Raw genomic sequence first — 142,807 nt, forward strand, 5'->3', positions numbered from 1 at the left:
AGATGTAGGCAAGCCAGCTCTGGGTCCCAGGCCAAGGATAATCTTTTTTTTTAATTTTTAAAATGTTTTTTATTTATTTCTGAGAGAGAGAGGGGAATCATGAGCGGAGGGAGGTGGGGGGGTGTCAGAGAGAGAGGGAGACAAAGAACCCGAAGCAGGCTCCAGGCTCTGAGCTAGCTGTCAGCACAGAACCCGACGCGGGGCTTGAACCCACAAACCATGAGATCATGACATGAGCCAAAGTCGGACGCTTACCTGACTGAGCCACCCAGGCGCCCCAGTCTTAACATGACTTGTACATAGTAATAGGAGAATACCTCGCATGCTAGAAGGTGTAAATTTTTAGAAGGGGGGAGGTTGAGTGGCTTGGCCTCTCTGCATGACCCCCAAATTCACCAAGCCTTACCTTCCCAGTTTTCAGCAATTGCTTAAGAAGATGACTTAAGAAGGAACAGTCATCAGAGTGGAGCCAATACTGTGTTTGCCACAGAAGAAGCAGCATCACAGAGGTTGAAGAGGTAAGCAGGTGATGCTGAATGGAGGACATGAGGGATGTGAAAAGTAATGAGGGTAGACTTTAGTGTGAGACTGACCAGGGCCCACCACTTGATCCAGGCAGACGATATGGTTGTGCCTGCTCTGGTACCTGATACCCCCTCCTTCCCACTCCAGCCCCATCATCACCATCTTTCTTAATTTCTTGGAGCCTGAGTCTCATCTTGGCTTAAACCTCCATTTCTAGAAGTTTCCCATCATATGAGGAATGATCTTATTGCAAAAATGTCCCTTTCTTCAAAGTTCTGGCTCAATGCTTACCCTATAAACAAGAGTGAATCTGACTATGGCTCACACAATGACAGCCTAGTGAGCAGGAAGCCACCATTTGTCTTGTCTCTCTGGGAACAGAGTGGGAGCACCCTGGCAGTCACCTGGGGTTGGCAGGGGCCAGGTCCCGGTTTCACTGCTCTGGCATTCAACGTCTCCAGACAGGCATATTCTCTGGGACCTGTTGCTCTCACTTTCTCTTCTTGGCCCAGAGGAGGTTCTCCCCTGGGCCAATTCTGTCCTGAGAAGAATCACCACCTACTCCATTAGGGCAAGAAAAAGCAGAGATGGGAAGGCAGTACGGCTGAAGGTAGAGGAAGTAGACCAGACTAGAAAAGACTTCTGCAGAACTTCCTAGAGCACTTCTTTCCTTGGTTTGGTGATTCTGGCTTCCCAAAGAAGTCTGTTGTAGGGGTTATAGGACAAAAGATTCCTGGTTTAAAGGTGGAAAAAAATCTAACAAACTAAGATTAGTGGTTCACCTGAAGGCAGGTATCACATGGCCCTTATGTAAGTCCCCTGGGCACAGAATCCCAGGCATCAGGTCACTGTGGATTGTCCCTCCTTGCCAAAATGCAAGGATCCAGGTCACCATGCAGGCTCCTGGACTGTGTGTCTCTTCTCTCTGGAAAGCCAACTTTGGCCAGCTCTGTTTTTTCTCTCTCTGAACTAAAGACTGGGTCAGGCAATGCACTCCCTATTTTCTGTGTGTGTCCTTACAAGGCTGTCACTGCATTCTGGACAAAAAACTTTTCTTATCCATCCCCTGGCTTCTGGATAGAACAACTCTGACTCCCAGCTGAGGAGGAAGGAGGCCTCCTTACAGGTTAGTCAAAAAGAGGGTGGGCTAGACACCTCTCCTGGGAAGAAGCTGAGACACTGTGGCTTTGGAAAGCATTTCAGGTAAAGTGTCACGCTCTCTGCTAAAGCACAGCTCCAGGTATCTTCCACCCACTGTACCCTTTGGTGACCCACAGTTCCAACCACACAGTTCAGAATTCACTGCAACCCAAAACAACAGCTCTATTTGTGGCAAATAAAAAACACATTCTCAGCTTTATGTTATTTAATTAATAAACTTGCTATTAATCCCTAAACACCTATAAACATAACCAGTTCTTAGTTATGACCATATTGCTGTCTTGGTGGAGCTGTCTTGCTCCACCATATTGCTGTCTTGCCCAAGCTCTAGCTCAGCTGATGGGAGGAGAAAGGCAATTTGATTAAGAACCTGCTTTCTTTCCCTTGACCCCACCTACCCAATTCTTATTCTTTAGGATACTGTAATGCATTTGCTATTTTTATATCTCTTGCAGATGGTGCTTCTCCTGGATCCCTTTATTGGGATGGAATACCCACCCTAGTTGCTCCGTTAGTGTTGGCCACTATTGGTTTATAACTGCACACTTCCCTGCAAGAAAATGCTTGGGAGGTTATGGGTCAATCTAGTGTGACCATTGAGATTACAAAGGGCAATCTGTCTTTCCTCAAGGAGGGACAGTTCTGCAGTGCCCATGGAGTTCATCCTTCAGAACTCCAGAATTTCAGCTGAAACTCCACCGTTCCTTGGCTTCTACTCCTATACATACTGCTTGACTTGCTTCTCTTAGGTATATTCTGAGAGGCCCCAGTCACTAAATCCCTTGCACAAGAGTCAATATCTCAGGTTCTACACCTAGGAAACCTAACCTTAGATATAGTTTACTCCAGTGAGGTGTGTGTGTGTGTGTGTGTGTGTGTGTGTGTGTGTGAGAGAGAGAGAGAGAGAGAGAGCGAGAGAGAGAGAGAATGGAGAGAATGAATTAGATTAATTCAATCTACTGTACACTTTCCATGAACCACATGGAAAAGGTCAGGAGAGAGGTTAGCGTAGAATAGAGGCATTGAGGGAGGAGATCCAGGAAGACCCTTGGGAGAGGACATCTGTCCTGTATCTTGAAGGATGAATGATAATAAGTACAAAGGACAGAAGGAATAGCAAGAGTAAAGCACAGAAACTGAGCCTTAGATAAAGAGTAGGCAACTTGCCCAAGTTCATTCAGTGGTAAGCTCCAGAGCCATGATCCAACTCTGTCTGTCTGCCTCCAGAGGCTGCCTTTCTTTCCCATGCTTCTTTCCCTTTAGCTTGGCTGCCTGGGTGGATACTAAAACTTCTGCTCTCCTATGCCTTTCCTATCCTGCCATTTCAGGATCTTGCTTACCTGTGCCTTATGTGTCTTGATGGGTAGAGTGCCAAGATAAATGGTTTGTACTTATTAAATATCTGTTGAACTGAGCTCTACAACAAAACTACTCTTAAATCAGCTTCACCTTGTCTATCAAGATTGAATGAAAAGTCTCCACTCTAGAAATTTCAAGCATAAAGGGGTTTAATACAGAAATGTACGGTCTTACATAATTGTTAGAAGGGCAGAAGAAACAGATGCAGTATTGAGATTATTAGAATGACTCCCACAGCAATGTAAAATTAGGAATCCAGCACCTCTGAGGTGCCACTGGGGCTAAGCACATCATAGTTGGAACTACCATTGGAACTACCAGGCTCCAGAAGCCTCTGGAGATCTGGAGATGGGAGACTAGATAGAACTCAGGGATTAAGCAGTCAGATAAAGAGGCTACTGCTACTGTTTTTGAAACTTGAAAAATGAACACTGAAAACTCCTGCAAGAATACTATGGCCTTGATAACCATCAGAAGCCCTGCAAAGATTACTTCCATGTCCTGTTTGTCTTCCAAATCTTGTGCAAGTACATGTAATGGGTGGGATCTAATTCACATGGTGGGTGACAGAGCCATCCACAGGCTTCTTTTCTGTATCAAATGACCCCCTACTGGCCTAAAGTGACAGGTAAATGGCAAGAAATTCTCCTCATTCCAAGCAGTTATAGGTAGTGGGGTGTGGAGGCACAGGGGACATAACTGATGGTCCTCAGGCCCTTAAGGGAGGGGTTGGAAAAGCTCTCTGTGAGTGAGGGATGGCAATAGATTACACAGAGAAGTGTCAAACCATGCACCTGGAGAACACAAATTCAGAAACTTTCTCATTATGTGGGAAGTTTCTGATTCTAGTGCTGGAGCCAAGGCTTGGGTGTCAGTGTACAGGCATGCAAAGCACTGAAAATATTCTCCTCGGACCTTAGACACATCATCATCTGTTGTAATCACATTAACTCATTTTACTTTGGGGAAGGCTGAGCCCAGAGGGTCCCAAGAAAGAATTTCCCTATTGTCACATAGGAAAATTAGTGGATAAAATTGGAGACAAAAGCCCAATTGGGTTTCCTTGATAGGTTGAGAACAATCTTAGAATTTTCAAGGTCTTCTTCTTACATATAGGAGGTTAAGGTCACCTGTACATCCTTCCAAGGGTCAGATAACATCCAAGGTCTGGGTTTTCAACCTCTGTATATAGCCTCATATTGAGGAATGTCAGTAGAAGTATAAAACAGTGTTCCTTCCTGAAAGCAGCTTCAGTAAGACAACCAAACATTTAACAATTAAAATTTCCTTCTTCTTCATGCCAATTGGTGGACATTATGGCAAGGAAGACTGTGACTGTATGTTGAGAGAATTTTATAGCTGTTCAGTTAGAAAACTAGCAGCTTGATGAGAGTCCTTCATTCCCCAAGGTGTCCCAGTGAACATGTTCAGTATGATGGACAGTCACTTGTTGAGAAAATCATGAAGGAAATATAGGCATTGAGAGAATGAAGAGGTGACGGTCTAAAAATCTCTAAGGTCCTTTCTACTTCTGATGTTCTGTATTTCTGTGATTTGACCTAAAGGTGGATATGCCAGTGGCCTGGGTATATGTGTAAGGGAGAATAGACAAGTTTGACCTCAAGAGCAGAGGGTAGTATAGTCTGAAGCTTTGGGCATGTGCTTGGGCTATTTTGAATTGGTGGTCCCATTCGGCCTTCTCTCTAATCTGTATTTGACACTCTCTTCGTGTCCTCATATCTATGTCTGATGAGATTGGGCTGGTGGTTGTCATTCTGCATTGGCTTCTGTAAGCCTTGGCACCTCATTTCCTATTGTTTGGGGCCTCAGGTGCAGATGTACTCCAAACTCCTCTGAGGATGGAGGTGTAGAGAAAGCCCAGCTGAGTTATAATGGGCTCTGTCTGATATAGAAATGGCTGGGCATTTCTCCAACCCCCTTGAAGAGATTAGCAGGCAGGGCACGTCCCAGAGGAGTGGGAGCCAGAGTCCTACACAACTGGCAGAAGAGTTTCTACTGGAGGTGTGTGTCATAAGCGTGTTGGGCTCATCATACCATGACTCACAGGCAGTGCGTGCTCCTGAGTGTGCAGCTCAGAGGGCATGTGGAAAGGGGGCTGGTGAGGAGCTGGAATTTTGTTCAACATTTGGCCAAAGCATGCTATCTGTGGTTCCCAAACAGCCTTCTCCTAGTCAGTATCATGTGTAGCCCCCAAGTATGAATGTATGTGTGTGTTTGTGTACACATATGTAGACATATATGAGAGTTTCTAGGTATATATGTGTCTACCTGTGAATATCTATTTGTGGCCCCATGCATTTTATGCACATATTCAAGTGCCTTCTGTGCATGCATGTGTGTGAGCGTGTGTGTGCATGCACATTTGTGCCAAAGTTTTGGTAGGTAGATCTGTCTCTCTGCTGAGCTTTGCCTTGGGCCATTGGTTTCCTAGAGGGTGAGTTTGGATTCATCCTCCTTGTTCTGGATCGATGGCATTGATCCAGGAGGAGTGAAGAATCAATTGTTATTTGGTTAGAAGGCCTGGAGCCAGAGTGTGTGAAGAGTAATTAGAGGAAGAGGAGCTGATGCCAAGGGCAGGGCCAATGCCCTTGATGGGGCTTCTGGCCTAGGGGCAGACTGTTGGAGTAGAGTGGAGAGGAGACTCATTTAAGTGGATCCAGAACATTCTCCCTTGTACCTATGATGCCAACTCTACTTTTCTTTTTCTACCAGCTTCAGAGCAGGCTCTGAAAGGATCACCTATGGAGTGATGGGGACTGGGGGAAATGTCTCGCTTTTCTGCCCTTGCTTATCTGCAGCGTGGGAACAGTATCTCTTGATGAATACTATATCTTTCACTCCCATGCATCTCTTGCATAATAATAAAAACATATGTCATTTATTTAAGGCTTCTAGCTTTTCAACAAGCTTTCACTTTTCTTTTCTCATTTGAATCTTACAACATAATTATGAGGTGAAAACAAAAGTATCATGCCCCATTTTTGACAAGGAAACAGAGGCACATGTGCAGAGTGACTTGCCTAATCTCCCATAAGGAATTAGGTGTAGAGGTGGGATTATAGCCCAGACCCAACTCTGGGCTGTAATAGTGGCTCTCCTATTCCTGTGATTCTCAAATAAGGCACAGACATGCATGTGTATAACTTTTACTCATCTGGGAGTGAAGGTTAATGAGAAAAAAAGTAACCCTGAAACTTTGGAGGATGGTTCCTGCTCTATTAGGGCAGTAGTTCCTCAACTGCAGCATTCCTGAGCCACAGGAAGCACTGTAGGCTGCAGGTTTTCAGGTCCTACTCCCAGAGGTTCTGATTCAGTGGGTCTAAGGTGGAGCTGAGATGGGGTCCAGAGTTTGAGATTTTAAATCATATGCTCTAAGTGACCTTGTGCAGGTGGTCCAGAAGCCATGTTTGGAAAAACATGGCTTTAAGGATTGGGATGAGGAGGGAGGATGTTAGGAAAGAGCTAGTTCCAGCTCAGGTCAAGGCACAGCTAAGAGGAAACATAAATGGTGGGGCATCTTGTCTGCTTGTGGCAGGTGGAAGAGGAAGGGAAGATGTTGGAGAGAGTAAACCATGAATAAAGAGGGAAGGGAAGAATGACAATTCTTTATTTTTTTTTTATTTTTTTTTTTTTAAGAATGACAATTCTTTAAAACCCAGTCTCTTCTGAGGTTTTCTGGGATTCCCTCACAGTGTTTTGGCTGGATTTAGAAGGAGCTAGTGTACGCTTGTTAGGCAGTGGTAGGGGGTGGTCCAACTTTAGCTATATGGAAATACATAAGGAGATGGAAAAGAAACAAGAACCATACAAAGATCCAGTAGTGCTTGTGTGCCCTCACTGCATTGCTGATAGTGCCAGACTCACAGTCTTTCCTATTTAATGCCTGGGTTCACTTTGCCAGCTTGAGGGTCAAAAGAAAAGAACTCTGCTCTAATGGATTCATCAGCCAGGAGAAGGGAGGAACAACTAGGCTGGGAGATGTTCTGGAAAGAATAGGAGAATGTTCTTGTTTGAAGAGTTTGAAGGACTCTCCCTCTCTGGCCAGTGACTAGTTTGTCTTATATGGTAGCCAGCCAATGATGAGAGATGTGGAACTTCCAAAAAGATGCAATTTTCCTCATGTACATGGAAGAATTCTTTTCTGAGAAATAGAGGGTCTTCTCCAGAAAGCAGTAGGTCATATCAGGATGAGTCAGGGAGGGGACAAAGGAGAGCGTCCAGAGGTCTCTCTTTCCTAGAATAAATTACAAAGTCCCTGGTCTCCATATCCTACTCTTTCAGATAGCAGAGAGATATGCTCTGATCCATAGTAGCCATTTGGCTTGACTGCACTTCCCTAGGAGCTCTCACTGTAACAGCAGTTTCCCATAGCTACGATCTTCAAATATATCACAGAGTAGGTGACATGTTTTACACTAGGGACTGTGGTTGAGGAGTGGTAATGGAAGGTGCAGGGGGGAAAGGAGCTGGTGAGACCATGGTTAGAATTAGGAGGAACATTTCAGGGTGACTTGAAAATGATCTTCTTAATGTTCTATAATGGGGTTTGACCTCCAAGCTAGTATTGGGTTAAGAGTGAAAGCCATGCAAGAATACACATGGCTGCTTGTCCCTTTGATCTATCCTCTACCCATTTCTCTCTTCTTGATGTGATGTGCCAGTCCCAGATGGCACCCATCCCCATCCTGTTTCCTGTATTCATCTTGCTTCTCACTCCTTGTGCAATTACTCATAGACTGAGCCGGGCTGAGATATATAACAGTATACCTTCAGGTTTGTATAATGCTTTGCCATCTTCAAACTACTTTTATACCCATGATGTCATTTGATGCACACAACTCACCATGAAGGAGGCAATGCAGTGTCATGGTTAAGAACACGGATTCTGGAGGCAGACTATCTCGGTTACAATCCTGCCTCTGCCCCTACTATTGGTGTGACCTGAGGCAAGTGCTTTCATTTCTTCTCTATAAAATGGGCACAATGGCCAATTTTTAATATCATGAAACTTTAATGATTTAATCTTTTTTAAAGTTTATTTATTTTGAGAGAGAGTGCAGGAGGGGCGGGGCAGAGGGAGAGACAGAATCCCAAGCAGGCTCCGCACCATCAGTGTGGAGCCTGATGCAGTGCTCAATCTCATGAACTGAGAGATCATGACCTGAGCCAAATTCAAGAGCTCAACCGATTGAGCCACACAGGTGCCCCATTGATTTAATCTTTGTAAGGTACTTACAACAGGGCCTGGGGTGTGGGAATCACAATTAGCATTACTATCATTATTTTTGTTATCCCAGGTCAACAAAAGAAGAAACCATGGGTTAGATGGGGTAAGTGATCTGCCTAGGTTTCAGAGCTAAAGTTTGACAAGGTTGGGGTTGAACCCAGATCAGCTGGCTTATAGACCCACAGCACAGCAATGCTATATTACTGAGCCAATCAATGTTCTTTGCACAGAACCTTCACCTTCTGGTCTGGAATTCATGGGTATGAACCCCAGAGCAGGTATGCTTTCTATAGTTCCTTCTGATGTGTGCCAGGCACAGTGCTGGGGAATTCCAACTCTAGTCAGAGGAATTGGAACTGGGATGTATCTGACTTCAGTTGCTCTTCTGGATGTAGATAAGGGAGCTCCAGTGTCCTGAGCTTCTAAGAATTGCTCTGGGTTGGCAGGTCTCTGCTGGCTGAGGCGCTGTCCACAGTGCTGAGGGATCTCAGCAGGGCCTGTGGGCCAGAGCGTTACCATTGCTGCTCATGACTCTGGCAGAGGGGTGTGTAGAGTGGTTGTTCCATGTGTTCCCACAATCCTCAGACAAAGGCATGGTTAGATTTCATATTTTTCTCTTTAATCCCCAGAAGCACAGAAATTAGGAGGCTGTACAGACTAGAAGAATTATCTACTATCTATTAACCTCTCTGCTTTTCCTGTGAGTGGCATGGAGCACCGAGAGTTTGGGCATACAGCACAGAATGTGCAAGTGTGCACACGTGTGCAGGTGCATGCAGGGTCAATGTGCGCCTGGGCGTCTGTATGCATCTTGGCCGCATCTATATGTATCCCTGTGGTTCTGTACAGGGCCTGTATATATGTGTGAAAGTGTGTGGGTGGGCAGGTCTGTACGTGGCGGCATAGCACCTGTCTGTGTGGGTGGTGTAAGAGTGTGTGTGTGTCCCTGGAGTGTGTGTGTGTGGAAAGTGTGTGGGAGGGGGCTAACAACTGTGGTGTGTGTGGTGCTGGTGGCACTGTAGTTGTGAGGAGTCTAGTCTGCTCAGCTTCATCTTTATGTCTTCCTGAGCCATACTACACACAGCAGCACCCACAGATGCATACACACACTTGCACTCTCAAGCCTATTCACACCTACTTCTGTATCCACTGACACACGGGTAACCTATCAGCAATATAATACAGCACTCAAATGTGCATGAAAACACTAACTCATGTGCACACAAAACAGGAGCACGCTCATGTCCATACGTCTGACAGATTGCACAGAACTGCTCTCTGCTCCCCCTTTCCTCCATTCTATCCCTAATCTTTAGCTTCCCATCTTCCCTGGAACTTGGGATCTTTTGTTCTCTCCCTCCTCTTCCTTGGGAATGGCTTTCCTTGGCCAGGTGCTCTTAGTATATCCATTTACTGGGCTCAGCCTTGGAAACAAAGGAGGGTGTCACTGGCATGACCACTTTTCCTCCCAGAAATGTGGATTTGTTCTCATTAATACAAATCCTGGTTCCATGAGGCTCCTGATGGCGCCACCTGCTGGTAGCTGCTACCCAGTGTCTATAACAAGTTGGGGGTGGGGAGCTGGGCACCCTGGAGACAAAAATTAGGGTGAAGCCTAGGGCAACGTGGACACTGGGCTCAGGATGAGTTTGAGGAAGGTGGATTTCATGTGGACAATTCTTGGGACCTGATTTGGCCAGAAGGAAGAGAAGAACATTCTAGGGATCTCCATGCTGGGAGTTTTGATATGGGAAAGCAAGAGACCTCACATACATATAAACTATGGGTCAATGTGTGTCAGCCTTGAGATGCATGAGAATATGGCACTTATGAGCAGCTTAAGAGGATGTGGACTCTGTAAATATGTACATGTGTAGATAAGACATATGTGTGGTTATATGAAGAGATTCTGCCTTGAATGTGTGCATAAAAGCATCCTGCATTTATTTGTGTGTGATTTTGCACATATGTGTGAGTCCTGACAGTGGGTGTGTGTGCAATGTGTTGCAGCGTGCGTGCGTGTGTGTGTGTAGATGGGTGTTTTAGTTTTATTAACTTTCCATCTGGTAAAAGCCTGGGCATTCTTATGCTAAATCCTTCAACCTAAACACAGGGACCTGAGCTTGGGGAGGGTCAATATCTTTTCCTACACTGAAAATTCCTGATCCCCTCTTCCTTCTAAAAGTACTGCCTGGTTTTCAGTTAATAATCAATTTTCTCCCCTTCTCTAAATACCCATAGTTCATGGGGATATAGTTAGGCTCTGGAATTCCATGCATAGAAACCATCATCTCAGCTGAACTAGCCTCTGACTCCTTCTTGTCTTCCAGGGGTACTCCATTTGCCTGGATGATGAATGGCAAACCATCTACTCTGCCCCCTGCCCCCCACCCCATGTGTTTTCTCAGGGCTCATGCCTCAAAGAACCTCCACAAGGGAACAGCAGCCTAGGGCAGAGAAAGGCCCCTTCTCTCCACAGCAAATGGTCTTTTCAAACCAGCCTTCCTCTGTTGGAATGTTGCAGAGGCTTTTTGGTGCCCCTCCATTAACCTTGGGAAGTTGCCAGGAGAGCAGCCGACATGGCAGCCTGCCCCTTTCTCCCCCTTCTCTCCACATTCCTCCTTCTATCAGCTCATTGTCCAGGATTCCCTATGAGACTCTCTTTTCAGTGCCTCAACTGGCCTTCTTCCACAAGACCCTCCTGCCATGGGCTCTTCTGGCAGCTGTGACTACCCCCAATTCCACAAGATTTTCCAAGTTAGTTTCCTAGAAAGGGATTGGGGAGGGAGCTTAGCTTCTAAACCATCAGAAGTCAGGGTTTGGGATGAATTCTTCTTTCCCAAATAATTCCTATCACTGTTTATAAATTTCTCCCATCCCACCCCCAGGAATACACCCTTCACAACCATATCCACCAGAATCTCCCACATATCTGGACCTTCCTACGTTGGGCAATCCTGTCTCCTATGCAGATAAATCTTTACTATCTCACATTGTTCCCTAGTTTCTAACCACCTAAAAACAGATACTGGGCTGCAAGCAAGGTTAGAAGTTCAGCAGCATCTTCTAATTTTAAACCAGTGTTGTAGCAGCTGCTACATGTATGTAGTGGCTCATATCATGAGAGATATGAAACCAGACTGCTCTCCTTACTGGGCTTCTGAAATACCTTCTGTGCACAGTGCCTCTTGAATACCTACTATGAACTGACCATTGTATTAACTCTTTAAGCTCACTCTAGTCTTCGGAACAACCCTATTGGCTATTGACTGTAAATTTTATGAAGGCAAGAACCATGTCTGCATTGCTCATCCTGCACCTAGCAGAGTGCTTGGCTCACTAACAGGTACTCAATACATACTTGTGAATGCCAGCTGTTGATTAAATGGTTGGACATTTGTGGAATTCCCAATGAGGCTTAGGGAAGTTACACCAGTTGCTCAAGGATATGTTGTTGGTGAAGTATGTCAGGGATGGAACTTGGGTCTTCTAACTCTGAGTCCAGTAATTGCTCCTTTATAGCATATTTACCTTGTGTCCAAGCACCATGGAAACTTGTTGCTGTGGTACCCTCTGCCATGGATGTTTTTTCCAAGAATAAATCCAGTTCTGTCTCTAGGCTCTCCACACCACTCTAAAGCCCAAGAAAGGGAGAAACAGAGAGGAAGAGAGGGAGAGAATTGAGCAATGATGTCTTTGATTGAGGGAGCAGTGAAAGAAGGATGGGGACAGGGGCAAAAGGGGCAGGGGTGAGGATAGGGCATGGCTGATTGGGAGTCAGAGAGGAGGCAGCAGAGTGTAAAGGGGACTGGAGGCAGGGAGGGTGGGGCTGACATTTCCAGATGACCTCTGGCTCACGTCTGGTCCCCAGCCCCTCTCTTCCTGTTTCCTGCACCTGGCAGAGCAATACTGGAGCCAAGGCTCTGGGGAAGGGGTGGAGGGGGAGGCAATGGAATAAAGATGCATTTGGCATCTCTTAGCACTCCCATACAAGGCCCTTTTGTGTGGGGGTTGAGAACCAAGTGTGGAAGGGTCCAAGAATGAGAGGTCTGGGGGGTCGAATGCACGCCAGAAATAGACCCCGTAAAGACCTCCAGCTGTGGCTCCAGAGTTTGTTCTCCTCCCCCATTCCCAGCTCATCCATCTGTGGATCCAAAGCAGAAGCAGAGGCCCATCCCACACCATTGCTTGGGCTACTTGTCACTCCCCCCTCCCCGCAACTCCTTGCCCCTTGGTTTTACTTGAGCCAAGAGAGATGCTTTCTCCTCAGCTTTTTCTTGGGCCCAGACTTGTTTCTCACCACCTCCCTCCTTACCTCTCTAATTAACCCCACACTACTTGTGTTACTCCTATTTGCCTACTCCTCCTTCTCACCTTTCTTAGCTGACCTATTTCTTCACTTCCCCCTAACATAGTCTCTGCTCTAAACATGGAAGCTTCTGCTGTATACCACAGACATGTCAGCCATGCCATTTTATTACCACTTCTGTACACTCATTTCCCATGAATCTCTATTGAGATTCTACATGTTGGTACTAGGGATACTAGAGAGCAGTAAACTAGTAAAGTCTTTGCCCTCAGGGAGTTACAGATCAGCAGTTTCCCTTGACTGCAGTGCCTCGTTTCATCCATCCTGTCTCTTGTTCTCCTTTATCTGAGATTTGGCTCACATCTCACTTTCTCTACTCAGTGCTCACCTATTTCTACCATCTCCAGCTCCTTGAGGTTCTACAGCAATTCAAGCCTGGGCCACCATCTCTCTCCAGATTCCATGTTGACAGAGTTTATTAAGTGTTGCTCAGGTGGTCATGTTTATCTTTCCAACTAGATACTAAGCTCCTGAGTGATAGGGATCTTGGTCTGTCACTGTTGTGTCCTCCTCAATAGTTAGCACAGTGCTGACTATGAATTGCTCTTCAGTGGCTACTTGTTAATTGGAGAATTCCTTCTTCTGGTATTTCTTGACCTAGGTCCTTCATCTCTCCATTCTTGCATTCTAGCATGACCTGTTTCTTGGTTAGTTCCCCACATCTTTCTGATCTGCTCAGGTCAATATTTTGCCAATTTCAATAATGCCAGCTGCTCTAGTCCATGACTCCGTATACCTCTGTGGAAGCTTCTGTACTGTACTAAAATCCCTGACAATTCAAAAGTCTTGGGGTAAAGCCAGGTCCAATTTTCCTCCTATATAGTATAATAAGAGCATGGAGGGGCGCCTGGGTGGCTTAGCTGGTTAAGCGTCCCACTTTCGCTTAGGTCATGATCTCGCGGTTCGTGGGTTTGGGCCCCGCGTTGGGCTCTGTGCTGACTGCCAGCTCAGAGCCTGGAGCCTGTTTCAGATTCTGTGTCTCCCTCTCTCTCTGTCCCTCCCCTGCTCACACTGTCTCTCTCTCTCTCTCCTAGAAATAAATAAAAAAAAATAATAAAAACAACTTAAAAAAAAAAAAGAGCATGGAGTTGGACTATGGCTTTAGACTATTGGGTCCAGAGACAGAGCAACAGTACATAAGAACCTTTAAATTCCTTTCCTGCAGACCTTCATTGCTATCTTTGGTCAACTGTCCCTTCTGCAAATTGAGAAACTATAACTCAGGCAAAACAATGACCCAGGCCACCAGCTTCCTAGGGCCAGAGCTGGGATGGTTTGGTGGAGTCCTGATTCCTAGCTGTCTTGTAGACTTCTGAATGCCAGAGTGTGTAAGTGCAGCCCATTTGTTTCAGCACCTTGCTGCTGGGCCTTTAGTTATGTGTAGGTAAGAGTATACTCAGGTGGGCCAGAGTTGTCTGGGAGTCCTGGAAATCACATTTTCTATGACGCAGCCCTTGACAAGGTGAGAGGTGGCTGAAGATTGATGGTAGCATATTCTTGTGGGGCACCTCATAAGGAGGGCTGTCATGAGTGCACCTGAGTTCTGTGGACAAATTTGATGCAAAGCAGAGAAACTCCTTTCTTCATTCTTAGATTAAGCAACAGAAACATGAAATATGCCTTCTTTGAGATTGTTCAGAGTTGGCCTGGAAAGCCAAGAAGAAAGAGGAGAGGAATTTGGTATGGCTGAGGGTGCTATTTATCTGGTTTTCAGATAAACTTATCTTACATTGTGGATCTACTTTCTTCCTTGGGCAAGAACCTGCTCCCTTGCCAGGTAGACAAGAATGGAACTGGCACCTGTACACACATATATGATCTGGGCAGGTTGTGGGAGAGTGTCATCTCGTATCTGTTCACTGGTGTGCTGTATCTACCATATGCATATGATTGATGACTAGTGCATAGTTAGGCAAAGTTGTACTGCCCTTCTGTAATGGGTGCGATTCTGACAGCCCCTCTTCCCATGCATGGGAACTCATCTGGGTGAAATATCATAAAAATGATCCTATGGTGATCAGAACAAGTGTCTTTTAAAAATTTTTTTTTTTTATTTTTTTTAAATTATTTTTAATGTTTTATTTATTTTTGAGAGAGAGAGAGAGGCAGTGTGAGCAGGGGAGGGTCAGAGAGAGAGGGAGACACAGAATCTGAAGCAGGCTCCAGGCTCTGAGCTAGCTGTCAGCACAGAGCCCAATGCGGGGCTTGAACCCACGAACTGTGAGATCATGACCTGAGCCGAAGTCAGACGCTTAACCGACTGAGCCATCCAGGCCCCCCTAGAACAAGTGTCTTAAGCCATGAAGAACTGGATGTGTCTCTGGGCCAGTCATTATGACCTAACCAAGATGTAGTCTTTAGGGAAAATGGGAACAGAGTAGGGAACGTTTTGAACCTCTGAAAAATTTGAATCATAATTTAATTTGAATTTTATTAAGACAAAATCTTCGGGAATTTATTTTTGGAGAGGGCAAAGTGGATTGTTCGAATAGCTACTTGTGTCCAGAAAAACAATTTATGACCAGAGGTCACCTGCCCAAGAGGGATCTGGGAGAGAAATAAGCCAAGAAGGGGGCCTGTAAAATTCTGTGAGCATTTTGAGCTGAGATGGAAAATTCTTATCATAAGAAGTTTTGAGAATCCTGTGAAGTTTTCTCCACTTCTCCTATGACAGATCTTAAGATTAGATATTTTATGTTGGAAATCCAATTTCCTTTGTTTTCTTCTCTCTTTCCAAGTTCTTTTAAAACATGCTGACTGGTCCCTGCCGAATTAAGAGAAAACAAGGTGAAAGGATTTGCTTCACACGTGGGCTAGACTTTTTTTTTTTTTTTTCCTGAGAGAGAGAGAGACAGAGAGACAGAGAGAAAATGTGTGAGCAGGGGAGGGCCAGAGAGAGAAGGAAGCACAGAATCCGAAACAGGCTCCAGGGTCTGAGCTAGCTGTCAGCACAGAGCCCGACGCGGGGCTTGAACCCACGAACCATGAGATCATGACCTGAGCCAAAGTTGGATGCTTAACCTACTGAGCCACCCAGACACCCCTGGGCTAGACTTTTATAAGGGTGGAGTTTACATCCCTGTGTGCCCGGGACTAGTGGCAGCAGCCTGAATTGAAGTGAGAAAATTCTAAGATCTAGATAGTGTTTGCAAACCTTTTCTTTGTAGGAATTTTCTCTAAAGCTCATTTTTGTTTTGCAATCCCTACCAAAATAACATTAGCATTCTTTACAGAACTAAAACAAACAATCCTAAAATTTGTATGGAACCAAAAAAGACCCCAAATAGCCAAAGCAAACTTGAAAAAGAAAACCAAAGCTAGAGGCATCACACTCCGGACTTTAAGATGTATTACAAAGCTGTAATCATCCAGACAGTATGGTGCTGGCACAAAAACAGACACTCAGATCAATGGAACAGAATAGAGAGCCCAGAAATGGATGGCCAACTAATCTTTGACAAAGCAGGAAAGAATATCCAGTGGAATAAAGACAGTCTCTTCAGCAAATGGTGCTGGGAAAATTGGACAGCGACATGCAGAAAAATGAATCTGGACCACTTTCTTACACGATACACAAAAATAAACTTAAAATGGATGAAAATGGGTCTCCTGGGTGGCTCAGTTGGTTAAACATCTGACTTCAGCTCAGGTCAGGATCTCACAGTTTGCGGGTTCAGGCCCCACGTTGGGCTCTGTACTGACAGCTCAGAGCCTGGAGCCTGTTTTGGATCTGTGTATCCCTCTCTCCCTGCCCCTCTACCCCTCGTGCTCTGTCTCTCTCTCTCTCTCAAAAATAAATAAACATAAAAAATTTAAAAATGGATGAAAGACCTAAATGTAAGAAAGGAAGCCATCGAAATCCTAGATAAAGCAGACAAAAACCTCTTTGACATCAGCTGCCACAACTTACTCAACACATCTCAGGAGGCAAGGGAAACAAAAGCAAAAATGAACTATTGGGACCTCATCAAAATAAAAAGCTTCTGCACAGTGAAGGAAACAATCAGAGAAACTAAAAGGCAACCAAGAGAAAGGGAGAAGATATTTGCAAATGACATATCAGATAAGGGGTTAGTATCCAAAATCTATAAGGAGCTTATCAAATTCAACACCCCAAAACCAAATAATCCAGTGAAGAAATGGGCAAAAGACATGAATAGACACTTCTCCAAAGACAACATCCAGATGGTGAACAGACACATGAAAAAATGTTCAACATCACTCATCATCAGGGAAATATAAGTCAAAACCACAATGAGAAACCACCTTGCACCTGTCAGAATGGCTAACATTAACAACTCAGGCAACAACAGATGTTGGTGAGAATGCAGAGAAAGAGGATCTCTTTTGCATTGCTGGTGGGAATGCAAACCGGTGCAGCCACTCTGGAAAACAGTATGGAAAACATCTTCCATTTGGCTTTATTGGGATGTCAGCTCTTGGAACCCAGCCTCCATGCTGTGAGGAAGTCCAAGCAGCCTATAGAGAAGCTCACGTGGAGAAGAACTACAGCATTGACTAGAGCTTTGGCTAATAGCCAGCATCAACTTGCTAGCTATGTGAGTAAGCCATCTTGAAACATGGCCTCCATCCTCTGGTTGGTCAGATACCATATGAAGTAGACAAGAGCTGCTCCCACCCAGCTCTGTCCAAATTGCAGATTTTTAAGGAAATAAATGACTCTTGTTGTTTTAAGTCACTACATTTTGGTATGGTTTTCTATATGGTAAGATAACTGGTACAGTTCCCTAATTATATAAACACTAAACATGCTTTTTGGTGCTTATTTTGGGTAAATTGCTTTGACTTAGAGCTGCCTCTCTTCCTCACAAGCAGCTGTCCCAACAACTGTTCTAACCTAGATTCTACAGAGATGTCTGGAACTGCTGAGGAAGCTAAGTGATGATAGGTGAGTGGACTATTGCTTTTGAGTCCTACTTGCTCAGAGGATATGAGGAGGGAGTAAGGATGGTGTCTTCCTCTCTTAGATTTGAAGCTTCTGTCAGCTCCAAGGGCCTATGGAGATGTGTTTTTTTCATAGAGTAACTGATAAGACTAGCATTTTGTATTCCCAAAAAAGAAAGGATGCTGTATACTCCTATACCTGATATGTATACACTGTGTTTATTACTGTCATTGATGATTAATCAGGTACATCTAGGAGCTGCCCATGGGAGAGGCCCCATTCTTCCCTAATATCCCTCTTGGACAGCTGGGGTCCATGCTTATCTCAAATACTCCACTGGATGTGTCCATGCCAGAAAGGGTCTGCCATCCTTCCTAGGTCCAGAAATTAGCCGTATGCCAGGAGGGGAATGTTTGCTTGGACTTATTCCTCACTATGACTTGGAACAGTATAACTCTTTTGAGTTGAGGTGAAACCAAACTGAGACATATCTGATGATGATGGTGCTGGTGATGCTATTAAATGTTCGCTTTGTATCTCAGTTTTCTTTCCTTTGCTTTCTATCTTCACTCTCTTGTTCCACTCTATCTCCAATAGTCTTATTCAGAAGAAATTTAGTCTCTTTTTTAGATAGTTCCTTTGTACACATTCCCAACCCAACTCATGCTTTCAAGCTATGTTTTTTTTTTTCCTCCTGCCAATCTGACAGACAGTTTTAATTCCTTAGCAGAAACCACCATAGTGAGTAGGACAAAGTAGATGGCCAAGCAGATGCAATCAAGATGGGTGGTGAGAGTGGCTCCATCTTTTTCCTTACCCTGCAGGCCACTGGAAGAATATTTTCCTGAGCACAGATGCTTTCCACTCCTCTGCCTTCCTTATGGAACTGGGGCTTGCTCTTGGGAATCCATCATGTCTCTCTACCCCAGTTAGCTGCTTAGAAGTTTTGGAAAGCGAAGAATTCTGTTATCAGTACTTCTGCAAATGGATCTCAGTAAGGCTTTATAGCCGTAGAATCCTGGGAAAGTATATGTGTTTGTGTGTATGTATACGTTGAGGGTGAAGTTGTCATTCTTTGGCATACTAGCTGGGAATTAGCCCATCAATGGGGGCTCAGAGCTTCCAATTCACTTCATATTCCCTAGAAAGGCATCTAGGCAGAGAAAGAGAAACTAAAGCAAAGGCCCAAGGAGAGATAGCCTCAGTGTTATGCATCTTGAGTGTGTTTGCAGGACTGGAGTAGGTGGGGTAGGGTAGGATGTTCTGGTTCTCCAGATTATATCCAATGCTAAACCTTTGCCGATGGGTTTGGTACTCTGTGTGTGGGGCTGGGGGTGGTGGTGGTGGTGGTGGTGGTGGTGGTGGTAGTGGGGAATCCGAATTTTCCACCTCCTTCCTGGCTATGAGCTAAAAGGGCTCAGGTTTCCAGGAAGGCTGTTCATCTAACATTCAAGGCCGCTTTTGATGCATGTTGTGTGTGGATGTGTTTTCCCAGAAGTAAGTGTCATTCTTGTTCTTTTGGCTTCATGTCCTAGAGCCAGTGCTTTGTGTCCAGTGAATACTTTGAGAGGTTGAAATTCCTTAACTCCTCTTTGCTGTCCCTGTGTTTTCCTTCCTTGGTCCACAGCCCATCCTAGGGAACTGTGCCACTCTCACATTGCTTTCACTCCTTGAAAGAACAAACATCTTCACTGCAGCCTCAGAACACTGGTGTGAGGTGATTGTTTATAGTAGATGTTTCCATGACACTCATTTATTTCTTCTGCAGATACAACTGTGTTGGGGGAGGGGATAAGAGGTTAGAGTAGAGAGACTGAGAAATATGGAGACCTCACAGTTGCCTCGTCTATCTTTCTCTGTAGGAGTAAGAATTCCATCTGCCCCTTTCCCTGGGTCCCTCCATCGCAAACCCCTAAACTGCTCTACAAATCCATCTTGGCTTCATGATGCTGTGATGGAGCTAAATCCTCAGATAGGTGGGGAGGGGAGGAATTTTATGCGTGAAGAAGCAGCCTTTTTTAATAGAAGGGGAAAAAAACTTTTATTGCTCAAAGTAGAGATTTAGTAATGATGAGCAACAATGACCTGCACTGGGGGTGGCAGTATGTGTGTGTACGTGTGTTCCGGGGTGGGGGGTGGGGTCTCTGACACTCCCTCAGCTGAGCCAGTGACTCATTCTAAATTGGAGCGACTTTTGGAGGTCATTTTAGTCATCCCCCTGCCTTCAGGCCGGATGGAGCTTAACTTAACAATACCACGTTTGGGTGGAAGCAGGTGCGTTGCTGAGGGAAGAACGTCCAGATGTGGAAAGGAGTGTGTGTGGGGGGTGGGGGTAGGGGGTGGTATTGTGTGACCTCTTTGGAAAGATCTCCAGCGAAGGACGTTCCCTAGCTTTCCCAGGCTGCCTGTTCATGGGTTTCCCCATCATTGAATCAGCACGGTCCTCCAGGGAACTGCTTTTTTGTAGGTTGGAAACCGGATGTTGGGTTCCCTGGGTGGGCGGGGGCGACGTCCCCTTGGACCTTTCTAGGATAATTGAGATTCCTGGGGTCCCGTTAGCCAGCCCGAGAAGCTACCATTTCCTTCACCAGAAACTTGCCATGCAGTGTGAGCAGAGAACAGAACAGAGCAGAGACGCTACAACGCCTTCTCCCTGGCAATGCGCATGATTCTGCGGCTCTGTGCTCACCACACTTCAACGCACCTTGAAATGGGCTCGCCTCCTTCGCGCCACGAAGGACAGACTTTGGAACCAATCGGCTCCCAGGCTTGCGAGCAGTGTCCAATGGGCGGGCTGTGGGGGCGGTCCCAGAGGCCCGGCCCTGTTAGGTTTCACCCTGGAGCTGGCTGCGCTCTGCCTGGGCTAGTAGTGCAGGTGCCGCTGCGCCGGGGGCCGGGGAGGCTGCGCGCCGAGCCGAGCGGAGCCGGGGAGGGATGGAGAGCGGGCCGGCGGGGCTGCAGGAGCACCGGCGCGGGGCGTAGGCGGGCGCGAGCGGGCGTGAGCAGGCGCTCGGGCGCGAGAAGTGTGCGGGAGCCGGAGCACTTTGCGATAGGATGAGGCTCTTGGCTGGCGCGCGGTAGTACTATGATTTGGTATGTGGCCACTTTGATAGCAAGTGTGATCAGCACCCGAGGTCTTGCGGCTCAAGGTGAGTTGAAGTGCAGCGCCGCTCCTCTGGCCCTCCCCGGCGTCAGCCCCTTCGTCTTCGCTTCGGGCTCTCCGGCCCCGCTGCGCGTTGCGCCTTTCCGCTGGCGAGGCTCTGGCTCGGGTGAGGCGCGCTCCGGGGCACTGCCGGGAAGTGCTGGGGGCCGCGGGCCGGAGGGGCCGGGCGGGAAGGGGCCCGAGTCCAAAGGCTGCCTGGCACTCGGGAAAAGATCTTGGGATCCAGGTTGACTTTGCCCACCTTCGGCCCCAGGGCTTCATACCGGCGTGCGGAGCCAGATGCTCTTTGCCAGAGCAGCCGCCTCTTCTAGCTTTGGGGAGTCGGCGGTTTTTCCAACTCTGGCTGCCGGGTAGTTTGCGGGTCTTTGGGCAGGCTGCAGCACGCTGGAGCCCCGCGCTGCGCCACCGCTCCGCAGATCAGCCTTGGGACTGTCGGCACCCGCCGCTAGCTAGCTAAAGGGACTGGTTTTTCGGCCCTGCGGGCGCCCCAACTCAACTCGCACCCCTTCTGGTCACACATCCTGGCAGCTAGGGGTCCGATTCCCCTCGCGGGGTTAGGGGCGCACGGAGCCCCGAGAGAGAGGAGCAGGTTAAGCGCGGGAGTCTCTTGGCCGGCTCTGAGGAGTGTCCGCTTTTGCCCGCGCCGGTCTTAGCCGCACCTGGGCCCCGGCCAGGCGAAAGTTCCCTAGGAGCGGGCCCCCGCCGCTCGGACTCCACGCCTCCCTTCCAGGCTGTGAGACAGAGCTGGCTGGGGGTCCCCACTGCCGCAGCTCGGAGCGGAGGGAGGTTTCTCTTTTTCTGATTTTCCCTGTCTGAGCTGGGGAAGAGACCAGAAGGAAGCCAGAGAGTTGGTTGATGCGTGCGTGAGCGCGCGCGCTTTTGCTTTGGAGACGGGCAAAGCGACCTACAAGCCTCTGGGTGGCACCCCAGGCTCTCGGCCCTTGTATGGAAGTAGGAGCGGAGCCCGGAGGGTGCGAGGACTCTGAGCTCACCGTTTTCAGCACGCAGACACGACCCAGCTGCGGGCAAGTTCACAAAGCTGGGAGGAGAGGAGAGCGGGGAGAAAACCCGTTGATGGGTAGGCGTCAGCAGGGAGGACCCGGCAGAGAGAACCCGCTCCCAGCCGCTCTAGCGCACGGGGGGGGGGGGGGGGGGGGGGGGGGGGGGGGGGNGGGGGGGGGGGGGGGGGGGGGGGGGGGGGGGGGGGGGGGTCGCTGGAGGCGGCTTTTACAGACTGGATCCTCTACTTGTCTGGGCGAGTGTAGAGGGAGAGGGTAATGATTTGAGAAAGTTTCTAGAATGGATTGTCTTCCATGCTATTGGAGGAGGGGAGTGAGTCTGAAACCCGAGCCAGAGGAAGGCGAAGGGAGGGTGATTTTGTTAAATGGTATGTTGACTTGGATGGTTTTAAAACTCCATTTGTCAGATGGGAAAACTGAGGCCAGGGAGACTCAAAAGCTTATGAAACGGAGGTGGGTGTGAGGTCGGTCAAGTTGTGTGTGAGGATCTGTCCTTAGCTTCAGCTTCCTCCTTTCCCCTATTTCCCTGTAGTCTTCCAATGCCCTGATCCTCCTCCCCTCCAGTTTTTGGTACGTTCCTGCTATGGGACTGTCGCTGAAAGCACAAAGGAGCTGCTGGGATCTTTGAATAAAAAAGAGACACTGAAAGGAGGCTCTGAAATAGCTTTCTAATTGGAGAAATCAGGGTGAGGGGAATGGACTTTGTGCAAGTTTAAGCACAGGATAAAGGCAAATGGGTTTATATTGCAGCAACACACAGAATGGCTAGATAGAAGGCAGGACTTCCCAACATTGAAGGTTGTTGGGCATGAAGGTTATACCTTCATTCTGGGTCTGGAGAGGTCCTTCTGTCTGGGATGCCTTGACATGCACCCTTGAGCCTGCCACCTCTATTGGTCTTGGGGTCCTATTAGCTAAAAAGCCAATCTATATGGTAGTTGAGGACTTTAGGTATAGAGTCAAATGATCTGGTTTCATATCTTGGCTCTGCCACTTGCTGGCCCTGTGACCTTGGACAAGTTGCTCAACCTTTTAAATGTCACTTTCCTCAATGGAAAAATTGGCTTAGCAGTATGAGCTTGCAAGGGTTTTTGATGAGCATTAATGATGTAAAGAAATGAATGACTACCTGTTATGTAGTAAGTGCTCAATAAATGTGAACATTATTATTATTATTACATTCAGCATCTGTGGGGTTCCAGGCCCCTTCTCAGTTTCTTATCCTTGGACCATTCAGGGGATTGGGAGCTGGAAGTGTGTTGAGGGAAGTTCAGAAGGCTGCCTCTGTAGGAATCAAGTACCCTTTCACAGGCTGACCTTGCCTGGGCAGAACCGCTTGCTCCTCTGAATCCCAGGGAGGTGTGCAGAGGGTGTGCAGATCTCAGGACTGCCTGAAAGTCCTTTGAGAGATCTGCAAAACCGAGAGTTTTGTCAGTGGCCAGAGGTTTGTGGGAAGGACACTGGGAGCCCAGGAGCCAAGCAGGTCTTCGCATCACAGCCTCTGGGGGGAGGGAGGGGAGACCTGTGTGGCAGGGTTTTGGCTCACATGGGCAATACCAGCTACTGTTCAAATGCTGGCTCTGTGTGAGAGCTCAGCTCTTCTCTGACTGGCAGAGGTGACTTATGGGGAGATTCCTGACAGGGAGGGACTTTCAGATGCCACCTTTAGGGTTTGGCTGAAGCAAGGGCTGCTCTAGCAGAGGGATAAAAGGGAATGGGTCCCTAAGGCAGTGTTGGGTTGGGACAGTTAGGGATGAGCTCCGCATTTGACTTTGATCATGTGTGTCTGGGAGGTGATTGAGGTCAGTGGAGAGGTTGGGGAGGGTAGGGAGAAGATAGGCATCTGGAATCTGGCAAATGGTGATTGGAAACTCAATATCCCAGACTGAGGAAGCTTGGGGGAGGACCCTGGGACATGCCTAGATGACTCTGGACCTAGCACAGGGAAGAAGAAGTCTAGGCCTTTATTCCCAAGGCTGCCTCCTCTTGTCTACCAGAGGTTCTGTGGTTGGATTATCTCTGACTGCGGTGTCCCCAAATAAAGTGGGGTTCTGATCGGATCCTGCTGTAGACCGCCTGGCCTTAACTCTCCTTTCTTCCCTTTGCCAATGAAGATGGGAGGGAGGAGATTTAGCCCAGGAGGCTGCTAGCAAGACCCCATGGGCAGTCTGTCAGCAAAGGACTCTGCTCAGCAAGTAGCCAAGTGGTATGTGTCTGCGTGTGCGCCTGTGTGTACACCCCCCGCACACACGCCAGAGGCAGGGGTGTGTCTGGCAGCATGTGCCCTGCGAGAAGCTGAGGAAGGGATGTGTTGGAAAGGGCATGGCAGAGGGGCAGTGGGAAGAATCAGCTTTCGGCTCCTGGCCTGAGGCCCAACATGTGCCGGACTTGGAGTAGGCAGGTCCCAGGGCTCGGTGGTTTCATGTTTGTGGCTCTGAGACAGAAAGCTGGGATCTGGTTACCCAAGGAGCAGAGGCTGCCTCACTGGGGAGATGCTGAAACTCAGCATGTCTCTGCTCCTCCCTCTTTCCAGGCTCCTGGCACTGCTCTCCTGATGCCTGTGTTTTCTGCCCCCCTGCCTACCCCAGCCAGGGTGCGGCTCTCAGAGCCTGGCCTACTGCTCTCTCTTCTCCCTTGGCTCTGTCTTTCTCAGGCCTGCTGGCTGCTGCTTCTCTCTCCCAGCCTTCCTGTGTGCTGGTGGGGGAGGGGAGTGAAGGCAGGGAGAAAAGTCCTAAAGGAGGATAGGCCCGAGATTTAACGCACTTCTCTTCCCCTTGAAAGTCTCTCTTCCTGTGACCTTCTCATGTTGGGGCCCAGGGTCTCGGGGGGCAGTTTTCTTCTGTCTGTCCCTAGCATGGGTTAAGCAGCTTGTTTGAAGAGCAGATCTGAATTATGAAAAGAGCTGTAATTGGTGTGAGCTGTCTGGAGATGTATGCACATGCCAGTTTGTGTGTGCACGTTTGCATGTGTGTGTGTACCAATGTCTGTGCTTTTATGTGTGTGCATACATCTGTTTGTGTGTATGCACATGTGTGTTTGCATGCATATGTATAGGAATGCAGGATGACAGGGGGACAGTTAGGCTCCAGGCACGAGGTGGGGAGTCATTCCCCTCCAAGTACTATGGTTGGCAGCCAGACTATACTCAGCAGACACCTTACTTTCCTCATACCCCTGCTCTGTACCTGAGTTTAGGCAGTTCAGAAGTTTCCAAAGTTGGAGACTCAGCCCAGGAGCTGGACTGAAGGATGCCTGAGGTCCCTGAGAGAAAGCCCAAATAGGGGGATAAACCCAGGCAGAGCTCCAGGGAACACAAAATGGGCCTGTCTTGCTACAGTGGGCTCTGGCATCAGTTGCCTGTTACCCTGGTGCACTCTAGAGTAGAGAAGGGGCTGGGTCCCTGGGGAGATGGGAGAGGGTACTGGGGCTGCAGAGACAGCTTGTAGCCTGGCCCCCTCAGGGGCACTGCCCACGGGTGCCAGCACGATCTGCCCAAGGCAGCTGACCTATTTTTCTTAGGAATCTTCCTGCTTTTCTGTTCTCTTTTGCGTGAATAAGCAGGAGACTGGTGAGCAGAGACAGGGCCTCTGTAAGGGTTTTGGAGAAAAATTCCATGTGAGCCAAAGCTTTGAGGGAAATGCCAGCCAGACTAACTGTCCTTCTGAGAAGAGAGAGGACTGGGATAGTCCCCTCTGCCTGTCATTGTATTCTCCAGCACCCCCTCCCCCCTATTTCCCCTTATTTCCCTCCTGGTCACAGGCACTCACCAGGAAGGTCTGTGGCAGACAGCTTGCACACAGGCCTGTCTTCACAAATTCTGAGGTGAGCCACTGTCCTCATTTTCTGGCTTCAGAGTAGGGAATGCTGATGCCTCACTGTGAGTAAATATGAGGCTTCAATTTCCCGCTTTCTTATCTTGTCTTCCCTGGGGAAAGGAGGGTGGCCTGATGGCAGGCAGAGCCCACAGTGCCCTCACCTGGCTGGGTCTGACTGTCTGTTGGCTCTGGAGCACACACTTGCACTTGGCCAGGCGTGAGTGTGCAGGGTGCAGGCCTCCGCCCAGGTGGTGGTGGTGGGGGGGGGGGGGGGGGTGGGTCTGACTGTCTGTTGGCTCTGGAGCACACACTTGCACTTGGCCAGGCGTGAGTGTGCAGGGTGCAGGCCTCCGCCCAGGTGGGGGGGGGGGGGGGGGGGGGGGGTGTGGCTTTGCCTTTCTGCTGAAGAACCATTAAAGGAGCAGAGCGGAGGTTGAATTACTGACTGCTTCCTGTCAGTGGCTCATGGGGAAAAGGCTCTTGGAAATACAATCTAGCTGAGAGCAAATTAAGGTTGCTAATAGCATCACAGCCTCATGGGCTGCTAGGGGAGCCCAGCCAAGAGGGTTAGGAAGGAGGCACCCACAGGAGGAAGGAGGCCTGCAGTTCCTGCCCCTCCCTCCTCAATGCCTTGCTGTTTGGAAGATGGGAGGGTTTGCTGGCTAGGGCTGGTCTGGGCTCACCTGACCTCTGACTTCCCACCCTGGGAGGTTTGATGAGGCGTGGGGGCCAGAAGGGCTGTGAGGACACCGATAGGGGAGACCATGGAAGGTGGGGACTTTCCTGAGAACTTGCCTAGGCTGGGTGTGGTGGCCCTTGCTGGAGGCAAGGATGATGGCCAGATAACCTCTAGCCCAGCTTCCTTCTGGAAAGAACAAGGACATGACCAGATGTTTTGGGCACAGGCCTCTTGTGCATCTCCTACTTGTAGAGTGTTCTTTGCTCTAGGCAACAGGGAGTATGTCCTCTCCTTTCCTCTTGCCATCCCTCTGGGCGTGTACCTCTGTGGGAGGCTTCCTGGAATCTCCTGGAGCCTCCTGGCTTGTTGGGGAGGAGCGATTGGGGGACTATTGGGGGCTGTGCCTTTTTTGGACTCAGCAGGGATTATTTTTAGGCTGGCAGATGGAGGTGGCGGTGGCTGTCGCTGGTATTATTAGACAACAGGCCTGTGGTTTGGGAGTCTGGTGCCCAGAGGATGAGGGGGCTGGGGATAAAGAGGAGGGAGGGAGAGGAGAGGAGGAGGAGGAGGAGGAGGAGGAGGCCGCAGAGGAGGAGGAGGTGGCTGTGGCAGCGGGGCTCCAGTAAGGACTTGTGCTCATGAGTGACGGAGGCTGGTTCTCACCCGGTGGTCTTCCCTTATGGCAGCCACTGCCAGACGTAGCGAGAGGCTGCCGAGCGATGCTGAGCCCAGAGCCAGCCAGAGACCATCAGTGCATTCTGAAACAGACCCACCTTGTCATCCTTCTCTGGTTCTGGGCTGCATGGGTCTGGCTGTTGGAACCTAAGCAGAGTGTGTAGTGGAGAAGGTCTGCCCCCTGACTCAGGGAGGAAAGGGGAGCAGGGCTGTGTCTGGGGTGCAGTGTGGGAGAGGCTGTGGTGCCTGGGCTTGTGGTTGGTCAGGATAGTGTCAATGAGTGTGGGCAAAGGGGAGGAGGAAACAGAGCAGCTGGAGCCTGACTCCCCTACCTGTACCTGAGTGACTTGGCTGAGCCAGGTCGCCTCCCAGTTTGCTCATTTGTGAAAAAGAGCTGGTAGTATTTCTGTCAGGTGGGCATTGTGAGCGTTAAGTGAAATTTGTGTTACATGCCAGGCACAGAGCCTGGTATGTGGTAGGTATTTAGAGGAAGTTTGGTTGCTTGACAGCTGAAGCTCTCCCTGCCCTGGCTCCTAGACCTTCTCAGACATTTGGTGTTTCTCATTTTTAGGTTCCCTTCCTCCCCCAGCTCTGCCCTGGTGGAAGAGCCTGAGGCTGTAAGTATGGGGCACAAGGGCTGTGCCAGGGCCTGGCTCCTCATGGTTCTGTGTTCACAGGGGATCCAATGGCAGCCTGGACTTGGCTGCCCACTGGGTACCACCTGGCCTAGAGAGCAGGAGATCCGTATCCTATGGGCTTCCTGAAAGGTCAGCCAGACCGCAGGGGCTACCTCGTCTTCCTTTGCTCTCCTGATTTCTCTACCATATCCTGGGAAAACAGCTCCAAAGTGGGCTGGGCAGGGCCCCAAGATGCAGATTTGCTCGGCTCAGAGTACACTGCTGTTTCCTGAGTTCTCTAAGACCGGTATGTAGAGTCCAGGACACCTCATGGCCTCCTACTGCCCTCACCCCTGCAGATGCCAGTTTCCCCTTTGAGGTTGTTGCCACATCTCTTTGGGCTGTTGTGGGCTTCTTTGGTGGGGAAGGGGCCTGGGGGTGTCTCCCCCTGTTGCATCCCCTCCTCACCTCAGGTCACTCTCCATCCTTTCCTTCCCCTCCCCTTGCCCGCTGCCCACTGGCAGTTGCTCCTGTCAGCTCTGCTGGGGAGAAGCCCACTTGCTCCCTGAAAGAATAGCCTCCGCTTTGTCCTCCTCCTGATTCCGGGCTCCTGTGAAGGCCTATGTCTCTGGGTCACCTGTGCCCCAGAGTTCTCTCTCTTGCCATGGACTGGGCTCTGCCTGTGTTGGGTTTGCACTGTGTCTGTCCCTATGTCTCTCTCTTTCCTGGTTTCTTGAGTCTCTTTCAAAGTCTTCAATTTGGGTTTGGTGTCCTAGGTGAGAGTTTCTCTGTCTCTCCTCCATCAAGCCCCTCTTCCCTGCTTACTGCTGCCCTCTTTACTTTTGTTTCTTGCTTTGAGCTTTTCTAGAGAAACTGTCTCATTAGGCATGCTTTGGCTCAGAAAGGATCAGGCTTAGGAAGAAGTGCTTGTAGGTGATGGAGTAAGAGTGTCGTGTGTGTACATGCATGTGCGTGAGCGCGCGCGCGCACACACACACGCACTGAGGAGTTGAGGAAGGTGATAAATATTTCAGGGTTCAGAAAACCAAAAGGGTTGGACCAAGTGCAGAGGTTGGGCCAGGAGCTCCCACCCCTGTGCTTTCTTCTTGGGAAACTACCTCTTTCTGCCTTGCTTATCATCCTTGGGATGCTTATCTCACTGAGTCTTCTCTCCAGCTGCTTGTCCCTGGTTGAAAGGGTCTTTATGCAGAGATGAGGGGTAGGGCTGACTGGCTTGGGGGTGGGCCTTCCATTGGTGCTCAGTCCTGAGCCCAGGGGCTGGCTGGGGGTAGGTGTGGAAACTTGGAGCCAGCCCCAGTGCTGGGGAGGTGTGAAAGAGGCTGCCTCACTGCCAGGAGGTGAGAATGAGGCAGCACTGAGCAGCAGGCACTGGGAACCCATTTTGGAGCCAACCTACCTCCTGGCATTGCCCTCCAGAGCCCTCAACCCCAGTAGCCAAGGTGTTACAAAGCCAAGTTTCACTGCTAAAAGTGGGGAACCACCTGCTCAGCAGACCTGGTCATTTCCTTTGCTCCTCCTCTTGCCTTAGGCTCTAAGGGCCAAAGCCCTAGGAAGGGGCCCCCTTCTGTGGCCAGCCTCTGTCCTGCACACCAGGTAACTAGGCCCTGGAATACTTCCTTCCTCTTCCCCCAGGCTCCTGTATTTCCTCTTTTTACCTCCTGGAAAGTCTGCGCTATACACATTCACTTACACACGTATACACACTCATATATGTACACACACATCCCCCCCTCCCACTCATCCATGTTCTTTTGCCAAGAGCTACTCGTATGCACACATGTATGTATCCTCATATACATCCTTTTGCCAAGAGCAGCCTCATGCACACACACTCACACATGCACACACACATTGGTCCCCCTGCTCACACATGGTGCCCACTGTTTGCCCATTCCTACTGGGTCCATGATCAGCCTTTGTGCTCCTGGAGTCTGGGAGGCAGGCTCTGTCCCTATCTCGGTTCCTCTGGGGTTGTGGGGGAGGTGCCTACTGCAGCTGGGCCTTCTCCGAGCTTTCCCGGAGGGGTTGGAATTCAAACCCAACCTGAAGCAAGGTTGGGGGTGGGGGGAATTGGGAAACCTGCTGGGGCCTCAGGCAGGTGAGTGCAACACTCTGCTCTGCTCCAAAAATACTCTGTGATCTTAGCTCTTTCTCTAGAAAACAGTGATGTCACCAGTAGCCAATCAGCTTCTAGAAGGGCCTGCCTCCTCCTCCTTCCGCAACTTAGGGAGGAGAGGGAGAGGGGGATGGGGAGGGAGAGAAGGAGAGACATAGAGATGAACAGACAACATGTAGACAGACACAGAGAGATGCAAATACAGAAAGATAAGCACACAGAGGTACTTCCTCACAGAGAAGCAGGCAGAAGCCCTTCTCAGTGCATAGATGAAAAGAAATTCACATATTTCCCCCAAAACACAAACCAAGAAAGACAAGTAGAAGCATCCACATAGAGGGAGAGCTAAAGAGGAAGAGACAGAGACACAGAGACTTGAAGAGTGGAATGGCACAAAGAGACATGGAGAAGGAGTAGAAGAGAGAGAGAGAGAGACTATTGTCTCAGAGCCAGAGAGACAGAGTCAGAGAGACACATAGAAGGAGCCAGAGAGACAGAGACATGAAGCAAGGAGAGATGAGAAAAGGAGAGAGGCAGGAGCACATAGGGGTCAGAGCTGCAGTAAGAGTCAGATGCAGAAGCATCATGACAGATAGACAGACAGACAGACAGACAGACAGACATGCTGTTCTTCTGGACATCCTCTCTGGGTTGGGAGGGCCCGTCAGCTCTTGGCTTTGTGCCTCTAGTAGAGCAGCTTCTGTCCTTGGTGCTGCCTGGAGGGGCCCAGCAAGGGCTGGGAGGGGAGGCGAGTTTGGATGGGGAGAGCTGTGGTCTTTTATGGAGTTGTGTTGGATAGTGTGAAGGAAACCAGGAGGGAGAGGCTTCGCTATGCTGTCCCTTTCACTGGGAAGCAAGCTGGACAAGGTGACTTTGTGGGCATGGAGGCCTCGTGTGGGAGGGAGCAGTTTCAGGCTGGAGGTGGGGTGGCACACCTTGTAGGGGCTCGGGAGCAGGCTGATTGGTGAGAGAAGCAGTGCCTGAATTAGCCTGTCCTGTGTGTCCACCAGCTTGGGGATGGGGGTGGGTCTCTCTCCACTTTGCTCTCCTGTTGCCAAGAGGATAGGCTCACCCTAACCAGCCGAATGTTTTATCTACCAAAAGGTGGGGTGGTTTCCCCTTAACTGGCTGAGCTTAGCAGCCCCAGTGTCTTGTTCTATCGCCAGCATCCTGCTATCCTAATGGTGATGTCTTGGGCTTGGAAATTAGAGGGCTGGAGGCCTCTCCTATTCCCCTCTTTGCGGCAGGTGCAGTGGGGCATGGGAGGGAGGGGCCTGGAGAGGCTAGTCAGGCCTATGGGGTTTTCCCTCTGGTGTTGCCATGAGCAGCCTCTGCTCAGCTTGTTAGGGATTCCCCTGCTCCTGTATGGAGTACTCTTGTTTTGTGCTGCGAACATCAGGCTGAGCTGGGGGTGGGGCGTAGGAGGAGGCTGGCTCTGCAGTTCCTACCAGGCTCTGGTGGGAAGCATCCTGCACAGGAAGAGATTCCATGTTTACCCTCCACTACAGCAGGCTTCTGTAACCCAGGCTGCGGGTCTCCTCTGAGAGGCTGAGTCCCCTCCACTTTCTCAGTAGCCAGAATCCTTAGGACTGTTAGGAGATTCAAAGGGGAAGGACGTGGTCATGGCTCTGCTCTTTGGGGCTGGGGAGGGAAGGTTTGGCTTGTAGGACTGGAAAGAACTGCTTCTCTCTCCTCTTCTGTCCCCCTTCCTCCCCCTCTCAGGCTCAGGGATAGCTGGGGCCCCCAGGGCTGTTAGAGGTATGAGCAGAGAGGGGAATGAGCAGGTCAGGGTGCATTGGGGACCTTCTGGAGAGTGACTGGACTCCTTTTCAAGAGGAGAATTGGGGTAGCTGCTGGCCTTGGGGAGAGGGTGGGGATGCGGAGGTCCTTAGACATGGGCAGGGGGCTGCCCCTTGGGCTGCTGGGGCAGGATCTCCTTGTCACTTCCCTTTGTGCATCCCAACTTTGCTGACCCATTAGCTGCCCACGGCCTTCGAGAGGAGCCGGAATTTGTGACTGCTAGAGCCGGTGAGGGCGTGGTCCTGCGATGCGACGTGATTCACCCGGTGACTGGACAGCCCCCACCCTATGTCGTGGAGTGGTTCAAGTTCGGGGTGCCCATCCCTATCTTCATCAAGTTTGGCTACTATCCCCCTCATGTGGACCCTGAGTATGCAGGTAAGGTCTGGGCTGCAGGGGGCTGCCCCCACCCTTGTTTCCTCTCCTGGTCTTTGCTCTCAGTGGTTATGGTCTTGGTCACTGTTCCTCTTGCCTTTCTGTTGCCTCTTATCTTTCTGAGTGGTCTGTTATCTTTTCTCCATAGTCTCTGCCTCTTTCCTCCCATCGTTTGCACTTTGGTAGGTTTTAATTAAGTGATGGGAAGGAGAGGGAAGAGGAGGTGGTGCAGACACAAAGCATCACAGCACAGCTATGGATGTGCAGGGACAGAGGCAGGAGTAAGGATAGGGAAGCCTAGAGAGCCCACCATGCAGGGGAACAGAGCTGCGCAGAAGGGCAGCTTTGTGCAAGAAGAAGCTGAGTCAGAGCCCTGCTGCCCTTCGCCAGTCATCCTGGTGGCACCCTAGACTTTGCTCTGTCTGCCTTTGCCCCCTCCCTTCCTTTGGCTCTGGAGCTGGGGGCTCATTCCATCCATGAGCAGTAGAAGTAAATCTGAGGCTGGTCGGTGGAGCACTGTGGCTGTGGCTGGCACCTGCTTTCTGCCTCCTCTGCTGCTTCAGCCTCCCTCCTCCTGGCCCCCTTGGTGTCTTGCTCTGTGGCTCCACCTGCCAGAAGGGGCCTCACTGTGAGTCACTGCCAGTGCCTGTCCGCCAGTCTGCCAGGGAGGAGGGCGTAGAGCATGTGCGCACATGGGAGCGTGTGCACACGCGTGTGCATGTGTGTGCTGGGGTTTTAAAGGAAGACAGGAAGCTGGCAGGACTTTGAGGTCAGACTTCTGAGCTCTGATTTGCATCTCTCAGAAAGCTTCCATTTCTCTCTCTCTCTCTTCCTCTCTCTCCCTCTTGGGCCTATCTCACTCTGCTTTTGGCCGTTTGACACTCTGGATTTTAGGCAGATTGCCAGTGTTGAGACAAGGGTGAAAACTGAGAAGGTGATGACATGGGAGTGAGGGTGAGGCTAAGGAGGTGGGTGAGGGGAAGGTGGACCCCGAGGCCTACTATGTGTCCTCATCCTGGATTCCCATTCTGCTTGCTCCTGCTGCAACTTTTACCGTCTCGTCGCCATGAGTGAGACAAAGATGGCCTCCTAATGGGGAAGAGGATGGAGTTAAGGAGGAGCTGGGGGAGACTTTGCTCCACTTGCCAGCCCTGTCCTCATTCTTGGGCTTACGGGACCTGGCATCTTAGTTCCTGGGGACACCGGGTTCTGGCTAGATGAGCAGTCTGTCAGGCATGGGCAGCAGGACCTGGAGGGGACCCCTCCACCCTGGTCCTTGACCTGCCTTCCCTCTGCTTTACCATAGGGAAGACAGGCAGAGAGGTGCTGGGGGTGGGGACCCAGGTGGAAGAGGGATGTCACTCAGCCTGAATTGAAGTTCAAGGCCAGCCCTAGAGTCCCCTACCTCATCCTCTTCTGTTTGCACCTTTGCTCCCTCCCTCGCTCCCTCCCACTCTGTCTTCAGCTCTGCAGCCCCCATGCCTTTCCTTTGTCCCAAGAGATTGCAAAAAAAAAAAAAAACAAAAAAAAAAAAACAAAAAACAAGGAGTATTCTCAGGGACTGAGATTCTTCCCAGGGCCAAACCATTCTTCCCAGTTGCAGTTGGGCAGGGCCAGCCAAGGCTAGGCCGGGCCAGCCAAGGCTAGGCCNCAAAAAACTAGGAGTATTCTCAGGGACTGAGATTCTTCCCAGGGCCAAACCAAGGGTTACAGTTGCAGTTGGGCAGGGCCAGCCAAGGCTAGGCCAGTGGCTCCATGGCAAAGCTGCAGCCCTTTTCCTTTAGGCCTGCTGCCTGGAGTTGATGCCAGCTCTTATTTTGGGGCCCTGCCGTGGGGAGTGGTCTGAAGGTCATGATGAGTCCTTTGCCTTTGGCAGGTGTTGTGCTGCTAGCCTCACCCTGATGGCCTTCTGGGCTCTTGTCCACTCTCTTCCTGCAGGCCGGGCAAGTCTTCATGATAAAGCATCCCTGCGACTGGAGCAGGTTCGCTCTGAGGACCAGGGCTGGTACGAGTGCAAAGTGCTCATGCTGGACCAACAGTATGACACCTTTCACAATGGCAGCTGGGTCCACCTTACCATCAACGGTGCGTATGGGCCTTACTCCTGGGGCTGGGCAGGTGGGTGGCAACCCAGAAGACCACTCTCTGAGGACCTGCTTTAGGGGAAGCCCCTATCCCTGCTCCAGATCTCTGCCACAAAGAGGAGCCTCAACAGGGCTGGGCCCCAATGGGTTAGCAGCCCCCACCTCCTCCTCCTATGCCCCCTCAGTGGTTTCCCCTAGAGCTTTGGGTCAGCAGAGATGCATAGGGGGAGCCGCTCCCCAGGCATGAGGCAGGGTTTGCTGTGGGCGGTGGTGTCAGAGTTCCTCAGAGGGAGGTAGGAAGCTGGTTCTTAGAGCCAGTGGGGTTAAGGCTTTGTGGAGGCCCAATTTGTAGCCTCTGGCTCCATTTCCCAGCCTTGAGAAGACCCTGCTAGTCCAAGTAATGGCTTCCTACTCTAGTGGGATTCCTGGAGCCCCACTATAACCGTTTCCTTTTCATGATAATATCTTGGTTTCTTGTTAAATATGTTCATTTGAGTGATATGTAATGTGTCTGTTGTGTGCCCAGTCCTGCACTAGGTGAAGGGAAATGATGGTGAGCCAACCCAGACATGGTCTCTGCTTATGCTGGGTTTACTGTCTAAGAAAATGTAAGAATCCTGTAAAGAGGAACTATTTTAATGGCTATCAGTTATTATAGTTCAGTTAAGTTAACTGTGCTGTGTTGATGCTTTCCAAGTGTTTGGGCAAAGGCAACAAAGCCCTTTGCAGAGGCCCCAGGTGACTTGGCTAAGTTCCCAGTGCTGATGTTGGCTGGGGGCCTGAGTCTAAGGCTGTGACTGTGCTAGGGGCTGGGCCCCCTGCGTGCACCCCACAACAGTCTCTCTTGTATCCCTGGGAGTTCCTTACTTGGGAGGAGATACTCGAGGAGCCAGGAGAAGCTGGAACCGTGGAGAAAAATCTGGAGAAGTGGCATATATGCTTTGGATGTGCCACACACAGCTTGGGTCCTTATGGTTCTTGATGTCTGTGACTATAGATGCTGTGGTTGAGAGACAGAAATTGATGTTGTTCCTGGCTTGGAAGCTTCTCACAGTATTGATCTGCTCTGAAGTATGGCTCTGTATGCCCTGCCTTGTGGGGTTGGGTCATTCCTCCCAAAGGGATCAGGCCATGTTCGTTGCCTTGAGAACCTCTCCAGGGTCCTGAAAGCACAGAGTATCTTAGTCAGGGCACTGGTCTCTGAGAAGAGCAGACTTCGCTATGGTGGTCCTAGAACAGTGTTGGTCTAGGCTGCCCAGCCCATTAGATACAGTTGGCTTCTGTCCATCCGCCCCAAGAGACTGATTGGAGGCTTATTTTAAGTCTTGGGTGGGCTGCCCCCACCACACAGCCAGCTTTTGAGTCACCTCCTTTTGATGCCAGCTGTTGTGTGTGCCGAGAATGAAAACTCATCTTAATATTAGCCCAAGCAAAACATAATTAGTAAGGTAAATCTGCCACTAAAAGCTTCACTGACTGAACACTGAGCCAAGAGTCTCCACATTGCTTTCTCTCTCTTTTGTGCCCTTCCTAAACTGGGCTGTAATCTCCAAGCACCACCTTGTTTTCCTTTCACGTCCTCTTGGGCAGTGTCCATTTCAGTGACCTGAGACATCGGGTGTTCAGCGGGCACTCACATGACAGGGAGGTAGAATTTAGTTAGGAATTGTGTGTTCTATTTTGTCTCTATATTAGTTTGCACGAGCGGGACTTGGTTCTTTGAGAATTCACAATGGCTTGGAGTGGAATGAGCATGGGGCAAGACCCTGAAAAGGTTTGGTTTATTTCATGAACTCAGTAGCTATAAGATCCCAGGCAACTCTCTGGGCACCAACTCCCTCAGTTACCAAAACTAATGCCTGTTTGCAGAGCTCTTGTGAGAATCAGATGAAATACTGTGTGAGAAAGTATCTTGCACAGTGTCTGGGGCATTAATTACATGTGGGTCAGATGCTGGCCATTTTCTTTCTCAAAAGAGAAAAAAGATGAAATTCGATGAAATAGTAGTAGCAGGGAGGTTGGTATACAGGAAGGTCCTCAGCATGGAAGATGCAGAGGACTATAGTAGTTTGAAAGTCCTTGTAAATTCACCAATAATTATCCATTCATAACACATCTTGAGTCCTGGCCATTAGTATTTACATGAGTAACCTGTAAATCCTGGGCCAGGAGATGAGGCTGGAGTGCTTTTTGTAAATCCTGTAAATAAAAGGAAGTAAAATACACACACACACACACACACACACACACACACACACATACATCTTGGATGTTTGCTCTTTGGCAGGCTCTGGGGACACAGCAGTGGGCCCAACACAGACCCAGCTCTTAAGGAAACTTCCAGAGGCAGTAAATCCAGAGACCATTGCAATATGGGCTTTGGGGGTACAAAGGAGGGAGAGCTTCTTTGAGGGAAGGACTCCTGTGCAGAGACCCAACTAGAGAGGAGGAGTAGCCAGGTGCAGGGATGGGAGGCAGGGAAGGGTATTCCAGGCAGAGGGAATAGCATGCCCAGATGCCCAGAAGAAGGAGAGTCAGTGTATTCATGGAGATTGTTCACATAAAGTGTTGACCAGAAAAGCTAAGAATGTTCCCCCATCTGCTCCAGGCTTTAAACCAGGGCTCACCATAGAATACATTGCCTTTACCAAAGAGCCTACCACCGAAATATATAGAACAGAGCAGACACCTTTTAAGGTGAGAGAGCTCTCTCCCTTTATTCCCGCCTCCTTTCACTCCAAGTTCTGAGGTTCCTTCCGGCATAAATATTTCCATTAAAGAAGGAAAAAGTCTGGAGTGCCAGCATTCCATTGCTTCCAAAGTAGAATGTTTAGTGTCAGGCATTTTCTGACAGAGATCACCTTTGGAAAATGAAAGGCCAGTGAAAAATTAGAATTACAAATGGTCTCAATCTCCTTCTGTGTTTTCTTGAAGACCGGTTGGGTGGAAACAAACCCAATTATTCCTTTATCACATATAAAATACCCAAAAAGCCCAAGCCAAGTCTTGTTTTACGTTGGTGAATTACTTGGAGGAGAGGCCAGCCTATTTCTAACCTGCACTATTAATTATAGGGCACTTGTAAAAAAGAATTAAGCCTGGAAATGCAGCTGGCAAGCTAACACCTAATTCTGTAAATAATCGAGAGTCAAACCATTATTTTCCTGAAAACTCGAGATTGTTCAAAGTACTTTCCTGATTAGCACCTAAATAATAAAGTAATTATATAATTAGTAATTAATTTGTCACTTCGGGATGTAATTTAATTTATTATCTTTTCTTTTAAGCTTGACACCAGAGGTGATAGAAGCTGTGGCTGTATTTCCAGGGACAGGCTTGGCAAGAGGGGCTCTGTTGGAGATGAGCACACATTCCAGGACAGCAAGAGAGGCCTGGAAGCTAGGATTCCAGAATCCCATTATAAGGATTTGGGATGGTTTTTGCCATCATTTTTATGATAGTAGATGCTGGATGAGTATTGATGTGCTTGAAGGTGTCCATTGTGTGTGTTTTGTGTGTGATGAAGCATGCTTCTTAATTCACTCAGTATTCACTCTCCAAGTACTCTCCATGTGCCCATACTGAGCTAAGGGCTTTGGATATGATTGAAGAAAGTGGTGTTGCCATGGTCTTGCTCCTAGAAAGTTTTATGTGTTTGAATTTCTGTTGATCTAGAGATGTGTGTATGTATGTGCATTTAATTCATTTGTTCAGTCAGCCGATATTGGTTGAGTGCTCCATTACAAGCCAGGAACTGTGCTAAAAGCCAGACATGCAGTGTGATTTACTAAAAAGATCTTTGTTCTCAGGGAGAGTCAGTGATCAGTGCTTTAAAGAAAATAAAATAGTCTAAGAGGGGAGAGAATGTTAAAAATGCTATCTTAGATGGGCTGACCGCTTAAGGCAGAGATGGCATTTTAGCAAAGATTTGCATGAACTAAAGGAGCGAGGTCTGGGGACAGAAAAGTCAGCAAATGCAAAGGCCTTGAGGTCAGACATTCTTAGGACATTTGAGGGGAAGACAAAGACGGCCAGGGTGGCTGGAGCACAGTGAAGGGGTATGTAGTGGCAGACGAGGTTGGCAGAGCAGGGGGCAGGCAGAACCAAACCTCAAAGCACTCCTCTGACTGGTTCTCAGGGCAATGCTGTCTGGAGAGGTGGCACCTATCTCAAAGCATCTTTCTCTCTTTTTAAAATGTTTATTTTAGGGGCACCTGAGTGGTTCAGTTGGTTGGGCAGCCGACATCAGCTCAGGTCATGGTCTTGCAGTTTGTGAGTTCGAGCCCCACGTGGGGCTCTGTGCTGATGGCTCAGAGCCTGGAGCCTGCTTCAGATTCTGTGTCTCCTTCTCTCTCTGCCCTTCCCCTCCTCACACTTGTCTCTCTGTATCTCAAAAATAAATAAACTTAAAAAATGTTTATTTTAGTTGTGAGAGAGAGTGCAAGTGGGGGACAGGCAGGGAGAGAGTGGGACAGAGGATCTGAAGCAGGCTCCAGGCTGATAGCAGTGAGCCCAACGTGGGGCTTAGCTCATGAATCACGAGATCATGACCTGAGCTGAAGTTGGACGCTCAACTGTGTGAGCCACCTAGGTGCCCCTCAAAGATTCTCATTGATGTCTCAGAGGTTTCTGGAGAGATGATAATGATCATAGTAATAGCAAAATACCCAACATTTCACATGTATCTACATTCATAAGATCCCTTTCACAAACTGTATCTCACGTATTCCTCACCTCAATACTGGAGGGGGCCAGATTTGGGTAAAACCCAGAGAGGCTGAGTAACTTGTCCAGGGTTACCCAACTAGTGACAGGCTGCACTGTAACTTGGTCTTGACCTTTGGGTACCTTAAGATGAGCTAAAAACATCCTGCCCCACCCAGGCATTGTGAACCCTAGGACTGGAGGTCAGCAGTGGGGCCCCTCCTTGTCACTTCAAAAACAGTGAAAGCCCAAGAGGTTAAGATTGACCCGATTGCCTCTACAAACAGCTCAGACTGATGAGACTGAGTCTCTGAACAGCTGATTATCCAAACAGGATAGAATTTTGTTCAAAACTACAATCCATGCAGGTGGTAGTGGTGGTAGTGTGGGGATAACCTGGCATAATCAGAAGAGAATTAAAGGGGCGCCTGGGTGGTTCAGTCGGTTGACCATCCGTCTTCGGCTCAGGTCACCATTTCACAGTTTGTGGGTTCGAGCCCCGCGTCATGACGGCTCTGTGCTGACAGCCAGCTCAGAGCCTGGAGCCTACTTCAGATTCTGTGTCTCCCTCTCTCTGCCCCTCCCCTGCTCGTGCTCTGTCTCACTCTGTCTCTCAAAAATAAATAAATGTAAAAAAAAGGAGAGAGAATTAAGAAGGGAGTAGCCTGCAGGTGGGCTGTCTGCCTTTCAGTCTGGATGCCAGAAAAGAAGGAGGGTAGATAATTTTCTCTGCAGAATCTGAAAGAGTAAGATTCCTTGTCACCATGGCCTGTGGTCTGTAGTAGGCCTAGATGGAGCTCAGATGGGAGATGTCCCAGAAACACGGGGCCTGGCTGGGCTGGGGTTAAGGAATTAGGAGTATCAGGGATGATCTTTAGGTGAAAGACTGGGGAGGGGGGTGTGGTGATGGAATAGTCTGGAGCTGGTGGCAAGTGTGTACACTAAAGGCTGTGAGAGCTATCCTGTTGATGGCTTTGTCCTCAGTGCTGAGCATGGTGGCCTTCTTATAGATGCCCAGCAACGTTTATTTATTGGGAATTAGCCAAGCACAATGGGAGAAGTTTAGAATTTGCACCCAGCGAGACTGACTTTGAGTTTCAGGTCTCCTCTTCTCCTGTAAGACTCAGGTGCAGAGGATTTTACCTGTGTTCCCCTTCCTTCCTTTATCCTAGCACCTCGCAGAAGGTTATGTGTGAACACAGGGGCCATGGTGCCTGGCGTGGGTGGGCACGGCATGCAGGGCAGCAGCCTGGCTAACCCCATCCTGCATCTCTCTGCAGCTCCTCCCACCTTTACAGAAACACCCCCCCAGTACATCGAGGCCAAGGAGGGCGGCAGTGTTACCATGACCTGCACAGCTTTTGGGAACCCCAAGCCCATTGTCACCTGGCTGAAGGAGGGGACACTCCTAGGTGCTAGTGGGAAATACCAGGTAAGTGTGTTCTCTGTTGGGGCTGCTGCACTTCTTCCTCCTTGCTCGCCCTTCCTTTGCCTCCTCCCTCTCCCTGGTGGTCTCCTGCTTCACGTAACACTGCACAGCAGGCAGCCTGGTTGGTGTCTGTGGCTGAAGGGAGATGAATGGAGTGCCTGGCTCCATATCCCCCTAGTGCATGAGCCTGGAGGCCATCTCTGCCCGGAGACATAGCCCCTGGTGGGGCCCCAATGTTGGTGCTGAGCTCCATCTCTCCTTGGCCCCAGGTGAGTGATGGCAGCCTGACGGTGACATCGGTCAGTAGGGAGGACAGAGGCGCCTACACCTGTCGTGCGTACAGCATCCAGGGGGAGGCTGTCCATACCACCCACCTGCTTGTCCAAGGTAAGAGAGATTTCTCTGGCTTCTTCATGCCTCAGACCTTTTGTAGGGGCTTCCAGCCCATCTGAGCTGCAGAGGAGTTTGCCCAGGGCACGGCTGGCACAGCTGGGGTGTGTGGAGAGATGGGCAGCCCATGAGGAGTGGGGTTAGGCTCTCCCTGAGCATTGTGTAGCTCACAGCCAGGGCGCCCATGGTGGCCTGCTGTGACCATCGCGTGGGATGGCAGGAGGCACCATGTTGATAGTTACTCTGTCTGGGTGGTATTCTGTTGTACGTCCATCTTCCCTGGGGGAGGAGACCTCCCTCAGGTTTCCACCCCATTAGTGATGGCATCAATAAATAAAGATAGGAATTCATTCCAAGCCTCAAACATTTAAATAACACTGAGGGCACTTGGCAAAGCTGGGGTCGGCATGGTCAGGACTGGGAATGCCAGTCTGCCCTGCCTGGGGCCCCAGTATGCCCCAGAAGGAGCAGCATCGGGTGGTGGGGTCTCTTTGTACTGAGCCCATCCACCCTCTTTGCCTACCACCCGCTGCCTGCTGAAGGGGCAGGCGAGGGCTGGTGGTGGCTGTCTGGGCTGCCAGGGCTGCTGAGACACATGTTCTTTCTGCCTCCTTTTGACTTGGAGTGTTGAGTGGCAGCATGGGCCAGAGGTCCCTCTGTAGTTTGAAGAAGAGCTGCCTGCTCTCAGGAGAGAGCCAGGTGGCAGCTGCAGCCTATCTGGGAAGCCAGCATCAGGGAGTGCTGGGATTTTACTCTCTGTTTACTCTGGTAGCCTCCTGCCTCCTCTCCCCAAATCTGCCCTCCTGACCTCTGGCTGATAAGCAGCACAAGCCTCTTAACTCCTTCAGAGGCAAGATTATTCCTTGCTCTGGATTGAAAAGAGTGGCCTTTGTCCCTCAGGCATGTCCCCTGCTCAGGTTCTGCTGGAGACAGGGATGAGCAGGAAGGAGTGTGTATTATATTTGTCTAGGGGTGAGATGGCTGGTTTGGGGAGCTTGTGTATGGAGGTGGGGTGCAGGTATACACCAAGAAAGGTGTCCTGCAGCTGGCTCAAGGGTCCGGGGCATGTGTGGCCACACCCCAGGACCTCTTGTTTTTCTGGGATCTGTAAGGAGAATAAGAACATTAGGGCTAGCAGCAGCTGGAAGCATCTCTGTGGCGACTGCCCAGGGTTGTGGTGCTCCTTCTTGAGCCAGTGCTGCCCCCCAGCTCCCTCTTGGAATTCAGGACACACTGCGTGCTGAAGCCTCTCAGAGCTCCTGGGAGGTCCCAGCACTGCTATGCTCCCCTCCCATACCAGGTAAGGCTATGTTTATTTCCTATTCCCCAGGGCCTCCCTTCATCGTTTCCCCTCCTGAGAACATCACTGTCAACATATCCCAGGATGCTCTGCTCACCTGCCGGGCAGAGGCGTATCCTGGCAACCTCACCTACACCTGGTATTGGCAGGATGAGAACGTCTACTTCCAGAAGTGAGCATGCTGCCCTGCCCTCTCAGTGGGGTCCCCAGCCACCAGGCCTCCCAGGGGCAAGGCTTCTGAACTGGGGCTGCTGCAGGCTGCTCTTGGGCTCTGGGAGCTTACAGAGGGGTGGTCCAGTCTATCCCTCATGCAAGGCCAATGTCTATACAGAGTGGCCTTGATACGGGTCAGGAATGTGAGGCGGCTCTGGTTCTCCTTGCCTCATTCAGAGAGGGGAACTCCTCACTGCCTTGCTCCACTGTCTCATGGAATACCCTCTTCCCCTACTCCTCTCCTTGTGTGTTTGTAGCGACCTGAAGCTGAGAGTACGGATCCTGATTGACGGGACCCTGATCATCTTCCGGGTGAAGCCTGAGGATGCGGGGAAATACACCTGTGTTCCTAGCAACAGCCTGGGGCGCTCCCCTTCTGCCTCAGCATATCTAACTGTGCAGTGTGAGTAGGGGTGAGAGAGAGCCACACGCGGTGGGGGTTCCAGAAGATCCAAGCCACATTAGCCAGACTGGAGGCTGGAGAACAGTAAGAGACCGAGTGTCATTTGAAGGAATGTGGGCAGAGGAATGATAGGAAGCAGGGATAGCCCAACATGAGGCCAAGATCCCGGTTGGTCAATTGAGGTAAAACAGTGCTTGCTGGGCATCCTCTATGGACCAGGCATCGCTACACATGTTAACTCATTCATTCTATCAGTCAATAGGCTTAGTTTGGATTCAAGAATTGGTAGACCTTTTGAACAGTTGTCCTTGCATTGAATGCTAGTCAGCACCTCTTTCTGGACTTTGATCAAGATGCTCTCTGGTGCTTTTTTTCTCACGTATATGAGGGAGTGTAGGTGAAGCTGAAGCAGGGTTAAATTTCTGGCCAGCTCTATGCCTTTCCCCACTGTGGACAGCTGTGTGGAGCAAAGGGGACAGAACCCTCTTCTGGAGTGACTTGATCTAGTTCTGCCAACACCTGGCTCCCTCTTGGCTTTCTTCTCGCTCTCCTCTAGGGCTGCCCGAGATCCAAATGGATGAGCTGCTCCTCATGCCGGAACAGTCAAGGGCTTTTGTGCAAGAGCAATAATTCAGTTTGCTAATCTTGAATCCGTCAGCGTAGTCAATGCTTTCCCACCCCCTGGCAAGCTGATCATTGTGAGAAAGAGAGAAGGATGAGTAATGAGGATTAATTTCTTTCTTTTGACTTGTGGATGGCCCTGTCACTCAGACAACAAAGGCCCTGTGTGGTTACCGTAGGTGATGGGCTCTCAATCACTTGAGGACTCGTGTGGGAGAACTGCTCGTCCCCAAGGGCGTGCCGTGGCTGGGTGAGAAGTTCAACAGCCTAGAGATGCCCCGGTCAGCAAGTGAGCTGAGAACAAGCAGAAGGACAGTTGGTGACCCCAGGAGGTGGGGCTGATCTCTGAAGCCACTCCACACAGCTGGGTGTTTGCACTTGTCTACTGCTGAGTGGGCGCTGTGGTGTTGGAGCCAGGCTAGACCGTTGAGCCCCATCCAGCTTCTCACCTCACATGCTTATTGTTTCCTTCTCCATTCAGTGATTTTGCTTGTGGGGACAAAACCTCATTTTTCCACTTCCATTGTAGTCAACTTGAAAGGGCTTTCAGCATGCTATATGATGAGTCTCAAGTTTTAAAGACTATAAGGCCCTAGAAAAGCTATATGATGGGACCCTGAACATCAAGAATGTCCCACCCTGAACTGCAGTAGGAAAAAAGCAAGTCAAGAAGCTATTTAAACATGACTTACCATGTGCCTCAAGCTATGCTGGATGTGGAGGAGCTAAGGGCAGGGAAGAGTCCACTTGGAGTAGCATCTTTTCTGACTGTGTCATTTGGGCAAGAAGGTGGCAGGGGCAGAGAGAAAGAGCCAGCAGGGGTGATCTGCAGAAGGATGGTGAATGTAACCAAAAGTAAGGCCCCCATCCATGAAGCTGTGGGCCATTTCTGTGCCGAGAGGGGTGTGCTGTTTCCCCGTCTCTCCCCTGTGCTCCCCGTCTCTCCCCGTCTCACCCACTCTTGCTTGTCCCTTTTTACCTCCTTCTTGCCTTCAGAGGGAATCCGGGGGGTGAGATTTTCAGGTGGGTGAGGCAAGGATCTTTATTTCTGCTAAACAGCAGTGTTCAGAGTATTTCCCATTCATAAACCCTTTGAAAATCTTGGAGGAAAAAAAAAAAAAAACTCTACATTACAAAAGTAGGAAGCTATGTCTAAATATATAACTCGGCCTGGTATTTATGTAATGCTGTTCTCTGAAGAGCTCCAAATACTTAAAAAGATACCAGCTCATTCATCCCCACTGCCTCACTGGATGTTCTGGATCTTTCTCCTGGTAGCCCTCAGGGGAAATTGGGGAGAATCGAAAGGTGATGAGTCACCCACATCACTGGATGTGATGCTCTTGCTGCTCTTCTGAGAACCTTTCATCCATTCTCTGGCCAAGGCTGATTCTGTATTCTAGCTGCACAGAGGGGAAACTGAGGCCCAGAGGGGCTGGACAGCTGGCAGAACAGAGAGGAGAGAAAAGAACCACCAGTGGTGATACTTCTGAACATAGAATATAGAACTGAGGTTCCACTTTTGGGCTAGGATTGGAGTGAGAGCTGCTTGGTGTCCAAGAGACACTTGGGATGAGGAATGGTTGGCGGAGGATATGGTCAAAGGTTGACTTTGAGTTTGGAGTCTAGGGGCTGGAGAAATGGATGTCCAGAGTCCATGATCTGCAGTTCAGTCCACGTGTAGGAGCATTTGAGGAGTGTAGTGGATTGAGGCAGGCAAGAACATGACTTTGAAACAGAAGTTCTTGATAATGCAGCAGCCCGCAGCCCGCACTGCATTGGGGCAGCCTGATGTGGCCTCCAGGCTTTGTCTGTCTTGTTCCTGGTGGAAGTCCTGGCACCTGGCACTGTTGTGAGCTCTGAGAGACACAAGCAGTGTTACTGAATGGATGGATGGGTGTGAATGGCAATTCCTTGGAGTAGGAGTATCTGTATGAGACCCCGGGGGTTTATGTGGTGGCTTAGCCCCCTGCCCAGATCTCTCACTCCTTGACTGCCCTCCTGTCTTTCTCCTCTCCCACCCCACGCATGGTACGCTTCTGCAGACCCAGCCCGTGTCCTCAACATGCCCCCTGTCATCTACGTGCCCGTGGGAATTCATGGCTATATCCGATGCCCTGTGGACGCAGAGCCGCCGGCCACCGTGGTCAAGTGGAACAAGGATGGCCGCCCCCTGCAGGTTGAGAAGGTGCTAGAGAAATGCATGTGGGGTCACAGTGAGACATCCTCTTGATGCTGAGATGCTGCCTCTGAGGGTCTGGTTCCCTGCCAGGACTCCTCTCGTCCCCACCAAAATACTCTGGGAAAGCAAAGAGCTGCTTCCTGTGGGGCTATACACTCTAGTAGGGCTTTTACCATTCTCCCGGGGCACTTAGCCAACCCCGTACCCCACACTAGCTGGTGCTGTCCTCAGGCCTGCACTCAGGTCTGGCCTGGTGGGGGCTGGGACCGAGCACCTGTCCCCTGACCGTTGCTCCCTGTTCTGCTGTCTGTGCTCTGGCAGAACCTGGGTTGGACCTTGATGGAGGATGGCTCTATTCGGATTGAGGAGGCCACAGAGGAGGCTCTTGGCACTTACACCTGTGTGCCTTACAACACCTTGGGGACCATGGGCCAGTCTGCTCCCGCACGGCTTGTCCTGAAGGTGAGGCCCAGGGCTGAGAGCGGCCTCGATGGGAGTGGGCAGCAGAAATGCTTGACTTCATGGCTGTGCTGTGCTCTCCCTAGGACCCCCCGTATTTTACGGTGCTACCAGGCTGGGAGTATAGGCAGGAGGCCGGCCGGGAGCTGCTTATCCCCTGCGCTGCTGCAGGGGACCCTTTCCCTGTCATCACGTGGAGAAAGGTACCTTCAGTTTCTGGAACTCCTGGGAAGTGTTCTAGAGGCGCAAGACCCGGTAGTGGCTCTGTTGTGACTGGGCCAGGTGCTGAGCAGCGGGCCTGACTTCTAGAGTGATGGGTGCTCTGGAGGAGGGGCAGTGGGGGGTGTGGGCCGAATGTTCGGGTACCGTCCGCTATTCCTGTTCTCAGACCTCTGACGTGTCGGTGGCTTCTCTTCTTCCCTGCTGACCTGGCTCCTCCCCTGCCAACCTGCTCCTGCCTTCCTCTTTGCCTCCTTGTTTGGCCAAGGTAGGGAAGCCCAGCAGAAGCAAGCACAATGCCCTGCCCAGTGGGAGTCTCCAGTTTCGAGCCCTGAGTAAGGAGGACCACGGGGAGTGGGAGTGCATCGCCACCAACGTGGTCACCAGCATCACTGCCAGTACCCACCTGACAGTCATCGGTATGGGGGCTGTGGGCAGGAGGGCTGTGGTCTGGGCACTGGGCACTGTCCACCCTTTCTGGGCATCTTTCTTGAGTCGGCCCACCCCTGAACGAGGAGCCTGCCATGTGTAGCCCCAGCCCCCTGTGGATTCTGCACAAGGGAAGGTGACATGGGGCCTGTCCTGGGGAGATCTTTTTCTGGAAAAATGTACCCAGCAATATCCCCCCACAGAAATGAGGTGCATGTGTGGGGAGTAGCAGCTGTGTCTAGGCCTAGAAGGGGAGCTGGAAGAACAGAATGAGGGGGATCTGGGAGGGGACCAGTGTGCTGAGCAGTACCAGCTGGGCCTGGCCTGGAGGTCGCTGGCATTCCATTTCCTGGGGTACCAGGGGTTATGTTCCCACTTCTTCTGCCTAAGATGTGTGCCCCTAAGACATCAGCTTGTCGCCTGTCCCTGTGGGGACTGACAGCTAGGTGTCCCAATGGCCAGCACTTTGAGTGTTTACCACCAGTTTTAGGCTCTTTACCAGTTGGTGCCCTATCATTTATAACCTATGAGGTGAGAGCTGATATTTCCCCAGGGTACATCCATTGAAATCAAGGCTGGCGTGGATCACACACCTTGCCGAGCATCACATTGCTAATAACTGCTGGGTCCCGGACTCAAAACACAAGCAGAAGTTCTTAACAGTTGTTTTGTGCTGCCTCTCACTTTGATGTTTGGGTGGAATATGGCTATCTCTCATGAGGCCAGAGAACTGTACAGGAGAGGGCTTTTTGGCTTGCCCTGTGACCTTGAAGGAGAGTGTTTCTGTGTTTGCCAGTGAGCACAGGACTTTGGCCTGGGGTGACAAAGGTTCTGGTTTCCCTTTGGCCATGTTCCTGATGTTCGTGTCATATCTTGCTAGAAGGACTCAATGACACAGTGGGACGGCTTTCCTTCTGCAGTGCTGCTGCTCAGGGCATCAGCCTCTCAGCATCCCTCACCCCTGAGCGCTCCACTTGGGACACTGCATTTTGCTACTACGCAGTGCCACTGTGGGTGCCCAGCTCACTGGGCCCAGTTCATTTCAGTCTGAGAGCACTCCACTTGGTCTCCAGGCACCAGCCCCCATGCCCCGGGCAGTGTCCGGGTCCAGGTCTCCATGACAACTGCCAACGTGTCCTGGGAGCCAGGCTATGATGGAGGATTCGAGCAGACATTCTCAGTTTGGTACGGACCTCTGTGAGTCACCCCCGCATGCTTTGCTCTCTGCTTCTCCCTCCCCCAACCCCCGACTTCAGGCAGTCCCTGGGGCGGGTGGACGTTGTGAGAAGGATACAGTTCTTTGCCTGCTAGACCTCCAGGCAGTGAGGTGTGTTGACTTAGTGATGAGGTCTTGTGGGGGATGAGCACATCTGAGGGATTCAGGGCATTCTGCATTCCCAGCCTGGAAGGTTTGGATGCCAATTTAGGCTGTTGCCTGAATTGACCATCACCCTCTGCTGCTCTCTCCTCAGCTTATCTCACTACCCCTTTTTGTGTCCTTGGTTCATGCTTCTTGTAGATTTCTCTGTCCTCTGGAGTCTGGAAGAGACTCCTAATCTTCAAGGGCATTGAGAAATGGCCCAGCTGGAAGCGTAGAATCTAATTTTTATTCTCTCGCTTTCCCAGTGGTTCCAGAGACTGATGTGAAGTGGTAGTGGTATTTGCCTTCTGGCCTCGTCTTCAGCATCTTCATTTTCTCTAGGACCCTGTGTCTCTATTGTGTTTGTATCTCTGCTGTTAATTTGGCCAGATGTGATTTGAGATCTTTGTCTAAACCTTGGGGTAGGTTAGGGATCTTAAAGATGCATACATAAATCAGGCTGAGGTCAGGAGGCACAGAAAAGGTGGAGAGAAGGGCTGTAGCAGACCTCCTTCCCATCACCCAAGGGTTTTCCTCCCCCATATTCCTATCCTGAGCCAAGAACTGGCCACCTGCAGCATGGGACATCCTTGAGTGGGAAGGATGAGCCGTCTCACTTCCTCCTTTTCAGACCTGCCTCATGGGTATGTATTCCCAGCCAGGCTCGACCAGGGCCTAGGAAGGAGGAAACATCCCTGCAGAGGGCAACTCATGGAGATTCAGGGAAAGCCCTTGATATTCTACTTCTCAACAGCAAGGGGGTTAAGAGGAAGCTGCCCTCTTTCCCATCATGGTGTTTTGGGGGGTATGTCCTGAATATTCTAGATGTTTTGAGCTCTGGATAGGCAAATAACCTAGATGGTTAGTGTGGGGAACTCTCTGAGCTGCATCCAGAACATCCTATACCCCTTAATCTCTCTTCCTCCCAAGGCAAGGTGGGGGACGGGGTGGGGGGAGCTCCTGTCAACCCTGCCAGGTGACTGCTGCAAGAGTCATGGTGCTGCCGGGTGGCTGTGCATCCCGGGAAGGGCCTTTGGCATGGCCAAGCCATCTTTGGGGACATCCACGTGGCAGGTCCGGGAGTAGATTGGGGTTTCCCTCACTGCTTGCAGTCCTGCTCCGCACCGCTGCTCATCTGCACCGCTTTATCACACTTTGCTCACTTGCTTTGGTGCCCGGGGTGGTGGGGTGGGCGTGGGTGGGAAGGGTGGTTGCAAAGTTTGGGGAGGGCTCCTTCCCTCCTGTCATTCTGATTGCCTCTGACTCTCCCTGTACTGACTCAGACATTTGGCACTGGCTTCTTTTTGCTGTGCTTTTTGCTGCCTCAGCTCAAATTCCTAAGCATTCATGGTAGTGAGCATTTAAACCTAGAGGGAACCCGGTGGGTGGGCGTCCACTAAGTTGTAGCTCAGGGAGAAAGCTGCCCAGGGTCTCAGTCCCATAGGATGATGTCTCCTCCCCGTGGTGATGCCAGGGCACTACACCTGTAAACAGCAGGGATAGAGAGTTAGGTGGGCAGTGTGGGACAAAGGCTAATCTTCACCCTTAGTTCCAGAGTCTTCCATATACAGTGTGGTCTTACCCTTGAATGTGAGTTCTAACCATTAAGGCCTTAGGATCCTGGTCCTTACTGTGGGGATACCCCTGGTCATTTTTGTCATATACCCTAGACTTCCTCAAATGACTCAAACCGTGTTGGACCGAGCGAGCCCTCTGAGTTACTTTACCTCCCACTTTTGGCTGCCCTGGGAGGGTGGGCAGCTGAGGTCACCTGGATTCCTTCCCTAGTCCTGCCATTGCTGAATTGCTCATCCTCACTTCGTGATGGTACCTGCCTTGTTCCTAGTGTCCTTATTCTCCTAAGGCGGATCCACTCTTAGGGCTGTGACTAGGGTGAGATCCTCCCAAAATGCAATTGGTAGTTTGACCAGTATCTTGAATGTCACTTATATCTAAGGGTTCCTTTTAGTAGAGGCGATGCCAGTGGTGGCTGGTGACCGGCATTGAAGACTGGCACAGCCAAATTTGGGTAGGTCACCCCACCTTGGTCATTTCCTCTTTCTACCCTAAAGCCAGGGAAGGCCAGGTCTGCCCATTGCCACCTCCTTGAGGACCTTGCATGCACCCTCATGTCTCCAGTGTAACCCACCCCACCTCCTTGTCCCCGATCCTCTCTCTTTCTTTTGGCCAGGATGAAGCGGGCACAGTTTGGGCCCCATGACTGGCTGTCTTTGCCAGTGCCACCGGGACCCAGCTGGTTTCTAGTGGATGCCCTGGAGCCTGAGACAGCATACCAGTTCAGCGTCCTGGCCCAGAACAAGCTGGGAACGAGCGCCTTCAGTGAGGTGGTCACTGTGAACACTTTAGGTGAGGACCCCAGGCTGGGATGTCTTGAGGATATTTCCTAGGGGAGCTGGGTAAAGACGGTAATGGTGATGATGGTCCTAGCAGCTAACTTTTCCCTCTTACTATGGGCCAGGCACCTTGCTACGTGCTTCACATCATCATGTCATTTGATCTCCCAAGAAGGACTTGTCATACCATTCTTTGGGGTTTGCCTGGACCATAGTGCTTTGTCCCCACATCAGAGCACTTTGGGCCAGGTTCCTGTTAACATTTATCCTTCCTTGGTAAGCCACATGTTTGCATCTTCCTGTGGCCTCATGGGGCAGGCTGGGAATCCTTCCTCCTTCTGTGCTCTTGCCTATTCTTTCCTCTGGCCCTTGGCCTCATTTGGTGACAGGAGTGTGGCCAGTTCTCCCTGTTGAATCTTCTAGTCATGCCAACCCTTCCTGGACACAGTGGCTTGCTCCATCCCACCTGGAGGGCAGCTGTGAACAGGTGACACCCCTCCAGCCTGTTCTTGGATCCTTTACTGCCACCGGGAGGTGCAGCAGTGATGGGATGCTTACCCCTGCTCTGGAGCTTTCCTCCTTGGCCCTTTTATTCTCCACCTGGGCCAAGAAGGCAATTGAGAGCAGACAGTGTGCTATGAGAAGACAATCCCATTTCCTTGGGGGAAAACATAAGATACATTTTGTAGTATCTTTTTTTAAAGATTCTTATTTAAAAGATTACATTTAATTCTTCCATCTCCCAACCCCACCCCCACTCCCACCCTGTGGTTCCTGTTGGTTTTGTTTTTGTTTTCGTTTTCCTTTTGAGACCCTCCATTCCCTCATCTGTGTTTTTAGAAGTGCTCAGAAAGTAGAATCATGCGGCTGTGGGCCACTTCCCTTGGGCGAGGAGGACTCTTTTATGTGACACTCTTGTCCCTGAGATGACTCCTGCATGGCAATGTGACCATTGCCTTGGGGCCACAGTGCCCTAGGGACACATAATGAGCCAGAAGATGGCACGTTAGGGAGGCGAGGGTACAATGGCCTCAGCACCGCCACATACCTTCCCTCTCTCTCCTCTGTGCCACAGCATTCCCTATCACAACTCCAGAACCCCTGGTGCTGGTTACCCCACCGAGGTGCCTCACAGCCAATCGGACCCAGCAGGGTGTGCTCCTGTCTTGGCTCCCCCCTGCCAATCACAGCTTTCCCATTGACCGCTACATCATGGAATTTCGTGTCGGGGAACACTGGGAGACGTTAGATGGTGCCATCCCAGGCACTGATGGAGACTTTTTTGCCAAGGATCTGTCACAGGTGAGGTGCCCAGGCTTTCCCTGCTGCTGTGCTTAAATTCCGGAAGTGTCATGACTCTCTGGAGTCACTAGAAGCTTTGAGTGACCCAAGTCAGGTGTATATGGCTGAGCCATGTGCTGCCCCACACCACAATTCCTTTATTCTCAGATCTGCTATCAAGGTCTGGGATCCTCAGTTCATGGCAACTGAGGTCCCACAGACTCAGGACCAGTGTGTGGCAGCAGTGACTTTTATTGCCTTGAGGCCGTACCGACATAAGCTGGGGCCAGGCAGGGCAGGTTAAGAGCCCATATTGTGTAACTAGACATTGACCTCAGCTCCCTGCTAGGGCTGGGCAAAGGATTTCCCAGAAGAATTGTCTTCTAGCTTTGCCCAGGGAAAGACCCCTGCTTTAATAGTTTAGAGTCCCTGGAGGAATTTCCCTCCCGCCCCCAGCTGACTCCCCTTTAAACTTTGATGTCTTTAGCTGGAGAGAGGAAGCAGCTTATTTCACGGAAACAGTCTCATCTGTCTTTCTGTCTTCCTTCCCTGGACACTCATTTAATGATAGCATGGGGGCTCCTGAGAGCCCATATGAGCATCTCTTCCAACTCTGCTTTCAGTGACCTCATATTTGTAAATTGAAATCTGCCATGGTAGGAGTATTTTTACCATGGAAATTGGCAAATGCTTTTTTCAAATCAGGACTTTTTTTTTTTTAACCTGAGAGCTAGTTGTTCAACATTTCCACTATGCCACTGCTTTGGGTGCCCCATTCCATGAGAGGTCATTGCAGGGTGGGTGCAGTGGTGGGCCAGTGGCTGTCTCAGGTTCCTGGGCTGACACACTATTGTCCCTGGGGCTGTAGGACACCTGGTACGAGTTCCGGGTTCTGGCCGTCATGCAGGATCTGATCAGTGAGCCCAGCAACATTGCCGGCGTCTCCAGCACAGGTACTTGGGATGGGGGTTCTCTTACAACTGTGGGGGTAAGAGCCATGTGGGAATCCCCCACTGAGACAGCTAATATGAGGAGAGAGGCTGAATTGGAAAAAATGGAGAGCTCTGGTTGAAGCTATGAGTTGTAGTGTTTCTTAAAGCCCAATCCATTCCTCCGTGTCCTTAATGGAGAGGATTTCTCCAGCTAAAGAGCTGCATTTATGACAGTTCTTATTTATGTATGTATGTGTGTATTTTTGATGTTTATTTATTTCTAAGAGAGAGAGAGACAAAGCGTGAGAGGGGGATGGATAGAGAGCGAGGGAGACAGAATCTGAAGCAGGCTCCAGGCTCTGAGCTGACAGCAACAAGCCCGACACAGGGCTCAAACCCATAAGATGTGAGGTCATGACCTGAGCTGAAGTTGGACCCTTAACAGACTGAGCCACCCAGGTGCCCTGCGTTTATGACACTTTATAAAAGATAGCTGCAGAAAGAAATGTCGCTAATCTCATTATAGTAGTCAAAAAGAACTTGATTTAAGTTCTTTTGCTATAAAAATCCCTGTTTCCTCCAGTGTTGTCCTCTGTAATGGGCTGGGTCGGTGAACTGGAGAGAGAACAGGTCAGCACGTATTTATTGAGTGCCAATTATAAGACTGCTTTATAATTATGGTGGTTTTATTTAGAAAATTGCTGTTTGGTGTTGTTTTCCTCTACTCCTTCATCTCCCTAGATTTTTTCAGGCTAAATAAAGCCAACTCCCTAGCATTTTCCCCATTTATCTTTCTTTCTCTTGGCCCTGGTCCCATTTCTACACATCTTTCTCCAGCTATAGTTCCTGCCTGAAACACTGCAGAAGCCCTCCCTTGCCCAGTGAAGTGGCTCCCTTGGTATGGGAAGAGGCTTAGCTTAGTGATCAAGCAGTGGCACCATTTCCGTGGGCACTGCTCACACAAAGACCTCTGGGACCAGTTGGCTAAAAGCTTGGCCAAGAAGCTCATGCAGCAGGACTCACAGAGCTGCAGAGCACCAGGGCAGGCAGACTTGGGGGAGAAGAAGGGAAGACTGAAGGGTCACCAGAGCCCTGGGGCAGTGGGTTGTGACTTCTGCATCACATTAGGCACCATGGCCTTCTGTTTTTCTTTTTTTCTTTTTCTTTCTTTTTCTCTTTCTTGTTTCTTTCTTCCTTCCTTCCTTCCTTCCTTCCTTCCTTCCTTCCTTCCTTCCTTCCTTCCTTCCTTCTCTTTCTTTTCTTTCTTTCCTTTTCTTTTCTTTTCTTTTCTTTTCTTTTCTATACGAAAGTACCTGCTATAGGCACAGAACTCAGCATACCTCTGTCTTGGCTTCCCTCTATGGAGGAGATTCAAAGAGATGGAGGAACAGGGAAGAGAGTTTGCAGCCAAGGCCAGGATAGAAGTTATGAGGGTTTTCATCAGTGGACTATTCTGTGTATAGGGAAGATTCCCCATGGGTGGATGAAGGTGCAGTGACCTCAGCACCCCCATCTTTCAGCACCCCCATTCCCAAAAGCTGTAGCATTCATTTGCCAATTCAACTCATCAGTGTGATTTGGATTATTTTCATCCATTGTTATATTGACATAATAAAGGGTTCTGCCTAAATATATCAGACTACACAGAACCTAAAGATTGGCACTCATAACTGACTTTAAAGTACAGTCCAGATACTATAGATGGAGCCTAGTCCTGGCTCCACTAACAGGCTCTGTGGATTTGGGCACAAAGTGAGACTCACTTCTTTACCTGTAAAATGAAGTGAGACCTGTGTTGAATGTCCCTGCTGGCTCCAGTATTCTGAACTGGAGATGACCAGGGCGTGCTAACCTTCCCTGTAGAAGTTGCTCAGTTATGCTATAATGACTTAGAAATAAACAGATCTGGATTCTGTGGTCACAACCCCTTCTACCTGCTATAGTATTTTACCCTTAAGTCACCTTCACATCTAGGCTCTCATTTTGTCAAGATGACATGGCAGAAAGCAGAAAACACCAATGGGAGAGCAGAGTAACAGTGTTGTGGTTTGGGCACTGATCTGCAGTATCTAAGTAATAAGCAAGTCACTCAAACTCAGCCAATGGTAGTTTCTTTACTTGAGAGAATGAGAGCAATAGCATGTGCTCTGTTTCATTTGAGGGTATCAGGTAACATGCATGAGAGCCCTTTGCAAAAAGCACTAGCCAATTATAGATTATTATTGAAATTATTACCCTTATGGGGTAAGGTATAGATGTGATTTCTTCGTTACAAGCTCTGTAGTGCTCACTTGACTTCCGTAAACTTGTCTTTCTTCTTTCTTTCCCCCATCTATACAAACCTCTTTAAGTGCTAGAGTTGAGCATGGAGACTGAGCTTTAACATTGTCTGTTCTACAGAGGTAGGGAAAAGTATTTGGGGGCTAGTTGTCAGTGTAGGTGGGGGCTTTTACAAGAGGGAGAGAGGGAGTCATGTATGTTCCTCACCCCTCCCTGCAGACATCTTCCCACAGCCGGACCTGACCGATGACGGGCTAGCTCGGCCTGTGTTGGCTGGAATCGTAGCTACCATCTGCTTCTTGGCAGCTGCCATCCTGTTCAGCACCCTGGCCGCCTGCTTTGTCAACAAGCAGCGCAAGCGTAAGCTCAAGCGCAAAAAAGGTGGGTGTTTGCCCCCACCACCCTGCTCTATCTGGCCCAGTTTCAAATGCTCCCCATTGGGAGAAAAGGTCCACTTTTAACATGGTCCCCCTTGAGAATAGGGAAATTGGGAGTTTTACGGATAGAACTACCAGTGGGTCTTGATCTGGAAGAGGGAGTAAGGGAGAAGAATGCTGGGGAGGGTGTGATGGGGCCAGAGCAAGAGAGAGGGCAGGTGTAGGGGTAGGCATGGGACTCTGGACTGGACCCGAAGATGCCTACCTTTGGAAGGGCTTGATCCCCTATGTGGCTTTGCTCTGGACCCTGAGGACACCTGAGACAAGTTCTGTGTCCCTGGCCTCAGTAGGCTATCTCCCCTTTCTTTTTCCTTCCAGATCCTCCACTTTCCATCACTCACTGCAGAAAGAGCTTAGAGTCTCCGTAAGTGCCCCTGCTGTTGTGGTATATGGGTGGAGGGTGGAGGATGGAGACAGGCAGGTGGTTTGTCCCACTCAGTCCCAAGACAAGTGTTTCCAAACTGTTTGCTGTTAACAGTAATTTTTTTTTTTTTTACAAATAGTTTATTGACAAATTAGTTTCCGCATAACACCCAGTGCTCATCCCCACAAGTGCCCTCCTCCATGCCCATCCCCCCCCCACATCCATCAGTCCTCAGTTTTTGTCAGCATTCAAGAGTCTCTCATGGTTTGCCTCCCTTCCTTTCCCCCACCATTTCCCCCCTTCTTCTCCCCCTTGTTCCTCAGTTAAGTTCCTCCTAATCCTCCTATACGTGCAAACATATGATATTTGTCCTTCTCTGCCTGACTTATTTCGCTCAGCATAACCCCCTCAAGGTCCATCCATGTTGCTACACATGGCCAGATTTCATTGTTTCTCATTGCCGTGTAGTATTCCATGGTATAGATAAACCACATCTTCTTGATCCATTCGTCCATTGATGGACACTTAGGCTCTTTCCATGTTTTGGCTATTGTTGAGAGCTGCACAGTAATTTTAAGTTGTCCACATTAACAGAGGGAGCAGTAGAGTGGACAGTCCAAATTAGTGGATAATCTCTTTAGCTTTGGAACGTGTTTCTGTGATTTTTTTTCCATCCTAATACATTTGCCTTCTTAGTGTGTTTTTTTTTTTAAATTTTTTTTTAATGTTTTATTTATTTCTAGGAAGGAGAGAGAGAGAGAGAGAGAGAGACAGCATGAGCAGGGGAGGGTCAGAGAGAGAGGGAGTCACAGACTGAAACAGGCTTCAGGCTTTGAGCTGGCAGTCACCACAGAGCCCGACGCGGGGCTCGAACCCACGAACCGCGAGATCATGACCTCAGCGAAAGTCAGACGCTTAACCGACTAAGCCACCCAGGCGCCCCAATGTTTTTCATTTATTTCAGAGAGAGAGAGAGAGAGAGACAGCATGAGCAGGGGAGGGTCAGTGAGAGAGGGAGACACAGGATCTGAAACAGGCTCCAGGCTCTGAGCTAGCTGTCAGCACAGAGCCCAACGCGGGGCTCGAACCCACGAATCGCGAGATCATGACCTGAGCCGAAGTCGGACGCTCAACCGACTGAGCCATGCAGGCACCCCCAAGTGTGTTTTGCTTAAGTTAATATTAAGATGGGTTTGCATTGCTGGAGCACCCTGGGAATGAAGTTAGAGGTGTGACTAGACAGACTGTGGCAGACAGTAAGGGCTGGTCAGAATGAAAGTAGAAATGTGGGTGTTCATTCAAAAAATGGCCAGCACACATCTAGGCAGTGGAGAGTTGGCCAGGGTATTTCATGCCAAAATATGCAGCCCATCTGCGCCCCTTTTCCTTAGTATTATCTTGGATGTTTGTGATTGTTTGTTAAGAGAAGGAAGAAAGTGCAGGAGCCAGGTGTCCCCTGCCTCACTCTCCGGCTCCCTCACTCACCCCCACAGCTTGTCATCTGGCAAGGTGAGCCCTGAGAGCATCCGCACTCTCCGGGCCCCGTCGGAGTCCTCTGACGACCAAGGCCAGCCGGCAGCCAAGAGGATGCTGAGTCCCACCCGGGAGAAAGAGCTGTCATTGTACAAGAAGACCAAGAGGGCCATCAGCAGCAAGAAGTACAGCGTAGCCAAGGCTGAGGCTGAGGCTGAGGCCACGACGCCCATTGAGCTCATCAGCAGAGGCCCTGATGGCCGCTTTGTGATGGATCCCTCCGAGATGGAGCCCTCGATGAAGAGCAGGCGCATCGAGGGCTTTCCCTTTGCCGAGGAGACAGACATGTACCCCGAGTTCCGCCAGTCAGACGAGGAGAACGAGGACCCGCTGGTGCCCACATCTGTGACTGCCTTGAAGTCCCAGCTGACCCCTCTGTCATCCAGCCAGGAGTCCTACCTGCCACCACCAGCATACAGCCCTCGGTTCCAGCCCCGTGGGCTGGAGGGCCCCGGCGGCCTGGAAGGTCGGCTCCAGGCCACAGGCCAAGCCAGACCTCCTGCCCCCCGGCCCTTCCACCATGGCCAGTATTATGGGTACCTCAGCAGCAGCAGCCCCGGGGAGGTGGAGCCACCACCCTTCTACATGCCAGAAGTGGGCAGCCCCTTGAGCTCTGTCATGTCCTCCCCACCCCTGCACACTGAGGGGCCTTTTGGCCACCCCACCATTCCTGAGGAAAACGGAGAGAACGCTTCCAACAGCACGTTGCCCTTGACTCAGACACCCACGGGAGGGCGCTCCCCTGAGCCCTGGGGCCGGCCAGAATTCCCCTTTGGGGGACTGGAAACCCCGGCCATGATGTTTCCCCACCAGCTGCACCCCTGTGACGTAGCCGAGAGTCTGCAGCCCAAGGCCTGCCTCCCCCGAGGACTGCCCCCCACCTCCCTACAGGTGCCCGCGGCCTACCCGGGCATCCTGTCTCTGGAGGCGCCCAAGGGCTGGGCAGGCAAGCCGCCAGGCAGAGGCCCCGCCCCAGCGCCCACCTCCGCTAAGTGGCAGGACAGACCTATGCAACCTCTGGTGAGCCAAGGGCAGCTAAGACATACCAGCCAAGGTATGGGCATACCCGTGTTGCCTTACCCCGAGCCGGCTGAGCCGGGGGGGCACAGCGGCCCCAGCACATTTGGCCTGGACACTCGGTGGTACGAGCCCCAGCCCCGGCCCCGGCCTAGCCCCCGGCAGGCCAGGCGCGCCGAGCCCAGTTTACATCAAGTGGTGCTACAGCCCTCCCGGCTCTCGCCTCTGACCCAAAGTCCCCTCAGCTCCCGCACTGGCTCCCCTGAGCTTGCCGCCCGGGCCCGGCCCCGCCCGGGCCTCCTGCAGCAGGCAGAGATGTCAGAGATCACCCTGCAGCCGCCGGCCGCTGTCAGCTTCTCTCGCAAGTCCACGCCGTCCACTGGCTCCCCTTCCCAGAGCAGCCGCAGCGGGAGTCCCAGCTACCGACCCACCATGGGCTTCACCACTCTGGCCACAGGCTACCCCTCCCCTCCGCCGGGCCCTGCAGGGCCTGCGGACAACCTGGATGTGTTTGGACAGACGCCTTCCCCTCGAAGGATGGGGGAGGAGCTGCTCAGACCAGAGCCCCCCCCACCGCCATTACCTACTTCAGGGTGAGTGTGAGCTGGTTTCTCCTGCCCACCTCCACCTGGTCATCTTCCACCCCCCATTCCTTACCTGCTCTCCACCCCTTCCGTCAACCCAAATGACAGGGCTTGTCTGGACATGCTGCAGCATCCCTTCAGGAGAGTTCTGGTCTTGGCATCGACAGGGTGTGGGCATGGGGTTGAGGGTGGGGCTTACCTGCCCAGGTACCCTGCCAGGAGCATGAGGGATCTCCTCCACTCAGCCCAGAGATCTCAGGAGGCTCCCAGGGTGATGTGGAGTGGACACACTTGGGCAAGGGGAGGAGGGTGTGGTGTGTCCGAGTGAGGGGTCACTTCACTTACGCTTAGAGATCATATCCCCATGATCCTGGCTTTGGGGGTGGTTCCAGGGTTTACCCAGAGACCTGGTATCCAGCCTCCTTCCTTTCCCCGGGCTGTCCTCCCTGCTAAGCAGGACCCTGAAGCCTCATTTCCCTGGACCACCAGGCCCGGGGCTCCTCCTCCCAACTTCCTGCCCTTAGCAGCCTAGCAAGTGCTGGGCCCCCTCCTCCAGACTCTTCAGGGGGTGCATCCTGGAGGCTGGGGGCAAAATCTCAGGCCTGTGAACCGTGTGCCCGGAGCCACATACCCTACCCCAACCTGTGTGCCTCGCAGGAAGCGGCAGACAGACAGACAGACAGACAGACAAGCTCCTGCGACCAGCCTGCCTGAGAGGGCACACACTAAACTGTAGCAGCTGGTATTCCAGGTACCAGAGTCGGCCTGGACGCCCGTCCGTGCCTCTCTTTCTCTCATCTTTCCTTCCCAGCCCTCCTCTTCCCTCCTCCTCCTCCCCTGGCCCCTTCCTTCCTCCTCAAGTCTGGTTTTCTCTCTGTCTGTCTTTCTTCCTTCTCCATCTTCTTTGGGTTGGCCTGACTTGCTCCGAAGGGCTTGCCACGTCTCTGTAGTGCCCCCGGTCCCTCCTGCCCTCCCTCCCTCTCTCTCTTTCTCTCCGGTTCCGTCCTTTGGTCTCTCTTCTTGATGTGGCCGCCTGTGCAGGGGAGCAGAGTGTTCCAGAGGAGGCTGGCTCGGTGGTAGGCAGGATGGGAGGTGGTTGGAGAGGAGGGAGCCCAGCGCCCTTCCCCTGCCCCATACACTCCCACCCTCTCTGGTACCTGGAAGTACGGCCTCCCCCCCCACTCCCCCCTGCTCCTGGCAGGTGGAGAAGGTGGAGGAGAGCTCTAGCTAGGACGCCAGGCATGGCGCACCCACGGGACCCCGTGCCTCTGTCTGCGCAGGAGATGCTGTGCGCCGCAGCCCTGTCTGTGCTTTGTGCAGCGCCCATCTGCCTCGTCCATCGTGCCGTCTGGTTCTCTGTCTCTCTCCTCTCCTTCCCCTCACCCCATTCTCTGGCCTCGCTTGTGGTTCTCTGGCCCCTGTGCTCCTCCCCTCCTCCCCTCTGGGTGTGCGTGGGTGGTTCCCCCACGGCCCGTGTTGATAACTGCTTTGTTTCTGATTGATCTCAGCTATCTGGGCAGTGTTGTCGAGACAAGCCTCTCCTCAGCTCAATAGGTAAGGGAGCTCCGCGGCTGGGGTGGGGCGGGGGGGGTGGACAGGCGGATGGGGCTTCGGCAGGGCCATCGCTTACTTTACAGGGGAATCCAAACCATGTCCCCTCACCCCCTCTGTGGGCGGCAGACTACGCTGCTCTGTTCCCACGGCTTCTGGGTTCCCCACATCATGCTGCTCCAACAGCCTCACCAGGCCACGCTCGGGCACCGCCTAGCTGCAGCTTCTGACTCCCACCCCACATGCCAAGCCTGCCCACAGCCTCCCTGCAGTATTCCTCACTCAGATCCCTGCTGCCAACACACCCAGGGCCTCCCACAGAAGCCCCTGGGACCCTGCATGTACCCCAAGGGGCCTAGAATGCCTAAGATCTGCTTTGCCTCTCTGCACCTCCGGAAACGTCAGGGCCACACTCATATCCAGAAACAGACCCTCTTCTGCCCTCAGGCATAGCACCCGCCCTTCCTTCCTGCCCCTCCCCACCCCCACCCCCAGAGACTCAGATCTTTCCCTGGGGTTGCTGGTCCCTCACAGTCTTCTTGGAATCTTACTAATATTCTCAAGGAGCACAGGGTTGGGGGTGTAGCCCAGTTCCCTCCCTCAATAGCTGGGTCTTCCTTAGGACCAGGTCACCTGTAGTCCTGTGAGGGCAAGGGCAGGGAAATGTCACCACTTCCCATGTTCCTTGCCTTCTGTAGCCCACTCTTGGTTGTTAGAGGACTGAGATGTGGACCTCGCTCTCATGCTTAAATAGCCTCCAAGGTCCCTGTAGTAGTCACTCCTGGTGAACTTGTGTCACAGCTCTAGGGTCTTGGGAGGAGCTCCCCAGGGGGAGAGAACAGGCTTCCCCTGGGCAGGAGGAAGTTGAGCGGTGAAGGGCTGTGCTCCTTCCTCTGCTCTCCACTGAGGTTGGTCCTCTTCTGGTGTTCTGCCAGGTGGAGGTCTGGGAACTTGGGCATTTAGAGGGGTTTGGAGTCCCTTACAGAGAGGCTTAGGGTCACCCGAGACTCACTGTCTCTCATGGTGACTAAGATGCTTCTTTTTGCCATGGACGCCATTGGCTGTGCTTCTGGAAACAAGCAGTGTGGGGGCAGGAGAGCCTCCTGGTTTCTCTAGCTGAGAAGCGTCTGCACCCCTTGCCCACCTAGTGATGTCAGGGGAGGCTCATTGTCCGAACTCAGGACTATAAATCTTCAGTCATAAGAGTGGCCTCCCATAAGGAGGACTGGACTTCTGTGACATTCCCTTATGATCTGCAGCTATAAAATTCTTAGCAGCTGAGAGGCCCTGAGATCGTGTCTGCCATTGGTTGGGTGCTACAGTGCAGCCATTAGTACTGGAGAGAGCAGGGAGGGTGTCAGGAGATAGTTATGAGCCTCCCTTCGTGAGGGGCCTCCTGCGGCCTGCTGGGTGGGTGCTCCAGGGGATGGTGACTGGACCATCCCCCACCTTCACTACCCTCCCTCCCTGAACCCCACTTATGACCCCTCTGGCACTCCCAGAGAGGCGATAGCACCAGGACCAGTTCTCACTCCACTCCTGGAAAACGCCTGGACCTCATTCCCCATTGTTACTGCCACTCCCTTCACCTAACTGTTGACCCCCCCTCTTCACAACGTCCCCACTGTGCCAGGTCTGAGAGCTGAGCTGTCATACTCTCACTGCTGTGGCAAACCCAGAAACCAAGGGCAGCGACGAGGGAGAATTGGTTCCTCGGGGCCTGGCCAGTATCCCCAGCCTAGGAGAGTAAAGTGCTCCCTGCAGCCTCGGAGTTAGACCTTGAGGTGGGCAGCAAGAGCCACCGCTCACTCCTGCTTGCTGAGAGCTCCCTGGGCGCGGTAGCTGCTGGGGCCATTGGGAGGCGTCAGGCTCCTCTTCAGACGCTGTCTTCATGCTGCGCCTTTGCATGTGTCTCCACTTGGTCTTGCTTGGAGAAGATGTGACACGTCTTGTCTACGTTCGTTCTCGCTTTGTTCCTGTTTCCTTCAGTCTCTCCTGTTCCTTCTCCCCAAACCCGCAGTTGTCTTCCCGCCTCTCCTCCTCCTCTCTCTCCCCTTTTTCTCCTCTTCCCAACTCCCTCCTCAGAGCGGGGAGTTGTATTGCGTGGACCTGCCCCTTCCGCGGCCGCCTGGGAGGCTGGTGCTTCTCTCGGCTCCCTCTCTCGTGCCAGTAGCTACCCTCTTCTCACACCCCCCTTGAATCCCCTCTCCTGTTAGTGCCGACTTTGGCCTCTAATCAGGTGGGTCTGGGAGGGTGGATGGGGCCCCTTTTCCTGCGTAAAGCCCAGGAAGGAGCTCCCATTTGGAAACAAGTCTCTCCTGAGTTCTGAGGCCAAACACTGGGTTTGTCCCCTGACCCCACTAGAAAGGTACCGTCTGTTGTCAAAGTTGGGTAGACTCTGACCTCCACAATCCTGGCTTTCTCCTCTATATGGAGAACAAAGTGACCTTTTTCTTAGCTATGCCTCATACGTGAGTGGATCTCCTCAGCCTCCACTCCACAGTCTAAGGTCAGACGAGCAGAGTCTGCTGTCAGGCAGTCGTGAAGAGGATGAAAATGCTCCTTAAATCACTGCCTCTGCTGACTGGGGCGGGCAGCTGCAAACTGTTGGAATGGTCAGCCCTCAGGGCAATAAGGGCAGGAAATGTCCCGTGGATTTTAGCTTTTCTAATCTGTGGTTTGCCTGCCTTTTGAACCCTTTTGCCTGTGTCTTTTCTCCACTATTCCGGATAAGCATAGAGCTAAGCAGCCAAGGTCCTGGGCTAAATGGTTGTGAGCCGTCTGTTTCTGTGTTTGAGCCCCGAGCCCAAAGCAAAAACAGGCGGACGGCAGGTGTCCTGGAAGGGCTGGAGCTTGGCTGTTTCACAAGGGACATTTGGCTTATCCTTCTCAGTGGATTTACTGTTTGGGAATTTTTGCTTGAAGATATAACATCAGTCAGCTTTTTCCAGTCCCTGGTCTGTCTTACCCTGGCTGTGCCACACTGATTCTCAGGGGAGGTCTGAAAGTACTGTTTTTCTTCTAGATAGCTCTGTACCTGTTTTCTTTAGGAAGAAGTTAGAAGAGCACTTTAGCCTAATGTTGAGAATCTTGGCTCTGTCCCTTAACAACTGGATTATCAGACAAGCTGCTTAACATTCAGTTTCACCCTCTGAGAAAATAGGATCAGTATAGCATTTACCTTATAGGGTTGTTGCAAGGATTAAAGAAAACTGTTGTAGAGAACGTAGATCAGTGCTTGGCATGGTAAGTGATAAATAAATGCTATATAAGAGAAATGATAAAAGTAATACTATGTTAATTTTCAGAATAATATCTCTTGAAGTTTCACCTGGCTTGGAGAATCCCTAGGAATTTTCAGGGGCACCCTGAACCAGTTTCTCTTATGTCCTCCTGGGTCACCCTGGATTATGTTGTTTAAACACTGCTCCCTGGGTCCACTTGCTTATAAGCTTCTTCAGACTGTGCACCACTCACCTTGTGTGGTCTTTCTGAAGAGGCTGGCCAGGACCAGGGGACAGGTAAACTGAATGGCGGATTCATACCTTTGATTTTCCTTTTAGGCAGCTGAAGAAACCCTAGTCAAGGATGAGAAGGGGGTGAGGACATTCTGCCAGTAGTGCAAAGTCATGCTCCCTCATACCCTAGCCATCTCCACTCTTTTCCTGACTTCCAGATTCCCTGGCAGCGGCACCTGCTGTCTAGGATCTCTGTGGGTAGAGTTTAAAAGAGGAGGGGATGGGGAATTGGCGGGTTGGGTCTTTGGGGGTGGAAGACCTGGCTTCTAATGGTGAGTTGGACTTCTCTACAAGACGAGACCGTGTGTTGCCTGTGTGTGCATGTAGGTGGGGCCCCTTAGCCCTGTGCTATCAGGGGAATATGGAAAATCTACAAGTTGTCTCTGACCTGAACTTTGGAGGAGATTCTTGATACTTTATTTACTAAAAGGCTGTGGACTGATGATATCCATCAAAGAAGATGGAGGTTGCTTCATTGCCCGTTAATTCAGGAAACCCCAGAGACCAGAGGCTTATCAACAATTGGTCTGTAAGTTTTTTCTTCCTTCATCCCCACAAATATGGCCATTACTGGGGAGATGGGGCTGCAGACCTTCCATCCCTCTGTCATTTGTTGTTCAACCTCAGATTGCTTTTTGCTCGCCCCTGGGGACTTCTTTTCCCCTCACAGGGTTGGCTGTCCTACACCCTTTAATCAGAATTTGCCCAAAGCTAGTTGTGATGGAGATGGAAGAAGATGTAGGGATTGAGGAAGAGTGTGATTCACCTCAGTCCACCATGGTTCTAGAATGGTTCTAGGAATCACCTGCTTCCCTGATGGCGTGCTAAAGCCAGCACCGTCAGGAAAGAAAGAGCGACACCTCTCTCTCCCCCTTTATTCCTCAGGCTCCGAGTTTGGCTTACTTTGAGAAGAAGAAATGACGTTGGTAACATATACATGTCTTCTAGATTTTAGGACTTTTGAAAAATTCTCTCCAATATGCACAGATTGTCACAGACAGTCCATCCCCCCAGTTACCTTTGGTTCCCTTTGTCATGTGGGCTGCACAGCCTCCAGTCGAATTGCGAACTTTGTTCTAACCTCATAGTTGATCCATCAGGCAAATGACAGCTTCTGCTCTGCAGCTGGGGGAGAAGGAAGCCGATATACATGGTGTGTTTCCCAACCCTGGTTTCTCTACTCAGTCTTAAAATGTAGAGATTCACTAGACACTTGCTACCGATGGCAAGGAATTTGGACACTAACCATCATAATCTACTTTTACCTTCTTTTATTCACTTACATAGCTGAGCCTAGACTGCAGAGGGTCAGGGAGACACCCCTGCTGAAATGTTGGTAGATTGACAAGTACCTGTTACTTTTAACTGCTCGTGTTCTCCCTGCCTCTTACAGATGGAGAAGAAGAAGCCCAGAGAAGCTGGGTTTTATGTACCTCCATCTCACTGGATATTGGGTTTCTCATATAGCCCTGGACTTCTCTTTTCTGGAGGACAGTTAATTGGAGTGGGATGACTCACCTACTGCTTTAATCTGCCCTTTTACTTTTCACTTAAAGGTCTTGGTTGTGATGATTTCTAAGAACTTTGGGCATTGAAGCTGTTTTCTTCTTTGACCTTCCTCCTCTGGGTTTGAGTGATATGGGATGGGGCTCACTATTAAAGTCTCTCTCTCCCTCTTTTAGGTCTTCTGATTGTTCTACAGATTGGTTTCCATCTGAGGTAGGCCTACCACTGCTGGAGCTTTCTACTGGGTTTTCTCCCTTCCAGGAGTAATCAAGACGCAGGTGTCAAGGAACTATTGCAGATACCCTAGGACTCCATAGAATTGTACTCGTCCTCCCGTGGGCCGGCTGTGTGGTTTTCTTCCAGCCCCTCGTCAAAAGCTCCCCCTTCTGGGAGCTGACCTTTGGCTCTCTAATTGTCCCTTCTAGAACACATCCACCTGCACCCGGGCATGCTGCTGCACCTGAGAGGCTGGAGGCTCTGAAATACCAACGGATAAAGAAGCCCAAAAAGTCATCCAAGGGCTCTTCGAAGTCAAAGAAACGATCCGGTAAATGGCAGATCTTCTCTTTCCACGTCTCTCCACTTTTATTATGGGATTGTTTGGCTCAGGAACCCAACCTTGGGTTTTCTCTAGAATTAAAAAAAAATTTTTTTTTAATGTTTATTTTTGAGAGAGAGAGAGTGACACAGAGAGCAAATGGGGTAGGGGCAGAGGAGGGAGACAGAATCCAAAGCAGGTTCTAGGGTCCAAGCTCTCAGTACAGAGCCTGATGTGGGGCTCTAACTCATGGACTGTAGATCATGACCTGAGCCAAAGTCAGATGCGTAACCAAATGAGCCACCCAGGTGCCCTGGGTTTTCTCTCGAATTAAGCCCACCAGCTTATGTTGTTTCTTTTTAATATGAATTTTCAAATAATACATATAATTTTTAAATAAAAAAATTAGAAAGATAAAGTCCCCGATTGTCTTCCAAATTTTTTCCTCCCACCCAGGAACCATCCTTCTTGGTAGTATGCATGCTTTCAGAGACTTGCTGTGCATATAACTCTAGAAAATATATTGTTTTAGTGCATTTTTAAACAACATAAATAGCATCTTTTCCCCCCATTCTATAATATGCCTTTTGGAAATATCCCTATTCTCCTTATATATTTCTCTATTATTTCAGACCTTCTAGTTGGACATGGGAATTATCCCTACTAAATACTTAAGGGACATTGTGGCATGGACCCAGCCTCTGTAGGATGACCAAGCTTTTCTCAGTGAGATAGAATGAAATCTCCTTATCTTGTAGAAAGGACATTTCTATTGAAATATGTCTGATGTTTATTCAGTAGTGATAGGTGGCTTCTAAGATCATGCAAAAATAATTCAGCCTTTTTTTACACTTAGAAAACTCCTTAATATTTATCATGTACTTTTTTTTAAAATATTTTATTTATTTTTGAGAGAGATATAGAGACAGCGTGAGCAGGGTAGGGTCAGAGAGAGAAGGAGACACAGAATCTGAAACAGGCTCCAGGCCTGAGCTAGCCATCAGCACAGAGCCCGACACGGGGCTCAAACCCACGAACCGTGAGATCATGACCTGAGCTGAAGTCGGATGCCCAACTGACTGAGCCACCCAGGTGCCCCTCATGTACTTTTTACCAATGGTTTTAGGAATCTTATGACAGGATGTAGAAAAAAAAAAAAAAGACAGCTGCACAGTTTCCTTGCAAATCTTTAATAACCACTGGAGAGTAACTTTCTTTGGAGTGTTCTGTAGAGGCCCCTGAAATCTCTGGAAGACAGTAGGCACTTGTCTCTCACTTAGCCTTTGGGTGGTGCTATTATCCTATTAGTTTATAGATGGGAGTCCTGAGGCAGAAAAATGGAAGATGCTTTTTTTAAGGATTTGGGTGAGACATTGGAGCCCAAAGCTGAATGTTCAACCTATTTAAGCTCATTGCAATTGAAGACCCATGTACCCACCTATCTACATCTCTCTCTCTCTCTCCTTTTTTAAACAAAAAGAGCCACATCAGAAGTTTTTTTCCCTCTTGTTCTGTTACAGTGTCCTGTAATATGTTGATGACTCTCAAATGTCTGTTTTTAGCCCCAATCTCTTCCATAAGCTCAAGTCTCATATTTCCAGTTGCCTGCTGAACTTGCACTTAGACATTTTATAAGCCTTTGAATTGTCCAAAATAGAGTTATTGATTATCCTCTCCAAACCTGCATCTCCTCACTTCTCCCCCAGCCTCACAAATGGCACTGGTGCCTACCTCACTGCTTGGCCTCCTTCACCCTTGCTTCTTTCCCTATTCTCACATGTCCTGTGCAATCCACTTAGTAAGGTCTGTGGGCCCAACTTTTACAGTATATCCTCAATCCATTTCAACTGCTAAGACCCAATTCTGAGTTACTCTTATCCCCACCCTAATTATTGCAGGGGCTACTTCACTGGTTGTCCTGGTCCATCCTTGCTCCTTGCTGTAGTATATTCTACACCCAGCAACTGGAGTGATCTTTAGAAAATGTAATAGCATCCTCTTTCGGCCATGGCAGTGTGCACGCACCTGTGGGAACACACACAAACACACACACACACACACACACACACACACACACACACACCTGATTAAAACCTTCCAGAAACTTCCACTGCCACCAGAGCAGATTTCAAATTCCTTACAATACCCTTCTCTGTCTTTCCTGCCTCTCTGTTCTCTGTTCACTCTGCTTCAGCTGTGATAGCCTTCCATCTGTCTCTGAAACGTGGCAGGATGGCTCTTAACCCCGGGGTTTCACATTTGCCCTTCCTTCTGTTGGGAACACTTCTCCCTTGGAGCTTTGGAAGGCTCCATTTGAGACTCAGATGTGACTCCGTCCGAGGGTAGAAGTGTGCATCAGTCACTGGCTCTCACATGGCCCTGTTTTCAGCTTTCTTTGTGCTACTTTCAGTATCTGAAAATTTCATTTCTGTATTTTTTAAGTCTGTAATGTTTGTTTCTTCCTCCTCACCCCACAGTTAAGTATAATCTTCTAGAAACCCAGCACTTTACTACCCTTTCTGCAGAAGGGCCATGAGGCAGAGGAGTGGCCCTGGAAGTCTTGGAAGGGCCAGGCCTGGTTCTCTTACAGGGACTGAAATCTTGGGCAAAATCCATCACTGCTGGGGGCAAGGGTGGTGAAAAAATGAGTCCCAACCCCTTCTTAGAAGCCTTGATCCCCACCACCTAGAACGATGCTTGGTACCCAAGTGGCAGTAAAAAAATATACTGATGCTACTTTAATAAAAAGAAAAATACTAGAAATACTAGATAACAGATTTATTTTTTTCATATAGTTTTTTGTCAAGTTGGTTTCCATATAACACCCAGTGCTCATCCCAACAAGTGCCCTCCTCCATGCCCGTCACCCATTTTCCCCTTTCCCCCACCCCCATCAACCCTCAGTTTATTCTCAGTATTTTAGAGTCTCTTGTCATTTGCCTCCCTCCTTCTCCTTAACTAGTTTTTCCCCTTACCCTCCCCTATGGTCCTCTGTTAAGTTTCTCCTGTTCCACATACGAGTGAAAACCTATGGTAGATAATATATATTAATATATTAAATATTAAGTAAAAGATAAAAAAGAAATGCCCCTTGACTAGACCTATCCTACTTTCTTGGCTCAGTATGAGCAGGGATCAAGCGCAGGTTGTTGGTTACTCATATAGCCAGCACGGGGGCCTCTGCTGTAGTGGCCTCCAGGCCCTGCCGCACTCAGAGATTCTCGCTGTCATACCAGAGAGCCAGGATAGATGTCCCAGCAAATGAAAAAGGTGAGTGTGTGAGGTGATGATCTTCCTTTTCACTCACTTTATTTTCTTCCCATTTGTTTGGCGCACCTGTTCCCTTTCCTCTTAGACGGTTCTGCCTCCCAGGCTCAGCAGCTTCCAGACTCCCAGGTTCTGTGGCCCGATGAAGCCGTCTGCCTCCGAAAGAAGAAGAGACACTCTCGGCCTGACCCTCTTGCCCGCCTCTCAGACCTGTGCCACCGCCAGCTTCCGGAAGACCAGACGGCGATTCTCAACAGCGTGGATCATGATGACCCCGGCCATGCCACCCTGCTGTGACACAACACAACTCTAAGTGCTCCCTGAGTGGCAGTGCTGGGCTGAGGGGTGAGGGAGGATGAGGGTGTGCCAGCAGACGGGCAGTTTCGGGGGCTGCTCCGACCTTTGTTCTGCTCATTCTCTCTCTGGCCAGAGTGGAGCCTCTGAATCCTGGCCGTCTGGTCTCACTTTTGGGACAGAAGGCCAGGGGCTGACCTGTAGGTGGAGATCAGGAAGTGAACTGGGGACAGGGAGAGATCTGCCTCCTTCCCACCTCTCCCCTCTTCACTGGCTTGATTTGTCTCACCTCTTCAAATATCTTTGGAAGTGAAGAAGGGGAAAGCAATGGCTTTTACTGCTCTCTGCTTCTGTTTCAGTTTCTCAAATCCTGGAAGAGGGCTGGACTTCCATCCCGTCTTCCAAATTTACATATATATAGATATAGATACAAATGCATATGTATGTAGTTTGTGGGCTTCTCTATGTATATATATGTACATTGAAGAAAAGTGGTGTTTATTTCTGTGGTCAGTGAAGGAAGGAGGAAGAGGGCAGCAGACTCCTGGGGTTTGTAAGTAGAACTGGCTGAAAGCTAGCTGGGCGTCTTGATGTCCGTCCTGGGTATTCTTCCTTCTGAAACAGGATTCATGGCTTCTCAGCTGAACTCACCATTTGTCTCTACCTTCTCCCATCCAGAGCAGAAATGGGTCTTCCCAGGCTTTCTAGCTGTCTGCTTTGGGGGTTCAGCAATGAGTTACCACAGAACTAAACACAAGCCTTTATTTCTTGGTTCCTGGGTAAAAGAAAGGGTGGCCAGTAAAGGGCCTGACTGGCATCTTTCTTCCTTCCACAGATTGGCCCATGCTGCGGAAGTAGAAGCTGCTTAGCAGTGGGGCCAGTAGGCAGGTCCTGATGCACAAACTTGAGCTCATCCATCAGTCCCTTTTGGTCCAGCCATGGCCGAGAGCCCCGTGGCCACAGGACCTCCCGTTCTGGAGCCATCTGTGCTGAGCACCAAGCTGCTGCGGCTCTATTTATATCCTGCCTCTGGCTCAGCACCCTCTGGAGCGCTGCTCCGAAGGCGCTGATTGGATTCCTCCTTTCCTTTTGTGGGAACTAATTCCCCAGATTGATTAATTGCCACTTGTGGGGAGCCCGCCTGCGGCTCCTTTCCATCTCTCCACGTGCTGCCTGCAGACTCTTCTTTGCCCTGGGCCTTCCTCCATCCTGTGGACCCAAACTCCAACAGGATGGGATCACATGAAGCTAGAGTGCCTCAGATTTCCATGTTCTGGGGGCACTCTGGATCCCCTGTCTTCCCTCAGTTCTATTTATGTGGAACTGCCTGAGGCAGGGGTGTAAAGGTAGAAGGGTGGTAGGTAGAGTCCTGGGCTCTGATCCTTTTTCTGCCAAAATCTTGTCCTAGTTCAAACTATTAGCACCCAGAAGTTTCTGTGCGGTCATCTTACAGTGACTAAAGATGCGTCTCCATTAAGATAATGGTGCTGCCCAAGAGCAGGGCAGAGGGTTCTGAAGATGTATAGGGGTGCATCTGCTCTTTCCCCTCTTCTTATGCAGGAGCCTACATTCTGGCTACCTGGGAATAAAGGTGGCTGTCAGGTTCCTTGAAGTATTTCCTTCTTGGTGCTGTTGTCTTGGTGGGCTTGGGGACATCTGCCTCTCCCCAGTTACCTGCTTGGATGTTGGCCAAGTCAAAGCAGTAGAGGCTTCTGCAGGTCTCGCTGCAGTTGCTACTTAAGGTTTAGCCCAGATGACCTTGGCAAGGGGGCCTCTGAGAGCTGGAGAGCTGCTCCCTGCCGGGAGCTTCCATCTTAGGGAATGGATTCTTCTCCGCCACACAAGCCCCGGTGCTTCCTTTCTCTGGCCTAGTGAGTAGGGACCGACTCCACCTTTGGGGTCTGGCCACATGCCACATATGCACGGTTCCTTTCTGAGGGCAGTGAGTCATGGTGATAGGTGGGAGGGGGCAGTTTCTGGCCCTCATCTTGTTGACTGCCCCACTGCTCTGGGCTGGGCCTTGTGCCCTTGGGGTGGAGCCTGGACCGTCTGGCCAATACACTTCTCTGGGCATCCAAGACCACTTTACCACCAGACGGCAGCTCCAGAAAAACAGAAAAGCAGAGGTCGGGTGACTGTCTGCTTTTCAGAGGCAGCACTACCTCTGCCACTGTGCCCAATAAGCGACTCACTGAGTACCTCTCCTAGGGCATGCGGGGAAGGGACACGGGTCTCATACCAGGTCAGTTTGTACCCTCACTGGACATGTTTGCCAGCCAGGGTGGATCCTGGCTGAAATGTGAATGTAGGATGCCAGGGCTGAAGGACTTCAGGGTGAATTGGGCCAATCTCTCTGAGGCTTGCGCTCGGAATTCTAGGTCCAGAGCTTATAAGAAAAGAGGAGAAGATGGGGTGGAAGGCTTTGCCTCTTTAGGGTGTCTTACAAGACTGAGAGCCGATCTCTGGACTGAGGTGCCTCAGACTATGGCTGTGCTTTCCCAAGGGGCCCCCCAGCGAGCCATCTCCAGGGCTAACAAAGGTGCTGACTCCTGTCCTCTCTTCTTCCTCTGGCAGTGCCCCTTACCTCAGCACATCAGACCAAATGGTTGGAGCTGTGCTTTTTGTTGGCCACTGAGTGGCAGCTGTGTCAGGGTGTCCTCAAGACTAGGGAAAGGACACATAGCCAACTTAGTCTCTCGATGGCCTCATACTCCTTTCTCCTCCCAAGAGGGCTTCTTGTGATGGTACCCTTGAAGGCTAGCAGCCTCCATGCACCCCTTGGGAGCTATTTTAGTCCTTCCTTTAAGGACTGTGGTGGAAACTGGCAGAATACAGTCCCCTTTGTCCCTGTGATGGACAGTAAAGATGTCACAGGCACATGACATCTTCTGTGTTGGGTATGTGTGCACGCGTGTGAGGGTGTGGTTGTGAACATGTGCATGATGGGGGTATAGTCTTTTCTCAGGACCAAATATCCTTTGTACTCTGCCCTTGAACAATGGCGATGTGCACTCTTGAGCTTCCTAGGACTTTTGTGCTCCACTCTGTGGGTGATCAAACGTCCTCCAGACTTGCTCTTTTATGGTCTGGTAGCTTTGGAGTAGAGGCAACTCAGATAAAAACCTATTCTTGTGTCTCAGACTTTTGCCTGGCCATTTACTCTACACCCTGACTGGAAACTGACTGTTTCAGGGTTAGGCAATTTGCAGACCAGGAAAAGGGTAAAATGATTCTCGGAGGAACCTGAGGCAGAAAGCACTTAGGGGGATCTGAGACTGCAATTGTTTTAGGGGGGAATAAATGAGCAATAAGGAGAAGGTGAACCCTGTTTCTTGATTGCTGGCTGACCACACCAAGTGGGTTTCATGCCTTGTGTGGGGCCATGGGTGTGATGCATCGTTTGTGGCCCAGCTCAGCACATGCTGCTGAGCCCTGCTGCCATATTTCCCCTCACTAGTTTCCTCGAGAGATGGAGGGATATGAGAGGCCTTTGGAAATTCCGCTTTCTCTATAGGCAGTCTGCTTCATCCCGCAGGGCTGGTGGGGGTCTGTTGAAGAGGGGCCTATGTCCCATGATCATGCTCTAGGGGGCATCTCAAGCAGGGATAGACTGAGGTGAGTAATTATTAATGTTTTCAATGCTCTCTGTCTTTATTTTTATTTGGAATCTAAAATATTTAGGATTGAACTGATTCCAGTTGTTTTCCCGTGTCCTTTTTATGCAGAGGACAGTGGGTAGGATTCAGATGTGGAATTTCCTGATGAGTTTGGTTTTTGTTTTAGCTCTTTTAGGTTTTTGCTGAGTTGACAAAACAGTAGCTTCAAGGGAGAAACAGACTTCACCAAGTCAGGGTGACTTCACCACTCCCCAGGATTAGAATCCAGGGCTGAGGTGTGCGTGGCTGGAGCTGTTTCTTCCAGTTTTGTTAGAAAAGCCTTCTAGGGGGTTGGGGTGGGCTGGGGGGAGAATTGTACATAAAGTACATTTTATTACTACATAGAACATAAGGAAAGAGAAGCTAATGGTTAATCTTGGGCTTGCTTCGCTTGCATGTAAAGGAGCTTTGGGCACCATCACAGGGATTGCTGGGGAGCAGCAAGAAGGAGTCAAAGGCTAGAGGTGGGTGGGAGCAAGGGGTGGCTCCCCGGAGTGCATCCCTGCTGCTCCCCTGAGGAAGAGTGCACATTTTCACCAGCCATTCTAGGCCAGCTCTGCCTTCTTATCTTCTCCAGAATAAAGGGAGGCAGGCTGTAGGCACAGAGCCTCATGGGGCTATGCTATGCTTATTGCTTTGGGGAGGGGGTCTAGATCTAAACTGGATGAGCGAATTGATCAGGTGAGGTGTTTTCAGGAAGGGGATTTAGAGGGCTGGAGCCTAGAAAGAGGTCAGATTCTTTTTCCAAGTGTCCATAAGGCTGGAAGGGGAATAGAGAGCTAGGTCAATCACGGAGTAGAAGGTGGGGATCCTGGGATAGGACAGTAAGACCAAAGGCAGGCAACATCAAATCTTAACTTTCTCTCTAGGACATGTGATAACTTAGTTACCCCTAAAGGTGTGGTGTACAAGTTGGGGGTCATCTCAAGAAAAGAAAGAGGAGCAATTGCCTGGGATGGGGCAGGCTGGGGAGTGGTAGTAGTGAAGATCTTTTGGAAGACAGGTGTGGGAGGCTGATTTAGTCATAGAAAAAAGACTGTGGGGCAGGGCCTTAGCACATAGGCCCAGGCTGGATCTTGGAAGAGGTCTTGCTTCATAGCTGGACTTCCTTGCTTCTTCTAGAATTAGCCTATAACACTAAGTGCCCAAATCAAACATGGACATATTCTCTGTGATGTCTTTCACCTTCATCTGTTTGTTTTCAGGGGTTCCTCAGGCCCAAAGCTGGGAGACTTATCTTGAGATCCCCATCGTATTGCCAGCTCTGTGTCAGTAGAGAAAGAGGAAGACTCATTCTCATGAGCTTCATGTGTTTGTGTTTACAAGCAGCAGTGGCAGGTGACCTTTTCCTTCTCTCCCATGATCTTAAATTGCTCTTAAGACATTGTTGCTCATAGTGGAGAGGAGGGATGCTTTTGCATTTGTTACCTTGTCTTCTTGAGACACAGAGACTGCCTTCAGACCATGAAGCCACCTAGTGGCTTCTTACCTAGAGGTTTTGTCCTCGCTTTCTCCTCCTTTGACAAGGAGGCCACCAGTCCAGTTGACACAGAAGGACTAGAGAGTTTCACCCCAAAGTCAGACCAGCTATCCTTTTGTCTTCTTTGCTGTCTGCCTCCTTTCAGATCAAGAGGCAGAATTAAAAATCTCTTCTTTAGAAGAAGTAGATAAGGATCAAAGCCCAGGTCAGACTTCAGCCCTTAAGAGGGTGCTAAGGCACCTTGATGTTTGGTTAGAGAGGGGTGTCCATTACCATCCCTTCCTCAGACTAGTTGTGAAACCACACTGGTCCAATCCTTTATTTCTACACACACACCCCCCCCCCCCATCTGTACTTTCAAATAAGTCTTTCATGAGCAAATATAACATCCCCACTAGATGCTCTGTGTTTGGGGGTGGTGAGAGGGTAGACCTGTTTTCATAACCTCATTTTAAGCTGATCAAATACTTCCCAATAGATTGAGTCTGATCCAAAGACAACCCCTTACCCCAAGCATTTCTAGGTAGGATGAGGAAAAATTAAGCATTAGTGCAAATATCATTAATGGCTTGCCACGTCTTACAGGAGGAAGAGTCAGAGTATCTTGATTATTAAATGCTCGGGTAAGACTACAACCAGCAGTTGAAATCACATAGGTATTCCCTTCTGTGGTGGGTGTGTAGTAGCAGTTAGGGCTCTTGAAGAGGGCTGGTGAAATAATTAACAGCTTTGAAGCGCTGGCTGGGAGAGCTAGATTGGAGAGTTAGAGTGGTGCAAATTCTCAGTTCCTGTCCCTGGTCCTTTGGCTGTTTGCCTTTCCCATCCCACTAGATGGGGACGTGAATGGCTGTGTGGGCCTATTGTTCTTTTTGGTCTTGAAGAAGTGTGCTCTGCCATTCTCACCTCTCCCTGGCACTGGGTTTCCTGGATTTATTTTAGGAACTAGGGCAAGTTCTCCACCTCCACCCCCATATACACACCAGTTAGGCCTTTCCCTCCCCACTTCTTTACGGCTCCAGGGATCTTGACCTTGTGCATGGTTTACGATGGGGAGGTGGTTGGGTAGGGAAGGGAATCTGGGAGGGGAGATGGGTTGGGCTGGGAGGGGGGTTTTACATTTTCAGCCTTAGAAATACTGCAGGCATGCTTTTGGGCGATGTGTGAGGTTTTCATGTAGTAGATGGAAGGGGCAAATGCTGACCCTCCTCAGGGGTGATGTGGGCTTAGTGGCTTTTTGCTTCCTTTTGGCTTAGGGCATCTATAAAACCTCATTTCTGATGGAGGGGAGTAAACCCCCTCATGGTCATCTACAGTCCTTGGAAGGCAGTTGTCAATCATTCTATCAGTGAATATTTATCTTGCCTACTGTGAACAATGAGAGGTCTGTCATGAGCAGACAGTGTCCTGGCTGGGTCAGAGAAACGGGGCTGTCTCACCTGCCCCTCTGCAGTTGCCAGGCCATCTCCCTGGTCTCCAGCCCCAGCCAGCTGTCTAGTCTGTGTTCCTTTCCTGAGCTCAGGAAGTAAGGGTATGTGTGGGGTATGACAGTGTATATGCTGTATGTGTGTGGGTGTCAATTTGTGTGGTGTGTGGGGTGTTTTGGTGGTGTGTGGGTGTGTGGGGTGTGTTTGTGATATGATGTGCGTGTTTTTGTTTGGTGTGTTTGTGGTGTGTGTGTGTGTGTGTGTTTGTGGTATGTGGGTGTGTCTGGTGTGTCTGTGGTGTGCGGTATGTGGTGCGTGTGGTGTGGGGTGTGTTGGTGGTTGGGGTACATATGTGTGGTATGTGATATGAGGCGTGTATGTATGTGTAGGTTTGTAAGGACACACTAATTTGCCTGAGTAGCATCAGGCCTAGACTTTTTGGTTGACTCTTTGATAGGCAACTTCTGTTTAGGTAGGAGGGCGAAATTAGTAATATACCATCTTTAGTGTATTTTTTATGGAGATTGTATATAAAATTATATAAGTACACATAATTTGTTCTATTTTAAGGAGAGGGGAACCGATGTAAGGGGAGGGTGGGTGCAAGGATCAGATGCAATAGTTGAGTGTGGGAGGCTTCAGGCAAGTGGGGCAGCTGGGGAGTGGGAAGGGGTAGGACTGGAGACTCAAGCTGGGCAGGAGGAGCGGGGCTCATGCCCTCGGTGCACATATATAAATATACAGAAAACCTATATAAAGTCTAGCTAGCTAGCATATCTATATATCTATATGAAGTCATAGTTTGCTTTATTTTTGTACCTGTGCTTAGAGATGTTTTGAGCAGGACCACCTTCCCCGGGTGGTCTGGAATACTAGCTCATGCCTTGATGTCCCCACCTTCCCCATCCTTCCTCCATGCCTCTCTTCCTTTGAGACACTCTCTGTTCAGAGTAGCTTGGGTCTTTCTGATGGAAATGTTGTATATGGAAATGCTTAAAAATAACATCACAAACAACCCACTCGTGGGAGGGACAAGTGAGCTGAAGGTTGTTGGGAAGCTATTGGATCTGATAGCCCCAAAGAACTAGGACCCAGTGTCTCTTGTCACTGGGGAAGGACACTGAAGCTTGAACACTTTGGAACAGGGGCTTAATGCAGTGAGGATGGGGAGCTGAAGACTGTGAATGTAACTTCTTATTGCTGGAGTTGGTCCTCCATTCCTCTGAAGGAATCTGGCTCAGCAGCCTTAGAAAGGAGAAGGTTGCGATTACCTGCAGTCTTACAGCAGTACTTGTGCTGGTTGTAGCACCTTGACTCAAGCACTCCTGGAGGGTGCGGCAGTGAGGGGGAGGCATCTTGAGAGAGCTTTGCCAGGCTGACTGCATGGACTCAGTTGTGGAGAACAATACCCCGGTCATTCTTGGTGCAGATTCTTGGAACCAGTGTGAATGTGATGTCTAGTATAAATACATCATCTATGCTTTTTCAGTTATTATTTTAATTGGAAAATAGGTGCCATTGGAAATAGAATGGTCCAGTCCTGTGACACTGAGGGGAGGATAAGGTGTGAGAGAAGAACTCTGGGCATGATGGGGAGGATGGGGCTGGGTGGAACCTCCTCCCACCTGGCCTGGGACTTACAGAGCTGAACCATATATTTGAAAAATTTGGCTCTCAATTAGAGATTCTGGGGAGTGGGAGTTCACTTGCATTGGAGCAGGATACTTTGTGTGGCCTGAAGTATACCTCTTCGAGAATTCAAGACCTCACATATGCTGCAAGGGCTCTGCACCTTGCAGCCTCAACAATTGTCTCTTGGGTGCTAGCTTTTTCTTCTGACTTGCCAAGAGCTCAGAGTGATGTGTTTGAAGCTGGTAAAGGGTCAGATGGTACAGGCATCCAGGAGAGACTTTCTCTGCTCTCATCCTGCTTATCAACTAAAAAAAGGCAATACTAACTCCTCCTCCGCAACCAAAGTGTCATATTATATAGGAGCTTTTGTCATTAGAGGGACTCAGATGCCTCAGCCTCTGGAAGGGCTCTCTTTTACATTTTTGGGGTATTATGGGAAGAGTATGTTGGGATGGAGTTTGAATCTAACTCCTGACCCTACTGACCCTACAATGTGGACCTTATAGAGCTCTGCCATTCACTAAGGCACCATCATAGAGTCCCTGGGATTACTGTTCAAAACACTTCTCATGTTCCAACGACACTGAAGAAAAATGGGCTCCGTCCATGCAGTACTGGAAGGGCTCCAATACAGAGTCCGGTCGGTCATGTGTCCACCCTTGACTAACTTTTTCTGCAGTCTTCAGGAGGTCAAAGGATACAGCCAGATGTTTCTTAGTAAGATTTTTCAAGGAGGTTGAGCAAGAGACAAAGCAGCACATTCTCTGTCCTTTCCCAGTTCACACCCTCCCCCTTCCAACCTGCACAAGCCTCCACACGAAGAGAGCTTTCCATTGTTGTTTGTTTGTTTTGTCTCTTAAAAAAGCAGTCATCCTTTCTTTCTGCATTGATCGTGTCCCATTTCTGGTACTCATGCAACCAGCAGAATAAGTCACTTTAGCATCCCAGGCCCCTCAGAGGGTTAGTACCATCACTAGGTTTACAGTTACTCTAAAACTCTACTTCTTCCCACATGATAGTCAAGGCTTTATCCTTAGAATCCTCAGCAGCATCAAAGTACACAAGGTCAAAAGTCACTGGCCTGCACATTCCCATTTCATTCTTTAACCTCCAGTTGGACTCTTCATTTATGGAAGGAAAAATGAAGACAAGGGACAGACAAAATTTCTACCTTGAAATTTTGGAGTTTGGAGGGGATGTAATGCTTACCTCTATCCTTTCCATGATCCTGGCCATAAGCCCTCAGAAAGTTGGTGAAAAGGTGGGTAGACCTTAGAAGGGGGGAAAGATAGATAGCCCAGTGTAGATCTCTAATTTCTCTAAAGAGCCAGACTTTCACAAAGGCACACGGAGCAAAATGGGTTGAGATCTGATTATATATGGGGTAAAATTTACTCTCTTTGAACCTCTCAGTTCATGGGGTAGGTTGGTGGGATGGGTGCTCTGACTAGGCCTGTGAGGCCCATAGTCCCTGCTGGGAACTTGAGCTGTCCATATGCTTGTGCCATGATCCTTGGTTCCCATGTGGTGGAAGGGGGTATTGAATTTTGGCTTTCCCCTTTTGGTAGCTGGTGGTGGAATCTGTGGAGCTGTTTTTCTTTTGCTACCTCTGTCTGCTACATGGAACAAGAGCTTAGAGTAGACCAAGTCATTGAGAATTGATCACCCACGGATTGGGGTGGGTCATATCCTTTCCCTGTTTATTATCAGCCAGTAGCTTGGGGAGGAGGGGTTTGTCTGTTGCTCTTTGGCTCTTCACTAGGCCATTCCACTCCTCTTTGCTGTAGGTTGCCATGCTGCACCACTTCAGGCAAAATAAAAAGTGGGAGGTGGGAAACGGGAGAGCTGCACAGTGCTCCTCCTGTCCATAAGGTAAGGGGTTGTCCACAGTGCTGGACTCTGAGGGTCTCTCCTGTTGTTTAGTAAACCTCACTGCAGTGCTCAGGCGCTGGGAGGGGATGCTTCATAGAATAATCTCAATTGCTGGAACTTTTATGAAATGGTTGGTTTAGGGAAGGATAGCAGTTTAAAGCTCCATTTACCAAGTTGTATACATCAATTGCAAAAGGTCTTAATGTCTCATTCAGATTTAATTTCCACACTACCGTCTGTGGGGCCAGAGACTGAGGGCATGGATGGCATGTGCTTCCCCCAGTTGCTCTTTTCCACAGCCATTGACTTGAAGGGACCACATCCTGCTTCCTATCAGGGATGCCTGGTTCCCTTCACCTTCAACATTTTCTCTTTCACCAGAGAGATTCTGTCATCCTGGATATACTTCTTCCATCACACACCTGAAGGCCATTTTATATGAGTTCCTTTTCCCCATTTCACCCAGTGGTCTGTGGACACACAGAGGGTGGGGGTGGCTTGGAAGTGTGAGGGTGAGGAGTCCTGATGCACCCCCCCCCCCCCGCAAGACCTCTTAAAAACTCCATACCTCCAGATGCCCGATAGCCTCTTGTATAGTTCTTTTCTGATGACTCTGGATGTGACTATCAGTTTCATCATGGGAGTTCTTGCTCTTATTTCAAACTCCTTTTTTTTTTTTTTCCCCTTCTTCAGCTTTCTTTGGAAGTTACTCCCCACCCATGCCAGGTCTTCTGACGAAGACCATTCAAACCTCGTTTCCATTTCTTGAATGTCAAGTATTACAACATAACTGCGCTAGGGTGCTTTATGGTGCTGTTCTTGAAGAGGCCAGCTGGACTGAACCTCCTTCGTTCCACTGGTTCCTTAAATCTTGCTGTATTTTGTCTTCTATTTGATTTTTTTCCCTAGGGGTTTGGGGTGGGAGACATGGGGTAGCTTTTGTGTTCTCTCCCTCTCTTTTCTTTATGTATGGACTGGTTAAAGTCAGTTATCATGGGCAGCTGACTTCATGGTATTGGTTGGCTGACTTTGGTTAATTATTAAAGACAAACCAACAAATTGTACAGCTGCACACAGAACACCTTTAAGTGTGAAAACTGAATGGCAACTAGAGGCTTAATTTTTGAACTTCAGGTATGTAACTCAAAAGTAAATAAAAACACTATTTTTTCAGTAAGCTTTTTTTTTTCTTCTAAGAGACAACTTAGAAATCAGACTATAAGAACATTGAATTGGTGCTGTACCAAAGCCTTATATGAACATATTTACACTCTGTATAGCCTGTCTCTGGTGAACTTCCTGCTCTCTCACCCTCTTCTTAAAAGCCTGGGAATGCCAGCGTGTGCCAAGCCTGGGGCTGGGTCTTGGGGACCTGTGGGCCAAGGGGACACCTTGGAGCAGAGGATGATGATGAAGATGGGGCACCGTTCTGCTGCTTCCTGAGTTGATTCAGAAGGGAAACCAGGCATTTGTGTATGTGAGTGTGTGCATGTGTGTGTGTATGTGTGTGTAGGTGTGCTTATGGGTGCACAATGCCAAAGTGAATGCATTAACTGGGGGTCTGCAAGGGAGACCCAGGTTGGCTCTGGGAGAGGGCTGGTTGTAATGAAAGGGAGAGCTTGCCCTCTCCTTTATTTCCTGTCTCCTTCCCTTTCCTCTCTGTCAGGTGTATGGAAACAGCTACACTCTTAACCAGGTGCTTTTCCCTCAAAATCTCCAGACACTAAGCATCTATAAAGAGCCCGTCCAAGAGGCAGGCACCTCTAACCACCAAATCACAGACTGCCAACATGGGGAGGAGCCTTTCTTCTCTCTAGCTCTTGCTTGCTTTCTTGGGGAAGGGGCTCCTCCTTGACCTCTCTTCCTAGGCCCGCGCCTGTTTTTAGCTGCCACCCTCTAGATTGGCTGTCCTCCCCCTTCTTCCCAATCCACAAGGAAGACCCGGCTTGAGATGACCCCTAAGCCACGCCTGCTCTGTGGCCCTAAGCAATAATGCCTGCCCTGGCTACCAAGGACTCCTTTGTCCTTAGACTCTTGCCAGTTAAAAAACTGAGTGACACCCCAAACTCAACTAGGGAGAAGATCTGCAGCCTGTGTTGGCTCAGGCTGCCATGCCAGGCTCCACTCGCTGGTATTTTCAGGCTTGCTGGATACTAACCAACTCATCGCCAGTAACACTGCATGTTCATATAGTAAGGTAAAATCAAAACAAGCAAACACATACATAAGCAAACAAACAAAAAGGGGAAAAAGGGTACATCGAACGCCAAGATGTGTAGCCAGTGAAGGTATCCTGGGAGTGTTGCAAGTTAAACTAATTAAAAGAAGTTTAGTATTTAATTGCTCCTCATGTAACATTACTCTGCTTCAGAAATGTTTTGTATTTTGATATAAATAAACATTTGCTAAAAAAGTTTATTTTCTAATTTTTGTTTATACTTAGGAAATATTTTCTGATATTTTCTAATCTCACCTCTGGCTTTAGGTCTCTCTAATTAACCCTACAATTTTAAACTCCTGGCTCAACCTGATTCTGGAAGGATTTGAGTCTTGGAGGTTAAGGACCTACTTCATTCATTGAGCAAATATGTATTGAGGGTATATTATGTGTGAGTACCTCTTCCATTCAATTGGAATCCATCAGTGAGCAAAATAGATAAGGTTCCTATTCTTCTAGGGCTTCCAGTGGTGGGGAGACTGAGACTAAGCAATTATTGCAATAAGAATATTACATAGAATAGCGATGCCTGGGTGGCTCAATCGGTTAAGCATCTGACTTCGGCTCGGGTCATAATCTCACAGCTTGTGAGTACAAGCCCCTGGAGCCTACTTCAGATTCTGTGTCTCCTTCTCTCTGCCTCTCCCCTGTGTGTGTGCTCTTTCTCCCTCTGTCAAAAATAAATAAACATTAAAAAATTTAAAACACACTAAAGAAAGAATATTACGGAGAATATATAAAGTGATAAGTGCTTTGGAAAAACGATAGAACAGGATAAGAGGCAGGTGGAGTGCAGAGGGAGGGTGTCGGTTGCTCTTTAAAATAGATCGTCCTGCGAGGCCTCCCCAGGAAGTTAACATTTGAGCCAAAACTAAAAGGGATAGCTAGCACAGTGTCTCATACCTATAAAGTGCCAAGATCTTTATAAACCAGGAGAAGATAATGCTGACTTTTCAGTTATGTGAAGAGCGTTCTGTTTGTGTGTTTGATTCCAAACAACTAAGTCCCCGCCCTGACGGAAGCTGGCCCTGGGCAAAATGTCACACAGGGGAGTCGGTGGTGCCGTGACTCCTCTATACCGGAATTCTGTCTTTCCTTTCACTTGAAAGGGTTGGCAGGTTTCCACATCTCATTCCATCATGCTTAGCGGTTGATTTGGTGGATTTGACCGCCTAAATCAGCATGCTTTCCCTGCTTTGGCACACCATCTTTCTTGCTTTTTTGGTATCCTTCCTTGTGTTCTTTTTTTTTTTTTAATTTTTAAAAATATTTTTATTTATTTCTGAGAGAGAGGCAGTGTGAGCAAGGGAGGGGCAGAGAGAGAGGGAGACACAGAATCTGAATGACAGGCGACAGGCTCTGTGCTGTCAGCACAGAGCCTGTCGCAGGGCTCGAACCCACTGACTGTGAGATCATGACCTGAGCCGAAGTCCGACGCGTAACCGACTGAGCCACCCAGGTGCCCCTCCTTTCTTGTGTTCTATCTCTGCAGTACTCTCTGGTTATCTATCAACTCTTAGGATGCTTATTTTTAATTTCATTGGGTCTTTAGGTGGGAGGGAATACCACGATATCCCTATTCATGCTCAGAGTCCTAAATGAAGAAAACAACCACCTACCAGCCAAACAAAACCGAAAATAGGTCCATCTATAAATTTAAACATATTTGCCATGGTGTAAAAAGTCTCCGTATAAGATTCCCTGAGCGTCATGAGATGGGGCTGTGATGCTAGAGAACTTTCTATCTAGTTTCTATGTAATTTGCTTTGGCCTCAGTTACTGGTCACAGTTTCTCATCCCTACCTAGTTTCCATTTTGTTTCCTCTGTCCTCCCTTCTTCTTAGCAGGCCATAATGAAAATCTTTTTGACACTTCTTATAGACTCTGGTCTTAATTTTTAAACGCGATAGATGAGGGGCACTTTGGTGGCTCAGCTGGTTTAACGTCTGACTTTGGCTCAGGTCGTGCTCTCATGGTTTGTGAGTTCAAGCCCCACATTGGGCTCTGCACTGACAGAGGGATTCTCTTCCTCTGTCTGTGCCCCTCCCCACCTGCCCAAAATAATAATTAAGATAAATAAACTTAAAAAAAAAAACAAACACTAGATGGTCGTTTGCAGTCTCTTGTTTACATAAACGAGTGTGGCAACATCACCCAAACCCACCCTGGCAACGGCCAGCTGCTCGATTTCTCCAGGTTAGTCTGCAAATCCTAGCAGCCCCCATAATCTCCTCCCAGCCCTGTGTGATAGGAGGAGCTTGCGGGCTGAAACGACCATTTCTGTTACATTTGTCAGCTCTGTGGCAGAGCTGAGAATTAAGTAGAGAGGACAAAACAGTTTGGGTCAGGAGGCCCGTCTCTGTGTTATATTGAGTTATTTTAGGGACTTCAATGTTTTTAAAATTGGCCCTGGGGCTCCTGGGTGGTTCAGTTGGTTAAGCATCTGACTTTGGCGCAGGTCATGATATCATGGTTCGTGAGTTCGAGACCCGCGTCGAGCTCTGCGCTGACAGCTCCGAGCCTGAAGTCTGCTTCAGATTCTGTGTTTTCTTCTCTCTCTCTTCCTCCCCCTCTCACTCGCACACACACACTCTCTCTCTCAAAATAAATAAACATTAAAAAAACTTTAAAATAAAATTGGCTCTAACTTCATGTTGACCCAGTACTCCATGCTTTAAACAAGTCTTTCACATTTGGTGCTCATGGTAACTTAATAGCTTAAGTAAAATGGGTGTTTCTCTCTATTTTTTAGAGACCAGAATGAGAGGGTGAGGACTAACAAATGAGCCAACCAACCAATGTCCTTTTTTTTCCCTCTTCCCCTCCTCCTACATCCCTCCTTCCACCTCCCAACCCCTTCACTACCTCCCCCCTTCCCTCTTTTCCTCCTACTCTTTCATACCCCTCATTCCACAAAGGCTTTAGGGCAGCAAGAAATTGCTTAGAAAATAAGACGTCTCAGACATTAGTCCGGGTCCTGTACTTTCTCCTTAAGCTCCTTTCAAATGGACGTGACTCAGTACCTGGATACCTGTTTTCTCCCAGTAAGGTCATATAGCCCCGAGTTGAAAATGAGACTCTGGAACCCTACTGAGCAAAGCCAGTACATTTATTAGTGGGAGTTACAGTGACAAAGGTGGAGAAAGGCCAAGTGATAAGCAAACTATAAGCTTTAAAACCCCAAGACACTACTGATTTCTGGAGTCAAGACACCTTTGTGTTTAGATTTTTAGGAAGAAACCAGGCTGTTCCTTGGTGGTAAAGGACCCTCTGTCTTCATACAGACGGTGTGGTGCATGACAAGCCCAGGTTATACTTGTAAACTAGTGGAAATTTCCTTTTGTATCCCCAGCCTTCCCTTTCCTTGATTTCCGTTGAACCCTTTTCCTCTACAGTCAGGGGCTTCATACTCTTCTATGAACGTGGTGTTAAGGAAGGATCTTAAGATGCTTTAGTTTCTTCATCTATCAAGACAGGTGGATAGGGTCTTTCCCTGAGATTCTGAAATCTCATTGTAGCTCACTCTGTTCTTGAGCACCTTTATCCTTTATGTCCTCAGTCCCAGTCTATAAACTATCCACATTCACGATGGTTTGCTCCCCATCCCCTATAGTCCTGACCCCTAGGAAGAAATCCTTGTTTTGATTCTGCCATCGAGTACCTGATGAGTTTGGGGAAAACAGTTGACTTTTCTGAGGGAGCTAGGCTTGCCAGCTTCCCTCCTTCAAGAAACACTGGGTGGGAGGTATACATTCTCTGTGTTGGCGCATAGTCTCAAACATCAGGGCACGCTGGTCATTCTCTCTTGGCGAACTCCCTTAACAACACCAGATTGAGCCACAAGGTTCTGCAGCTCAGCCAGAAGGCACTCCAAGGTGAGAGATGACATTCTCTCCTTGCTGGCAATCCCAATCTCTATCACAGGTTATTTTAGAGCCCTTGTTTCATTTGGCTTTGACTGGAAAGCACACCCTTTCTGCCCACATAAGGAGGAGATAGATAAGCCTCTTAACATCTACAGAGGCTTTCTGTAAGGCTGTCACTCTGGGCTTGAGTCATCCCCTTCTCCCCCCTCCCCAGTGCAGAGGTATTGGTGGGAGGTTTGGGGTCTGCCACTTCCTCTTGGTAGGTTATGGTGGAGAAACTGACTGCAGCTACCTTGAGAAGGAAAGGTATTTTGCTCCCCTTTATCCTCAGATTGGGGCCTGAGTTGCCCATTTGAAGACAGCAGGGTGTTGTCTGTTAAGTGCCCCTTAACACTCTGTTACACTAGCTCATTGTGTGTTTGCTTCTCTTGTATGTGAGCTCCTTGGGGATTGGGCTCTATCTGATCTGTTCGCCGCTGGAGTCTGAGTGACTCTCACAAAAGAGAGATTCAATAAATAGTTATTGAAAGAATTAATGGCTGGTCAGAAAATACCTATTTCATTTGGCAGCACTGAATTTGCTGGTCATTGGTAACTTTGGTAAGAGTAGCTTCAGTGCCCTTATGGGAGCAGAAATCAGACTGGACCAGTTGAGGCATAGGGGGTGAGCATGCGAGACAAGTCTATAAGCAATACTTTCAAGAAACCTAGTGTTTCAAAAAATAGAAAATCCGAGGTGCAGTAAGGCCAAGAGATCAGCAGACAACTGTCACTGAAAAGATAGTCTATTACAGTTCTTAAGAGGAAGGGACATGCTATTAGGGGCCACACAGGGGTGCACCAGAGTTGGTCAGGAGGCAGAAGGAGAGGGGGAGCAGAGGGCAAGAATCTTCATTGTAGTTTCCACAGGAAGGAATGAGCAAAGCAGGGGAAGCAGATTTGGGATTGGATAGTGAGAATACTTTCAACAGGCTCCAGGGCACAGTGTTGTTCCTAGTTCTCTGGTCCCTTGCCCTGAGGTGATTAGGGCAGGGGGATAATGACCTAGAGTGTGAAAGCCTGATAAAGGGGTTGGTTGTGGTGTAGACACTGGATTGGTTGGTTTGTATTTGGAAAATGCACTTGTGGGCAAATGATCTATTATCTCTAGGTATTGGCTAGCCCTGGAAGGATCAGTCCTTCCACACTCAACAAGGCCCCGGATGTCAATGCATCAGAGTATAGGAAACCAAATACAGAGTTAATACACCTCATAGCAAAAAGGAACAGCAAAATGGGATGGTAGTGAGGACATCATGTCACAAGGGAAAGTTTTATTTGTTTTTAAGTCAGGGGATATTAAAGTGTGTTTTATGCTGCTGGAATGAGCCAATGAAGGAGAGACTTGTGACACCAGAGAGAATTGTGGTAGCAAAAGTTACACACGGTTCTTGATCAAATAACAGTAACAGGAGATCCAGACCACACATGAATGAACAGTCCTTTTGAGAAAAGGTGGGAATAACAATATGTTATTCTTTGGGATGGGAAGGAGGAAGATGCCAGGATGTCATAAGAATGGAAGAGAGAACTCTCATTTGATGACTTGGTGTTTTCTTATGAAGTGATATCAAGCATATCACTTCATATCAAGTGATATGAAGCAGGTTATCAGATGAAAGATCAGAGTGGTTGTGGTGGTGGTGGAAAAAATGTGAAGAATAAATTAGCTTCCTTGAAAAATGCTAAGAATTGCTGGGTTATTTTGTGTGTGAGTTTTAGGTTCATGATGATATATTGTGTTTTACCCAGACTTGCGGATTTTCTAGAAAAGTATGATATGGAGGGAGAGGGACAATGTATTTGAGGGAGATTATAAGGTAATAGTTATAATAAATCATAGACTTTATGATTTATTAATCATAAATAAATCATATAATAAATCATAGTAAATAAGATAGAACAAGATTGATAAATACAGATAAAGTGATGGGTCCAATGGTTTGGAGTCTTGCTTACAACTTCTTTTTGGGAGGGGTGGGTAGGACAGTGTTGAGCCACAGTGCTTGAAGAATAGGAGCTTGTGGTCAGGTCCTGGTAAGAGTGTATTCATAATTTAAAGGAGGAATAATTCCAGTATTGATCAGGTCCATGGTGTCACTGGATGGATGGCTCAGGTAAGGTGGGAGAAAATTCATTAAAAGTGAGGAGCCCAAAGGGACAAGAAGCCAGGATGATGGATGGCTCACCTGGACAGGTCATCATGGACAGTGATGGCGGAAGTTAGGAGGAGAGGAAAACTGGGGTAGGTACTGAAAGTTTCAGTGAATGGAAGGGTCTTGAGGATGGGAGATATGAGCAACAAGAGTGAGAAAGTGGTAGATTTGAAGGCACACATCTCAAAGGAGCAGGTTTAGAGGAGAGAAATGGTCTGTAACCAGCAGATAGAGTCTCTGATTTCCCACAACTTACATTCTGGTATAGGGAGCCATCTAATCAATTACTTAATCCATCAATGTTAAACTGTAGTGGGCATTAGGCAAAGAGTGACTTGTTGGCTGCTTGAGATTGGGTGGTTAGGGAAGACCTCTCCAAAATAACACTTGAGTCTTGTCTCATTGGTGATAAGAAGACCAGTCAGAAAAGAGCATTGTAAGTAGAGGGTGTGGTTAATGCAAAGACCCTGAGGCAGGAATGAATTTGGTAGGTCTGTGGAACAAAGCGAAATGAGATGTGAGTGTGCAAGAAAGAGGGGCAAGGGGCAGAAGGTAAGGCTGGAGAGATATGCCATGGCTTTGCAACCTTGAATAAAGAATTAGATTTTGTCTTAGAGTGATGGAAACTCATTGGAGAATTTTAGGCTGAGAAAAGGCATGGTCTGATTTATGCCTTAAAAAGATCCCTCCACTGCTGGTGGAGAGTGGGTTGTAGCAGGGCAAGGGCAGAAGCAGGGAAAAGATCATGCATGTAGTCCATGCATGTAGTCCAAAGTTGAGAAGATGGTGTTTTAGATTAGGACAGTCATAGTTCAGATGGAGAGAAATAAAGCCAATTTGGCATATGTTTGTAGGGAGGGCTGACAGGCTTGTTGAAAGATCTAATGTGGAAGGTGAGGGAAATAGAGGAGTTGAGGATGATTCCTAAATTTTTTACCTGAGTCAGAATGAGAAGACAGAGGAGGGGGTGATATGAAAGGGGAGGGAAATCAAGAGTTTGTAATATCTCATGATTATTAAACATTCAACTGGACATGTCACATAAGCAACTGGATATGTGAGTCTGGAATTCCAGAGGGAGATGGGGACCAGAGATCTGGACTGAGGGGTTATCCTCAGAGAAATGATGTTTAAATCCTAGGAAGCCGGGAGATAGAGAGGAGAAAAGATATGTAAGAGATGTACTAGAATCCACTGAGTGAAGAACAGTCAGGTAAATATAGAGAAGTGACTGCAGGTTTGGGCAGCATGGAGGCATGCAAATGACGGTGTTGACAAGGGCAGCCTCAGTGGAATGGTGGGGACAGCAGTCCAGCTGAAGTGGGCTATTGACTAAAATAGGGTTAGGAGGCAGAGAGAAAGTTCTGATAACATGGGAGAATTTGCTGACCACTAAGTGGAAGTTTCCCAGGACATTGTTTAAAGGTTTAGGAGCACAGTGGGTGCTATACTGTGGATCCTCTATACTGGACAGGTGCATTCATCCATCAGCTTTGCTGGTGGTGGCAGCTAATGGCTCAAGTTCCCTGTTGCTGGAAAAGTGCCCTTGAGTGACACAAGACTCTGAGGTTATATACCCCTCCCTGTGGGGTGACTCACAGACAATGACTCACAATGACTGACACCAGGAAAAAAAGCTACCCACTTTCCTAAAGAGGGGGCACCTCTTTGGTAATCTCCATGGATCAGGGCAAGACTAGAATTCAGCTGAGACATTCTTCTTTTGTCAAATCTGTCTAGCTTTTCTTACCCCCTTATGTGTTTTTTTTTTCTTTGAGAGTATTTCTACCACATATCACATGTACCCAATTGCTTGCCTTAGGCTCTGCACATAGGGAACCCATTCTGAGACCTGCTGCCTGGAGACTCTAAGGATGAAATTCTAGTGTTGGGTCACTCACCAAAGTGCTGGCAATAGGACCCCTTCATGGTGGTGGGTACAGTGTCAAAAATGTCCTCACCCCCAGGCATGTGCCAACAGTGTAAATTGCTAAGATTTCACCTGTGCTGAACTGAGGCAGGGTTCAGGTGAAGAGGATACACTGGTTCATAGAATATCTTATATTTGAGAGATACTGGGAAGGTAATATACTTATAGGAAAGTGAAGATGACTGGCTGTTGCAGAATGCCATTGATGACTTAAAGAGGGAAAATGCAGGATCAGGGCAATCAATCACCAATTTAAACCAAAGTGTGAGTCAAAATGCTTCCTTTGCACCTAGGAGAAGACTCATCTCCTGCAACAGAAAGGCAAACAAAGCTGAAGACCAGACTCAGGACTTAACTGTGAGATGGAAAGAATTTTGGAGAAGGCTGAATTTCAGCTTGATGAGCCTCCTGTGCTCACAGGTTTGAGCCCCTGAGATCCAGAATGAGAGCATATAGGTGAATGCAATGGAAAACCCTAAACCTCCAGATTCCTCACAAACAGAAATGGCTATTTCCTCTTGTTGGAAGATAAAAGCCTTCCTTGGTTGATGGCTATGCAGTTGCATCAAATGAGGCAGATGTCTTACAAGTAGAAATTCTTGACTTAGTGGGTACACTAATTTTCCCTTCTTATTGTCAGACAAATAATGAAAGTCAAACCTCCATGTGACCTCACTGGGCAATTGTTGAGTCTGCTGAGAAGATAGGGGTTTCACTGGGGCCTGGGTAACATGATCTGGGCAGGAGCTGGTAGAGTGTAGATCTGAAGGCTAGAACATAAAACTCTCTGAAGGAGAATTTTTAACATGAGAGCACTCTCCTATGACATAGGACTTCACAATCTTGCAAGAGCTCTGAAAGGTGATTCTAGTAGCTTCTGGAATCATCTTGAAAGCTAGATGAATGTGATGGCCCACATGAAGTGAAATAGATATGTCAGAACTCCATTACAGACTGTGGAAGAAGGGATCAAAAGGTTTGGAGAAGTAGGCATGCTAGAATGGACCACTAAATATAACCAGGAAACCCACTGGTTAGGTTGGAGGACTCTCTCTCCATTTACCCAGGAGAGAAGGATGTGTTGGTGTGAAGCACACCAGTATGGATGAGAGGCTTACCAGTAGGTATCCTTTCCAGGCTGGGGCTGGTGATTGATCATGCACTTTCAGAACAGAATGTTTACCAAAAACCTGTAGAAGGTATTATTATCAATGGCGAAACATTAGAAGCATCCTTTTAAAGCCTAGAATAAGAAAAGAAATAAGACATCAATTCTATTATGAAATATTGTACTGGGAATCCAACCAGTGTAGTTGAAAAAAGTAAAAATAGCAGAGATTTAAAAATTAGAAAGTTAAACAATACTTTCATTATTTTCAAATAATATGAATAGCTACATAAAAAAAATCTGTGTGCATCTTTGGACAAACCATTAGAAATAGTAAGAGAACTAAGTAAGATTGCTGGATTTAAGAGGAGTGCTATTTCTTTATACTAGCAACAGAAAATGTAAGTTTAAAGTTACTTATAACAGTGATGACAACAACAAAATAATATACACAGGAATAAATCTAACCTTTATGGATGAAATGGTAAAATTTAGTTGAAGGCATAAGAGAACGCTTAAATAAATGTGAATCACAGACTGCGGCAGACAAGTATGTCTGTCTCCCTGTGTTGGTGGCTGGATTTTCTGATTTTCATTTTCAATGAGGATGTGGTCCTGCAGGGGTCCTGGCTCTATGTGGTATGTCAGGGTCAACACTCTGCCTTATACAAGACTATGGCTTGGATCTTGTCCCCAGGTGTTAAAACCCCAACTCTTTACTTACAGGATAGGGCCCTTCCCTTCACATCCACCTCACTGCACCCTGGCCTGCTCAAGTGATCTGTAGAATCAGTTTAAGCTTAGGATTTTAGTTTCCAATTCCTTCTTAGTTTTTGGCTACTGGCAATTACCAGTACTTTTTTTTAATGAATTCAGTTCTGCGTCCAGAAGTATGTGTTCTTCATTTCATCCAGCATTCTAGATGTTTGAGGCAGGAAGCTTTCTAGGTCATCTAGTCAGCCTTTGTACCAAAATTGACAGTCTCTTTTTTTTCTTGGGTTTTGTTTAAAGTATGCTGTTTCTTTTCTTCTAAATAGTATATTTATATATATGTTTATTTTCTTTTAATGGTTATTTGTTTTTGAGAAAGAGAGAGAGCAAGCACATGCCTGTGTAAGCCAGGGAGAGGCAGAGAAAGAGGGAGAAGGAGAATCCCAAGCAGGCTCAGGGCTGTCAGTGCAAAGCCCAATGCAGGATAGAGCCCATGAACCATGAGATAATGACCTGAGCTGAAATCAAGAGTCCAACATTCAGTCTGCTGAGCCACCCAGGCGCCCCTATAAGTATGTTACTTAACTCAATCTAAAGGTGTCTCTTTTTCCAAGGAACATTCAATTAATTCACATTGAATAACAACTGTTACACTTTCTACAGGATTCTTATTTTGTAATTTTTATTCATTTTGTTTTGTCGTCTGTTGGTTTTCCTTTTCTTTATTTTTGCTTGTTTGCTATGTATTTTTTGGTTACTATTTATTGCTATTTTGTTCTTTTATTAAATTTGGGAGCTTTTTTCAAGTTCTTATTTAAACTCTAGTTAGTTAATGTATAGTGTAATATTGGTTTTAGGGGTAGAATTTAGTGATTCATCACTTACATATAACATCCAGTGCTCATCATAACAAGTGCCCTCCTTAATACCCATTAACTATCTGGCCCATTTCCCACCCACCTCCCTCCATCAACCCTCAGTTTGTTCTCTATTGTTAAGAGTCTCTTATGGTTTGCTTCCTTCTCTCTTTTTTCCTTTCTATATGTTCATCTGTTTTGTTTCTTAAATTCCACTTATGAGTGAAGCCATACGGTATTTGTCTTTCTTTGACTGACTTCTTTTTTTTAATTTTTTAAGTGTTTTATTTATTTCTGAGAAAGAGAGAGAGAGAGAGAGAGGGAGCACGAGAGAGTGAGCATGAGCAGGGGAGGATCAGAGAGAGAGGGAGACACAGAATCCAAATCAGGCTCCAGACTCTGAGCTAGCTGTTAACACAGAGCCCAACTCAGGGCTCAAACCCATGATCTGTGGGATCATGACTTGAGCCGAAGTCAGACGCTTAACCAACTGAGCCACCCAGGTGTCCCAACTAGTGTGTATTTATTATTCACTACATTATTCTCCATCTTGAAGTCTTTGACTTAATTTTTTTTTTTTTTTGAGAGTAAAGACTTTCCTCAAGTGTTTTTCTTATATAGATTCATATGTGATATAGTATCTGGACCATCCTATCTGAAAATACAATTTTTGACTCCTTATGATAGCAACATAGCAGCAGGGAGCTTTCAACCCTCTTTCAAGGCACCAAGGTGAGCCTTTCAGCTCCCTGATCATCTCTTACTCTTCTGGGATTGGGGAGTGAGAAAACTTAGCTCAGTTGTTCAGCTCTTCCTCTGCTCCTTGCAGGACCAAGAGAACAGGCATCATCTCATGGGCTATTATCACTCCCTGTCCCTGCAGCTCATGTATCTTTGTACACCAAGCTTCCTCTAGAGCCCACCAAGTTCCTCTCCTGATCCTGGGTTTTTCCCAACACTTGTGCCTAAGTCAACATTTTGCTGAGGAAGAAATAAATGGAGCCTCATGTTAAATCATGAAAGTTGTCAAGATTACTTTTGAGAACATGTCAATAGGAATGATCATGGGGCCAAGAATAGAATCTTAGGAATCACCAATCTTTAAGGGAAAGGCAGAGAAAAGCAGACCTAGAATGACAGGTCAGAAAGGGGAGGGGAACCAGGGAGTAGAGAGTCTCAAGGAGGAAATGGTCAGTAGAGCCAAAATATAGTAGAAATATCATGTAAATATCATCTGGATGTCTTCACAAGATGGGGTAAAATGACATTAATTTTCCATTGAAATCATATATTTCAAGGACTCTATGTCTTATTTGCCAAATAAGCAGGAAGGAAGCAAACATGAGTGCTAGAGAGAGCCACTTATTGCATACATGGAATGCTAGTTCCTTCTGTTTTAGGAGTTTATTTTTGTTTCCCATGAGGATGCCTCAATTCCTAAAATTTCAAAGTGTAGGGATCAGGGACTCTCCATTTTCTTCCTCGCTGCCTCTGTATGGATTATTGGATGTGATTAGATGAGTAGAAGGAGCAGCATCAGAGTCCTAAATGTAAAAGTATATACTGAGATGGAGAGGGAAGCAATGAATGAATCTACACTGTATCAGTTAGAGTTCTAATAAGAAGCAGATAATTAAAGTAAGGTTTACTCATAAAAGGGTTATTTTTATAAGTGTGGGAGGGATGTAGGAAGACCACAGGGAGGTAGTTCAGGCACAGGGGGCAGTTAGTGACTGACTGACACCATCCTATGCCTGAAGTCAAGAAGAGAAGGAAAGGTCACCATAATTGGGATGAGAAGGTGTCATGTAGAGCAGGCCACCTTGAGGTTAGCAATGAGAAGGGAGACATCCAGCTCCAGATGTCCTCACAGGTATGGAACTAAGGGAATAAATACCATGATCCCATTCTCCTTTCTTCTCTAATATCCTGACAAGGATTCCCACAGGCTGGAGCCAAATAGAAGCCACAGGATACAGGAATCTATTGATGTAACTCATATAGTAGAAGAGAGGAGTGAAGAAAGGGGTGGAGAATGGATCTTTAGGGGCAATCAGAAGATATCTGGCATAAACATGATCTGCCTAAAAAATGTAAGAAGTAGATTCATGCTCAACTAACAGGTTCTGTCACATAAGATAGGGACCGAAAAATGCATGTTGGACTTGGCAATTTAGAGACTACTGACAACCTTGTTGCAACAAGTCTAGTGGAAAGATCAGAAGAGGAAGCCAAATTGCAGTGGACTGGGTTAACTGGGAGATGAGGAAATGAAGAGAGTGTTAAAGACTTTCAAGGGGCACCTGGGTGGCTCAGTCCGTTAAGTGTCAGACTTTGGCTCAGGTCATGATCTCATGACTAGTGAGTTTGAGCCCCATGTTGGGGTCTGCTGACAGCTCAGAGCCTGAAGCCTGCTGCAAATTCTGTGTTTCTCTTTCCCTCTGGTCCTCCCCTGCTCACACTCTCTCTCTTTCTCAAAAATAAACATTAAAAAACTTTTTAAAAAAGACTTTCAAGAAGCCCAGGATGATAAGAGGAGGTCTAGAATGAACTGAATCTAGGAGACTGTAAGATGTAGTAGATGCCCTCCATTCTTTATCCCTTCTAGTGTTCAAACCCCTTTCCATATAGTTTTCTAGTGCCTTCCTTCTTGAACTCTGGAACTGATCAGGTATCATGCTTTGGCCAATGGGATATCAGTAGATAATGCACAATCAAAAACTTGAATGAGCCTGTGTTTTAAGGCTTGCTCTATTGTGTTTCTGCCATTGCCATAAGAACATGCCCGTGGTAGCCTGCTGAGAAATTACTGAGACATGGAGCAGAGCCCCATTGCTCTAATTGCTCTAGGTGAAGCCAGCCTATGTTAGAAGCCAGAGAAGATCAACTGGTCCCCAGCTATTTGGGTGAATCAGGAGAGGTTTTTAGTTGACACCTAACTGATTGCAGATAGATAAGGAACAAACACTTATTGTTTTATGCCACTGGCATTCTATGGTTGACTTTTAATGTATTTATTATTGGGGCAACCAATAACTGATACACAGGGTAAACTGATATTCTTAATAAACTCTTAAAAGATTGGAGACCTAAATGTAAAAATATTATCCTCACAAGTGCTGGAAAAATATGGATAAATTCCTATATAATTTGGAGTGTAAGAAAAAACTACTTTTGAAATTTGTTTTTGTATATTTATTTTTGAGACAGAGAGAGACAGAACATGAGCAGGGGAGGGACAGAGAGAGAGGGAGACACAGAATCTGAAACAGGCTCCAGGCTCTGAGCTGTTAGCACAGAGTCCAATGTGCGGCTCGAACCCACAAACTGCGAGATCATGACCTGAGCCGAAATCGGATATTTAACTGACTGAGACACCTAGGTGTCCCAGAAAAAAATCTATTTTTACTATGACTCAAAATCCAGATGCAATTAAAAGCTAATAAATTTGACTACATAAAAATTAGCAAAATTTTTACATGGCTAAAAGGTCATGTAAAATATGATCAAAAATGAAATTAAAAGTGCATACACAAGACCAAAATGAAAAATGATAAACTGGGAGGAAGTATTTGCCCTCATACACAGAAGGCTAATATATATAATGTACATAGAACTCAATTAACTTTTTTTACTCAAGTAAAAGAATTAAATACTCAAAAGGTATATGGGTAAGGCATGTGAAGAGTTCACAAAAATATAAATAGCTCTTGAACAAATGAATAGATGTTCTATTTTTCTCTAATTACAGAAAGGCAAATTAAACTACACAGAGATACCGTTTCTCATTTATCTGACTGGCAAAAGTTCTAAAACTTGATAAAACACTCTGTTGGTGAGACCATGGGGAAATAGGCATGCTCATATATTGCCAGTGGGAGTAAAAATGGTACAACCCTATAGAGTAAAATCTAGTAACATCTAACAAAACTAGAATGCATTATACATTGAAGCAGCAATCTTCTCTATGGATTTACCATGAAGCTACACCTCTGACAACAACAGCAACAGCAAATATGCACAATGTTATTAATTTTGGTATTATTTCTAATAGGAAAATATTGGGATTGCACATTTGCAAGAGATGGTCCAATAAACTACACAATATATTGCTGTAAGCTGTTAAAAATGAGGAAGATCTTAATAAAATCATATGGAATAATTTCTAGGATATATCATTAAATTTTTTAAAAGTGCAAAGAATGTGTATACGTAGACATAATGTAATTTATCTATTGCCTCATAACAAATTATTTCTAAACTTAGTGGTTTGAAGCAACAATAAATATTTATTGTCTCGGCTCTTTTTAAAAATTTTTAAAAATATTTATTTTAGAGAGAGAGAGAAAGAGAGAGAGAGAGTGGTGGAGGGATAGAGAGGGAGAGGGAGACACAGGACCCAAAGCAGTTTCCAGGTGCAGGGCTTGAACCCACAAGCCCTGAGATCATGACCTGAGCTGAAGTCAAATAGTTAACCAACTGAGCCACCCAGATGCCCCATCTTGGCTCTTTTTTTTTTTTTTAAACAACCTTACTGAGACATAGAAAAACTGCACATACTTCATGTGTACAGTGGATAAATCTGGACATAAGCATATCCTTGTGAGTCCATCACCTCCAAAAGTTTCCTTGTGTCTCTTTGTTTCCTGTTTGTTTGTTTTTGTGGTAAAAACACTTAACATGAGATCGACCCTATTAACACAATTTTTAATACACAGTACGGTATTGTTGACAATAGGCCTTTTCTTGTACAGCAGATCCTATCCTGCATAACTGAAACTCCATCCATTGGAAGAGCAGTCCCCATTTTCCCTTTCCTCCAGCTCCTGGTAACCACTGTTCTATTCTCTGCTTTTATGTGAGTCAGGAAGTTGGGAGATGCTTAATTGGATGGTTCCGGCTTAGGGTTTCTCATGGAGTTGCAGCCATGATGTTAACTGGGGCTACACTCATGTAACCTTTCCTGGGACAGGAAAATCTTTCAACATGACTGACAAGTTGATACTGACTGTTGGTGGAAGGTCTGTTACTGTCCATGTATACTTCTCTGTAGGACTTCTTGGATGTTCTCCAACTTCCTCAAGATCAAGCAATCTGAAAGACCAACGCAGAGGCTGTGATGCCTTTTATAAACTTGTCTTGTGTTCATACAGTCCAGACATAGTCAAAACATGAGGAGTCTGTACAAAAGCATGAGTATCAAGGGACAGGGGTCTTGTGGGTAGAGGCATGTTTAAGGCTGGCTAATGTGTGTGTGTACACGTGTGTGTGTGTCTGCATGTGTGTACACTTTTAAGTAAGAAAAAGGGGAAATAAGAATAGATTTTAGAATCTACTTCTGGGTTAGATAATAGCAGCCCAACTTTAAAAAGTCAGACACAGTACAAAAGTGTATTTTAAAATACTTTGGAGATCATGTTAGTAAAATGGAATAAAATCATTGGGATTGCAGAGGGAATGGAGCCCTTCTGAGGAGTGCTGGTTGCTGCCAGTGATTTTCAACACTGGAGGCATTTATTGATTCTAAGACCATTCCTATGTCTAATCCTGGACCCTCAGATGGACAATACTGGGAAACAGAAGTCAGGAAGCTTTAGGGATCACACAGAGCTGTGTGACAGGTTGGAAACTCAAGGAGCCTCAAATGAATGGTAAGTTCTTGCCATAGGACATTTTTCTGAGCTTGGGGCTGTGCACAGGAGGCTAGGAAGCTAGGCAAGGACTTGGAAAAGGCAGAGGGAAGTATCCCATAATCTTTAAGGAGACTAAGTCCAGATAGAGAGGAAGCCTCCTCAAATACACAGCCTGCCTTTTCCTCAGGGGATTTGCCACAATTTGAAACTATATGGGGCAAAGATCCTGAAGAGCCAAACTTACAATCTTCAAAGAGCACAGCTACATTTCTAGCAGAAAAATATATTGAAGAGCACACTGGACGTGGGAGAAGACAGGGCTAGGGAGCCGGAAGCCAGGATAATAAGAAATATCCAAAGCTGAAGTGCAGAGTCAAAAAAGAAAGGACAGGGCAGACAGAATGAATGGGCAGAAGCCATATTAGAAGAGATAATGTCAGAGAAATTTTCTAAACTGGTAGAAGATATCCCAGAGATTCAAGATGCTTAACGAATCATAAGGAAGATAAATACAAAGGAAAACACACCAGGCACACCATAGTCAATCTGCTGAAAGCCAAAGATAAAAAGAAAAATCTTAAAAGGTTCAGAAAAAAAAAAAACATTATCTTTAAAGGAGCAGCAATAAGATTAATGACAGCCTTTTCAACATAGACAATGGAATAGCTTTAAACTGCTGAAAGGAACAGCCAAACAATAACTCAGTAAACAATAGAATAATTTAAAATACTTGATTTAAAACAAAATAAGGAAAGGATAAAAACAGATGATACAAATAAAAATATATTAATCTCACAACTATCTAAAATATATTGGTAAATACATCGACTTTAAATGTTTTTTAATGTGTATTTATTTTCGAGAGAAAGACACACACAGAGTGCTAGTGGGGGTAGCGCAGAGAGAGGGAGACACAGAACCTGAAGCAGGCTCCAGGCTCTGAGCTGTCAACACAGAGCCCAACACCGAGATCAAACTCATGAATTGTGAAATCATGACCTGAGCCGAAGTCAGATGCTTAATCAACTGAGCCACCCAGGTACCCCAGTAAACATCTTGACTTTAAATGGACTAAGAAACCTTAATAAGGCAAACATTTAAAACTGGATTTAAAAACCACAACCATTGCTATTTATAGGAGCATATTATATAAGTAAATGGAAAGGTGGGTGGGAAGCAATAAAATTTTTAAAATATATATCACAGAGGTACTAACAAAAAATGAGTTACCAAAGCCTTATTAAATCAGACAAAACCATTTTTCCCCTAATAAGTATGAGTTTTATTGGCTTGCTATCTTGATTAATCTTTACTTCCCCCCACCCCGGAATTTTTCATTGGCCTAAGCCTAATGACTTTACCTTAAAAATTTTTATGAGAGTTTTTTTAAATTGGGGGTTTTCCTTTTGACCATAGTCTGAAAAGTGACTTTTACCATGCTCTGCATCATTCTGACTCCATTTAATCAAATAATGAAACAGGATCCCAATGGCCTTGTTTGTTACAGTGGCACAGATGTGGACAAAATCAATTTTGTTTTGTTTTGTTTTATTTTATTTTATTTAAAATTTACTTAGTTAACATACAGTGCAATATTGACTTTAGGAGTAGAATTCAGTGATTCAATACTTACATACAATACCCAGTGCTCATCACAACAAGTGCCCTAATTAATACCCATTACCCATGCAGCCCATCTCCCAATACCTCCCCCTATCAGACCTCAGTTTGTTCTCTATCGTTAGAAGTCTCTTGTGATTTGTTTCCCTCTCTTCTCTCTCCACCCACACCCGTCATTGCAAAGGGCAAGATTTCATTCTTTTTGATGGCTGATTAATATTCGAGTGTGTGTGTGTGGGGGGGGTGTGTATCACATATTCTTTATGCATTCATTAGGCAATGGACATTTGGGCTCTCTCCATAGTTTGGCTATTGTTGATAGTGCTGCTATAAACCTTGGGGTGCATGCACCCCTTTGTAGCCTTTGGGTAAATACCTAAGAGTGCAACTGCTGGATTGTAGGGTAGTTCTATTTTTAGTTTTTTGAGAAACCTCCATACTATTCTCCAGAGTGACTGCACCAGTTTGCATTTCCACCAACAGTGCAAGAGGGTTCCCATTTCTCCACATCTTCGCCAACATCTGTTGTTTCTTGTATTGTTAGTTTCGGCCATTCAGACAAATGTGAGGTGATATCTCATTGTGGTTTTGATTTGTATTTCCATGATGATGAATGATTTTGAGCATCTTTTTCATGTGCCTGTTAGCCATCTGGGTGTCTTCTTTGGAAACTTGTCTATTCATGTTTTCTGCCCATTTCATAATTGGGTTCTTTGTTTTTTGGGTGTTGAGTCTGATGAGTTTTCTTTAATAGATTTTGGATGCTAGCCCTTTATCAGATATGTCATTTGCAAATATCTTGTCCCATTCTGTAGGCTGCCTTTTAGTTTTGTTGAGTGTTTCCTTTGCTGGGCAGAAGCTTTTTATCTTGATGAAGTCCTAAAACTTCATGTTTGGTTTTGTTTCCCTTGCCTTCACCAAAGTGTCAAAGTCAATTTTAAAGTAAGAATATTTTTGGTTATGAAGGCTATTTTAATGATAATAAAGTGGGAAATTTAATAAGAAGACAAATCAATCCTAAATTTGTGTGTACTTAATAGCATACTTTCAAAATGTATGAAGTCAAAATTGATGGAACTAAAAGAAAAAAATAGACAAAATCATAGTTGGGGATTTTAATATATTTTTCTCAGTAATTTATAGAACAAAGAAGGAAAAATTAATAAAGATTTAGAATAATATAACAAATGATCAACTAACTTGAATTGATAAATGTAGATCTCTACACTCAACAACTGTAGTGTACATATTTAAGTGCTTGTGGATCAGTTACAAAATAGACTATACACTGGGCCAGAGCACTAATCAAAAGCCTGCAATCAGATTAGTGCTTTGGCTAGAGTGGAATTAAATTATAAATTGGTCATTATAATATTTCTGAAGTTTTCTCAGTCAAGAATCAATTGTAAGTAACCCAAAGTTCCAAGAAGAAATTACTATGTAAGCCAGAAAACATTTTGGTTAGATAATAATAAAAATACTTGTGAAATGCAGCTAAGGTAATGTTCTCAGGGCAATTTTCAGTCCTAGATGCAGGTTTCAGAAAAGAAAAAAAGTTTAAAATCAGTGATCTAAAGCACCATCTCTAGAAGCTGAAACAGTAACCATAAACTAAACCTAAAGAATGCAGAAAAAAGGAAATAATAAAGGTGTGTGTTATTGAAATTTAACACAGATACACACATGAAAATTGACAAAATATAGTTATTTGAAAACATTAATAAGACTGACAAACCTCTAGCAAAACTAGTGAGGATAAAAAGACAAAAATCATAAATATATGATTATCATGAATAAAAAAGTAGAATTCACATTAAATTCTACAAATATTAGGAAGATGACAAAAGAATATTGTGAACATCTTTATGCCAATAACAAAATGGATACATTCCTTGAGAAATACAATATTAAAATTTACACAAGCAGTAAAACAAATATGAATAATCCTATATATATTAAAAAGTTAGTTCTGTAATTAAACACTATCCAATAAAGAAAGCTCCAGGTCCAGATATATGGATTCACATATGAATTTCTCCAAACACACATGGAAGAAATAAATCTCACTTGAATTCTTCTAGAGAATAGAAATAGTGAGTGCTTCTAAATTCATTTTATGAATTCAGTGCAACATTGCAAAAATAAAGAAAGAAAATACAGGCTAATATCTGTTATTACCATAGATGGAAAAGTCCTAATAAAACTACATATTTATACATAAGGTACACAACGTATAAGGTTTTAATGTATATGTATGATATGTAAGTGTGTGTACGTGTATATATTTTGAACAAGTGGGATTTGTCATAGAATTTCAATGTTGCTTTAACATTTGAAAATCAGTCAATGGAATCCACTATAATAATAGAATAAAAGAAAGCCCATATGATCATCTCAACAGACACAGAAAAAAATTAGTAAAATTCAACACACATTCATGACAAAAACTCAGCAAACTAGGAGTAGGAAGAAAAATATTTAATTGGGTGAAGAGAATCTACCAAAGACCTAGCACCAGCATTAATGATGAAATAATGAACACTTTTTTTGAAGGTTAGAAACAAGGCAAAGAGTTTTACCATTTTGATTCAACATTTTACTGAAGATACTAGCTAGAGAAAAAGGGCAAGTAAACAACAACAACAACATGATTTCATATGCAGAGAATCTAAAAATATCTATGTAATTATTATTAAGTGAATTTTACAAGTTTACTGGATACAGGGACAGCATAAAAAATTTCTATTTATTACCAAAAACCAGTTGAAATAGAACTGAAGTGAAAACAGAAATACAAATGAAAGTAGCACTAAGATATCAAATATCTAGAGATAAATCTGATGAAAGATATGCAAATCCTCTACACTGAAAACTATAAAACATGTTGATAAAATTAAAGACTTAAATAAATGGAAGAATATAGCAGTTTAAGGATTAAAATCTCTATATTGATTTAAAAAATTTAATGTTTATTCTTGAGAGAGAGAAAGAGCATGAGTGAGGGAGGGTCAGAGAAAGAGAGAGAGAGAGAGAGAGAGAGAGAGAGAGAGAGAAGACACAGAATTTAAGCTGGCTCCAGGCTCTGAGCTGTCAGCACAGAGCCTTATGTGGGGCTTGAGCTCACGAACTGCAAGATCATGACTTGAGCCAAAGTCAGACCTTTAACCAGCTGATCCACCCAGACACCCCTGGAAATCTCACATTTAATAAAATGTTATATCTTTCCATTTTGAGCTATAGATTTAATAAAATACTAATAAAAAATCCAGAAGGTTTTTTTGTGGTAATTGACAATTTGATTTTAAATATATATAGAAATGCAAAAGATGTAGAAAAGCAACATAAACATGAAGAAGAACGAAAAAGCAGTCAGACTTACACTACCAAATATCAAGACCAATGATAAAATGAAGAAAGAAGAAGGAGGAGGAGGAAGAATAGGAGGTGGAGGAGGAGGAGGGTGGGGTAAGAGAAGAGGAGGGGGGAGGAAGGTAGATTAATAGAATAGAAAAAAAGAACTTAGAAATAGCTCTACACATACGCTGCCATCTCTATAATGAAGACACCACTCTTATTCTGTGGGTTAACAATTATTGGAAGGGAAAATAAAAATGAATCTGGATATATAAGTCATCATACAATACACAAAATTAATTTGACATGTATCATAGATCTAAGTAGAAAAGCTTCTAAAACAATAATGTTTCTAGAAAAAAACATAAGAGAATGTCTTCATGGTTTGAGGGTAAGGATATTTCCTTAAACATGAAACAAAAGCATAATATAAAGAAAAAATGATAAACTGGTAAAAGGATCTGGGACATTAGTAATCCGGCCTGAATTAGGCTGTTTTAGTTTAACATTGACTTTAATCATAGGCCGTGACAGTAATAAGATACATCCTAGTGGGTCTTCTATATTCCAGACATACCCTTCCTCACCTTCACTTACAGCTGCACCTAATTTGCTATAAGATCCAATTTCCTCTTGGCAATCAGATCAATCACCCCAGCCAATATAGTAACTACCTTCTTTGCCTTTTGATTCAAAGGGATGAGGAACCCAAAGTGGCCAGGTGATAATATTAACTGCCAGTTCATTGGAATCATTGTTTTGTCCCCTGGTGGAAGCACTCCTCCCTTTGGAACAGTAGAGTGCAAGGTTATGGGGATAGAAAGCAAAATTTTGCTAGTGGATAACTTGAAGTCATACTAGGGATGCCAATTCCATCCCTTGATTCCTGGACCTGTGAATCCTGGTTATGAGAGAAATAGCATAATACATTGGACACTGATTTAGAATACGTACCACTTCTTGTAGAACAATGCTTCAGCCCCACAAGGTATGGCCACCTAGCTGGCAATCTAAATGAATCTTCAAAAGACCATTCCACTGTTCTATCAAACCAATTGCTACAGGATGGTAGGGAACATGGTGAGATGAGTGAATACCATGAGAATAGCAATACCATTGCTTCACCCATTTGCTGTAAGTTCCCTTGATCAGAAGCAATGCCGTGTAGAATACCATGATTATAGATAAGGTATTCTGTAAGTCCATGCATGGTACTTTTGGCAGAAGCATTGTGTGCAGAGAAGACAAATCTATATGCAAAATAAGTATCTATGCCAGTAAGAACAAAATACTCTCTCCTACATAATGGAAGTAGGCCAGTATAATCAACCAGCAGGTTGTCTGCTAGCTGCTGATCACCTGAGGGAATGGCAACATAGCTGGGATTCAATATTGGTTTCTGCTCCTGGCAGATTAGGCAGTTATTTGTGACTGTAGCCAGGTCAATGTTGGTGAGTGAAAGCCCATGTTGCTGAACCCATGCATAATCTCTGTCCCTACCACCATTGGGTGATAACAAGGGTAGCCGGGGAAAGAGACTAAATATTATCCATAGAATAAGTCATCATATCCACTTACTAATAAAATGCTCCTCTGCTGAGATCACCTCTGGTGAACATTCATATGGGACATGAATATCTACCTTTTTTTTTTTTTCCCCCATCCAGAGAGGTCTAACCACATACCTCTTCCCCATACCTCCTTGTTAGCAATTTTCCAATCATATTCCTTCCAAGTCCCTGACTCTCCAGACAAACTATTTGGTCACAGCAAACGATTTAGCATACAATCACAAGTATGGCCACTTCTTCCAAGCAAAATGAACAACCAGGTGCACTACTTGAAGTTCTGCCACTGGGAGGATTTCCCTTCACTACTGTTCTTGAGGGACATCCCAGAAAAGGGCCATATTGCTATAGCAGTATACTTTCAGGTTTTGATGACTAATTATTCATAATAATCTGTAAATCAGTCCTGAGTCTTTCCTTCTTTGTCAGCTGATCATAGGGAGCTCCCCACGAGGCCATAGGTATGTGCTGGCAGAAAGAAGGTAGTATAGCCAGAAGATGGAATATGGATATTTGGTCCACTTCCTCATGTAACTCTTTTTGTCTTCAGGGGTAGTTTGAGACTAATTTCAACTATACCACTTCCATTTGATGATAGACAACATTATGGCTTGATGGATTAGACATCACCCAGATCATGAAGGACAGCTCAGGTTGCATGGTAACTTGGTGGCCCATGGTTAAACATTCATTCTCTACTAGAGTCCTGTAGCAAATGAAAAGCTGTATTTATCAAAAACGGAGTAATTATTTATAGAGGATGGCAAAGCTTTGCTCCAAATCCTAATGGTTTCCACTGTGATTTCCCAATGGAGGCCTGCTAAAGGTTTCAAATAGCATTCCTATCTGCCACTGCCACTTCAAGCATCATTGAATCTACTGGATCATATGGCCCAAGTGGCAGAACTACTTCTGGTGGCTTTTACTGTCAGGTATTAAAAAAAAGCATTTGCTAGATAGATTTCTATATACCATATATCATGTATGAGGGATTGTTTTAATTTGCTCAAGCAATGAAACCACATCTGAAACAGCAACTGCAGTTGGAATAACTACATGGTTAATAGTCCACTGCTATTCCCCAAGATCCTTCTGTCTTCTGCACAGACAAAATAGGCAAGTTGTGTCAAGATTTGGTGGAAATCACCACTCCTGCATCTTTCGGGCCCTTAATGGTGGCACAAATCTCTGTAATCCCTCAGGAATGTGGTGTTGCTTTTGGTTTACTCTTTTCCCAGGTAAAGGAAGTTTTGCTGGCTTCCACTTGGCCATTCCTACCATAATAGTCTTAACCACACAGGTTAGGGAAGCAGTGTGGGGATTCTTCATTGCTGAGCATGTCAGTCACCCCAGTAGAAGGCTGTGAGTACCTTTGAGAAGGCTGGAAGAAAGATTGACAGTATGCATTTTGGGTGGTGTAGGAGGGTCCTTCCTCAAGGGGGATCTGGATTCTCCTTCATTCAAGGATTTCTGGGTCTGTACACTGGCTCAATTCAGAATTGGTCAAAGAGCTATGATTGTTTTTATGATTCAAGTTATATTTCTGTTCACTTGACCTAGAATTCTCCTACTTATATAGACCAGGCAAGAATTTAGTAGACCAGTCATCTATTTCACTTCTAAGGACACCATGAACAACTAGCCAAAAATATGTCTCTGGAAGTCAGACTCTTCTGACTACTGCTTTGACCCCACTGTCCATTATAATAATCATGCCCATCTTGCTTTTGATGATTAAGTATTGCCACATGGCCCTTGCTCCCTGGGCTCCAAATATCCCTACTGCATTTAGATTCTCCAAGTAAGTGGTAGCAGTTCCCACTTTAATTTCTGACAGACAGAGAAGAGTGACCCCAGAGCTCCTCAAGGATGTTGGGGCTCCTCTCACAAATTAATTTCTCACAGTCATAGTAAAAATTATGTCCTCTGGACCCTCCAGGGGTGAGTGAGCGTGTCTTACATGATCAGTACACTCTAGCATTCCAATCTCCCTCAACCTTTGGATGCCTTCCTCTATAATATACCAAGACAATTCTGGCATTTCAAATTCATTTAGTGTAGGTCATCTTTTGATCTATGTTTCATCCAAATAGTCAAGCAAACCATTAGAGCCCTTTCTAACTCTCTGAGCTCCAGTATTAAATGCAGAATCTCTGATAGTGGGCCCATATTGATAAATGTGGCCAGACCAAACTTTATGTTCTTTCCACCATTATCTTCTATTCTTTATATTCATCCACAAACATGTCCCCCAAATTTATGTCTGTATAAATTGGAAAAATCATATTGTTATTTTAGAGTGTAGTGCAACTCCTCATTGGTCATACTTTGTACCTTACCTGTTGCATACTGCTGGGACTTGAGTGTAGTTATAAATCTAAGAGCCAAGCAGGATAATGAAGATGGTTCCTGAGGAGAATGAACAATGTCTTTCAAGGCAAGTACCTCAGGCAAAGCAGGATCAATCTCTTCAGATGAGATGGAAGGAATGCTTCTACTGGCAAAGAAGAGTAGAAATTATTTAAGAATCAAATGTTTCCAGCCTTATTAAGATGTTTCCATATGTCTCCATACAAATTTTCAGGATTCCATTATTTTTCAATTAAGGGGTTCACTTTAACAGCAACAGGCATGATCTTGTACATAGAAAGTTCTAAGAAAACCACAACTATTATAATAAATGTGTTTACCAAAGTTGCAGGATACAGATTAATATTAAGAAGTCTAATTTACTTTTATACACTCGAATTGACAAATCCAAAAATAAAATTAAGAACATAATTCCATTTACAGTATCATCGAAAAGAATAAACTACTTAGGAATAAACTTAACAAATGAGGTGCAAGACTTGCACTTTAAAAACTGTAAAATTTTATTGAAAGAAATTTAAGAAGATGTAAATAGGGGTTCTGGGGTGGCTCAGTTGGTTGAGTGTCGGACTCTTGATTTCAGTACAGGCTCATGATGTCATGGTTCATAAGACTGAACCCCACATTAGGCTCCGCACTGACAGCACAGACCTTGCTTAAAGTTCTCTCTATCCACCCCTCCTCTGCATGCACTCTCTCTCAAAATAAGTAAACATTTATAAAGGATGTAAATAAATGGAAAAATACCCATGTTTGTGGAATGGTAGATTTAATGTTGTAAGATGACGATATTTTCCAAATAGATCAACAGATCCAGTGCCATCCCTGTTGCAGACTTTTAAATTATTTCTGTAGAAATTGACAGGCTGATATTAAAATTCCAATGAAAATTTAAGGAATTCACAGTAGTCAAAACAATCGTAATAAAAGAAGAAAGCTGGAGAATCATACTTCTCGATGTCAAAACATACTACAAAGCTACAGTAATCAAGACAGTGGGATAACAAGGTGGTAATATATGTCTCTCTAAAATAATTTCTATTGCAAATCAAGATAATAAAAGTTGCTACTTCCTAGAAAATGCCTTCCTTTGCTGTCTTTCCCCTGTATGCCATCTCTGTGATATACCTCAGCAAGAATGACAAATGTCAAATATGCAGACCAGATTTGTTAGAAAGTAACAGATCTCAGGAACTGATGGTGCTTGTACAGAGAGGTAGTGGAGTGAAACTATGCACAAACCATGCTTTGGTTCATCTTAGCAAATATCCACTGAGGGCTGAGGCTGACAAGTTCTGGGATATTTATGTAGAGGGCTGAGAGAGAAAGTCACCAGAGAATATGTCCCTGTCATATGTTCTTGGAGGTTTAGAGAACACCAGGTTTAGTGTCACACCCACTTGAGACAACTATCTTTCGGGTATGGTTTGAGTGGGCAGGAGACAGAGCAATGGTTGTGTTGGGAGCAAGCTGCATACCCACCAATGACAGGACAATACACATAATCCTGGGGGGATCAGATATAATTGTAAGCGTGAACTTCTCCAAAAGGCCACCTGGACTCAACAGTGGGACAGACAACCAAAGTCCAGGAGACTGAGTGAGGAGCCAGAAACAGCCGGGTAACACAGAGGTATGGATGCTTAAACAGATCTCTAGTGGAAGGTCCTGTGGGGGATCTGTGAGGGCCTTGCATGACTGCTTATGAGAGCAAGAGCCAAGTATCGACATCTGCCATACCCAGAGGCAGCCAAAGCCTGATGCAACTGTCTGTATAAGAAAGACCTTTCTTGTCCCCATACCTCTCCTTCCTGCCTAAGGATAGGTACATATATCAATGGAAAGGAATTTACAGTACAGAAATAAACTCTTACATTTATGGTTAATTGACTTTTGACAAGGGAGCTAAGACATGTAACAGAGAAAGAAATTATTTTCAACAAATGGGGCTGGGACAACTGAATTCGAAATGCAAAAAGAATGAGGTTGGATTCCCTACCTCACACCATATCCAAAAATAAAAATGGATCATAGACACAAATGTGAAAGCAAAAATTATTAAAATTTTAGAAAAAGACAAGAATAAATCTTCATGACAATGTAATAGACATGTCTTAGAAATGGCACCGAAAGCACAATCAACAAAAGTAAAAATAAATTGCACTTCACCAGAGAGTCCAATTCACCATTTTGTGTGATGAATGTTAAGTTCATTCATCATTTTTTTTCTTCAAATGGTACCATCTAGAAAGTGAAAAGACAACTCACAGAATAGGAGTAAATATTTCCTAATCATTTATCTGAGAAGACACTTGTACACAGAATATATAGAGAACTTAAAACTCAACAATAAAAAGACAAATAATCCAATTTTAAAATTGAAAGAATCTAAATAGACATTTCCCCAAAGAAAATATACAAATGGCCAATAAGCACATGAAAAGATGCTCAGCATCAGTTATCATTAGGGAGATACAAATCAAAACCACAATGGGGTGCCACTTCACACTTCTAGACTGGCTAAATTAGAATGACAGATAACACTGTTGGCAAGGATGCAGATAAATTGGAACTCTTACACATTTGTAGTGGAAATACAAAAGTGCTGCCTTTTAGAAATCATTTTGACAACTCCTCAAAAATAGAGTTACCATGTAATTCAGACGTTTAACACTATTAATTAATTAATTACAAATTAAACTCTTCTTGATTACCAATATGTCTCCATCCATCTGGCTAAACTCTAAAAATAACATACCAAGTACACTTAATAATAAAAAATAAAGGGACAAAAATAGAATCAGGGAGGGGAACACAAGGGATTTCAAAAGTAACAATAATGTTCTCTTTTTTAAATGTGTATCCTTGGGGGCGCCTGGGTGGCTTAGTCGGTTAAGCGTCCAACTTTTGCTTAGGTCATGATCTCGCGGTTCGTGGGTTCGAGCCCCGTGTCGGGCTCTGTGCTGACTGCCAGCTCAGAGCCTGGAGCCTGTTTCAGTCTGTGACTCCCTCTCTCTCTGACCTTCCCCTGCTCACGCTGTCTCTCTCTCTCTCTCTCTCCTAGAAATAAATAAAACATTTAAAAATAATAAATGTGTATCCTTGTACTGTTATTCTTTAAACTGTACATAAACTATACTATAAATAGTATATATATATTTATATATACTTAATATATTTAACATTCCTTAAACTGTACATAAACCATACTATAAATATTAAATATTTATGGATTAAATATTCAATAAAGAATGCCATACTGAGTATTGGCAAGAATATGGAGCAACTGTTACTTTCATACATTGCTTATGGGCAAAAGTTGGTACAACCACTTTGCAATACTCTTTGGTATATACTAATACCAAATATATGTAAAGCTTATAACCTAGCAATTCCACTTTCTGGTATGTATATATGCTGGGAGCCACACCGGCCTCTCTGGATGACAGTCACAGTGAGGAGATGGTAGAGTTTGCACAGCTCCTGCCATGAGAAATGAAAAAATGGTATCTCCTTCTGCTACTACTGGCTTATGTTGGAAATGAGCCTGCTGGTATTGACCAGGCCTCACAATATTCCAAATCAGACCGATATTCCTCACACAGATTCCTCATTCTGCTTTTTCAAAAGAGATTTCAGATGAAAGCACTGTGGATGATTGTCAAAAGGCTCTTCCTATGGGCCTTGCAGATACAAGTCTTAGATAATAAAGGGGATTAAGAACACAAGAGTTACAATTGAGCCTGGCCCTGAGACAAAGGGCCTAATTTAGAGTTAAGGACAGATATGCACCCCCATCCAATTGTTTCGGCTTGGAGCACCGACTCCCAAGGCATCTTGTGATCAGTATTTGGAGTGACTTATTCTGTCCTTGAATATGCTGATTGCACCCTGTGAAGGAACCTATTGAGGAACTTCTTTTGTGATTATGGGAGCAAACATTGTGTTTCCTGAAAGACCTGTTTTTCTTAATAGTTCTCCTTAAACAAACAAGCTATTGACCCCTGCTCACAAAGAACTAACTTCACCCTTTTTATGCTAAAAAATTGTCTTGTATGCTAAAGATACCTTCCTTCCCCATAGGATAAGCATCTAAATCACCTACCTCAATCACTATTGATAAAGGCTATGCATGAATTCTGGGAAATTCTTACATATCAAAGAAGTTTGTCATCAGAAATCATTGTCTAAGGCAAATGTCACTTCTGTGCCATTCCCCAAACACTTAATTCTAAAATAAAGTTGAGCCCCAGTCAGAGCAGAGATGCCTGCCTGGTGTTCAGAGATTCTTGTGGCTCCCTCATCCCTCCTTCGCCGACACCATCCATCCTTCAGGGACCCCTGGACCTGCTGGAGCCGGCCTCCGGCATATATACACAAAAGATTTAGTGCCCATGTCAACCAAAAGATGGGTATAAGAGTGGTCATAGCAGCATATTCTAAAAAGCATCAAAATAGATATAACACAATGTCTATCAATAGTAAATCTAATAAATAATTGTGTTCTGCTAATACAAAGGAATATTAGGCAAAACTTACCTGTGCTGATAGAGATCAAAATGCTGGAGAGTGTTACTTGGGCCTCTTGGGGTACTGGAAGTGGTTTAGCATAGGGGTGTGTGTGTGTGTGTGTGCGCGCGTGCACACGCACACACACACTTAGTTTTTCTGAGCTGTACATGTATTTGTATGCTGTACTGTGTGCATTTTATAACATAGTAATAAAAATGTGAGAATAGATTTATGTATCTCTTTTATTTTGGAAACACAAACACAGGATGTATAGCTTAAAAACTTACGAAAATCTTACTTCTGAAGAAAGAACAAGGATGACCAGATAGGAGAGGAGATAAAACCCGTTAAGTATATCTTTTCATGTAGTTTTAACTTTTGAATCACATGAATGTTTTTATATTCAAAAAATTATATCAATCAGAGTAGAAACCTAACTTTTAAGGGCTAGCGGCAAAAACAGAGATGTTGTCAAGTAATCTCATCTTCTGTTTTACAATTTCCAGTCTCCCTGGGAGTTAGGTTGGGACCATATGAGTAGTACTGGCCAAAAAGCTTTAAGAAGAAACATTTGGGCTGAACCAGAATAGCTGATTTTATTTCTCCATGTGTTCTTTCACCTTTCGGCAGTTGTGGAGAGTACATCATGAGACGTTGGAGCCATTGGATGGAATTCTTCCTGGATCTCTAAATCACCACATGGAGCACAACTGCCCTGGAGAGTTGCTCAACTTCTGTTAAAGGCTTTGAGAGTGAGAAGTATTCCTTTTTTTTTTTTTTTAAGTTTTAATTTTAATTCCAGTCAGTTAACATACAGTGTTGTATTAGTTTCAGGTATATAGTGATTCAACAGTTCCCTACATCACCCTAAGTAAGAAGTAAGCCTCTTTAAAGTTATTTATTTATTGACAGAGTGCGAATAGTGGAGGGGCAGAGAGAGGAGAGAGAGTATCCCAAGCAGGCTCTGCACTGTCAGCAATAGAACCCCACGTGGGGCTTGAACTTATGAACTGCAAGATCATGACCTGAGCTGAAATCAAGAGTTGGATGCTTAACCGAGTGAGCCACCCAGGTGCCCTGAGAAGTAAATCTTTTTAATTTGGGAACTACTCTCTTAGCTCAATGTAGCCTAGAGTATTCTGATTGTAGAGAAGATGTAAAATTAAGGTGACTTGTTGAGAAGGAGGAGACATAGTGGCTATATGAAGGGAATTCAAGAGCGTGAAATAAAGGTTTTCTATTCTTTTCAGAAAATAAGAATAGAACCTTTATAGAATATTAGAGTTAGAAGAAAACTACAGACATTATTCTGTTCTTCTTATTTTGAAACAAAGAAACTAGAACCAGGGACTAATAATTGAGTCAAGATCACACAACAAGTTAGTGGTAAAGACAGGATTACAATCCTGGTTTTTAGGATCTTGAGAATAGTCTCAGGGTTAGGCTACAATTACTTTTGAGAGCAGCTGGACATTTGCTCAGGATCCTTTAGGTATATTGAACTTCCAATTTCTTGGTGAAGGTTTTAGATGGGAACAGCAGCCAATTGAGTCTACCAATGTTTTCCCCCAACTCCAAAGTCATAGCACAATCTCCTTTTCATTTCCATTTTATTGTCCTTCCACCTAGGCAGCCCACTGGAAATCATCAAGAAATATTTTTAAAATAAGAAATAGAACTTTCATCTTTTATCATTTGGGTCTTTTTTTAATGATTTGAATCACTCGTGTAAACAAAGTAGAAAAGAAGAAAATATCCTTGTTGAGAATTTTGATCTTCCATCTTTGATTTTTTGTGGGTGGACAGATTCTTTTTTTTCCTTGTATGTAAGAATAAGAAGTACCTGTGGTATTGTTTGCATAAATGTCTGGAAGACCCAGATCATTTTGTTACAAATTTCTTCTTTTGATTTATAAAATCTCTTTATGTTTCAGCACTGCTCAAAACAAGGTGACCAGCCATAATCCCCTTGCCCCAATCAAATCTCTATGATTTTGATAATTTCCCCCATGTGTCTTCCTCAGGTTGAACTGGTTATGTCTTATGTTTCTTCCCATCCCTCCATCTCTCCATTTCTGAGCTATGGCCATCACTAAGGCAGATACTTCCTGACCTCTTTTTTCCATCTCCACTTTGACCCAGAAGATTAAAGGAGGCCATTGTCACATCATCATTGGCCAGCCAATCAGGTGAGCACCTCCTATCAATGACTTCCTTGTTCCAGAGGAGTTCTCAGGCAGCTTCAATGGAAGGAGGGAGCCAAGAAAGAGGCCTGGCATAAATCCAAAAATGATAATTACAACATGGATTGTGTACATTCTTGCCCGGAAAGGTGCAAGGTTCCCCTTTCCACCAAAAATCAGTTCGGTAGGTGGAGCTGAAATTGTTTCTCTTCTATCTCTTCCCTTTTGAGCTCCCTACTGTCCTTCCAAAAAGATCTTATAATATATAACTTTGGGTAAGAATGGTGGAGGAGGTCTGGGTCTCTAGGTATTCTGAGGGCATTAACTTACCAATTTGTTGCAGGACATTGAAGTTGTAGAAAGTGAGGCTGTATCTGTAGTACAGCACTGGCTGAAAAAAGTGAGTAAGATTCCTCTACGACTCAAGGGACCCCAAATTCTAGAGAGCTGGCCTCAGCTGGTGCAGAATATGGACTTCTTTCCTCCTAAACCTGGGAAACTGAAATTCACTGCCAAACACCCTACCTAGAGCTGTGTCTGATTCACCAAATGTCCTAGAATATGCTGGGAGTTGTGTCCTCATCAGAGATGTGTTGGAATAATCACTATCCCCACCCTGCTTCTCAAGGATACTGGATGAGGGGTTTCAGATGTGTCACTTCCAGCTACAGGGCATCTCAGTAATATCTTGGGATAGGGCCAAGGACTTAATGAGTCCCCTGGAATTCTACAGGAAGGTAGAATAGACAAGCTTACTTACTACAGAACTGTGAGAAACAGTGTGTGTAGGAGAAGACATATAGTATGTGAGCTGTGACACAGGGGGAAAACAGAGAAAAGAAAGAAGAGACAGACTTGGGCTCAGATACAGAGCAACACTTTCAGGGGAAATTACTCACCTTTCAGACTGAAGAAGAGGCTTCCCAGGACATAAAGGAGAAGATGTCCACCAACTGCCCTCCCACACATGGCCAAGATGTACACGTGACCAGAGATGTGGTAATTGAGAGTTTGAGGCAATCATCCTAGGGGAGTGGGCAGATAGGTAGGGGGGCAGGCAATAAGCTCTGACTGAAAAGGGTCTTGGGCAAGTGGGTAGAGCTTGTCCAGGCCAGGCTGGACAGTAATTACATGCACCCCACCTGGGTTTCCTAGGTGAAGCACCATCTATCAAAATCTGATTTGTTGGCAAACCAGAGTCAAGAGGTCCTGGAGGAAAGAACAAGAATCCAGTTCATAAGATGGAGGTAAAGCATCTCATTTGCCCTAAGCCCCTTGTGGGGAGGGAGGCACATGCCCCCCACCTTCAGTATTCCTGGCCAACACAAACTCATAGCTATTCTTCTCCAGAGATGTTGACTTCTTTGGCTGAGAAATTTTTCAGTCTTACTTTGGGGTCTTAAGGGAATATTTTTTGCTATCTTGAAAGCCCAGCTCATTCCTGAGTTTTAACATGACTTGAGGGGTTGCAAAACTGGGCTTGCACACCATTTCTTAAATGCTTCTGAATAAATTTTAGACTTCTGTTACTTTTGCACTTGATTTGTTCAGAAGTGGCTGTACTTTAAAGAGCAAAAAGAAAATAAGCTCTTAAAATGCAAAAGCCTGAGCCCTCATCTGCAGCTGAGGTGAGAGGAGGTTTTTCAGTGCCTGAGGCTAGAATTCTGTGTTTCACATTATGGTTGCTTTGCCAGCCTCCTGCTGTGCCTGCTGGAGCACGGACCACCTGCATCCGCCTCTCCTGGCTCTGGAGGGCTGAGACCCAAGGTGGAGGGAGATGGGCCTGGAAGCCAGTTCATTCCCTCTGGCATGAGCTTCCTTATTTCCTTTTGAGGATTTGGGTTCACTCAGAGTCTTTTTTTCCCAGCCAAAGAAATGTGGGATTGAACTGGTCCTCCCTGAAACTGTGGAGGAGCCCCCCCCCTCATTTCTATACTCTTTTCTTCCTTCCCCTGCTTTCATCACCAGCTTTGTTCACTTCTACCATTTGAAGGACGTATTTCTCAAGAAATGTATTTCTGCTGAGGGATATCCAGTTTTTTCTGTTTACCCTTTACAGTGCTATCAACATTTTAAAACAGGATGCAAATGCCCAGTAATTATTTAATAGAAAAGGGTAATAAATAGAGGAATTTGAGACCTCCTTGGGAAATGCTTTTTGGATTGGAAACGTATTCTAAAGTCATAAATGTTGGGGACAGTACATAACCACTGCTGTACATGTGGGAGATAGTCCCTGCCTGACATAGCTGCACTGTATGGAATTGTAAATGTTGCAGTTCCTTGGTCTGGATAATATGAACATCATCTTCAGATATTTTTTTTAAACCTTAGCTGTATGGCATAACTAGGTTAAAGCTTTGGAGACAAGCTACAGGAATCACAGTCAATTATCCATGTATAATTTTTCCACTCTGGACTTTCTGTGGATTTTTTAAATCCATAAACTGTGACTAGTTTCCCTACAAGCCTCTAGTCTTGGTATTATTTTATTAGGTTCAGTAAATATGTAGTCAAGGAATACATATCCCTTCATTAAGCATCAGTGGATACTCATTTATTTGGTAGATGAGTACCGACCACCAGATGTTTGCTAGGACCTCTAAAGAGAGTGAAAATAAGATGGAGTTCCCAGTTTCAAAGGGATAAAAGTGAACAAGGTAGATAAGATGTTAGAGAAAATGTCAGAGAAGCCATGAAGAGGATTTACAAGAGCATAGCATGGGACATCCAGCTTTCACAAATTCTAGACATTGCTGCCTGGGGTAGCCAGAAGAGGTTTCTAGCAGGACATTTGCTTGGACTGACCCATGAGCAGGAGCAGGGAGGAGGGAATCTTCAATAGATCATGAAAGCCTTGCAACTTGGCCAATTCCATCTGGCCTCAAGTGCCCAGTGCTGTGACCCCTTCTCTGAGGTCTCCTTCTTTGTGCCTTGGGCTGAGAGTAATCTCTTCCTTCTCTGGAATCCCTTTATCCTCTCTTGCCTCTCTCTTTGGGCACTGACCCAGCTCTACCTTGTGTGAGTGATAAATGAGCACATTTATCTCTCCCAGACTTCAAGTCTTCACGTTGAAAGCCCCAGAGCACCTAGAACAAGGCAGTTTCAATAGATGCAAAAATGGAGGATACAGTGGACACACTGGTTTTGCTGGAGTGGAGGGTTTGTGGGGGGAGGATGGAGTTGAGGAGAACATGAACTGCAGCACAGAGAAGAAGGCAAGTCAGAATGGTGAAATAAAACAACAGCAGCAATGAAGGGCCAGCAGCTTCTTTGTGACAGAACTTTCCAGAATTATCTCTAAACCATAGTGAATATGGCACAATGTAGGCCATAAAGATCTGATAAAGAAGTTGGAGAGGAATTCAGAAGGAGTGAATTCCATGTCTTACAAGACTACTCACCTGCTGTGCAACTCTAGTAATGGCACTTAAACTTTCTGTTTCTTTGACTCTCCTTAGGACCATTTGCTACCTGCCCAGGATTATTGGGTGGCTCAGGGGTACTTGATAGTAAAACAAAACAAAACAAAACAAAACAAAACAAAACAAAACAACACAACCCTTGTGTGCCTCATGCAAGAAGAGTGAAGGACAAGATCAGTATTTCATGGCAGCCGAGTATCATTCATATGATTCTAACCCATTCACTATTCTTAGTGAAAAAGAAACAGGAATTCCAAATGTTTGAATGGTGTCTTGCAGCCATACCCGTATCTTCCAAGTGCCAAGTGAGGTGAGGGAGGATGTTATGCAAGAACGAATAGAGCAGGTGAGACGAAGGTAAGCCATTTGGGACAAGTTGATTTGTACTCCTAACTGGGGGCAGATGGTGATGGGGGTGGCCGCTGGCCTCTCCTCTGTGGGTTTCCCTGGTTCAAGACCACACCTAGGCTCCCTGGCCATGCCTGGAGCCCTTCCTTCCAGAGTGCCTCTTTGTGGGACTTTGCTCCAGGACCCAAATGGGGCAATGACTCAGGCATGGGCTGTGTGGCCATCCCAGCTCCATTCCATGGTCTAGGTGTGAGCTCTGGGCAGGCTTTGCCATCTGGCAGCCTTTCCTCTGCCTTGTTCCTCTTCTGCAGCCTATACAACCTTACGGATGAATCATCTCAGGAGATTCACAACAGAACTTCCTATGCAGACTGCTGAGAGCTACAGGTGAGAGGGTGAGGAACTGTGCAGAGAAGGTGGCTGTCCTGGGTGTGAGACAGTGTGCTGGGATGGGAGCTTGATTAAAAGGTTTAACCTTTCCTTTTCATAAGGGGGCTTGCACTTGGGGCCAATGGGAATGAGGGGGCTACCTTAGGCATCTGCCATGCCTCTCAAATTTCTGGAAGGGCTTGAAGTCAAGTTCAGATTTGGCCTGACACTTTTAGCTGTGGTGTCACAGTGAGTGCTTCTCAGTCAGGCACAGAGGAGGGACCACCTGGGGATCTTGTGTTAGTAGGTTGTTGGGGGACCTGCTGCTCTGCATTTCTAACACCCCCAGGCATTGCTGACACATTGAACCACAAGGTCACAGAGCACTGGGGTCCAGGAGTAAGAACGTATAGGTTTTGGCACAGCCACCAATTGGGACTTGACTTTGGGTCCCATGGCTTCTTGGCCTGCATTTGGAACCTGTGGTCATAAGAGTGGCCGTTTACATAGCTTTGGTAGGTGGAAGGCCAATGACAGTCAATGCATTACAGAGCCCATCCATACAGGAAACGGTTACTGTAACTCGTGCCACGTGTGGAGACTGAACTGGCCATTATAGAGGGCTGAAGGAGTGATTTAAACACAGTTGAACCCAACATACTTTCGAGGAAGGCTATGGAGGTATATCACTGGCATTTATGGAACACTTATTGTCTACCAGAGCCGGCACAAGGCATTGTCAATATTTCTCATCTGATCCAAAAGAACGTTAAGAGGAGGGCATTATTCAGGCCCATTATACAGATGACAGAGGATAAACCAAGCCTCAGGAGTGGATACTTGCTTTTAGTTCAGCTCCATGTGCCTCAGTTTCCTCAGACTTTAGAACACTGTGTTGAGGACAATGGCTTTCAGCACTTAGTAAATGGCATGATGTGCCATGTCAGTTGTTTATTCATATTAAAGGGATAAGGAATCTGGGGTGCTTGCAGGGCCTTCTGAAGTTTGAAGAAGCAGATTTCAATTTGAATTTTCACTTTAGGTCAATTCAAATGGAAAATTTCAAGTTCGAAGAAAGCCAAGTTTCAATTCCATCTTTGATACACCATCGTCCTTTTCCCTTCATGGGTTTTTCTGCTCTATGTGCATGAATGTCAGGGTGGTGGGCTTTGAGGCATGATCATCAAGACTTGTAGCCATCCTGCATTTCTGTGATGCATTCCTCTGCTTCCCAGGTTCATATCCTTTAGCGTCAAGGAATAGCCTATGTCAGAAGAACGTTTATCACCCCTTGACCTGAGGAGCGACCACACCCTGAACAGATAGAATCTGGCGGGTGAGCTTTTCTTTGTGACAATTGCAGCACTGGAATCTTCCTGCTGAACTGCTAATAAAGAGACATGGTATTTAATCACTGTCCTGGCCTCTGGTGTGAGCGCTTTGTCATCCATTCATTCATCAGCCTCTGAACACCTCATGGGCTTGGCTCTGCAGACACACAGCTTGCAGCATTTTGAGGAGGCAGACAACAGGCCTGCACAGAGCTGTATCAGCAGGCCTTGCAGGGTGCTCCTGGAACACTAGAAGGGGTGCTGGGCTGGGCCAGGAAAGGAGGGCTTCTAGGGGAAGTGTGTCTTGTTTGTTTCACTCAAGTATTTATTTTTATTTACTTCTTCTCTAGCTCTCTTCCTGTCTTTATGTAGATCCAAGTTTCTGACTTATATTCCTTTCCCTTTCTGAACAACTTTTAACATTTCTTGTAAGGCAGGTCTACTGGAGACAATTTGCTTTGATTTTTGTTTGAGAAACTATTTCTTTTTTTTCCAGTTTTTAAATATACCTTTTTTTAATAGTTTATTTTCAAGTTGGTTTCCATATTACACCTAGTGCTCCCCTCCCACACTGTTGGTGGGAATATAAACTGGCGAAGCCCCCCTGGAAAACAGTGTGGAGGCTCCTCAAAAAACTAACAATAGAACTCCCCTAGGACCCAGCAATAGCACTGCTAGGAATTCACCCAAGGGATACAGGAGTGCTGGTGCATATGGGCACATGGACCCCAATGTTCACAGCAGCACTCTCAACAATAGCCAAATCATGGAAACAGCCTAAATGTCCATTAACTGATGATTGGATCAAGAAGATGTGGTCTATATATAAAATGGAGTACTACATGGCGATGAGAAAGAATGAAATCTGGTCATTTGTAGCAATGTGGATGGTACTCGAGGGTGTTATGCTAAGTGAAGTGAAGTAAGTCAGGCAGAGAAGGACATATCGTATGTTTTCACTTACTTGTGGAACAGGAGAAACTTAACAGAGGACCATAGGGGAGAAGAAGAGGAAAAATAGTTGGGGAGAGGGAGAGAGGCAAACCATGAGAGACTCTTGAATGCTGAGAACAAACTGAGGGCTGATGGGGGTGGGGGAGGGGAAGGGGGTGATGGGCATGGAGGAGGGCACTCGTTGGGATGAGCACTGGGTGTTATATGGAAACCAACTTGACAATAAACTATGAAAGATAAAAAACCCCACCCAGTGCTCATCCCAACAAGTGGCCTCCTCCATGCCCATCACTCCATTCCCCTCCCCCCCCCATCAGCCTTCAGTTTATTCTCAGTAGTCAAGAGTCTCTCATGGTTTGCCACCCTCCCTCTCTTTAAGTATTTCCCCCCCTCCCCTCTCCCATGGTCCTCTGTTAAGTTCCTCCGGTTCCACAAGTGAGTGAAAATATATGATATGTCCTTCTCTGCCTGACTTATTTCACTTCACTTAAAATAACACCCTCGAGTTCTATCCACATTGCTACAAATGGCCAGATTTCATTCTTTCTCATTGCCATGTAGTACTCCATTGTATATATAGACCACATCTTCTTGATCCAGTCATCAGTTGATGGACATTTAGGCTGTTTCCATGATTTGGCTATTGTTGAAAGTGCTGCTATGAACAATGGGGTACATGTACCCCTATGCACCAGCACTCCTGTATCCCTTGGGTGAATTCCTAGCAGTGCTATTGCTGGGTCATAGGGGAGTTCTATTGTTGACTTTTTGAGGAACCTCCACACTATTTTCCAGAGGGGCTGCACTAGTTTACATTCCCACCAACAATGTAGGAGAGTGATTGTTTCTCCACATCCTCGCCAGCATCTATAGTCTCCTGATTCGTTCATTTTAGCCACTCTGACTGGCATGAGGTGATATTTCAGTGTGGCTTTGATTTGTAGTTCCCTGATGATGAGGGACACTGAGCATCATTTCATGAGTCTGTTGGCCATCTGGATGTCCTCTTTGGAGAAGTGTCTGTTCATGTCTTGAGAAGGTATTTCTACCTCACTCTTGAAGGATAATTTTGAAGGATATAAAATTCTAGCATTTTTTTCTTTAAAACTTTAAATATGTGTCCCACTTTCTTCTTGCTTGTTTGGTTTAAGAAGGGATGTTACATATAATTTTTATCCTTGCTCCTCTTGAGGTAAGGATTTTTTCCTTCCCTGGCTTTGAGAATTTCCCCCCCCCATATCTTTGATTTTATGCACTCTGAATATGCTATGCCTAGGTGTAGAGTCTTGGGTGTTTACCCTGCTTGGTTTTCTGAATTTCCTGGATCTATTGTATGGAGTCTACCATTGCAAAATTTTCAACTACTATTACTTTGAGATTTTTTTTCTGTTCCCTTCAGTTTTCTCCTTCTGGTATTATTGTTATGCATACGTTGTACCTTCTGTAATTGCCCCATAGTTTTTTTTTTTCCATTTAGTTTTTTTTTTCCATTTTGTTCCCCATTTTTTCCCATTCATTTTATTATCTTTCCTTTTCAGTCACAGAACTTTTGTTGACATTTCTTTGAACTCAATGATTCTTTACTTGGTTTTGTCTAGTCTACAGATAAATCCATCAAAAGCATTCTTCATTTCTATAACAGGGTTTATTCCTGGCATCTCCTTATGATTTTTTTCTTAGGGGTTCTTTTCTCTCTGCCTATATTGTCCATTTATTTTGTGTATTGTCCACTTTTTCTACCAGATTCTTTAGCACATTTATCATAGTTTTAAATTCCCAGTATGACAATTCCAACATCTCTGCCTTATTTGAGTCTGGTTCTGATGCTTGCTGTGTCTCTTCAGAGTGTATTTTTTAACCTATTATCATATAGCATAATTTTCTGTTGTTGTTGAAAGCCAGATATGCTGCATGAGATAAAGGAGTTGAGGGGGATAGTGCAAAGTTTTAGATTTATCTGGTTAGGAGCTAGACTGTGTTTACTCTCTCCAGCAGATGTATTTTCAGAGACTAGCAGTTTTTGGTGTGCCCTTGTTTTTGCCTCCCTTGCTGCTGTTAGGTTTCCCTAGAGGTTCCTTCTTAAATAGAGTCTGAAGCTTATAATTCTTTCAGCTGACTCCCCCCCCCCCCCATTGTTCTACAGGGGCTTGTTGATGTGGTGGTGAGGTTTGAGAGGAGAGAGAGAGGGTCCTAGGGTCCTCTGATCAGGCCTCAGTCTCTTAGGGAGCCTGTGCCCCTGGCCTGTGTCCTCACCTTTCCCCTTCCCCTACTCCCACCTCAGGAGAGGCAGGGAGGCCAGAGGGGGCCACAGTTGGATGTTTCCTTCTCTCAGTTTAGGTAGGCTCTGGAAAAAACAGTCTGCCTTGAGGGAAGGCCTTTGTTAAGGAGAACAGAATGCTCTGGACATGTTTCAAAATGGCTATTTTCCTCTCCCTTTGCTGAGATGGGCAGGAATGAGGGGTTCTCTCATCTTTACTGTGAGAACCTGGTTGGGCTCCTGAAGGCAAAACTCAGAAAGTGGCAGGTCTTCTAAGATTGGGCCCCCTGGACCCATTAAATCTCAAGTTTGTCCACATTGAGCCACCAGCAATTCATCAATTACGTTTAAGCTTCTCTACTCAGTGCTGTTTCCCAGAGGTTTCTGTGTCTGCTAAGATGTCATTCTCTCTAATAACCTGTCTGTCTCTCCAGTTCTCAGGTCAGCATTTTGCCCTTTGACCTAAATTCTCTGATGGATCTAGGAAGTGTTGTTGGTTTTGGTTTGTTCAGCTTTTTTTCCCCCCAGTTGTAAGATTGGGAGTGACAATTGCAAGCTCTTCACATATTAGACTGCAAATTGCAAGTTTTATTCTGGTCTGTATTGAGTGTCTGCTAATGTGGACTGAGCACCTACTGTGTGCCAGGTACTACCCAAGCAGCCCTCTGATGTACATGCTATTACTACATGAGAGGAGACAACACAAGACTGAGTATTTTGAGTTATTTTGGTGATAGCAGAATGTGAGAACACAGCCTGGCATCTGGATCCCAAACCTTTTCTCTCAACTATACTGTTGCACTATGTGCAACTGGGCTAGGCCTGGAGAATGCAGAAATAAGTAGGACCCACCCTCTCCCTGCTCTCTTGGACTTTCATTTTGACAGGGTAGACATGTTTTAAACAGTCACAATTTTCACAGTTACTATAAAGGAGAAGTACTATATATAGTGGGAACTTGCCCTAATCAGAGAAGAAAAAAGATTATTTTTGATTATTTAGAAATCATCATCCCCATTGTATAGAGAAAGAACTGGAAGCTCAGCAAGATTAAGCAGCTCTCTTGATGTCACGGACCCATCCAGTGCCCTTAACCACACCATTGTGGGGCTAAGTTGACCCCTGAGGGGGGGGTCATTTTGGTTGATGGTGGTGGTGAGCCTTGGCCTGTCAGACACTGTAGAAGGGAGAGAGGGAGGGGTAGGACATGTCCTTATCGACCAAGCCCCACTACTCCCAGGGGTCAGGAATGCCTGCATTTTCCCTCTCCATCACCTTTCCCTTCCAGCCTGGTGGCCTGCTTGCTCCAGTGAGGGAGGCAGAAGATGAAGGAGAGAGCAGGAGTTAACGAGCCAGGGGAAAGGGGAGCAGACGTGGGCAGTGGTAGGTGAGAGGGCTCTGAGATGAGGAGAGGAACATGATGTGACAGAGAAAATGCCAAAGGCCAATGTGGTTGGATGGGAGCAGAATGAAGAAAGGCCACAGAGGAAGCTGTTGAGAGGGGGTCAGGGCCAGGCCATGTGGGCTGGGGGCCTTGTCTTAGCAAAGATGAAAAGTGCAGGAATGTTGGGGGAAGAAGGGGATCACACATGTGGAGGTGGGCTGTGCTACAGGGTAGAAGCAGGGACTTCAGGAGAGGTTTCTTGGGGGAGGTGAGGGGGATGCAGAGGAATGGAAGGGTTTGAACGGGACAGACATGACTTGGCAATGTGTGGCACCAGAAGAATTTGGGAGAAGGAAGTTCCTGGGGGTGCAGCTGGCTATGGAACTACCATTTATTCAGGGGAGTCTCGGTTGGGGGAGATAAGTTCAGTTGGGGTAATGACTTAGGCCTGCGTAGGACACCACTGTGGTGACGTCAAGCAGGCGGATGGACAGACGGAACTGGGATGGCAGTGGAGGGTCGACAGCTGCAGGAGGAGAGAGGTAGGGGAAGAGGTAAGCAGGCCTTCCTCAGCAGTCTTGGAGGTGACCTTGCCCTCTCAACCCCCCACTCAAGTTCTTGGGAGGACAAGAAGCGCCAAGCGCCTTGCCAGGTCTGCAGGAGCTCTTTAGCTATAATTTAATGAAGGGATAAAGCCCTCTTCACCATCCAACTGAGAGGCTGTTTTGCCAGACAGCACCAGATGGAGCCATTTCCACGCAAAATCATCTTCTGAAGGTGAACTACTCTTTTGAGTCAGACAGTGTGTGCGTGGCAGGACTTCAATTTTAGCACCATTTGGGAAGCCCACACAGATGGAAGGCCTTTGAGTATCTCAGTTTAATGATGGATATAGTTCACATCCACATATATGATCTATGTAAGGGCTATTCATTCAAATAAAAATTATTGAGTGTTTACACCCAACATTGTGCTAGATAGAGTATGGAGATGCCCAAACAAATATTCTGTCATATATCCTCAGGGAGCTCAGAGTGGTGGAGGCGCTAACATGCAAACAAATTTTCAATGTTGTATGTAAATGAATCAAAAGGATATATGTGGTAAAGCAGAAGAGGGAGTGATTTTCTCTGCTTGAGAGAAAAGGTGCAGACTTCCAGGCAGAGGTGACATTTCAGTAGAGGCTTTGCCAGGCTGTGGTAGTGAAGGAGGGGTCTTCCAGGCAAAGAGAATGCCCATATGGGAAGGCATGAAGAGTGTTTGGGGCACTGGACCTGAGCCTGAATGTTTGGAATGCAAGATATGGTGGGGAGAGTAGCAGGCAGGGAGGTTGAGAAGTGCACAGGTGGGATCCCACAGGTGGGTGCAAAATAAGCCCATGAAACCTGCTGTAAGATCCCAAGGAAAAGATGAGCCAAATCTGCAATGCTGGTCAGGCCAGGCTTTTCAGGAGAGAGGAGAGATGCATAGGATTCCAGCTTCAGGCATTTGGAATAAAGGCGAACCCACCACACTCAGAAAGGAAAGGAGACCTATAGTTTTGGACTCTGACTTGGGAGGTAATGGTTAAGGAGCTCACAAGCCCCCACCGCTCTCTCACACACAAACATCTGGAGTTTGGGGAGAGAGGGACCTACATTAGTATTATAGCCGCAGCTCCTTCAAACCTAGGGTGGAAATGAAATCATTAAGTGGCTCAAATGGAGTTTTGTTCTGTGCATGATTAACCCCAGGAGGGGAGTTTGGGAACAAATATGCCTCCTCTACCTGTATTACAGGGGGACTGAGCCATGGTAAATTAAAAGAAAATCACTGGCAAATTTGGGATCAGTCAGCTGTGACCAAGCCATTTGTGTAGTTAAATGGAGCTGAAAGAGCTAATAAAGGCTTTGTGGGTCATGGATCTTTCTGCGAGGGGAGGGCATGGGAGATGGGGGTGGGTAGGTGGGTGGGTGGGGGCTGGTCCAGGCTGATGCTTGTAGAAGTCATACCTGGGACTTCTTGGTGGTGGTGGTAGGGGAAGGGGGAGGTTGGCCTGTTCTCATCATCAAGGTGTGTGTCATGTCCTAGTGGGGAACTTGTTCATCCTAGACTGAGATAGTGACACAGACGCAGCCTTGGGCCTCTGGTGCCTCACAGAGGACAGATTTGGTTTTTGCAAAGCAGAGGCTTGGGACACCAAGGGAGAGAGGAGCCATACCTCCTAAGTCTGTTACTGCAGAGTGTGGAGCATATAGGGGGTTTAGGATCCACATACTGTAATGAACAGCACCAAATGTGGGGAATTGCAGGATGAAGACCCAGCCAGTGGCTGAGAGGGTGTCCATTGAGAGGTGGGGTGGGGGGCTCTGGTCCATCCCTAGAGAAGAAGGTAAGGCACAGAGACAAACTAGTACATGAAACGGGGCAGGCTGGTCTGCAAGGGCCACAGGTGCTGGATACAGTCCGGAAGACAAAGCAGAGACCTGGCCTGGGCCAGGCCTTTCTGGGTGACTTAGCCGAGGATGCTAACGTGTGGCCCCCGCACCGCGGGGACTGGCTCTGCTTATGTTTACCTCCCCTCGCCAGGTGCTCGGCCACCTGTGCCCATCCCCCCCTCCACCCCCGCGGCGGCCTGGTAGGGTGGGGGCCGACCTGGAGACCTCCTCCGAGCCACCAGACGCAGTGTTCGACACGCTTTCCAATTACTTGGCAGGCTCGGCAGCGATGCTCGAAATTCATTTTCCATCCTGAGAGGGGAAAACAAAGGCAAGGGAGAGTAGCAGCTGCTCTGGGTGAGCTTGGGAAACTTTGCTCCCAGCCAGGCGGAACTGAGCCAGCGGGGCGGGCGCAGGCGGCAGGGGGCGCTGCCGGGCTTCCCTCCAGCCTCGCCCCTAGCCGCCCACCTCTCGCTCCGCGCGCCTCGACCCTTGCACCTGTCTCCCCTGCCCCCACTCCTGCCTTGACTAGTACGCGTCTGGCCCCTCCCCCTGCCTCAAAGTCTGCCCCCAGTCTCTCCCTCTCCCCTGCCTCGCTCTCCCCTTATACCTCCCCCTTCCTCGCCCCCCTCTTCGGCCTTGCTTCCTTCCCCACTGATTCCTTCCCCATACACCCTGCTTTGCTCCTTTCCCCCGGCCTCATTCCCCTTCCCTCTGCCGCCCTTCTTTCTCTCTCCCCACCTCGCCCCTCCTCTCTGCTTCCCGCCTTCTCTCTCCTTTCTCGGTCTCCGCGCTTCCCCTGCCTTATCCCACTTCACTCGGCCTCCCTCTTCCCACCTCGACTTCTCCTCCCTCCACCGCCTCCCCTCTGCGGCGCCCCCAGCACTGCGGTTGAGCTCCAGTCCCTAGGCCTCCCCCGGGGTTCCGTGGGCGGGACCTGCGGATTCTGCCGCAGGGCAAGAGGAGGTACCCTTGGGTTTTCACAAGGAGGGTGGAGACCAGCAGCCTAAAGTCCAGGTGAGTGAGCTCTGTTGGAGTGAGGGAGGCGGTGGGTGAGACTTCAAAGGGAAGATATCAGATAGCAAAGGCAGCCGCTGGTTAGTGGAGAAGGTCCAAACCAGCAACTTTGGAACAACTCTTTCGGCATAACCATTGCCAGTGGTTACCGATCAATTTGTTTCTTTGGTGAACGGCTCCTTTAGAGTGTGCACCTGCAGAGGGCCGGGTGTGCCCGTCCCATCCCTACTGAGTGATACAGGTGCTCAGTGAATACTGACGGAAGGAATACGTGGCTGCGTGGGGCTTGGGTGCCCGGTCTGGGCCTCCAGGGTTTGTGTTACCATTTTCTTAGTGTGCACCTTGATTCAGGGGCCTCCGCCACCCTTGCAGGGGCTCTAATTTGCGGTGCCCTCCCTAAAGCACCTTTTTGTGGGTGGGCCTGGAAGTCCTGCAGATGAAGGAATGGGTCCCTGAGAAGTGGTCTGGTCGGTGAGAAGCCATTACAGGGAGACCAGCAGCTATAGCAGTGCCTGCCTTATAAGTGGGTGCACGGAAGGCCTGGTGAGAAACTACGTGTGGCGTGTTTTACTAAAGAGGATGCATTTACTAAATGTGTGTGCACATGTGTGCTTTTTTTGGGTAGGTAATATAAGCATAACTACTGAGACCAAGTGCTAGATTGCTTGCACTGGACTCCAGGCTCTGCTGTTTAGTGGCTGTGTGACCCTGAACAAGTTGCTTAACCTCTCTGTGGTACAGTTTCCTTGAATTTTTGGGAAGATCAAGTGAGACCACTCCTGTCAAGCATGCAGTGTGTACCTGGCACTTGGGAAACTGTCAACTGTCAAAATGTGGTGGCCATGATAGTGATTATCTCCAGGAAGAGGCATCTGTCCTGGTTCAACCCCTTTCTGACGGTGATGGATGGTTAGCTATTATTCTTTACATTAATAAAATACTCTCCTCAGCACTTTGCAGGGAGAGGTGGTGATCTAGTCACTCTGAAAGAATACTCTGTCCCTGGTCTGTAGGAGCTGATGTTGGAAGATGAAAGATTCTAGGTGCATCTAAAGATGCTGGGGGAATACAAACTGAAAATAAAACTGTATTTGGGAGCCAGTGTGTGAGGCTATGTGTTGGGGATCTACACTCAATCAGGTCAGGGGCTGCACCTCTTCAAGGAGGTGAAGTTTGCCTAGAACACCCAAGTCCCAGCTCTGCAGACTCTCAGGACATGATCCCTGGGGATGGGCTGGAGTCCATGATGAATCCCCTCTCATTCTGGGGGATAAGTGTCTCTGGATCTTGTGCCAACTAAGAAAAGGCACTGCTTTCTCTGGCCCCAGGCTCCCCTAAGTTCTGGGGAGAGAGGCCCCCACGTGGCCTGGATCAGGAGGGAGGAGGGTGTGGCATGTGGTAGCCAGCAGGTGATGCTGTTGATCCAGTGTTGCCAGCTGCTGTTCCCTAGATGGCGCCTCCCCCTCCTATTCACCCCCAAGCTGCGTGTTTCTCAGCTGTGTGCCCTGTGTGCACTGCATACCCTGCCGCCAGTGCTCTGTTAGCACCTGCACTTGGCTCCCGTGTGTGTCCTTCTGGTGGGGCAAGCTCCTCTGCCCATTCAAGACTCCTTGGTTTGGGAGCAAGCAGCGGACTGTAGCCTTAGTTTTCAGAGTAGAAAGTGCCTTGCTCCTCAATTGCAAGCAAAGGCCTGGGGAATGCAGTCACTTGGCCACTCCACAGAGTGGCACCCCCTTCCTGCATACTGCTTGGGGCTGCTGGGAATGCCCTGTGAGGAGAGGGAGTAGAATGAGGGGGAGGCTTTGCAGGATGTCTGCGGAAAAGGGAAGGAGAATCATCACTGTGAATCAGTCCTAGGGTTTCAGAACCCCTTTTTGGGACCTACGTTCACTTTGTGCAGAGCTGGAAGAAAGCACTGTTTCTCCAGCTTTGGTGGGCAGCCGAGGCCCCCCAAAGCACCGGGGCACTTGTTAAAGATGGAGATTTTTGAGTGCCACCTGATTTATTTTGATGAGTAGGCTTTGGACAGAACCCAGCAACTAGTATTTTTATCAGACCCATGCAGGTGACTCTGAGACAGCTGTCCTCAAGCCATGTGTTGAGATGCACAGGTTTAAAAACCACTGCCTTTTCTGAAGAGAGGAGAGCTTGGGAACTCCAAGGCCAGCACCAGGATAACATTCTACTCACTTCAGCTGCTTTCTTCGCCTGGTCTTTGGGGGCTCCTTTTACCAATTACCCCAGTGTCTACCTCAGGACAACTTCTGCTTTGTCCCAAAGAATTAACAAAAGGGAAATAAGCAGAGAGAGAAACAGGTCCTAGAAAACTGGGTGTATCTGTAATCTTATTCAACTTGAGCCCATGAACTACTCCTCTCCTTTCCTTGATCCCTTCCCTGTAATCTCTCTCCCCTAGGATCTCTTGGTTTCTGGCTTGTTCTGAGTCCTTCCTGAAGGTGTGTGTGTGTGTGTGTGTGTGTGTGTGTGCGCGCGTGCGCCCTTGTGCACATATGTGTGTTTTGTTTCCCTGGCTCTCATATTATCAGCATCAAATAATGTCTTGTGAAGGAAAAGGAGTAAAAAGGGTGCTTTTCTTTGAGTTTGCACTGTTTGGGCTCCCTTGGTCGACTGTCTGCGAAGCCAAGCGGAAGGGGCTGGAGGGGAGGATGGAGGCAGCAGCCCTGTGTCCATCGCTGCCTTGCCTGCACCAGGTGTGAGAGTGTGGTTGAGCCACCCCACTTCTCTAGACTTGGGTTTTGCCAGCTCTAGGAGTAACGCTGGTGTGACACTAGATGTGTGTCATGGGACAATGTGTGTGAGGTCCCCTGCACATTGTCCGGCAGAGCTGGTGTTCAGTGGTGTCACCTATCCCGACCTCTCCCTGTACTCCTTTCCTCCAGAGTTCAGAAGGGTAGGCATTCAGGCAAATCAGTTTTTCTAGACCCAGCTTACCTCTCTGGAAAATGGGACTGTTGAAGCCCCTGCACCCAGAATTGGTCATGGCCAAATTAGTGGAGTACGGATGGATGCTCTGATGTAGCTGATCCCTTTGCTCCCTCCTGCTTTAGGGGCCTGGCCAAGACCTTGATGTCTGCCTGTTCTTTGCTCTTTCCAGTCCTCTGGGACCTACCTGTTCTCTTATCCAAGCAGACCCCAGGGGGCTTGACCTTGAGAACCACGTAGAATTGTGGTTCGATAAATTGTGTCGAGGGAATGAAACCTTGGATTGACTGTGTGGCCCTGGGCTCATGAGAAAAATGGGAATAACGTCTGCATGACAGGAACAGAGCAAGTGTATGTACACCTTTGAATAGTGACCCGCACCTTTACTGAGTGGCCCCATAAATGTGGCTATAACAGTATGGCTCTGAAGCAATGGACTTTTCCTGCCTCTATCTCTTTGAGGACTATTTTAAATCAGAAAAGCTGTGTTTCTATCTAGGCATCATCCACCCTGTGCATTGAAAGGGTGGAGAAAAGGCTCAAAGAGAATGTTGTCAAGTTCCTGATGGGTGGAAACATTGTTTTCATTTCCACAACAGGAGAGGAGAAAACCACAGTGCAGGTTGAGGCTGCCTCTCTGCCAAGCCCCCAAATCTGAGACCCCTCTGGTTTCAACCCCAGGAACCCAGAGGGTTTGCACCAGGAAGTTCAGTTTGGGCAACTAATTTATTTGCTTCCTCCATAAGCAGTAATGGGCATATGTGTAATTCTCTTCATGATGTTTGTGCATCTCTGAATTTCTAAGAGTGATTTTAGACGATGAGGCTGGATTTCCAGAGCTCATCTGATCTCTGCTTCTGTGCCCAGCAGGACAGATTGATGACCCATTCCAGACAGGAGTGGACCCTGCTTCTCTGACACATCTGTGGGCCTCACTGTAGCTTATTCCTCTCTCCAACTCTGTGCTTCAGGCTGAAATGCCCTTCCTACCTCCATTCTCTGTTCTGAACTTTACACTTGCCCTTAAGACCCAGCTCAAATGTTTCCTCTTGTTTCCTTGCTCCCAGCTTGTCAACAAAGATCAGGTTTATTTCTATATCTTGCTGTCTATATCTGTATTTAGCACATTTTTTACATTATATTTTTAAATAGGTTTTTTTTTTTTTGGTAATGAGTCTGCCGGACTTGCTAGATTGCAAGATTCCTTAGGGAAGGATCTAGGTTTTGTTCATCTTTAGTAGGTGCTCAGTAGAGCTTGATGTGATTCAGTGTAGTATAAACCACCCCACTGGAATGTAAGCCTATTTGCTTGTTATGTTCTGGTACCCAGGCTAACTCACACCCTGTCTGTATTACTAAAGGTTGCATGTTTCCATGGCCCATTCCCCTCATCTCCAATCACTGTGTAAACTGTGTGTTTCCTTCCCTGAGTGAAATCTTGCAAGGGTGTGAGGGGGTCCCCCTGGAAATGAATCCTGACTGTGAAAACATCTTTCTAAAGTTTACTTGAATGATGATTCCTATAGCGATTAACAGCCTTAGGGGCAATCTTTTGGGATGGCTGTTTCTACTTAGTACTGAACACAGAGGCCTCTTAAGGAACACGAAGACGGAAAGAAAAGATGGGCATAATGCAGTTTTAACAGACTTCCTCCTCTCGTGGGTCTCTTTCTCTCTCCATTTGTATCTTTCTACGAATCTTACCTTCGGCATTACAATCCCTATCTGGATGCTTGCTTTGTTGCTAGGAGTAAGCCTTTACCCCATTCTTTGTGATCAGGGTACACAGAGAACAATTACAGGGGGATCTACCACTCATACAGCTCTGTTTGGCAAAGAGGCAGAAGAATTCCTCCGAGGAAGGACCCTTCGTGAGGTGTCCTGTGCATTTTGGCTACCTGGTCATGATCACCTGAGTGCGAGCCCAGCTCCCTTCTATTCTCTCAACTCTAGGTCACCCCTAAGGTGCTGCCCAGACATGAGAGGTTGCCTGTAGAAGAAATGGTTTCCTGGATCACTGCTAGTGTGTGTTTGACTCTAGAAGTTATCTTTGTCTTGTCCAAGTTCATAAGTTACAGAAGTAAAACCAATGAATCACTGAGGTAGAAATTAGTAAACGTTTATTGTGCATATGCTAAAAAGACAGTTTGCAAGCTGGGACCACTCAAATCAGGGCATGGAATGAAGCTTAGGAGTGTATTGTTATAAAACATTTTACATAGTGAGAAGGCAGTGACTTTTTTTTTTTTTACAGTAATTGGTTACAATATTAGACTTTTCTTAAATGATAAAGAATTGGTTAGTGGTTATATCATACCAACCTTGGGAACCAGTTTAAGTTTTGCTTATGATTTTCAGATGCATAAGCGAGAAATGACCCAGTCTTGCAAAAAAGCTCAATTAAGCTCTGTTTATATGACTAAGCTGGTTTTGTCTGCTCAGGGAATTTTCCAGGCTGGTTTCTGTTGTTTTTTGGTTTTAACAATTCCTTTCTTACCACTGTAGTGTTATTCTTGTTATTACCGATGATGTAGTTAGGCCCTAGAATCACATATTCATTGTTTCCATTAGTTGAGTCGTAGGGCTAGAAGGTTATAGAGTCACTATCTTCATCATTTATGTGGTTATTGTTGATTTCAAGCAGTCGTCTGATTCTTATGGATACCAGGCAGCATGTGAGTGACCGCTGACAGGCATTTAAAATCCTCGGGAGTATTCAATGCAGTGGAAGGTCAACATGATGACTGTAAGGAGACAACAGCCAAAGACTGAAAAATTTCCTGGAGCCGAGAGTCCAAGGAGCCAAGATTTAACCAACAAAATAACTTGAATGGGTTGTAGTGTTTTTTAAAAATTTTTATTTATTTATATTTTTATGTTTATTTTTTATTTATTTTGAGAGAGAGGGAGAGAAAGTGCGAGCGGGGGAGGGTCAGAGAGAGAATGTCAAGCGTGCTCTGTGGTGTCAGTATAGAACCTGACACAGGGCTTGATGTCACGAACCGTGAGATCATGATCTGAGTCGAAATCAAGAGTCAGATGCTTAACCGACTGAGCCACCCAAGCACCCTGGGTTGTAGTTTTTAAAAAAGTTACTTACGTATGCATAGCCATGATATATCAGCAAGCACGTATTTTCACATATGATTACTTAGGACAGGATGAATATAGGATGTTTTATTTCAGGAGGTGATTTTACAGGTGAGCTCCCCCCTAAATTAGGCCTCTATGTAATGTGAGCAATCAGGCAATTTAATGGGAAGCATTTCTATACGAACGAAAGAAAACTAAGGTTAATATTTGAAGCAAATTATAAATTAAGTTTCTGAGTTCTGAGAGCAGCCAGTTGAGAAATCTTCTAGATTGTTCTGTTCTAGGCATCTTTAGTTAGAGTGAGGACAAACAGTGACCATTGCATAGATTTTCCTAGTGTGTAGTGTGAATGGTGATCTTTCTGAGTGGCCACACAGCAATAGTCACAAAGGCTGTCCACACATGAGCTGTTGTGGGGACTTCTCTGAAGTTTACAGCAAGTTGTCCAGCTTTAGCTTGCACGGCTTTGGGAAAAGGGCAGTGTTGGTTTCATAGTGATTCCAAGTCAAAAGAGCAGGAGAGAATTGGAAATGTCAGCTTGGAGAGTTCGAGCCAAATATTTGAGGAAACAAGAAGAAATCCGGATCCAGCCCAGTTTACAGGCAGAAAAGCAAGACCCGGCGTACAGTTAACAGCACTAGGATCTGATCCACCAAGGTGTGCTACTGCAACAACTTTTTTTCTCTATAGTCACCCCCATTTCTATCAAAGATAACCACTATAAGACTAATTTGTTTGCAAATTAAGTCTAGTTTCAATAAGCTTGGCCTGATTATTTCCTCAAGTGCAGCAAGAATAACAACTGATCCTAGGTTCTTTTAAATCTGCTTTGCTGGAGCTTTTCATAAGGAATCTCAGATTAAACTTTCAAAAGCCTCTTGAGGCTAAGAAGCCAAGCCAAGGACTTGTCCAATTGTGTCCTGCTACAAGGAGAACAGATTCTTAATTGAAGTTATGCAAATACATATATTGTCATGAAAATCAAGAATATTTAATAAGAGTTTCTGAATTCTGGAGGGATCAGGTAGGGAGAAAAAGATAAATGCTTCAACCTTTGTTGCAAAGATACACTTTACCAAATTGCTGTAAGTTATAGATGGCTTAAAAGAGAGGACAAAAAGGGGTCCTTTAAATCTGAAAACAAAACATTAAAGAACCAGAAATGTTTTAAAGGAAGTAATAAAAATTATAATCATCTTTATCAGTTCACTCAGTCTTGTGTAATTAATTCTTGTTTTGCTTCATCTTGGGTTAGCGGCTCTATGAATCAATCAGTTTTCCATCAAAGTTTTAGAAACTTCCTCAATTTCATGTTATGATCTTGAAGTTATCAGAAGCCTGCATTTTAGAGTACTTGTCAGGGTGTTTTCCATAAAGCTCTTTGAAGATGAAGTGCTTTTGCAGGAACACTTTTGTGAAAACATCAGAATAGAACAAAAACTGTCTGTAAATAATGAAAGACTTAAAGATAGCTGTAGTTGAAGATCTGATAAGAGTTCACCACAAAAACAGGATGCAATTGGGGTGCCTGGGTTTAGCCTCCAGCTCTTGATTTCAGCTCAGGTCATGATCTCTTGATCATGGGATCAAGCCCCCGCTTGGGCTTCTCTCTCTTCCTCTCTCTCTCTCTCTCTCAATAGTAAATAAACTTAAAAAATAATTAGAATATTCCCTGTTTTTTAAAAGAAAGTTTCTCATTGACAAGTAACTTTGGTTTTTTGGTGATGTACAAGGTTTAAGATAATAGTTGGAATTATGATTGGTAACATTCTACCAGGACATATGCTTCCCATGGGATATAACATGTGCAAAAGTTGCATAGTTGTAAAAAAATTTAGTTCTTTTAACAGAGAAGACTGTTTTCTTAAGTAATCAAAGACCTGGTAAGGAAAACACATGAATCTTTGTTTTCTAGCAGATTACACTAAAGGGAAAGAAAACTGTTCATAATTTAAGAAAAAATTTTTTAAAAATGTTTTATTTATTTTAGAGAGAGAGTGACAAAATGCCAGCAGGGGAGGGGCAGAGAGAGGGGGAGACACAATCTGAAGCAGGCTCCAGGTTCTGAGCTGTCAGCACAGAACCCAGTGTGGAACTCATGAGCCATGAGATTATGACCATAGCTGAAGTCAAATGCTTAACCAGCTGAGCACCCAGACGTCCCTGTTTACAATTTCATAATAAGAACAGACCAACAATCTAAAAATATTTGTGATTTTCATAGAGAGAAAAAACAAATTCTAATTTTATACCAGTATAGTTTTGATGTTAACTTCAATGAGTTTATTCCAATCTTAGCTTGATCACACATAAGATTCCTTTCTCCAGATTCTTTTTAAAAAATATTTATTTGGTTTTGAGAGAGAGAGAGAGAGAGAGAGAGAGACAGAGAAAATCCAAAGCAGGCTCCAGGCTCTGAGCTATCAGCACAGAGCTCAATGCGGGGCTCAAACACATGAACCATGAGATCATGACCTGAGCTGAAGTTGGACACTTAACTGACTGAGCCACCCAGGTGCCCCTCTCCAGATTCTTTTTTCTACAGACCTTCTAGAACTTTCTACATCCATGCAGCTTTTGTCATTTTTCTTTATTCTGGAAAAATCATTTTACTTCAGGACAGAATTATTTTCTTTTTTCCTTTACCACAAAACAAACCCATGTTCTTCATATCTTTCCTTATCCAAAAAACACATTCTTTTTTCCTTATCCACTTTTAATACACAGTAAAACCTTGGTTTGTGAATATAATTCGTTCTGGAAACATGCTTGTAATCCAAAGCACTTGTATATCAAAGCAAATTTCTCAATAAGAAATAATGGAAACTCGGGTGATTCATTACACAACCCCCAAAATCATATAAAAATGAATATAATACTATAATATGATACAAAATAATAAACAAAATATAAAATATGAAGAAAAAGAAAATGAATTAACCTGTACTTACCTTTGAAAACCTTTGTGGCTGATGTGAGGATGACGAGAGAGGAGGGAGGAAGACTTTCACTATCACTAACGGAATCACTGCTCTCTATCAGCTCAGTGGAATCTTTTTCTTTTTGTGCAACTTTAACAAGGAACCTATCCAATGACACTTGGTTTTGCCTCCTTTTGAGGATTTTGCGGAGATGTGACATTGCATTGTTGTTAAACAGATTCATCGCTTGCACTGTTACAGCCTTACTTGGGTGGTGCTTTTCTACAAAATTTTGCACTGTCTCCCACATTTTACACATCTCCCTAATCTCATTTGAAGTGAGGGATTCCTCCGCCTTTTTTCCTCATCTGCAGATGAGATGCAGACATAGACTTCTTATAAAATCTTGCAATTTTGGTCACTCACATAACTTGTTCCTATTTCTTGATGATTTTCTTATTAACTGCCACTGTAATCATCTTCTTCTTACTGCCTTTCTTTTCAACCTTTTTCTGTATGGGGACAATTGTATATGCTCACACAGATGTTGACTATAGTACAGTATTGATAAACTCTTGTCATGTACTGTATTTAATGTAACTTGCAATAAGGCAGCAGAGGAAAGGGCCTATATCTACAGGCAGCCTGACCTAGAATGAAGCAAACATTTCTAAGTTTACTCTTATATAGCAAAGTAAAGGACCATCCATAGGTGCTTTGAAGTGATAAAAAAATATACTAGTGCAGTTGTGGGCACCTTGCAACATTCTGAAAAATCACTGATTTCTGCCAAACACCACGGCCTGAGACTGATCATACAAGCATGGGAGGTGATTAACCACAATTCTGCAGCAAATGAGAGAGAACCATCGGCTCAGTTGTGGTCATGTGACTTTTGGCATCATGTACTACTTTTATTATAAGACATCTCTCATTTATCAAAGTTGAAATTTATTAGAAATGTTTGTTCATCTTGCAGAACCCTTGCAGAACAAGTTACTCACAAACTAAGATTTTACTGTATAGTCATTTTCTTTCACCCTTATTATCTCCAGTAGTTTTATTTTTACAAAATGATTATAAATTTTGGCTATTAGTAATTTTTGCTTCCCAGCACAAACTGGGAAGCAGGCAATTGTGAACCGGCTGTCATACAGTAGCTTCCTGTGGTATAGCAAACTTGTAAATGCATTTCATAATTTTCAGAACTATATTCTTTCTTATAGTACATTTTTCTCTGTGGCACAAAACATGCTTATTAATTAATTGTTTGTAAAACATTGAAAAGCTAAAAGTAGATAAACTTATGTTTAACACCTACTGCTTATCTTATTTGGAAATGATTTAGATATCAATAAATATCCATTGTTTAGTCTGTTAGTTTAGTATAAACTCTTCTTCATATTTATTTAAATTGCCTGCATTTAACAATTATACTTGGATTAGATATAAAACAGCTAACTGTCATAAATTACTTTTCTTGTTGTCAATTTTTGAAGACATGCCTGTTGTATTAAGCCAGCAAACTTAAACTAGTTCTTATTTCCACAACAAGGAAAAGGAGAGAAATTGGTGGCTGGAGAGGGAATAAGTAATGTCTGCTGGAGGCTTGGGGAGACAATGTGTATATGACTGTGGGCATGGTGCTCTGTGCAGGGTCGGGTGGAGGTAGGAGAGCAGTCTGTTCCCTGCACCATTTGGGTGCTCTTTATCACACTGAGGCAAAGGGAGGGGGAGGGGCACTGTCTGTCTAGGGGAGAGGGAATGGGCTCTAGTTCCAGCTGTGGTAGAACATTGTTCTGTGACTTTGTTCTATGAACTTCTCTCATCCTTTTAAAAAAATGTACTTTTAGAGCACCTGGGTGGCCCAATCATTATGCATCTGACTTTGGCTCAGGTTGTGATGTCATGGTTCATGAGTTCAGGTCCCACATGGGATGAACTCGAGCCCTGCTTGGCATGAGCATGAGCACTACTTCGGTGAACCCCACTTCTCTCTGTCCCCTCCTCCCCTGCCCCTTGCTCACTTGCACCCTCTCAAAAAAATGTACTTTTAAAGGATAATTATATTTGTTGGGACTAACTCATAGGGTTAATACTTGTGATGGTGGCGACAATGACAATAATGGTGACAGTTGTACTAGTAGTCATAGATCATATCCACTAAGTATTTGCTGTGTGCTCAGTTATATAATTTACTTCTTGAAACAACTTTGCGACATTGGTGCTATCCATATCATCACTTTACAGGTGATAAAACAGAGAAAAAGGGAAAAATAAGATTTTAGCTTATATCGTCAGGCTCCTAACCTGTGCATTTAACCATTAAACATACTCCCTGTAGGTGGTTGAGATTATTGTGAGGGTGAAGTGCAATAACAATAATGATCACTGCTGCTGTTGTGTTGAGCACAGTTTATTTGCTAGGTACTCACATAGGACCTGAAGTTACAATCGTGTAGAAAAGAAAGCCCTGGCTCGCTCTTCTAGTGAGGACAGCACTAGACTATAAGCAATTTGATAGATAGATGATAGATAAGATGGATGGAAGGATGGATAGATGGATAGATAGACAGATTGATTGATTGATAGATAGATAGATATAGAAGGGCTGGTAGTACTGTATGCTTTGAAGGAAAGAAAAGCAGAGAGAGGACAGAGAGAATGCCTAGGAGCAGTTCTATTTTACATGGTCCCAGATGGCCATGCTGCAGAGGTAAGATCTGAGGATGGACTGAATGGAGTGAGGAAATGAGCAATGAATATCTGGGCAGAGGGGACAGTAGATGCTAAGATTGGAACACATGTAGGTTGGGGCTGGGCCTGTCCAAGAAATAGCTGCTGCGGCTGGAGCAGAGTGAGCAAGAAGGATCGAGGGCAGTTCAGCATGAACTGGAATGTTCAGGACTATGGGTAAGACAGGGTGACTGGTGTGGAGCATGGAGTGCAAGCAGCCCATTAAGAGAACAGCGAGGGTGCCTTGGGTCAGGTGAGGTGAGCCTTAGACTCTGATTATAATTCTGGTCTTCCTTTTTCCAAAAGTGAAAGCCTAGGACAGCAGAAGAAGGACACGATCTGCTTTGCAGCTTAAAAGATTTCTTGGTGTCACTGTGATTCAGTTTCTCCATCTTTTGAATGAGGACATGATAGTCTGCCACCAAACCTTGTAAGATATTGTTGACATGAAGTGAGGGGCTATTCAGAGCTATGACCTCTGATACAAAGGCAAGCTGCTGTCACAATAATTAGGCCCTCTTCTGATTGTTGCATGGCTCCCCATTTCTACAGGCTTAGTGGCCAGATAACAGTCTCAGAACTCGAAGAACGCTTTTCTCATAGACTATCTCACTTAATTTTTACACCCCATCCAGCGTGGTTAAAGCCATTATTATTACCATTTAATGGGAAAGGAAACTGAGGCTCAGAGAAGTCAGAGAGGTTAACATTACACAGCTGGTAAACACTGGGGGTTGACTTTCAACCAATACCTTCTGAATCTAAATTCAGTTCCCAGGGGTGCCTGGGTGGCTTAGTCAGTTAAGCCTATGACTTCAGCTCAGGTCATGATCTCACAGTTCATGGGTTTGAGCCCTGTGTCGGGCTCTGTGCTGACTGCCCGCTCAGAGCCTGGAGCCTGTTTCAGATTCTGTATCTCCCTCTCTCTCTGATCCTCCCCTGCTCTCTCTCTCTCTCTCTCTCTCTCTCAGAAATAAACAAAATATTAAAAAATTAAAAAAAAAATAAATTCAGTTCCCAAAGAGAAGGTGTTAAGTGTTTGTGCCAGTGGGATATGGAAAGGTGGGGTGGGGAGGTCAGGTATTGATTTAAAATTTGATTGTATGTAGGCAGATATGGACTTCCTTAGAGTGACAACTGTTGTTTTGATCGCACACAGTCCCTGGAAAATAATGTGGCATTATAGACAGCACAGCTTAATATATGATAAAAATTGCTGAAAATACTCCAGGCAGATGCTAGCTATAACACAAAAGCTTAGGAAAATAAGGCAAATCATAACATACCAGCTGATGGCGATTAAATATAGGTGACAAAAGAACAATGTAGTTCAGCTAAGATCTCAGAGGCTCGCTCTGAGCGTGCCAACGGCCACAGAGATGATATGAGCACACAGTGGGGAGCTGGGCAGGTGGTGGTACTTCCACTCACCTAGAAATGTGCCCCAGCCCCAGCCCCAGCCCTGCCAGACAGTTCTTAGGAAGCCAGAGGAACCAGGAAGGAATGGCAAACCGTCTCCAGGAATTTTTCTCCAAAACCCCAAAGTCCACTCTATAAAATTTGAAAGGAGTGCCTGGTATTCTTTGAAAATTGAAGTCTGTAGAGCTTTTTGCTTTGGTTTTGGAAGTGCCAGCAGGTTGGGGAACTCTGCAAGTGTCCCACACATGATGGGTGGTTGAGCAAAGAACATTTTCACAGAGGTCACTTTAGGCAGTCCTCAGCCTCCAAGCAAGACTCGTCTTTATTAGAGCCAATGTGCAACATGCCCATCCTTAGATTGCAGAGAACCCACTTCTGTCTGTAGCCTTGATTCTTTCTTCCTCATCCAAAACTTCACTGTTGACATGGAGACTCAGGTCTTCCTCTCGTTCATTCTCCATGTGCTGTCCTGGCTTCGTGGTTCTCAGAAAAGCTCACTGATGCTGAGTTTGCATCCTCATGGGGAGCAGCAGTGAAACGGGAGTCAGGGTGAAGAGTGACAGAAGGAGGGAGCGGGGAGGGCACCAGCCAAGGTTCTGCTCCTGTAGCAGTTCAGGGGCCCCAGTGGTGGGGGGGGGGCGTCCCTTGTGTGTTTTTATCAGCATTACCATGCAATATTCCCAGCCTGCTTTGTCTTTGCTTTGCATTTTATCAATACCACCAGCAGATCCTGCTGTCCCTTTCTGTGGGTTTATTAATATTGCCCTCTGATCTATGGGTAGCTGCCACACTTTATATTCCAGCCCCATCCCAGCTTCTCCAAACTCAGACACCATATTTAATTAGATTTTCTCCCTGGCTCAGGCAAACAGAAATTGAACTCCCAGTATATCTCTATTGCTCTGGAGCCTGCGCCTGACAGAAGTAGACAGCTCTCTTTCCCTCTCTGGCTTTCCCTGCCTTGTCCCTCCATTCCCACCTCTGACATTAATATTCCAATGCGAGCTCATTTCTAAGTTCAATCTTTGGCTCCAAAGTCTGAAATTCTTCCTCACATCACCCCCTGGCATTCAAAGAACAGTATGCCCAAGGGTTTTGCTGCTGTGACTTTTTACCTGCCCTCCAGGTCGGCTGACCTGAGTGTTGACAGGTGGCGCAGAGTGGGCCAATGCCGGGGGGCCGTGGGTTGTCTCTTTCTGTATGCTGGGGTTGAAGGGGAGTTCTGTCCCCAAAGAGGAATTAAATTAAATGTCCTTTAAAGATGACGACTTCACCCATGGAAGGGTCTTGGGGAAAAACCACTTACTTTTTCTGTGTTACAATTTCTCCATCTGTACATTGGGGAGGGAAACAGAATTGGCTTTTGTCGAAGTTACGAGAAAATGGAGACCTCTGATTTCACTCTTTGTCAACAGACTGTGGGAGGGAGAGGGGTTAAGAAGTGACTGGGAAGGAGTTGGTCATGGGCCAGCTTTCCTGTACCAAGGCAAGCCCTGGCAGGCAGAGGTTGGACAGCCAGCCTCCCAGGCCGGCCTTTACCCCTTATTTGCCCCAAGACCTTGCCCACAGAACCAGGGACCCAGCGGGTCCTCCAGAAATTTCTCCCACTACCCAATGCTATTTCTCACTCTCTCAAGACTTTCATTAAAATGTTTGAGACTCAATTTCCTTATCAATTAAGTGGAGATAATGGCAGCTGCACTGTGCACGTCTCATAGATGTGACACTCAAATAAAATTGTGTGAATGTGTTTCATAAGCTGTGATCCTCTCCACTAAGATCAGACATCCCCCCTCTCAGTTAAATCTCCATTTGCAATTGCTGTTGGAGGAGAATGGGACGTGGGCAGTGCAAAATAGATGACAATAAAATACGATTTATTTGGCTTTGAGATGATTTTTGTTTTCTTTAGCCAGGAAATTAACCATTATAATGAGCCCATGTTGTCTGCGCACTTAGGCATCAAAGGAGGTTTAAGGTGAAAAATAAAAATAAAAAAGAAAGGAGGGGAAGAAGGCAGGAAAGGAGCAAAGAGTGGATAAGATGGTTTACCTGAATCCCTTGGGTAATGTTTGAAATGGCTCCATACCAGTCTGTAAAAATATGCATTTGCTTTACATGATAGTGGATATTTAGTAAATGTGAGTGTGTTGAGCTGGAGAACATTCCTCAGAGCCCTGGAGGAAGGGTCTGTCCTGTCTACAGGATCAGGATAAGGATCATCTTTCTTCCCACCCTCGTCTCCAGAGCAGCTCCAGAGGAGCGGTGGGAAGGGAGAGCTCTTCCCTATTTTGGTGGCCTTGGATAGCGCAGTAAGGGACACATGCCCGCAGAAAGAAGACACAGCACATGTCCTTATCAACTGTCCAAATAGGGAGTGAGGTGGACATGGCATTGGATTGGAGTGAAAGGCTTTGGAGTCACAGGGATATGGGTTGGAATCTTGGCTGTGCCACTTAATTAGCCATGTGGACTCTGGCAAGTTGTATAAATCTCTCTGAGCCTCAGTTTTGTTTTGTTTTTCTTTTTAGACCTGCATTAGAGGGAAATAATGCCTGTTTCATGGGGTCATTGTGAGGATTAAATGGAGTAATGCCTTGGAGGCATTAAGATGATGCCTGTCCCAGGCTGTCCCTGGCCTCTGGGCTTGTTAACAAGAGTCTTTGCTCTCTCTGTGCCTGGGTACCCAGAGGCTCTCAGAGGCAGGGCTAAGGATGTTAGGTTAGTACACGCTCTGATCAGATTTTCAGAGAGGTAACATTTGTGTTTTGACTCTGAGTTTTAGCTAGCTGGGAGCTGGTGTGAGTGGGTCAAGAGAGGGTAAAAGGATTTGAGTGCCCAAGGCAAATATAAAGGTCTTCAGAGATTCCCATGGAGCAGGGGCTTCAAACTTTATTTTTATCAGCA

General features: G+C 46.6%; 2 protein-coding genes across 3 annotated transcripts; both read left to right on the forward strand.

The window, feature by feature from the left end:
- Positions 1-20,653: 20,653 nt before the first annotated feature.
- IGSF9B (immunoglobulin superfamily member 9B) lies at positions 20,654-69,153 on the forward strand. The gene is made up of 20 exons (XM_039253797.1): positions 20,654-20,717; positions 31,654-31,851; positions 33,787-33,933; positions 39,917-40,068; positions 40,335-40,452; positions 41,786-41,927; positions 42,226-42,371; positions 45,038-45,180; positions 45,496-45,636; positions 45,720-45,836; positions 46,121-46,271; positions 47,355-47,478; positions 49,833-50,008; positions 51,071-51,297; positions 52,145-52,229; positions 54,708-54,869; positions 55,244-55,289; positions 56,783-58,432; positions 65,424-65,545; positions 68,892-69,153. Exons 1-20 carry the CDS (start codon positions 20,654-20,656, stop codon positions 69,098-69,100), a joined length of 4,320 nt encoding a protein of 1,439 aa, XP_039109728.1. The 3' UTR covers positions 69,101-69,153.
- A 44,169-nt stretch (positions 69,154-113,322) lies between these two features.
- Positions 113,323-118,845, forward strand: SPATA19 (spermatogenesis associated 19). Of its 2 annotated transcripts, XM_039253789.1 has the most exons (7): positions 113,323-113,470; positions 113,630-113,686; positions 114,193-114,285; positions 114,442-114,533; positions 116,991-117,068; positions 117,371-117,446; positions 118,664-118,845. In XM_039253789.1, exons 1-6 carry the CDS (start codon positions 113,393-113,395, stop codon positions 117,435-117,437), a joined length of 465 nt encoding a protein of 154 aa, XP_039109720.1. In that variant the 5' UTR covers positions 113,323-113,392; the 3' UTR covers positions 117,438-117,446; positions 118,664-118,845. The 2 variants fall into 2 exon arrangements, with proteins under 2 accessions (XP_039109720.1, XP_039109721.1); XM_039253790.1 differs by lacking the exon at positions 118,664-118,845 and having other exon boundaries at positions 116,991-117,057; positions 117,371-117,442.
- Positions 118,846-142,807: the final 23,962 nt, after the last annotated feature.

The sequence above is a fragment of the Hyaena hyaena genome, unplaced genomic scaffold (genome assembly GCF_003009895.1).
Source record: "Hyaena hyaena isolate Hyena2069 unplaced genomic scaffold, ASM300989v1 scaffold_465, whole genome shotgun sequence".
In the NCBI taxonomy this organism is placed as follows: Eukaryota; Metazoa; Chordata; class Mammalia; order Carnivora; family Hyaenidae; genus Hyaena; species Hyaena hyaena.

Bases quoted from the DNA above. Each gene is read 5' to 3' on its own strand.
- IGSF9B (XM_039253797.1), top strand. From the start codon at position 20,654: ATGATTTGGTATGTGGCCACTTTGATAGCAAGTGTGATCAGCACCCGA. The intron at 45,181-45,495 runs GTGCTAGAGAAA...GTGCTCTGGCAG, and splicing joins GCCCCCTGCAGGTTGAGAAG to AACCTGGGTTGGACCTTGAT. The intron at 51,298-52,144 runs GTGAGGTGCCCA...CTGGGGCTGTAG, and splicing joins TTGCCAAGGATCTGTCACAG to GACACCTGGTACGAGTTCCG.
- SPATA19 (XM_039253789.1), top strand. From the start codon at position 113,393: ATGATAATTACAACATGGATTGTGTACATTCTTGCCCGGAAAGGTGCA. The intron at 113,471-113,629 runs GTAGGTGGAGCT...AATTTGTTGCAG, and splicing joins TTCCACCAAAAATCAGTTCG to GACATTGAAGTTGTAGAAAG. The intron at 114,534-116,990 runs GTAAAGCATCTC...GGTGTCTTGCAG, and splicing joins ATCCAGTTCATAAGATGGAG to CCATACCCGTATCTTCCAAG.